Source organism: Phoenix dactylifera, chromosome 3, assembly GCF_009389715.1.
Source record: "Phoenix dactylifera cultivar Barhee BC4 chromosome 3, palm_55x_up_171113_PBpolish2nd_filt_p, whole genome shotgun sequence".
Taxonomy (NCBI): Eukaryota; Viridiplantae; Streptophyta; class Magnoliopsida; order Arecales; family Arecaceae; genus Phoenix; species Phoenix dactylifera.
The window spans coordinates 2,070,663-2,178,413 of NC_052394.1; the positions used below are offsets into that span (position 1 = coordinate 2,070,663).

General features: G+C 38.4%; 7 protein-coding genes, 1 long non-coding RNA gene and 1 other non-coding gene across 14 annotated transcripts; 4 read left to right on the forward strand and 5 right to left on the reverse strand.

Annotated features, from left to right (window-relative positions):
- Window positions 1-2,329: 2,329 nt before the first annotated feature.
- On the forward strand, window positions 2,330-2,403 carry TRNAR-UCG. The gene has a single exon. It is a non-coding gene; the product is annotated as a tRNA-Arg (tRNA).
- Window positions 2,404-3,672: 1,269 nt separating this feature from the next.
- Window positions 3,673-6,370, reverse strand: LOC103710460 (60S ribosomal protein L35). Its single transcript, XM_008796174.4, has 3 exons — window positions 6,213-6,370; window positions 5,832-6,124; window positions 3,673-3,951 (listed from the first exon to the last, which is right to left on the reverse strand). Exons 1-3 carry the CDS (start codon window positions 6,214-6,216, stop codon window positions 3,877-3,879), a joined length of 372 nt encoding a protein of 123 aa, XP_008794396.2. The 5' UTR covers window positions 6,217-6,370; the 3' UTR covers window positions 3,673-3,876.
- Window positions 6,371-8,123: 1,753 nt separating this feature from the next.
- LOC103710452 (probable pectate lyase 4) lies at window positions 8,124-12,774 on the reverse strand. The gene is made up of 5 exons (XM_039124226.1): window positions 12,203-12,774; window positions 10,677-11,028; window positions 9,613-9,823; window positions 9,437-9,505; window positions 8,124-8,587 (listed from the first exon to the last, which is right to left on the reverse strand). Exons 1-5 carry the CDS (start codon window positions 12,735-12,737, stop codon window positions 8,363-8,365), a joined length of 1,392 nt encoding a protein of 463 aa, XP_038980154.1. The 5' UTR covers window positions 12,738-12,774; the 3' UTR covers window positions 8,124-8,362.
- Window positions 12,775-14,758: 1,984 nt separating this feature from the next.
- Window positions 14,759-29,179, forward strand: LOC103710442. The gene is made up of 9 exons (XM_039125143.1): window positions 14,759-15,056; window positions 15,145-15,765; window positions 17,136-17,545; window positions 18,920-19,753; window positions 19,983-20,034; window positions 23,445-23,487; window positions 23,644-24,023; window positions 24,776-25,185; window positions 27,991-29,179. Exons 1-9 carry the CDS (start codon window positions 15,041-15,043, stop codon window positions 28,855-28,857), a joined length of 3,633 nt encoding a protein of 1,210 aa, XP_038981071.1. The 5' UTR covers window positions 14,759-15,040; the 3' UTR covers window positions 28,858-29,179.
- Window positions 29,180-30,734: 1,555 nt separating this feature from the next.
- Window positions 30,735-38,877, forward strand: LOC103710424. Of its 4 annotated transcripts, none has more exons than XR_003386457.2 (6): window positions 30,749-31,058; window positions 31,597-31,906; window positions 33,839-33,926; window positions 34,097-34,164; window positions 38,164-38,244; window positions 38,331-38,877. It is a non-coding gene; the product is annotated as an uncharacterized LOC103710424 (long non-coding RNA). The 4 variants fall into 4 exon arrangements; XR_604626.3 differs by having other exon boundaries at window positions 30,757-31,058; window positions 33,859-33,926; XR_005510908.1 differs by having other exon boundaries at window positions 30,735-31,058; window positions 31,594-33,926.
- A 4,072-nt stretch (window positions 38,878-42,949) lies between these two features.
- Window positions 42,950-45,710, reverse strand: LOC103711225 (probable membrane-associated kinase regulator 4). The gene has a single exon (XM_008797296.4). It carries the CDS (start codon window positions 44,455-44,457, stop codon window positions 43,489-43,491), a length of 969 nt encoding a protein of 322 aa, XP_008795518.2. The 5' UTR covers window positions 44,458-45,710; the 3' UTR covers window positions 42,950-43,488.
- Window positions 45,711-45,961: 251 nt separating this feature from the next.
- Window positions 45,962-70,338, reverse strand: LOC103710411 (myosin-9). Of its 2 annotated transcripts, XM_008796109.4 has the most exons (18): window positions 69,948-70,338; window positions 68,580-68,795; window positions 64,491-64,586; window positions 62,941-62,993; window positions 60,308-60,404; window positions 58,915-58,988; window positions 57,868-57,988; window positions 55,510-55,620; window positions 54,220-54,296; window positions 50,746-50,812; window positions 50,594-50,659; window positions 49,630-49,737; window positions 49,352-49,482; window positions 49,065-49,131; window positions 48,856-48,923; window positions 48,667-48,760; window positions 46,735-46,805; window positions 45,962-46,583 (listed from the first exon to the last, which is right to left on the reverse strand). In XM_008796109.4, the coding sequence occupies exons 1-18, from the start codon at window positions 70,095-70,097 to the stop codon at window positions 46,172-46,174; spliced, it is 2,079 nt and encodes a 692-aa protein (XP_008794331.2). In that variant the 5' UTR covers window positions 70,098-70,338; the 3' UTR covers window positions 45,962-46,171. The 2 variants fall into 2 exon arrangements, with proteins under 2 accessions (XP_008794331.2, XP_026661982.2); XM_026806181.2 differs by lacking the exon at window positions 69,948-70,338 and having other exon boundaries at window positions 62,941-63,018.
- A 7,666-nt stretch (window positions 70,339-78,004) lies between these two features.
- On the forward strand, window positions 78,005-81,613 carry LOC103710403 (probable receptor-like protein kinase At5g59700). Its single transcript, XM_039124229.1, has 2 exons — window positions 78,005-78,339; window positions 78,818-81,613. Exon 2 carries the CDS (start codon window positions 78,860-78,862, stop codon window positions 81,341-81,343), a length of 2,484 nt encoding a protein of 827 aa, XP_038980157.1. The 5' UTR covers window positions 78,005-78,339; window positions 78,818-78,859; the 3' UTR covers window positions 81,344-81,613.
- A 754-nt stretch (window positions 81,614-82,367) lies between these two features.
- On the reverse strand, window positions 82,368-107,442 carry LOC103710395 (calcium-transporting ATPase 4, endoplasmic reticulum-type-like). Of its 2 annotated transcripts, XM_039124227.1 has the most exons (9): window positions 107,207-107,442; window positions 105,433-106,839; window positions 104,879-104,948; window positions 104,654-104,775; window positions 101,528-101,806; window positions 101,030-101,407; window positions 88,083-88,192; window positions 84,337-84,565; window positions 82,678-83,256 (listed from the first exon to the last, which is right to left on the reverse strand). In XM_039124227.1, exons 2-9 carry the CDS (start codon window positions 106,837-106,839, stop codon window positions 82,678-82,680), a joined length of 3,174 nt encoding a protein of 1,057 aa, XP_038980155.1. In that variant the 5' UTR covers window positions 107,207-107,442. The 2 variants fall into 2 exon arrangements, with proteins under 2 accessions (XP_008794312.2, XP_038980155.1); XM_008796090.4 differs by lacking the exon at window positions 107,207-107,442 and having other exon boundaries at window positions 82,368-83,256.
- Window positions 107,443-107,751: the final 309 nt, after the last annotated feature.

A 107,751-nucleotide genomic window follows, 5' to 3' on the forward strand; every position in this document is an offset into this window, starting at 1 on the left:
TCCTATCGATTCTCATTTATCAAACAAAGGTGGCAGTAGTTGTATGATTATTCTTCCACACCACCAGCAACCACTTATTGGATTTGCATAGCTACATGGGCAAATCTGGATGAAAGACATACAAACAGCAGGTACCAAGAGATCCAAGCGTCCCTGGTAGCTGATCCGAGAACATCTCAGAATGCTTTTTGAGGAACCCTCTGCTGTTCGAAAGCAGGCATGCAACCACTGATCGAAACAGGTGTGGACCAGATTTTGGTTGCTTTTTATCAGGCACGAGGTGCCCTCTGCATGCGCTCTGGGCTTGTGCTTCCTCACAACCCAACATCACTTCCCACAGGTGAAGTTTTACCAATGAGTGCTTCATGATGAGAGGGACAAGCTTATATAGGAAGAACTTGGTCAAATGCTCCACTTTCATTAACAAAATGACAGATAAGGATTAGAAAATTATGACATTTGCTCGTGATAATAGCTAGCTGATCAAAGAACAGAATATGATTCATTGGCTTCCTTACAATCCAAAGAAAATTCCCATTTATGCAGCAAATTGATAAGAGCTCAGTTCTCTTTCCCCACTATGTTTGGTGTCGAATGTTTTTATTTTTATTTTTTTTTTTGAGCTATGGTTAACCATGAATCTTTAACATTGGCTCCCTCCCTCTTGGAAAAAGAGAGCGTGGTCCCCCTCGACCACCAGTCTAAGAAGCTGATCACTTGATCAGAGCAACTGTTTGAATGAGTTGAAATAGTTTGAACCCATATCTTTTTCTTTTTTTTTCCTTCGTTTTGTTTGCTGAGTTCTCCAGACAAAAGAACTGCCTCTGTACATCCTTCAAGAGAAGTTGGACCAAAGGTTTTTGTTTTTTCGATAGAAAGTTGGACCAAAGTGACATGCAAATTTATGGAGATTCGAAATGATAGCAAGACCAACAGGGGTCAGAGAAAGGAGAGGTTAGGAAATCTTTTCCTAAGAGACAAAGCAACAAAAAAGACGTACAAGAGACACATCGCACGAGATACAGGGTCCCTACAGGTAAAATTTATCAGCAGAAGGAAACAATATTATTGGAGCAGCCCAAGAAATCTACGAGGAAACAGGTCTTGGCTAAAGAGTGCGAGGCAGAGACAGTGGCCCCTCAAAGTGAACTGCCTCCAAGGGACATGCACCTTCTCCCTTGTGTCCTGTGCTCCCTGGACAGAAATTCTCGGACCTGAACAAAAGTGCCGTTGATCTTCTCAATGGCGTGGGAGGTCGTATCTATTCTATATGTACCGATTTTAAATTCTCTCACCATATTTTGCCCTTCCCCATCAAAGTATCCAACTTTTTCCGAAGAGAAAAAACAGAAAAAGAGAAGAAAGTGACAAATGAACTACCCATTCTTTAAAACTATGAAGAACGACTCAAATTTCTCATGCAAGCTTCACTTAATGCCTTAAAAAAGTACTGATGATCATTTTTTTTTTTTTTTTTTACCAAAGGAACATGAGGACAGGGCCTAGATCATGGGGGGCCGGCTTGGGATTAAACAGAAACTAGGTAAGAACTGGTCTTTATGATTCTGTATGTATGTCAGATCCTCTGGATGCTATCATTGAACTTGCAAACCTGCAGTTCGATCCGAAGGCGACACAATTGGCCTCACCACCTAATGAAGGAACTTTCTCTTAAGAAATGTACGATTTTGAGTAGCTGCATCTACCTACGTCCACCACCAAATTGAAGAGACCCAGGATCAGTAACCCAAGACCCAACTTTTACGTCGAACAGCAGCCAACTTGTTATGGTCATTGTTGCGACCTACGTACTTGTACGGGGTCATATCAGCAGCATATATATGATGTATTTGCATTCAGTGCAAATCCAGATGTAATCTGTATATCTGAAATGCTATGATTTGATCTAGAAGCAGATCATACGATGGTTGAATTGAGGCATTCTACATGATCTACTTTATATGTAATGCGACCACGTTTCATGAGTAATGTAATTCTATATGATCTACTTTACTACTTGCTAGAGTTTGCTAGAATTCTATATGATCTACTTTAGAGATGACATGCATCGATGCATTATAGCTACTTGCTATTGTTGACAGCTATAAGAGTGTTTGTTTTTTGGTGGGAAAAACAGCTTAGAAATATTGGTTGAAAATAGCAACTTGGAAGTATTGGTTGTTCCGCGAGGAGATCATACGACGGATCCATGGATGGGGATCTCTCGGGGATTGCCGTGTTGTTTTGCATCGGTTGTTCACGCTCCGGAACGAGAACAATGTAACAAAAGTATCTCATGTTCCTAAATCTTAGGAAACGTTTCATAATTGACCGCATAGCGCAGTGGATTAGCGCGTCTGACTTCGGATCAGAAGGTCGTGGGTTCGACTCCCACTGTGGTCGAATGTTTTTTGCATATTTTGAATTTTACTTTAATTCCTATTTTTATCTTTATTAGTTTTTCAGGTTTCTGCTTTTCCACTTCCAAAATCGTGGAAGCTTTTACCTTTTTATTTTCTTTTTTTTTGCGTTTTTCTTTAATTTCATTTTTTCGAGTTTTTTAAATATGTATTAATTTTACTTATTTCCCTTTCTTCCGTGGGGTCAACTCCCAATACGTATGCTGAAACAAAATGTATTTTAATCATATTTTTTTCTCTAATTTCAACTTTTCATTCTCGAAAGTTTATATTCTGTTTTAGTTTTTCATTGTCAAAGAATTGCAGTTTTTCTTTTCTTGAGTTTTCTATTTGAACAGAAATCATGAGCTAGAAACTTTATTTTTTTATTCCTGTTTCTTTGAGTTTTCCGTTTCCAAAAAACGTACTTTTTTTTATCTTCCTTTTTTACGTGTTTTTACTTGCTAAAAAATAAAAAAATATTTTTTATTCTGTTTTTGAGTTTTCCATTTTCCACAGAAATTGTATAATAAAGAATAGAAGCATTTATTCCGTCGGTATCTCGCATCCTCACCGGCAAGACAAGAAGGGAGTTGTGTTACTTCTAAAATAGTAAAATCATAGCTCGCCAACGTCATTGGAACAATCACTTCACCCAAAGCTACACTCATCTTGCATCTTGCTGGAATCCGAAACTGACATGACCTTCAACAATCTAAACATCGATGGTTCCATCTGCCCAATTATTTTAAATTCGATCAATCTGCACTAAAAAAATCATTTTGATAGGTTTTTTTGCATCGAATCGACGCTGCAACATTCTAGCAGCCCTTCACCTCTGTTTTTTTTTTCTTTTGATGAAGCAGGCCTTCATTGCTCGATTCTTTAAAGGATAGAAATCAGAGATGCTAGCAGGATCTTACAGTACAAACATAAACATCTAAGACCACCTTAATGGAAGTTCAAAGCCATCAAACCATTATGATACGTCAACAATATGTATCGAACTGGAAGCAATTTGTTGGTGCTTCGTGCTATAGAAATGCAAGACCACCAACGAGGAAACAGATAGGTCAAAAATATGCATCGAACTGGAAGCAATCTGGTCGTTAAGTGCTATAAGAAGTTGAAGGAAGAAAGGAGAGAAAAGTTCGCATCACCAGTTGAGCACTATCTTGAACATCAGGAAGCAAAGCTAATCCAGTCGAATTGGGGTCAGCTATACTGTCCAAGCTGTTTTGCTACTGTAACTGATGAGTAATATATGACCACGTAAATGGTGCAAGAATTAATATGATAATGTCTAAACTGCTAGTGTTGCAGAGCATTTAAGAGTCAAAAAAATAATCCATGTCATTGCATTGGATATTTGGATAAGACATAGACACACCATTCAGCAAGCCGAACATCATCATTAAAAACATAGAAAGAACTCATAAGAACACCAAAAAAAAGCAGTCCTGTCCATATTCCTACTCTAAGCCTTGATTGCATACTTTCTCATTGGAAAATACATCTCCTTCTTCTTTTGTCGTTCCGTCTTCAATGATGCCTGTTCAGTAAAAATGATAATTTACAAACTTCTCAGCTAAAATAAAATTAATGGGTAAGTTTTAAAGATCATCACATGTGAATTACCCACAAAACTAAATTGAAATTATGTTAAAAACATTGCAGTTGATAGCAAATCCTAGAACCGTACCTCCAAAGAGCTTTCACTAGAGAACATCATGGTTCATGGGTTTCCATTCAATTACTAGACTTTGATAATCAGGATATAGGCAAGTTAATTTAGCTTTCAATCCCAGCAAACTAAAAGTCGCTGTATGCATATTTAGTGGAAAGCAGCTTTGCATAAATGCGCGCACACACTGTGAAATTCAGCTCAAAGTTAAAAGCTTTGCCAAAACCTCCCACAGCATTCAATATGAAAAACATGCTTCTGTTTTTCAGCAACATCCATCCATCTATTCACATATTCAAGGGGGGATTATTGGAAATGAAATGGTTATAATTATATATAGTGTGTACATATCATACTATGCATGTGATTACCTTAGTTATAAATATAATACTAGCTGCTAGAGCCAAGACGCATGGAGTAGTTCCTTTCAAAATTTGCAACTTGCTGTCAAATGAGATATACACATCAGAAAATAATTCCAGAAATGTTACTTGTTCCAGTTTAAAGATTTGGAAAGTCTATGATCTTGCAAACTAAGTTAAATAAACTCACCAATATGCTTCTTAATTTTTATGCTCATCCCTGGCCTAATGGTAGGTGATAAAGCTATAGCCTATGTCACATGAGACATTAATTTAAAAAAACCTACTCATGGCACAAGTTTGCTAGGACAGGATTTGAAATTAGCATGATGTTGACAGACCGAAAACATGCTGTCCGTCCATTTCTTCATAGCAAGTCACATAACACTTGTCAAGTACTGCTTACAAGAACAAGTTCCTTACAGCAGTTGTTCGTGATACATTAATAAATCAGACAAGCATAACAAGACATGCTTCAAAGTTCATACTCACACAATACTGTACAGTACTTGAACCTGACATTACCATATGTAAACCTTGGAAAAGTTCAAACCATGAGGAAGATCCCCATGCCCAACATGGTAGAAGGCAGCAATATCCATGGAAAGCAATTATAGAGAAGAATTAATGAACCATTATTCCAGAATTTGCAGCCCAATACATTTCCACAATGTAATATGGCCAAACCCGCCACCTCATTTGCCAAAGCCAGATGGTTGTTCTTCCTTTTCCCCTACTATTGGTGTATGCTACAAATTGTACATGATGGCCCCACACCAAGAGGCCATCCTCCTTTTTCCCTGAGAATTTCCAACACTAAGACGCTACCTTCTTTCTTCTTTGACAGTTGATGCCTTGATGGCTACAATTATCGATTTTAGAGAAGCATTTTTAAGGAGCTTGAAATGGAAAGACTAAAATTAGATAGAAGATAGATGATATCATGCCTCCTTTTCCTTCCAATTCTTCAAGATAAAACTATAACTAAGTCTTGGTGATGTTGCAAACAACTTGTAAATGATTGCTTGTAAGCACCCTCCATAGAGATGAGATAGACAGCCTCACATGAAGAGGCTCAAGATAAGAATTTTGACACGAAGAGACTTGATTATATATAAAGAGCAAATCTTTTGTCTTTCCTAATCTATGAAAGGGACTCGGATCAAGAAAGAGGAAAAGATGCAACATAAGATCATACTGTTATCTCACGTAACTTCTTTCACCTTAAATTATTTTAGGGGTTTCCTAATAGCCCACCCTCGAAAATTAGATGAATTCATCATTGATGGAGCGACGACGTTATTATTATAGCACTATATCGCAAGGAATTTCGGATACAAATATATGCGGATATTGGCCTAAAAGGAGGGGAAAGAAGAGGAGGACCTGGTGCTTGGTGAGGCGGCGGCGGATAGCGCGGGTCTTCTTGGGGCGGAGGTCGAGGGGGATGTACTTCTTGTTCTTGTAGGCCTCCCTGAGCGCGGTCTTCTGCTTCTGCGAGATGACGGTGAGCACCCGAGCGATGGACAGCCGGACCACCTTGATCTTCGACAGCTTGTTGGGGGCGCCGCCGGTGACCTTCGCCACCCGGAGCAGCGACAGCTCCGCCTTCAGATCCTTCAGCTGGCTCAGCAGCTCCGCCTTCGACTTCCCCCGTAACTCGTGCACCTTGATCCGAGCTGCCACCAACAATACGATATAATTAATTAAAAAAGAGAAATGCCCAAAACGAGATCGAGATCGAGATCGACATAGGCGGCTTCTTACCCATTCTCCTCGACCTCGCCCTCGCCCTCGCCCTCGCCGCCTCTGTGACTTCGTCTGAGAGAGAGAAAAAGAGATGACCAACGCACTTCTCTGCTTGTACTAAAAGTCTAAAAACCCTAGCGCCCCTTGGGAACCCTAATTGTTTGTTTTGGTGGGCTTGGGCCCTAGTGGGCTTTTCGACTGGAATTAGTGCGACGCATGCTGGTCCTTTTCGAGATTCGTGCTTCAGGGATGATGTCTTATTACAGGTGTATCGAGAGAGATCGTGCATTCTCGCGAATCTCAATGAATATCGCACGACGAGTTCTCTCGCAAGCAACTCCCCCATTCCGGATCTCCACGGTGGGCCCAAGCCACACCCTCCTAAGATGTAAGCGAGTTCAGCCTACGAGGCGGCTGCAGGATCCAAGACTAGCCGTAACCGCCTCGAGTGGTTGTCGCCGAAGACCCTTGAAACGCTCCGGGCCTGTTTGAAATAACCTACATGCTTGCGCTGAATTTTCTATAAATTAATAAAAACTTCTATTTTTTTTTTAATGCATGCCAAGGTTGGCCGATTTTTATAGAAAATTCGGTCCAATACTACTAAATTTGTCGAACAGACCGAAAAATTGTAAAACTTGGAGGTTTACCGTGACTAACCCCAAAATAAATAAAAACTCAAGAGGCTGCTACAGCTGTTCTTGCACAAGTTTTTTTTTAAAAAAAAGATTGTCTATTTGCATTCTCGCATCAACTTGGTGCCACTCAGGCTTCTTCCTATTGACGCTTAGGCGATGGGCTAGCGCCCCTCAAACTTGACAGGTGGCTGTTGGCGTGATGTATATTGCCCATCAGATCTGGCTGGTCCGAAATATTTAAACTTTTGGTAAGAGCAACCCTTCACCGAGATTTATGGTCGAGCGGACCTGAGTACAGACGGCAAAGATTATCCATGCAACTCTATCGGATGGCTCCTTGATAGCTTAGGGCACCTGAGACTCTACTTTTGCTTATGGAGCGCCTAGGATGGCAATTTTTTACTTAGGAGCCCCTACTCCCGAGCTTCCTCAAGGTCAATTTTGATGGATATGCGTTAGAGGACGGTAGAAGGGGAGGCGCTAGCTTCATCATGAGAGGCCCCGATTCTAGAATGATTGTTGCTGGTGGTAATCAAATCTTTGACATCTCAGTGTCGGAGGCTGAGCTGAGGGCTACATGGGCCATGCTTAATGGGTGCTACAGGGCCAGAGCAGTCATGCTTGAGGATGACTCGGCCATAGTTATTGGCTAGATCTAAGGAGGCACTGGCAGTAAGTGTGGCTGTCACCTCCTGCTTTGAGATATCCGAGCTATGGTTAGCAGTGGCGTGGCGTTCCAAGCCAAGCATGTATACAGAAAAGTCAACGGGACCGCGGACTGAGTGGCCTCATATGTGGCCAATCACTCCGGAAATTCACTGTGGTTTAGAAAAAAAAAAAAGAAGCTGCCTAGAGCACTTAAAGAAAACAAAAGGAAAATAGACAATCTGGGATATCTAGCGTGTCACAGGCTGTCACAGCCGCGTGGTAAAGGGTGAGTCACTGCAGTGCTCAATAAGTAAATCTCTAGAATAGATTAAGATATAATACGGTTTGTTTGGATATTTGTATAAGATTGGACCAAAAATTCTTTAGAAACCAAACCTATTAGCCCATCCGACTTGCATTTTCTAAAAATCTATCCAAATCCACCTTTGAACTGCAGAAAGAAAAAAAAAAAATCCATAAAAACTATGCTTAAATGGACATTTCAAATTTCAATCCACGAATTTTATAAAATTTTCAGCTCAATCCTATAGAAATAGCAAAATAGACCTGGACAAGATGACATAAAAATACAGATGCTACAAGGTGAAATTCAAAAGTAAAAAAAAATTAAAAGGAACGGTAGTTTAAGGAGATGCATGAATTTAAAAGCTAACAGATTCAACAAAGTTAAAAGGATGGCTTACCAAAGATCACATTCGGCCACATAGGCACAATTTAATATTCGACAAACAAACAAATAAACACAAGCTGAACGAATAAATAAACTAAACTAAAGGGCTTCTACTCGTATACATGATAACACATGGAGCCGTATATCTATGATAGCTGTTTTAGACGCAGGTACCTCACACAGACACAGTACTAACACCCTGGTGACCTTGGTATGGCCTGCCATCCTGTACACAACTGGAGAACCTCTTTCAGAGCCGGTGATGCAGGTTCCATTGTCCAAGCTGGGTAATGCTCATGGGCCCTGAAAACACATTCCACACCAGCACCTTGTAATAAACAAGGCTGGGCGCCATTCAGAAATAGGTCACCTTCAGACCTTATCCATCCTGATGATATCTCTTCTCTATCTGCTGCCTGCACCAACAACAACCAGAATCCATATTCGAAAGCCTAATTTCATGATTTTTACTGTACTAGATTTCTTAGGAACTTTTCTTTTCTTGTGATTTATAAGTAGGCAGCTCCCGACCGGTTCATAAGTCTGTCACAGCTTAAAAATATAACTGGGACGATTCATGCATTAGCACAATATGCAAGCATCTCAAATTACGGTGATCCATACATCATGAAACGGTATACTTCTGGTGTTTTTCAAATGAGATGACAGACAAATGAATGCATGCCAAGCTCAATAAATGTCGTTTAAGAGATGCAATCCTGAAAGGTTCCGCCAAACAATTAAGAGAATATGTAGCATCTGTCAGGTAAATTTGAACAATAAATCCCCGAACAATAATCTTTTCCTCTTAACCCAGTCAATATAGGAAAAAGACAAAAGGACTTCCTTTATAAAGATTTATATATAGAATCAGATAAGCAACCCAAGATATCCCACCAACTCATTCCTGCCTGTCTGGACATCAGGAACAGATATTGCATAGCTAGACTAGTCATTGATCTCAACCCTACAAGGTTTTACAGGAGCTCTAACCCAAGGGAGTCCTAAGACTAGACAATGTGAGCATGCGACCTTGGAGCTAAAAGTTAGATCCTTGGCACCAAGGTTTTAATAAAAATAAGCATCCATACTTATTTTAGTGACCCACTTCTGGCTTCAATCTAACATCATCCTTCCTGGTCTCATCTAACTCAAGAAATACGAATTTAAATAAAACATCTTCTGATATTGGTTGGTTTAGACCGTTTCAAATGAAGAAACATTGCAAAAAACATGTTCTAACTCTATTTAAACAGAAAATATACCTTCTCAGGCATGTATTTAAAAACCACCTTCTTCTGTCCTGCTTCATATATATTGCATTGAGAGACAATCTGGAACAGAAACGCAAGCAAAGACAATATATCAGATCTATAAAAGAAAATCAGAATTTCAGAAATTTGTATAAACAAGAAACTTCATATTTTAGACTCAGAAGGACCTGTGCTTCAACACCGGCGCAAACAGCATATATGCCCCAATTTCTTATATAGTTGTTGTAAAGGTGAACTTTGCCAAATCTAACTCGAGGATGCCGCTGTCTTGTCCCATCAAAAAAACAATGATGAATTGTCACCCGTATACATCTATCAGTGATGTGGCTACTATCTGCTCCAATAAGCATCGTCTTATCATGCATCGAGAAGTGGCATCTGTTGAAGAATAATATACAGATCATGAATGCAGGAACCTTGACCCTACATTATGGTAGACTGAAGGAATACCTTATCACAAATACTAACAGTATCCAACATGATCTTTTGAATTCTGCTGCAAATAACATGAAAGAGCAGCTAGAAAAAAAAATAAAAGTAAGGAGCAAAATAAGTTTCATTCAGAGTAGCATATTATGAACAGTAGGTAGCTATTTCTCTCTATGTCCTCTCAAGAGTATTCATGTGGAGTCCCTTTGTCACCAAATCTGCATTATTTTCCCTATAACTAACAAGCACAGTAATTCTTGTTTCTAAGCAGTTTTGTAATGTTATGCTTCCAATTGATGCACCTGTCCTTTTTGTTGCCCCTCCAACCTCATATTCCAAATAATTTAGAAGATCGAGCATGATAACAATCCAAAAATAAAGAATCTTTATCAAGGTAAAGAACAGCTCAGCATGATATTTCTTCTGCATGCCTTGCTTAGGCGAAACATACTTTGAGTAATAAATACAAGCAAGGCAGATGCCTGTCACCCATCTCATCAAGAACCATCATATTTTAAAAAAAGATGGGTACAAAGTGGCATCAAGTTTAGCCTATTCATTAAGTGTGAAGATCACTTTATCCAAGTAATGATAACTAAAGCTGATTTGTGATTCTCACTATACTATGGATACAAAAATGAAAAAAATTATACCAAAAGAATGCAAAGAGATGAGATCAAGGTAAAGTAATCATATAAGTTAATAGTGAACTAATCTATGCAAGTTGAACTACAGAGGTACATAACATAATATAAAGGCTGGTGCAGATTCCTGCAGTAAGATCTGAGTTGCATCTCCTTACCTTGACACTGTAATATCAGTACTTTCACGGGTGATATCAATTAGTCCATCATCATAATCACGCAGACTGCAACGGTCTATCCAGATATGTCTTGATTTGGGCTTTATCTGAATACCATCAACATCATGTCCTCGACCACCTTCAAACTCCAGATTGCATATTATCACATGTTCACACTCTTTCAGTTGTAAGCCTTTGCCTGCTAACTTAACCCTCTGTCCTCGACCATCAATTGTCTTATAGGATGATACCCTCAAGTACGATGAAAGTTGGATGGTTCCTGAAACTTCGAAAACAATCCACAAGGGTTCTTTTCTACGGCATGCATCACGAAGCGAACCATATCCATCATCTATAGAAATAGAAATGGAGGGCATTTAGCATGGGATGATAAACTGAGGACAGCCAAAGCAGAAGAAAACAAATATGTATAAAAGATAAGCCATGGGTGATGTATCTATTCTAGAAAATAATATTATGATATAACTGATTTGTTATAACCGAGACGCATGTCCGCATGCAGTTTAGTGTAACTGAGCAACCCAGAGGTTAGAACAGCTATTATTTTTTAATGCAACGTCTATCTACCATGAGGTTTCTGTACTAAGAAGGTAAACAGATGGGATAAATTCTTAGGCACACAAACATTCCAAGCACAAGATCAAAAGAATTTCAGCATTGGCCTGAGAATCAAAAGCATGAGAAAGGTCATAGACTCAGGAATTTATCAATTAAATGCTACAAGACTGAAAGCAGGATAAGATGGTTCTAGATCTGAGTGATACAGATGACCACATGTCATGATCCGGTAAATACTCGAGTAGATTAAGAGGTCAAGTCCCAGCTATTGATCATTAACAGAATTAAGGCAACTACCAAACTTAACACACCATGTTGTTACAAACAAACTCAAGCCACAAAGTACACTCAGGTAAATTACAAGCTTTAATGAAATTTGTATCTCAGAAGTCCCGAACCATGGGGATTTATAATCTTATTCTGCAAAGGACCCTAAGGTCTGGCCATCTGCCATGATTAGTAACAAAGACCCATACTAAATGAGACTACCTTGCGCCACATTCTGAGAAGGCTTGCAAACAAGAAGCCTCTTCTTGGAATCACACTCTGGAAGCTAATAAATGAAAAGAGCATTTCAAGAAGGTATCTTTGTGCCGAAGAAAAGAATCACGATGAAGTCTCAGGCCTCAAGGCTTCTCCCACCGCTCAAGTTTATGCTCAATTCGATATTTGAAAACGTTGTGATTTCGAATGATGGTGTCTAAATATTGATACAATATTTCGGCTCAATATTTTCTTTATCGCAAATCCACGATTTTCTTTATCGCAAATCCACGATTTTCTTGTTAGAATGTTACCCAGCTAAGTAAACAAATCAAAACACAATAAAAACTTAATCTAGACTCAAATTGAAATCGAGAATAAAAGGAGAGATAGAAAATGCCTCATTGATAGCATTAGAGATCCGAGAGTCCTAACCCTACCCCTAATTATAGAAGAAGCCATACCAGCCAAGGATGTGACGTGAAAGACGGGTCCATTGAGGCCTCCGATGGCGTGGTGGCCGAAGCCCTCGGCCTGCCCGGCGAGCGCTCGCAGGCTCCCGTCGACGTGGGCGTACGGCAGAGCCGCCATCGTCTCCCTTTTCGCCGAGGTCCCGCTGCCGCTGCCGTCGTTGGAGGGGACCGCCGCCAGGTCGGGAGCTGGGGGGAGGGAAGAAGGAGGGGGACGAGGTGGAGGGAAATTTGGCAGCGGGAGATTCGTAACGGGTCCAACTGCCGGGGAAGAAGCGGGAGAGCCGTGACGACGATGTTCGCGACGTCTCAACGAGCACCGGCCTCCCATTCGACGAAAAAACCAAGCGTCGGCCAACTCCGACCCCGAGAGATCCGGCAACGGAAGTAGCGGCGGAAACTTCGATCTTAGCGGGGCTTGGGTAACCCGAAAGTGTGGTCCGACGAGAATTGACCGTGTCTCCAAGACCCAGGATTTTAGTTGGGTCGGCAACAACAAGCCGCAGCTGGGAATGAGAATTGCAGGCATATCAATGGGTTTCTAGGTAGTTGGTAGAGAAAGGAATCAGGTCAGATCATATGGATAAAATATAAGATATATAAAAAAATCTATCAATCAAAATTTTATTTATTTATTAAATAAAATCAAAAATTTAAATTTAATTATTTTATTTATTATTGTTCAAAATTTGACTTGATAGGTGAATGTGTTGATCTGCTCAGTTGCGCCGGAGAAGCATAGTATAGTGTTGGATATGTTCTGCAACCACAGAAGATGATCGGGAGTCGTTAAAACGTGTTCGACTAGAGATGTTCTGATGTTTAAGTCAGACAAATTTTGAAAGAAAACAAAAGAGATAAAAGTATACGAAAATGGTGTTCAAATTTTTTTCCATATCTAGAAATATTATATTTATAGAGAAGAGGATACGAATCTGCACGAATAGAATGGTACGATTTCTTTTTAGGTACGCTGTAATTAAATATTTTTTTTATTTGCTCGTTCGTCACAATATTTCTTTTCGAACGTATAAAAGCCACGCCAAGGCGTAATCGATCACGATAGTTATTTGAAAATTTGATAGGTCGTTGATTTTGTTGGACACATTATTGTTTTGTTGGCGCACTAAGCTACGGGTATCGGAGCCATATTATTATTAAATATGTGGCTTAATATGACTTGAATCAAATTAATAGGCATTGCGGGCCCCACACGTCAGGTGGGTTGGTTTAAATTAAATTAAATTCCTCTCTTGCAACAAAGAGTGTGACTAACATCAAGAAAGCCTCAGGCTTGCTAATATAATGGAACCCATGAACAGCCTTCCCTAAATAGTACATTTATACTATGGCTAAATGGAATTATTCTGCAAGTGACTTTGATACCGTGATGCCAATATGGCATGCTTGAAGCCTTCTGAAAAAGAGAGACACAACACCAGTCCTTTTGTTTCTGGTTGATGTGCTAACCCCTATAAAAGTTTCTTAGAGGCAAAAATCAGGAGTGATTGCCACAATATGTGACATAGTAATGAAAAACTAGGAAGCGATCAGAAGTGATTTTAATCGAAACACACGGCCATCGTTTTTTTATTTAAGGTAGTCCAAGAACAAACAAGTGGGGTACTTCTATAACAATGAAGCATTTTTTAAGCAAAACTTCATTTGCTATTTTTTTTTTAGTACAACAATACCTCATGTCAGCCTGGCATGAGCACTATCTCCAGCAGCAAGAGAAATAAGATGACATAAAGGAAGGAGGCAGAACTAATATAACTAGAAGATTTTAAAGGTATCACAAACTTGATAGAAGAAATTGGGGGTCACTAAAGCCCGAGTGTTATCATGAATCACGAGCATGGCCAAGTTCCATCCATAGATGTATGTCATGTTGCGCAAGTACAAGAAACACAAAGTAATGGTCATTATTTAACATACTCACATTTTACATGACTTAAATCGTGTATTTATATTAACTGAGTTTTTATAAGTAAATAGAATAATAAATTTTTACTCGATAACACTAACTTGGGAAATAATTTCATTACTTATTCATTGCTCCTTGTTATTTATTCTCAAACAATCCACTATAGTTTGAGGTGGGCAATGACGCAGTAATCAAACTTTGTTCCAAAAGAAGAAGAAGAAAAAAGATTATGAATGGTATAACTGATGTGGTATAACTGTAGTTTGAGTCCACTTTGAGGCAGGCTGACATCATAAACACAAAGAAAAGGCAATTTCACCATTGATGGAGAACTAGAAGTGCAAGCATTGCCCCTTAGAATCATAAATTTATCACTTAATCAATTACAAAAAAAATTGAAGGCAGGGTAAAATAGATATGAATGCAAGCAATATAAATGAAAATATGTAACGTTCTTCTCAATACTTAAGGAGCTCGCAGTCCAAAAAAAACGCAGGCTACCACCGTCCCAAAGAAGACGGTCATCGACCCGGTAAAATTGTGTCCAAGAATCCGGAAATATGGACCCAAAACTAAGACCCGACGTATTCGAAACCAATGCCGAGCTAGGTTCCATCCGGGTTGAAAACGAAGTCCAGTGGAGTCGACTCCAAGTCAAACTGGACCCGGACCTGACACGATCCACTTGCAGCCACGCGAAAGCACATTGCAAGTAGTTTGTCGTCTCATGCGAATTTCCCACGGGAGAACCGGAGACGAAAGATTTTTTGTTGGTGTGGGTTTTCCCCTCGCTTCCTTCTCTCTTCTTCTCTTTGGCCATGTCCTACTTGCTCTCGAAGATCCGTGGCTTCGATGCCCTAGCGAGGGAGATTTGCGTCTAGGGTTTCATCCGGTCGGGAAGGAGGATGGCGATGGAGAACGGTAGCCCCTCTCCCCACTATTTATAGGGGTAAATTTCCGAATTTTCGATCCAATTTTGATGGTTTTTTTTGCTTTGATTTCGATGGAGGAGGAGAGAGGGATCCGGAGATCGGACCGGCGAACACCAGCCCTGGCCGGAGCCCCAGCTCGCCGCTCCCGCCGTCGTCGCCGCGGGCGGCGTGCTCCCCGGCTTTGGTCTTCTCCAACTCCGAGAAGGGGATGGACCAGGGGTCGCCGCCGTCGCCCTTGGCGTCGCCCGCTGCCCCGGTTCTCGTGCTTTCCAATTCCGGGAAGCGGATGGAGCCGGCGTCGCCGTCTCTGGTGCTCTCAAACTCGGGGAAAAAGATGGAACAGGCCGGGAAAAAGAAGTATGTGAAGCAGGTGACCGGGCGCCACAACGACACCGAGCTCCACTTGGCAGCACAGCGAGGGGACCTGGCGGCCGTGAGGCAGATCCTCAGCCAGATCGATGAGCTGATGATAGGGACGGCCGTCGGGGCGGAATTCGATGTGGGGGTGGCGGAGATGCGCTCGGCGGTGGTAAATGATATCAACGACGTGGACGAGACGGCTTTGTTTATAGCTGCGGTGAAGGGGTTTCTTGATGTGGTCATCGAGCTGCTTAAGTACACTGATCGGGAGAGTCTTGTGAGGAAGAACAGGTCAGGTTATGATGCTCTTCATATCGCTGTAAGAGAAGGGCACCTAGGTGAGTGGAGCTTAGAGTTTCTTTGATTCCATTTCTTATTTATTATGCTGGTCTGAAGCTATGGCTTATAAGTTTCACAAGTCACAATGAATCACATCTATAAGGAGACACTTGAGAGTTGCGATACCAAGTTGAGATTTTTGCCATACGACCTATGTTTCAACCTGGGTACCCGACCTTAGGAGGAAGAAACTGAAATTAAGTAGGATTTGAGACTGATTAGAAACACTAGAAAGATGTTAATCTATCTCTTAATCAGTATGTTAGAGTTATCTTAAAATTTCGAAATTGAGTGTCTACCTGCATCTCTTTGTACTTATTTATAACATTTTCGGATCTATCCCTCTTTCTCCACTGGATGTGCAGCTTGGACGTACTTGATCTATCATATTAATAAGAAATTTAACTTGCATGCTTTTTTACCTTTCCATCGCAAATGAATTTACTGTCACTTGCTTGGTCTTAAAATCTAAGAATAGGTTCATGTTGAAATTGAATTGTGAATTTTGGTTTAGAAGTTGAAAGATGGGAGGGTTTTGTACTTCTGTTAGTGAAAGCTGCAGGCAACCACTAATTACTTTTATCAATAAGTTTTTGTTAAGAATTTTTATAATCTACTTGATGTATGATTTTGTGACAATTTATACCTTTATGCAGTCATCTCGAGTTATGTGTCTGTTGATGATATTCATGAGAATAAAAGACATCTAGTGGTTTATATGTAAGTGGCAGGCGGTATGTATGATCTTATAAGACATCTAGTGGTTTTATAATCTACAAATTTTTGGTTTTGCCTTTAGCTGATCTTATAAATCAACTTTAAGTTAAACCTGGCTCAGACCAGGTAACCTTCTTCCATTTCTCTCCTCCATGAACGATTTCACTCTATTTATTATTGGTCCCAAGTGGTCTGAAATTCTGAATGGTTGCTGTCAGATTTTTTAAAGGTTAGGAAACTCCGTGTCAAGAACTCTTATGTTTCTCATGTTCTTTTGTTTAATCCTGTGCTTCCAGTACTGTGGACCAAATATTATGCTGAATGTGTTAGCTGACAAGTCTTCAACTCTAAACCTGGATGTTATCCACCTGAAGATTTTATTTATGTGTTAGTTGTTGCCATTGATGGTGTAGGCATAAATGCAGAAATTAAATGCATGTAGGAATTCATGCTTTTGGTGATTGACTAAGTTTAGAAAAAAAATTAAATGCTCTGCTTATTTGTAATTGTTAAATTATTGTTTAAGCAGCCTCCCTTCCCTCTTCTCTCCTCTATTTTTTGTTCTTTTTTAAGGTCCACCCTCCATCCCCATATCTATCCTCTATTTCTTTGTCTTTGCATAGCACATCTATTGCTAACTAGTTATCTGCAGCTATTGTCCAGGTACTTTTGGACCATGACCCAACCCTTTGCAGAACATTTGGCCCTTCAAATGCAACTCCCCTTATATCTGCGGCAACAAGAGGTCATACTGAAATAGTGAATCTGTTGCTAGCACATGATGCTAGCTTAATTGAGCTGTCAAAAACCAATGGGAAAAATGCCCTGCACTTTGCTGCCCGGCAAGGGCATGTTGAAATTGTAAAAGCATTGCTAGAAAAGGATCCACAGCTTGCCAGAAGGACTGATAGGAAGGGGCAAACTGCTTTGCAGATGGCAGTGAAGGGAACAAGTACCGCAGTTGTCCAAGCCCTTGTAGATGCTGATCCAGCTATCGTGATGCTACCAGATAGAGCTGGGAACACAGCATTGCATGTTGCTACAAGAAAGAAGAGGGCAGAGGTGCTGCTTTATGATGCTTTTGTGGTCATGTTGCTCTAACTTTAAATGCATATTCCGAGATTAGCTGCATTCAAGTTTCCTACATGTTGATGCTTAGACATTAACAACGTCTCTATATTTTCTCCGTCTGCATTTTGTTTTAAGTGTTGACATCTTTAAAATAGGCTGAAACTGGAGACTTCGGAGTATGTTTTATACTTTTTGTGAGTTATTTTGCAGACTGGTGAACATTACTTAGTTTGAAACGTAGGATAACGCTCTGTTGTCAAATTAGATGCAATGATTGATTAATTGGATGATGGAGCAGTTTCGTTTTGACAGCATTTCTCCCTTTTCTTTCCCCATTTTTTATAAATAAAGATCTTTTAATCAAATAAGTCCAGAGTTTTTCTGTTTTGATATTCATTAATTTCTATAAAGCATTTCAGTTTCTTCCTATATCTGCTAGTTGTATAACTAAGAATACACCAGACCAAGCAGATGGTAGTGAATTTCTCTTGGCCCACTCATGCCATTTGGTGAGTGTCTATGATCTGTCTTGTATAATCTACTTCCGGGCATCATGATTAGAGCTATCAATTATATCATCTCATTTTGAGGCTTCAGTCCTTTATAGATTAAGTTGTTTTAACATGGTGGAAGTAGATTCAGAATGGATCACCCATCTTATGATAATAATGAAAAAGAAATCAAGGGCCAAGAAATTTATTTATTTATTTATTTTAATCCCTTTCATTATCTTTAGGAAGGGCTGTGAATATGATCATTATGGGCAAGTTACTTTGGTTCTCATCTGCTTTATTCTCATCACTGTTTGCTTATATTTGTTGCTACTTGGAACAAATGCGCATATGTTTTTGCAAATTTACTTGGTCATGGAACGGACAACACTTACAATCTTGAAATTCTGCTATGCTGCTCATATGTTGAATTGGAATTTTGTGGTCGGTTACCTTGAAATTATGTGAAATTTAGCCCGTAATCCTGAATTGTTTCCACCCCTGGCAGCATAAGATTTGCTGGAAAATGCAATTCTTTAAGAAATTTTCTCTAAATATGTTCACTGGTGAAATTGACCCTCTTGGTTATGCAAATTTTTGGTTTATTAACATTTTGTAGTTTAATCTACTGTAAACCAATAACTTTATCATGCTGAAGATTATTATCTATTATGTTAGTGCAATTCCTGAGTCCATATATGTGTGAAACCAAGGGATATTGAATATTATCCGCTTTATATTTTTTCATTTTGCTATAACCTAAGAATATAGGTGCACTACTATCTTGCATGATGAGATCAATAGTATCAAGCAATAAGGAATTTGCGTTTCTTGTTCTGCTCCGAAATTTAGATTCATACGTCTATTCTTGCAGATAGTTGATGTTCTGTTACTTCTCCCTGACACCCATGTAAATGCCCTGACGAGAGACCACAAAACAGCTTTTGACATAGCGGAAGGCCTACCTCTCTCTGAAGAGTCTGCTGAAATCAAGGAGCGCTTATCTCGCTATGGTGCTGTCAGGGCCAACGATTTAAATCAGCCTCGAGATGAGCTGCGGAAGACTGTAACTGAGATCAAGAAAGATGTTCACACACAGCTAGAGCAGACCAGAAAAACCAGCAAGAACGTCCATGGGATTGCCAAGGAGCTCATGAAACTCCATAGGGCAGGCATTAACAATGCGACCAACTCCGTGACGGTGGTCGCCGTGCTCTTTGCCACGGTGGCATTTGCTGCCATCTTCACAGTGCCTGGTGGAACTGGAGACGAAGATGGAGTGGCAATAGTTGTCGACGATCCATCGTTCAAAGTATTTTTCATTTTCAATGCTATTGCCCTTTTCACATCCTTGGCTGTGGTGGTGGTGCAGATAACGCTTGTTAGGGGAGAAACAAAAGCAGAGAGACGGGTCGTGGGGGTGATTAACAAGTTGATGTGGCTGGCCTCTGTGTGCACTACTGTTGCATTCATCGCCTCCTCATACATTGTGCTGGGTCGGCATGTCCGGTGGGCGGCTATCCTGGTTACACTAATTGGTGGGGTGATAATGGCTGGAGTTCTGGGGACCATGACTTACTACGTAGTGAAGTCGAAGCGCACCCGATCTATCAGGAGAAGAGAGAAATCATCAAGGAGGAGTGGCTCAAACTCATGGCATCATAATTCTGATTTTTCTGGATCTGAGGTTGATCGAATTTATGCTATTTGAAGGGAAGGTTTGTGATCCTCATCTGTCCTAGGCCTTGCTATTTGGATGCCATATGTCTCTGCAGCTCCTCCATATGTGTATATTATACAACCAGTGGGTGGCCATCCTTTTATCAGAAAAATCATGATATTTATTGTATCTAATTACATTAAAATGATATCCATCACAATCTATTAAGACAGCTATTGTTATCAGGCTTTAGAATTAAGTTGATGGATGTTTATAGGTTCATCTTACTATGAGATGGGATCTATTGGTGGTTTCAGCTGAGGTTGCAGGTCTGTGCCGGATGGGAAGCAATTGTTTGCCATGCTTGTACTTGACAGGGAGATCCGGTCGACTCTCTTGTTGGGATTAACACCACCTGGGCGATTTACGATCTTGCTTGCCTATCTGTTTACGTTCTTGATGTACCTGACATGATATGATCCGATTCCGACGATTTCTATGCGGAACCAATCATTGTGAGACGTGAAAATCGTTAAGATAGAGCTTGATGGATGGTAGGTTCGGTTGTACAGTGGTTTTCAAAATGAAAGCAGATAGAAATTTCATTCTATTTGTTCCACGCCACATTCCCTTGTCATTTATCAATAGATCATTTCTTTGCAGCTTGCTGCATTCATCAGTAGGGACACAGATGATCTTTTTCTGTTCTTAAATTTGATTTTGCCAAATAATAATTCAATTCTTATTTTTTTAATTTACGTTGCTAGAAACACATCAAGCCCCCAGGGAATTGGGCTATTGTGGAAACATCACAAGAGGATTCTTGTATTACAAAGAAGCTGTAGTATGGGGGCTGTTCCCAGGATGCTTTTGTCTTCCCTGGAGGCCATTCAGAGGTAATGAACTGATGTCCAACCATTCAAGACAATGCCTACATTATACCCTTAAGATTGACTGCCGCAGACTAGGTCTTCATGCAGAGCCTTCTACGTAACTGTATGATCATCTTGGGGTGGATCGGAGTTGTATCTTTCGTGCAAAAAGAAGGATCCATCTTTCTTCATGCGACTCCATTGTTGAATCATTTACTAGTCACTTTGAGATCGGTGCATATGGATGAATGACAAAGTTCAGAGTGTTTTTGAGGATCTGTGAGGTGGGTGGTCCGATGGTGGGTTCACACGAAGGAAAGGAATCCTGTCATTTTCATATCAATACTTTAATCTCTGAACTTTAGGTAGGTTGAGTTGCAAAATCTTGCCCTGTACTTAATCTGGTGGTGCTTCGAATATCATATATTTATGCAAGAGTGTTTTGAAAATGCAACTCAAGCACGAGAAAACTCTGGAGTTAATCTTTGATAATATCATCACAAGTTTTCACCAACTATCACAAATTAATCTTTGGATCCAATGATCTTTCTTCACTCATCTAATTCGCATTTTCTACTTTTTTTTTAATTGCTGTAAAGCCTTTTCCACTATTTTAGACTTCATTAGGTTACGTGCTCGACCATAATATTGTATCAATGGGGACCATTTTCTTGAATTCGAGTTGCACTTAATCTTAAAATGTGTTGTTACAGTTAAATTGAAACTGTAGCTGCATCAAAATCTCACTCCCAAAAGTGAAGATGATCAATCAATATCCCTTCTATATTCTTTACATCCTGATATTTTTGCTTTTAGGTTTCTTCAGTGTAAGCTTAAAGAAAACTTTAACAAGGCATATCTTATATTGCATCTGGCACTGTTTGAGTTTGACCTTCTTTTGGTCCTCTCCGGTAATGAATGGCTGAGTAATTGGATTCCTTTTGCCGTCTATATCTTCCTCTTTCTTTGGCATGATTTTCGTTCGAAGCGTTTGGTTTCTTTTGTCAACAACCCTACCAAAAAAGTCGTAGCCTCGAGCACGCTTCCACTAGCAATTCCGCTGCGTGTGAACGCAGCTGCTTGGGAGTTGGAATTGGCATCAAGAGCGAAAAAATATTCAAGTAAACTTCAAATCCATAGTTTTCTTTCTACATTGATGTGATCTGAGATGAAACGAAACCACTAACATCCAAATGGATAACGGTCAACGCTCCTGCATCTACACGGTTGACAAGTCAACACCATCTCTGGGCTTTCCAGAAGGTTGCAAACTTACAATGTACTCGTCAGCACGACGCACGCAGATTTCTTAATGCATGAAAATATAACGGTAAGACTTTATTTTTGTGCTTCAGTAATCTAACACGGGATTCTGGCGGAAGCGTTTATTGCCGTTAACTCGTTAAGATCTAATCCATTTGAGCGCGTGAGGCGCACTATGTCGATCGTATTGTCGTATTGTTAACCATTGGAGGTTTAATGACAATAATATAATATCCAGTATAATCTCAATATTAAAAACAATTGTGAGATCTTAACATCAAATTAGTTTTTGCCATAAACCCCTTTTTTCTCTTAAGAATATGGCTTGGATAAGTTTTATATATCTATATATATATATATATATGAAATAGATGGTTCATACAATAATACATCTAAAAAAAATTAAAATACAACATATTCTAGCGCGCACAATATATCTCTCTCCAACCCAAAAAATATCTTCGAAGTGGTTGGCTATATACGAGCTTGGAAGATCACCGCGTCAGAAACCATGGCTCAAATGCTATAGATTAGATGATGACTCTCGCCTATACCACCAATAATTTGCTAGATCTAGCTAATAATCATAGCCGAATTTCTCTCAAGCAGTGCTATACTAATCTGCAACATGCGGTCGGAATAACCTAAACAGGCTATGCTGTCCGCATCTCGGCCTCCGGACTGAGGTGTCGAACGGATAAGATATTCACCTTGCTCGATTTGAATGGATAAGCGTGACACCCGAAAAATAGAACTCGGCTCCCTTCAGGCCGTGTTCTCGCGGGGCCCACCGGCCTTCCCTCGTCAACGGTCAATGGCCTTCTCCGATTGGGTCGTTTTCGCTCTCGTCAAATCCGGTAATTCTCATGCAAAAAAAAAAAAAAAAAATCTAACCACTACCTCGCCATTCGATTATCTTAGTCGGTATGTTTATTTAAAAAGACAATGATTTGCTGCTCCTTAATGCTTTTCCTTCTTCTAATCCGACGCCAAAATCACATGCTTTATGGACTTAATCAAAGACGTTTATTATATCTGTTATTTAATTGATAAAATAAGCAGATGTCTGTGTCCCTGTTTTCTAAGGATTTAAATGGTTCCTCTCCTCCTCATTTGATCGAAGGCCCCCCCCCTTGGAGAGGATGGCTGGTTCCCTCGTCTCATGGCTTCCTAAATGAAATGGAGGCAGGGGCTTATTTCCAAACGGCAGGGGAACCAGTGTAGGTATGTGCTTTCTCTTCTTCCCCATGTGAGCCTTAATGATCTTCTCTCTTTCTTCTTCTTTGTTCTCTTATTAATCTTTCCTCCATTTATTATCTTGCTTTAGATTCTCTCCAAAAGTTACGCACCCAAACCCACGTGTTGATCCAATCCAAAAATGTTTTTTTTTTCTCCATGTCGTTTTGTTTGTTTTTTTTTTGTTAAACAACAAAAGATCGGAGCTGGAAGGAGGTGTGGAGTTTGTGGGCAGATTATGGGGAAAGTGTTGAGGCCATGTGGGTGATCATCTTGTTATGTTATCAACTGAAGGCCACAACAGCCAATTGTTAATTCTGCCCAAAATGGGGCTCATTTGTTAATCTTCCTGCTGCTTTTGGATGCAGGGTTGGATGATGTGGAAATCCGATTTCCGGGAGGGATTTTTCGGTAGATTCATATGATTCATCTGGTCATTTTGAGTTTTGAGGTTTCCGATCATGGCGACCCGGATAGTGTCTTCCAGCGATCGTCTCTAGTTTTGGGTTTTTGCTCCAAAAAGGAGATTTTAGCTTAGGAGGTGGTTCCATACATAAAAAGCTGAAGGATGGAATCGCCCGGTAAGGCGGGATTGCCTGGAAAGATGGAAATCATGGAATCGCCGGTCCGGCAGCAGAGCTTCCGCCGGAAGAAGATGACGAAGCAGCTAACCGGGAAACGGGACGACACTCCACTGCATTCAGCTGCAAGGGCAGGGAATTTAGCTGTGGTGAAGGAGATCATTTCAGGAGCCGATGAGCAGGAGTTGGCGGAGTTGCTGACCAAGCAGAATCAGGCAGGGGAAACTGCTCTCTTTGTTGCTGCCGAGTATGGGTTTGTCGATGTGGTGAATGAAATGATCAAGTACCATGATGTTCTCACAGCTGGAATAAAGGCTAAGAATGGTTATGATGCTCTGCATGTAGCCGCCAAGCAAGGGGATGTAGGTATTAGCTCTGTCTCAAAAATGTTTCTTTCGAACTTAAATGCCATTGATCGGTGTGGCAAAGTTCTACATATTCTGTTCAGTTGTTAATTTTTCAGAAATCTAAGTGCAATGCCATTTTCCTAATTTTTCCTAAAAGTTTACTATGCAAAAACATCGATGACCTGGATGCAGGAGATTGCGGTTTATGTCAGATTCTTTCCCCTGATTATCTTGATCTGCATAAAATATTATCTGAATAGTTCATTTCTTTTCTTTTGGGTTTATAGAATGATCATCTCAAATCTGAACATTATTTCTCTGTGGTCTGCTCTTGGTTTACTCATTGGTTTCTGTTTCTAATTCTTTGCCTTCTATTATTGATCATTCATCTGCACTTTACAGTGACCATCTTACCAAAGTTGTGTGTACATGTCCTAGGATTAAACAAATAATGTATTTTTGAGAAAAATAATAAATAATTTTAAGATTAGTAAAGAATGGATGGTCAAAAAAGAGGTTAGCATGAGAAACCGGTTTCACCGGTAGATGTTTAATGTGTTGATATGTTGGTGTCGCTTTCTTAATTTTGAGCTGTTAAATTACATGTTGCAGATGTTATGAATTTACTGCATGGTCACATCCACGGGTACAGCCAGTGAAGTTGGAGAATATGGCATATGTGATATCAATTAAATGTTACCATCTATCTCTTCATTAAATAGAGCTTTTGTTTTATCACCATTCGGCTAACTAAGCAATTACATTGGCTAGATGTCATGAAGGAGCTTTTGATGGCTCTTCCAGAACTCTCCATGACTGTGGACTTATCAAACACCACGGCATTACACACTGCTGCAACACAGGGCCATATCGAGGTGGTGAATCTCCTATTGGAAGCTGATGGGAGTCTGGCACTAATTGCAAGGAGCAATGGTAAAACTGCTCTACATTCTGCTGCAAGGAATGGGCACTTGGAAGTTGTGAAAGCTCTTGTAAACAGAGAGTCCGGAATTGCAACCAGAATTGATAAGAAAGGACAGACTGCACTTCACATGGCAGTCAAGGGAACAAGCTTAGACCTAGTTGAGGAGCTTCTCAAGTGTGAACCCACTCTGGTCAACCTGGTGGACTCAAAGGGCAACACAGCCCTTCATATAGCAGCTAGGAAGGGTCGTATTCAGGTGAATTGCTCTCGACACATTTATCGTTTCTTGTGAAGTCATATTTTCTCTATCTTTTACTTTATTTTGGTGATCTACGGGGTCAATTCTTCATCAATATGCACAATTGTCAATATATTCATCACCTGAATCTTGAAATACTTAAGAATGTTGATGGCTTCCGTATGAGTTTTATGAACACTTGCCAAGTCATCTGTTTCTTAATCCCAATGCCAAGCCATGAGCTGTTATTTCTGGAGCAAACTGCAGATAAATCTAAATCTACTAATTATCAACTTTGCTCCTGTGCCTATATCTATTATGTCCTTTGCCATATTTGCAAGTAATTGGAGATAGCCCATAGTATCCTTCATTTTGTTTTGCTCATCTCTCATATATATTGAAAGGAGATGTTGTCAACTGTGGCTGAGTTACAGTAATATATTCGTTTAAAAGACAAGGCTCACTAGAGCATATCAAAATGCTCATCTCGAATCATGATGTACCAAGAATAGAATTAACACTACCAGAATAAATGGACTAATATTATTGGAGCAGCAGCAAATGTCTAAGGGATACTAAATAGGAACCTTTCCAGGAACATGGCATGATTTTGCAAAATTAAATGATTACAAGAGTTTGTCTCCATTCCAAACAAAAGTTATAATTTGATTTGTAATTGAAAAGGAACAGGTCAAACAGCGTTGAAATCCTTTGAAGAAGAGAGCTCCCTAGGCTGGATGTTTACATTTATTCCTTGATTAGCATTAGTCAGTCTTCTTTAGGATGAGATTTTGGAGGTTATTGTGGGATTCCATACCAGGGTAGAAAGTGCAAACTTGTAAATAACATAAAAACTGCAATCATTGTGAAGTAGGTGAAGTATATTAAACCAGAGACTTGGGATTAGCCTTCCTCTTATATTTGTAGAATTAATTCATGTGTTTGAGATTTTTTTGATCAAGGAAGTGGATAAATTCATCATACGTATGCAGCTCGGCTTGAGAAATATGTATGGTGATTTGTTTTTTGTTTGTGAGTGCATTGAGTAAAAAAAGTACCCAGTGTTGATTTTGAGTATGATTTTTCGGACTTTTGATAAAGGTGGGTGGTATTTCCTGATCAAAACATCCTGACTATCCAACTTTGCCGTTAGTAACCTGACGGATCGAAAGCTTTATTGGGTCAATGTTTTGATTCTTGTGAAGTTTCCTTTGGACTTTTTAGCTCAGAAGGAAGTGTTTCTTAAAGAAGACCATTCTTCATTTCTCTAATCTGGAGTACTGATATTTTGATCGAAATTGTTTATCTAACCTGCAGGATGGCAGTGTGATATGTCCTATAATTGAACTAGTAGAGCAGGCAAATTTGCCACCATTTTGCCAAACAAATAAAAAGAAAAAAGAAGAAAGGGTAGATCGGGAAACTTTAAAGTTGATTTCTAGATGCCAACTCTTGTGTTATGCAACTAAAATGAAAAGCATACTGCTTAAAATGTGGTTTGCTTTGGCATGTTTTGAACTGATGTCTGGTCTAGGAATCATTTTTTTCATGGGAGAAGACAGTGATGAGGCGAGAGAGGTGCTGGACGCAATGGGTTCTTTCAATTCTTTTGGTTAGGAAAATGAAGCTAATTCCTGGCAGACCTCTCTGTGCACATAATTACAGAACTGCAGTCAGCAACCCTACTTTCTAATGTCTTATAAGAGTCAAAGATATTCATGTCATGTTATAATCATATCTGAATGAGAACATAATCTGCCTGTGGGGAATATAAAGGAAGTAGCAGCAGAGCTGATAATTCTAAGTTTCTGCTTAGAGACAACATCCATCTCGGAATCACTCACAATTTTGGTATATTTATGGGGAATGCATTATGGAATTTCCCTTGCAGTCTTTGCATCATCAGTTTGCAGCACATGAAATTGTTAGCATTTTGGTTGCTGACATATAATCAATTACATCAAAGGTGAGGATTGAATCTTGGGCCGAAGGGTGTTCAGAGTATTTTGGGGTTTAAATAGAATTTTCTGATTCTGGGTTGTGATGGGAAATAACTACCACAGTAATGAAGGCCTGATTGGTACTGCAGTGAAAATGTTTTTCCAATACGAAAGTAGAGTTATGGACCTGATCAAAGACCATGTAACCTCTCTCTCTCTCTCTCTCTCAGAGGAAAAAAAGAAATGAGAAAAAAAGAATCATTTGGTCCAGGGTTCCCATGAATAATCATTTTTATAGATTAAACCTTCAATTTTCTCATACAAGCTTCTTGCAGAAGTAAGAACTGAGATTAGGAATGATGGGTAGTGGTTTCCTGTTGCTCATTACTTTCATTATAAAGTTAAGAAACCTACTTCCTAAATACAGCTACGATAGTGAGATAACACATTCGAAAATATTAGAAACAAAATGACAAAGAACATTTATTCAGAATCAGAAGATTTTATACATTCTTGCCTCTACAACTATAGTTTATTAAATAAGTATTAGAGCGTTGAGGCTGATTAGATAAGGCATAATGGCTATCACTACATTACATAGGGCATGAGCATGTTGTTTCTGCTTTTCTGGCATGCTGCATCAGCCTATGATGAAAAAGGTGGTCAGGCTATCGTGTTTGTAAGCCTCCTTAATATCGAACCTGCTACTGTATTTTCTTTTTGATTCTTGTGTTATTTTATGTCCTCCTTGTATTTCATTTTTTATGTTCTGAATTGCCCTGACTTGCATGGTTTTGTTGTAAATATTTTTCATCCAGGAAAGTACTCGATTTCACCCACTTTATAGAATATATACTCACTTATTAGAAAATCTTTTGTGTAGATTGTAAAGAGGCTTCTTGAGCTCAAGGAAATCGATATCAAAGCTATCAATAAATCAGGAGAGTCAGCACTTGACACTGCTGAGAAGATGGGAAATTCAGATGTTGCCTGCATATTAGTCGCACATGGTGTCCAAAGTGCGAGGACCATCGGACCCCCAAATCCTGCCCGTGAACTAAAGCAACAAGTAAGTGACATAAAACATGAGGTCCACTCGCAGCTTGAACACACCCGCCAGACCAGGAGACGTGTGCAGGGGATTGCGAAGAGGCTGAACAAGCTACATGCAGAGGGCCTAAACAATGCAATCAATTCCAACACTATTGTCGCTGTCCTCATTGCCACTGTAGCATTTGCAGCCATCTTCACGGTTCCCGGCCAGTCTGTAGATCCTGAAAACCTTGCCCCTGGGCTCACTTTAGGGGAAGCCAACATCTCACACCAAACACCTTTCATAATCTTTTTCGTCTTCGACTCCGTGGCCCTCTTCATATCTTTAGCTGTCGTGGTGGTACAAACTTCTATAGTGGTTATAGAGAGCAAAGCAAAGAAACAAATGATGGCAATCATCAACAAGCTAATGTGGCTCGCCTGTGTGCTTATTAGTGCTGCATTCCTTGCACTTTCTTTCATTGTAGTGGGAAACCATGAGAAGTGGTTGGCTATTGGAGTGACAATTATAGGCTCTACCATATTAGCCACAACATTGGGCACCATGCTCTATTGGGTGATTGCCCATCGCATCGAATCTAAGAAGCTGAGAAACATCAGACGGTCATCACTTAGTAGGTCGCGGTCATTTTCTGTCTCCGGCATGTCAGATGGGGAATTGCTCAACAATGAGTACAAGAAAATGTATGCAATTTGAGAGCGAGAAGATCAGGGTTTTTTTTCAACCCTGCAATGGCTGTCTGGTGGATCTCTTATACCACAATGTATATCAACCATGTAATTGTTTTAAGTTCCTCCCCTGGCAGCAGTGCTTGCTTGGTCTGGAAGTACAAGTCTGGGAAAGAATGTTAAACGAGTTGACATGTTGTTGGGAGTGCACAGGTGAGGAAGTAACCTATATATGCGGGGCTGAGTTGGTGGACATGATGAGAATTGAAAAGTCCTTTGTATACCTACATAATATTACAACTACTTAGCTCTCTCTTTTGATGCTTGGATAAGGCCAAAATTTTCTGACATTGATTGCATGCCACTATACTGATTTTGTCTAACCATAAGTTGGTGGATTCTGTTTCAAATACTTGTCGAAGTATATCCTCTGGAAGAAGCGGAAATCATGATAAACCATGTAGATCATCAAATGGAGTTGCTTATAGAAGGGGGTGGGGCAACTTTTTCTTCTTTCTTTTTTGTGTATCTGCAGGAAGATGTTAATAAAAAGTAAGTATAACTTTGCAAACTTAATCTTTTATTGCTATCTCCTAGTGTTACATAATTTCCTCACAACCAGTATGTGGTCTACTGAAGTAGTCTCTCTTAGATGATGCTTTTTTATATAAAATTGTACCAATAAGGTGCGATGCATGCAGAGAGCATATTGGATGGCTTGGACATCAAAATAACCATTTTCTGTAGAACTTATGTTAGATATAAATGCATTTTTCAGTGGCTCTCTCTCTCTCTCTCTCTCTCTCTCTCTCTGTGAGGGAAGTAAAAGGGCCAGGCCAAAATAGGTACCTTCATTAAAGATACCTATTTACATTGATACCATGGTGAAGGAAGGGAAGATTGAATATTTAATAGGAGTTTATTTTATAAAATGGTAAAGATACAAGTATAGATGAAAGTCTCTTTACACATTGCATAGGTTACTGTGGGATTTTATAGCCATTTGCCAAACAGGCCCTTATAACATACAACGAACCTACCATACCTAGGAATATCTTGTGATTCACATCACTTGGCTCCTCCTCCGATACCTCCCTTGCAAGAGCATGCATGCCCTTAACAGTGTGAAACAAGCCTCTCACATGGCTCCTTGTGTAATGTTACCCTTATATGGGCAAGTATCTAAGGCAAGCATTGCTACGATGATTCTATTGCTACCATGATGCATTGTCCCTCTGTAGCTTTGTTTCAAGATAATATTTGGCATAATCCCGCGAAAGCAAAAAATCAAATCTATGAAATTTGCACCTGACCTTTTGCAACCCAACCTCATAGTTATACTTCTATGGATCACATGGCAGATATGCAACAATATAAAAAAAGAAAAAAGGTTGGGTTTCATAGAAGAAAACTCTTTTTATGTTGGCTAGACTTGGCATGTGCAACATATATACCTAGAATTAAAGATAGGAGTTCTTATTCTTTCCATTTCAGGTTGAATTGAAAATAGATCGATTTGATTCTACAACATATATAGATGGCGCATTCGATGATATAAAGGACTAGAGGTTATGGATCTATCAATAGTCACATTCTACCTAGCAACATTTTTTTGCTTAATAATTAGAGATTTTATCTTTGAGTTTTGGATGGTACGTGTCCAAATATTATGGCTTGGATAATTATAGTGTGGGTAGATATCTCCCTCCACGAAAAAATACAACAAAGGTAGATGGCCAAGATATTTATTGATGTCGGCACCTTATATGCCGACTCTTCTTAAAAGCCTACGTGACTGTATGAGGATTAACTCTTCTAAGAGCGGTAGGTGTAAAGTAGCATACGTTAAATTTAAACTAACATCAGCAACGCAATCACCGACATTAGTTCAAACTTTCGGGCAAGGTTTTCCGTAATGATGGCAGAGGTCCCTCCACACGGCCCCCGGGTTGCCGTCTTCGTATCCAGAAGAACGTAAACCCTCGTGTTTTCCATCCTCTCTCTTTCTTCTCTCTCTTGCTGGCCTTTTTGTGGGATCCGGTCGACCCAGGATGGACACGGAGCTGCTGGAACTCGCAGCGGCAGTTCGAGTTCCGGCAGCAGGCCAAGTCCAGCGTCCGCCTCTCCAACCGGAATGTCGTTCGAACTGGTCCGCAAGTTCCAGGGGCTCCAGAGAATCGATTTCGACCTCCTCCACCCTATCTCTCCGGGAAGGAGCATATCATCCCTGTAAACCCTTCTCTTTCGCTGGAGTTTCCTTTTCTCAATTCCAAATCTCAGATTTTAAGGGTTTCTACGCCAACATTTTTGCCGGACAACTCGATTTCGATATATCACGCGAAAGAATTCTTGTTTTCTGAGAACCTTGTCCTATTTTTGGGTCCAATTAGGAAAAAAACGAATCTTGACAGTTTTGAAAGCGTAAACCCTCGTTCTGTTGTGCTGTCATATATCTCAACTTGAAGTCGTTATGCGAATGATTTCTTTCTTTCTTTCTCTTTTTTTTTTTTTTTTTTTGCTTAATCTTGTTTACTTTTGGGAACGATTAGGAAAAGGAGCAAATCTTGATAGGTTTCAACTTTTATGGCTTCCCTCCCACTGTGATATTACCAGATATCCCATTCGATTCAAATCACGCGGAAGATATCTTTTTCCCGATAATGTTTTTCCCCCTTTTGGGGCCGATTAGAACAAAAAAAACGATTTCTTGATAGCTTTCAGGGCTTGATCCTGCCACTATGATTGATAAGTTGGCGTTTTGTAGCAGGATCAGTTGAGGCTGGAGATGGAGACGGAGATCAAGAAGTCTCGTCGTCTGTCTCTAATTGATCTCTCTGACATTATTGGAGTTGATATGTACCATGTGGAGGGGTAGGCCCCAGAGATAGTCTCAGATGATTTGGGGCTAATGTTGATTAATGAGGAGATAATTTCATAGTGTTATTGGGATTCTGTGGTGGAAAATAAATGAGAAGTTGCAGGAGTGTAGTCAGATCCCCTTGGTTGAGTTTGCAGCCCAGTTGCATATTGGCTCGGAGTTGGTGGTGTCTGTTCTGGAGTCCCATCTCGGAACACTTGTAAGTAAACTTTATAATTTTGCCTAATATTATTTTTCTCATTTTTTGCTCGATAGTATTTTATTATGCTAATGTTTTTTCTATGCACGATCATATTTAAGCATGAAAAACAATACTATGTTCCACCAGCAATCTCATATTAAATAGGAGAAGGTTTCATCAATCGCATGGTTTGAGTTAACAGATATATACCTTCTGTAGACATTGTCTGTTGTACCGCCCCATACCATTTGGTACGGGGCATACCGTACCATACCGAAAGAAAACTGGTACGAAACATATCTTCAAGTTGATACAAGCCTCCTATACCGAGGTGCGTACTAGTCCGTACCGAGGTATATCAAGATAAAAATTGAGAAAAATAGTTATAGAGCTATTTTGGTATAGGAGTGTACTGTACTGTACCATACCGAACCGATAAGGTACCGATACGGTATCCGATACTGATATTGCGGATCTTATTTCTGCACTTTTTTAAAAAAATAAAGATGAGAAAACCCCAAAAAAATGTTACAGTAAAGTTTGTTGGAGCTGCAATACAATTTTATTTATTGTTTGTTAGATGTTATGATAATATTAATGTATATATTTTGTAAGTGTAATACAAATTGAAATTGATTTATTGACAAGACAATTTTGAAAAATGTGATGATCTGGGACAAAATAGCGGAAGTTCGAAACTGAAATTTAGGCAAGAAGAGGGGTTGGGCGCCTTTTGCTAGTAATTCTGTAAGATGCTTATAAATATGATAAGTTGTCCTTTCTGGACTATTATTTTTTTGATAAAAGATTGAATTAAGATTGCAAAAGAAGAGAAAAAAGGGACATGAAAGCTAATCTGTTTATTGTTTAAAACTTACAAAAGAACAATTGGTTGGACACCGTGTTGCTATCAAGATTAACATGAGCAAGCCATCAGCTCCGGCTTGGACAATGAGATTGGATTGTCCAATATGATACTCCATGAAATGAAGGAAAGAGGCCATGCACATTTGACCATTGCATAAATATCTATCTTCAAGATACCTTCAACTTTCTTCAGCTATGTAAAAAACTTGATCTGATTTTCATTTTTTCTGGTCAAATGATTTAAGCACAAAAAATTCATTTACATGATGATCTCAAGCTTATGCATAAGGAAAGAAACAAATGAACCAAAATGATGGAGTTCCTTGTAATGCTCTTTGTTCTCGAGCACACTAACTACCTTTGGATTCTCGAAATCACTCGTTCAATTGAATCATTAGAGGAATTCCCGGATGTTTAGAGAGATATACATTGAGAGAAGAGAAATTTCAGATAAAATGTGCAATGAAACATAATGTACACCACGGCGACAACCCAGGGGCTGAGTTTTATATAAGCTTTCTTGACAGGGGCTTGGGCCATTGGCCTGGCCCAGCTCCAATTCTTTGGAGCCTTGTGGTTTTGAAGTGGAGAGGAAGAGAGAAGAAGGAGAAGAAATGGTGGTGGTTTATGTGAAAGGCAGAGGAGCAGCAGCATGAGTGCCTTTATGTGCCTGTGCCAGTCGATCATTGATAGGATTGCTGAATCCATCTTCAACATCGCCGCTCTCCTCCTGCCTAGCGAGACACTGCGCCCTCATGGGGATGATACTTTCAGAGATGTACATCCTCCTCTTCCTTTTCTCTTCATTTCTTCTCCTTTCTTCAAATTACAGCTGAAGAAGAATTTTCAAGGCTGTGATATAGGTTCTTCCCCTCTCATCCAATCTAGAATTGGTGGTAACTACCTTAAATTTTGAAACTATTATCTCCCAATGTTTTGTTGGCCTAGACTGAATTAAGGTTCCTCACACCTCAATTGCCTCAACCAGTGTGGTAGTGTCTATGAGCAACTGGAAAAGAACGCTTGTATATGTTTTCTGGAGTAAAATTGCTCTAAAGTTTCATGCTTTTTGACATTCAGCAGATGACTTTTTTCTGTTTCAGAAAGTTATATAGAGATCGTGCTTGCTCTACAGAGATCCTTATCAAAAGTTGAGGCTTATGCTTCTAAGGTTAGATATTGTTCCACTTTAAAACAACTTTTTCTTTTTCTTCTTTCAAGCTTCAGTGAATATTTATTGTTTACGGTAAACCAGTTTTTATGCAAGTGAAAAAAAATGGAAGGTTTGGGATAAACAAAATTTGCAAAGTACTCATTGAAAGCATTTGTAATTTGTTCCAGGACCAGGTTCAGTACAAACATTCTTGTCAACTCATGCCCTCAGAGTGCATATTACAAGCATCGAAAAGGTAGTGAAGTGTTCTCAATTGATAAGTTTGCCTGATTTAAATCTGACACAAATCTTTTCTGGCACTTCTTCTGTATATACTACTTACAATGCTGACCAAGTGCTGTGCATTATTTTGAGCTATTCATGGGGCATCTATAATAAAAGCATTATCCATTTTCTTATTTTTTGTGTTGGTTAAAATGAAATTTCATCAAGGGATTCTTGATTAAGTTCAATGGCGGTAACACCTAATTATAAATGGTCAGGTTTTACCAATTAGAAACTTTGTACTCCTTACTTTGATAGTACTCAGGCTGTACCTTCCAAGTTTTACTAATTTTGGTCATTAAAGTTATGATAATTTTTCAAATTTGTAAAAATTTGCACTAGATGGTAGCAAAAAGATCAAGGAAGACACCAAAGAGGAAAAGAAACACACCTTTTATCAGGTAGTTTTAGCATGAAAGGAATTGTATAAGGTCCTAGAGCATTTGTTACTGGTATAAAATACCACTCGTTATAGACTAGTCTGCAAAACACGAATATTTATTATTGAAAGATGGCAACTTGTCCTGCTGCTTGAGATCTCGTAAACCTGTTTCACTGTAAGCCTTCACTGTTATTCCTGTTTTCACCTTAGCCTTTGAAAGTTTTAACATAAATCACTTTCGGTAGTTAAACTTCCACTAATGCATATGTTGGCAAGCTCCCAGCCTACAGTAAGCTATCGGATACCTTGTACTTTGCAAATCCCAAAGGGCCATGAAGAAATTCAATCGTTTTGAAGTCACCTTCAGTAATAATTTCCAATTACTCATATCTTGGCAAGCTCTCAGCCTATGGTAAGCTGTCCAAATACCTCAAACATTTCATACCCCAATAATTCCTATAGAAGTCGGTCACTTTGGAAGTAACACAAGGGAATTGACTGCAGATCTTTGCCAGCCCTCAGTTACTGATGGAAGAATCAGTAAGATTTTTTAAAAAATAGATATTTTTGGAGAGTTGGAAAGTGAAGGGTGTATTTTAATGATGGTAGGTGCTTTCTTTTCTAGGCCTCAAATAAGGATAAAATAAGCTACTTGAGGGATGTTATAATTCATAGTTTAGTAAGATAATTTTCTTCCTTTTACACTATTTTTAATATTTTAAACTAGTAAATGCATAACTTCTACGATTGATAACATTATGAGAAGAGATCCTCTTAAATCCTGTGTCTGTGCGAGAACTGTGACCGGACGAACAAACTCTAGCACTCATGATGCATGTTTGCTGAACTTAATGGTCTCTAGAGGAGGGAAAGAGGGGTAGCATGACATCACAATGATTACTAAAAAAGGGAATATTGATTTTTTATGAAGTATTTTAGAAATTATTTTCTATATAACAATAAGAAGTTTGGCGAGCTCAGCACGTTTGATTTTATAACATGGTATTTATACAACCTACTAAACGACTCATTCATAGGGTTCAAAGCAGGAGCAGTTACGAGAACTTGGAGACCAAGAAATAATCTAGATATTGTGATGCTATAACCTATCCACCCTTTACCTAATCCATTCGCCGTGCTCCCCATTATTGTATTCTTTGTGAAGGATTGGTCCATAGTCTAACAAATTTTTATTTGAAAGAGCCTCATCTCACAGTTTAAAAGATGTCATGCCAACATTGCTACCAAAAAAACCTTCAACTTCACCACTATTCTTGCATTTATGCATTAAATAGTTTCAGATGCTATTCCTATGTAGTCACTTCAACTGGGCTAACTAAACCTAAGCATGCAGTAAGGATAGGCAATGAAGATATAAGCTAGCTAGATGTCTCAGATCAAAAGTGAATTATCCTTCTCAAGAAACATAATACAGATCTGCTTCTCAGGGGTCAATTTCTACTTAGGGCTTTTTATGAGTATATGTCACATTCCCATGTTTACCTTCCTTAATAAGGCCACTAGTCATGAGGTAGAACCATCAAAACCTCTAACAGGTAATTTTTACATATATGCACTACTAGTGCTACCACCGCCTTCTACCACACTTTTACAATTTTATCAAAGTTTACTTATTATTAAACACAAACTTCAAACCACCATAAGATGATTTACACTCTTTTGAGAAGCATCGCTAAAGACAAAGGTATCATATAAAAGTTAAAATTGGCATTCAACTATCACAAAATCTTAACATTAGAACCCATGAATTAATCCATGGCACTTTATATTTTAGATCATACATTCCACAGGATTCCCTAGGTGGAGCATAAGAAAGCTCAGAGATGAAGCAAATGGGACACATTCCTTACTTTACACACCCACTTGTTGGGATTAGTGGGGTTTACAACTGATTCATGATTGCTTAAGCAAATGGTGAATTTTAGGACTTCGCATTTTTCATTTTCAAACGACCAGAGCATCTGCCTAGATTGAGGAGAAAGACTTGGAGACAGCCCAAAATGAAGCTTTGACTGCGAGTTTGTCGTGACTTTATCCTTAAAAACAGTCTTGCTATTAGAAGGCTGGGCCCTTTGCCCTCAAATATCTTTGTTCTAATGAGCTTGCTAGCCCTGGCCACAATGGTGGACCTCAAGTTTTTTGGAGATTCAATGCCAGAGCAATTATTACAACCATCAATTTCAACATTGCTGGTTAATTAAATGTTTCCTTGCTTCACTGAGATCATATACCCTAGAAATCATCTAGGACTTCCTGCAAACATTTTGCTAGAAGTGACTTGGATCAGCTAAAATCTTCTATCATCTTAGTCTGGCTATAGGTGGTTTCTGCTGAGATACTGATCGCGGATTTAAGTAGAAGTCCTCATCACATTTTCCTATATTTCTGCCCTTGAGTAGAGGACCTAGAGGTTTTACATCTTATTCAATAAATCTGCACCGATTTCACATTCTTTTGGAGGTTACACACCTTAAATAACACCTAACTTATATGATAAACTTCCTTGATCATGCCATATTTCTCATTTTCTTATGCCATGAAAGAGACTTGTTAGCCAAGGACACTTTTGGTAATGTGATCATGGAGAAGAAAACGAGGTGTAAGTGGATTGGGAACAATTCTCAGCTTATCATTCATAGAGGACAGTTGCCCTGTATGATGAGGTACAAGTGGATTAAGCTATGCCTCATGGATAGAGACCCCAGTAGCTGAACCATAAATTTGACTTTTATTTTGACCAACTCTGGAACTTTGAGAATTTACTGGTAATCTCCCAATTTTTTTGAAAGATTTTGTACCTTAGTAGCAGGAATCTTCTATGTAAGGTGGTGCAACCATTTCTAAATCTTCTCGGAAACTCATCCTTGCACCCACTTTTTTTTTTTTTTTTTGCATTTTTTGTGGGACCTACTTCCACATACTTGCACCCAACAGGCTTCCAATTACTATGTTTTGAACATTAATAACTATTATCAGAGTCGATAAGATAGAATTGTATGAAATTTTAGTTGTAACTAAACAATGAATGGGCCAATTCAAAGGTCAGTAGAGTATGGGCCAGTTCAAAACCAAGTGTTCCAGACCTCAGCCAATTGTAACTGTAACCAAATTTAAATCCTCCTCCTCCTCCTCCTCTCTCTCTCTCTCTCTCTCTCTCTTCTCTCTCTCTCGCTCTCTTTGGGTGTGCATGCATATGGAGTGCGCGTGCACATGCATGTGTAGAGGACTTAAAGCATTTCAAAGTTTCTAGTTTCTTTGCCATCGCTTTGCCTTAGAATTTATAAGAAATTAAAAACTGACTTCTCGTTTGGACTAAGATTTCCTTTTCTGTGCATTGCTTCATAATTTTAAGGATGCATCTGTTTTCACAAATTTTATCTCCTTTACCTGTACTCATTTATCATTCTATATAACCTTAAGTTTCCTGTCTTATAGACTAACTACTAATTGTTTCTGTGATGTGCTTTTAATGTTATATTTTTGTTTGCACTACTGATGTATTGCCTGGTAATATTATACAGATATCCATTATTTTTTCTAATTCTCAGGCTATCGTCTATTTTCTAGATAGCAAGCTTCGTGATGGTATGCAACTGTGATGGGCTGGAAAAGAACTTGTTAGGGGAAAAAGGTTATCTGATTGCACAGGTGAAGACAACGATAGATGTACTTTGTAAAATCAAAATCATATATTGCCAGGAAATTCATTGCATGAGTCGGTCTTTTGATGGCAGATTATCATCAAATTGAAGTCAGCTTCCTCGGGGCTGTAAGCTCTCTCTCACATTACTGAAAGATATACAACTGGTGTTTCATCAGTTTTGTACATTTTTTGTTGCTTGTGGCTGTTCCTGTAAGGTTTTGGGTTCTTCAAGTGTTTTTGGTACATCTCCATTATGCTGTCACAAGGCCTGCAGTCCCACACTTTCTGAATTATTCTTCTTTCAGAATTGCTGTTCACCTGACAGGTAAAAAGTTCAGAGGAATTTAGAAACCGGAACAGTAGCATTATTAGTGAACAAGGAAAAGGTATCCTATGAACAGTTATCTCAAAGAATCTTTGGCACGTGACTTTTCAGTTCAAGCACATGCATTGTAACCCTGATCTTATAATATTCTTTTTCTGATGTATTATGAGCTTTATGATTTAGCAAAGATATACTGGCAGATTCTAAAGCAAGTGAATTCTAGTTAGAGGATATTTTAGCCCCCACAAGTGCCTTCCAAGACATCATCTGTAATGATTATTGTTTAGATCAATGATATTTTTGTCTTATACTATTTCTTGCACAATTATCAATCTTCTAAAATTATTAGAAAATATATCAAACATCAGATTTCACATTGCCATCTTGATGTAGGTCATCACCATGTTCCTTGCAGCTTATAAAGAAATTTTCTTTTTTAAAACAAGTCGATGAATGGTCCAATTTTTGCTGAAGCCACTTCAATAGCTATAAAGACGAAGGCAAAGACATTAACTTCTGCTTCTCTGCACACACCTTAACAGAGAAGCTCGCGACAAGATGGTCCATTTGATCTCTTGTTATACTCATCAAAGTGATAGGTTATAGGCAACAGCTTTATGTACAGTTGCTGGCGCTGATAAATATAGTGCAGTTTAAATGCATGGAGCATATTGAAATTTCTTTCACATGTTGCTGAGTATGACCCCATCTTGGTTGCAGCTTTTATCTGCAAACTAATCGAGTAATACTTGAAAAGATTAGATTAGTGGTATACAGGAAAGGTTTCAAGGCTACGTGCTTTTCTTGTGTTCTTTTCCTGCCATGTGAATGCCACTTGTTCTAAGGAGCATAAATTGCAAAAAAGTTAAGACAAGTTGCTTAATTGAGAATATTTCCAACTGAAAAGTATCTGCAAGGAAAAAAGAAAAAGCCACCATGTATTTCTTGGTGTCATCTATGTGCTCTGTTTGCTGCTAACTCCAGCCATCATTATGAAAGAGGTCTTCAACACAGCTTTTTTTTTCCTTTACTGAAACAGGCATATCATACAACGCGGTCTTCAACATAGCTTCGTGAACTTATAATTATAACGGAAGCAGCAAAAAAACTGTTTAGGAGTAATTTGTTATTAGCTCTTGAGACAAGAAAATCTAATATGAATTTATTGCAGATAATCTTTAGAAATATATTACGTTCCCAACAATTTCACTATTCAGATGCATTTTAGAGTGAAGGATTAAAATATTGAAAAAAAATCATGTACTTGTGCTCTTGGTGATATAAACTATTCAATTTAGTATTTGTGGACAAGTTCGATGACAGAGAACTTATTATTTTATTTTTCCAGAACAGGTTTCGAGATATGTGTGTATCTAAGTGATTAAGCTTGTGAATTTATCATCCATGACTTAATGTCATTCAGGTCAAGAGTGAAGAATATGAGTGCATCTATAATCAAGCATCCTGTAGAACTTGAGATGTTAAGAAGCACCACTTATGATTACCTTAAGTAAAAAGGTATTATTTTAAGTACATTACAGCAGAATGATTTTTGTTATGTCAAATTTAATTTCCTACTTGCAAAATAAAACTAAACCATTTTATTCAAATAGCAGTTGATAAAAGGTTTTTAGATACTTAAAGATCATGAAATGCCTTTAAATATAGAGTTTATGTATTCTAATAGCATAGGTGCAGAGCTCTTAATCACTTAATCATGGAGCAGTGTGTCATGTCAAGCATGGAATCTGGTATATAAAGAACTATCGTATGAAGATTTTCTTATGAAGGTTCTGCCGTTCAACATCAATAACATAATGACTTGATGCGTCAAATATCTTGGTGAAGAAATAAGATATTAAATCATAGCAAATTGTAATCATGTGTCCAAAGTTAGATGTACTTACAGAAGTCCATGCATCTTCTTATTTTCTTTGAGAACTTAAACAATGCATGACAAATGACATCATGCAGCCAAGTGCACCAAATATATGACTGAAGAATCTCATCTCCTTGCCCTATAGAGCCCAGAGAAAGTTAGGTGGAGAAAGGTGTCCCTGTTTCATGCTTATCAGCGCTTAAAGCGCCGAACATAATTAGTGGGGTTAGTTATGCTGCTTCCTTTAGCTTGAATCTTGCTAGACCTTTTGCTGACATGCCTACTCAGTTCAAGATTTATTTATCTGCAGCTGAAGACTTCCAGTCCTTTGTTTTATAATCACGGAAACATTTTGTCATGGAATTGGTATATGCAGTTATGCTTATTTAATGCAGAGTGTCGAGCAGCTCAAAGTTTGTTTCTCTGATGAGATCATCATTAAGGTGCCCACTGTGAAAATTTACAGATAGCTTCAGACTATGGTGTTTGTGAGTTATCTTGTTACAGATAGCTTCAGACTATGGTGGTAATGAGTTATAATATTTAGAGATCTCCCCCAGCCCTCTTTTTTTAACCCTCTTTCTCTTGTTGATTACTGGTTTCCTTTTTCCTTCCATTTTCCCGTGAAAATTTACCAGTTTATGCAAACCGAAATTCCAGGCATCACAAAGAGGATTCTTCATAGCAGGGATGCAGTCCAAAGTTTTTTAGTTAAATCCGACAGCTGATAAGCATGACTAATATGTCGTGACAGACTCATCCTATAGCAGATTTAGCTGCAGTGTCTCTTTGTTTGACGACTCGACAAAATCTTCCTTCAGGACACGTTTGTTGGTGGAACAAGGGGGTGGTCTGTCGCATTCATTCGAATGTTGTCTAAGTTCATTGTTTAATGGTCTTTTTGGATGTAGCCAGACAATTGAAAAGATGCATCCGTGTAGGGTGGTTGTCCCAAGAAACTAATCCCATACTGAAGCTTGTAATCAGCTGATTTGATATTCTTGCCAGTACCACTTTCCAAAAATTTTGTTCTTAAGCATCCAAAGAATCTCTTGATTAAGGAAACCAAACCTGTGAAGGAAGCAAGTCAAAAAAAATTCGTCGGAGTACATGTAGCATGATTCACAGATTTGTAAGTTGGATATATCTTTAGGAAAAATTTAGTTTTTTTCACTCAAATGTACTCACTATTAACGAAGTGTACAAACTCTGCCATGTTTTAATAAATTATCGCAATGCACAACAAAAGCATCTGGCACTGGGAAGTACATGCGATGCTTTGATTTAATGTGCAAACAACTGACACTAGAAGACATGCAAGATTGCATGATTCTTGTTGGTGATAATTTACCTAAAGAGAGTTTTGAGCATAATCGATTTTTATCATTTAAGCACCCAATATCACCCCATCTTTATGCAAGTAGGGAACTGAGAACTATCACTGCCGTTGTGAAGAGCAATGCTGCTGCCTTTTCACTATAAAGCAATGTTATGTGGAAAGGTAGCACTTCATCTAGGGTCACATCTGATTTGGGAGGCCATAATCTGGTGTCTATAAACTGTTCTCAGTAGCTACGCCTGAATGCTTTTCGCCATAAGCCCTTGTATTTTTAACTGTGATCACCAGGACCCCCAAGTGTTATTTTATTGTGCACTTGCGGCATTTGATCTAGGCGATTAGAAGACACACTGAATCTCCTCGACAGGGCTGAGGCTTCGGAACTTGAACCTGGGGAAGTAGCATCTGTCCTTAAGCGTACAAACCGAAGGATTAATAAAAAACTATGGCTCCTGCTTGTGCTCAGACCTGGACCAGTTGACGAGCAAATTTGTTTAAATTGCTTCGACTGCCGCTATTCTAGTCTAGAATGCTATTGCACCGGCTAACTTTGGAAATGAAAATAATGCATATCATGGGTGGTTGTGTGAGAACTGTACATGCATGTATTTAGTCTCATATTGATTATTCGCTGGATAGATCTTGTATACTTGTACAGAATCAAGGAGCCCATATAATACCTTTCGATGAGCTATTTTGGATGAGGTTGAGTTGTGACAAATAGTATTAGAACGGATCCAGCCTATAACCTATGTGGACTAGGAGACACTGCAGTACAGGTTTATTGGGGCTGGGTACGGATTGATCGTAGTGTTTGTGATTAGATTTGAATGAATTTGAATCCTTAGTCTGACAAGGACGTCAGGACTTCAACGAAAAGAGTATGTGAGGACAGTATGTGCATGTATTTAGTTCCATATTGGTTATTTGTTGGGTAGATATTGGGTACTTATACAGAATTAAGAAGTTCAAATAATACCTTCCGGCTAGCCATTTTGGATGAGGTCCTGAGTTGTGATAAGCTGGAAGTTAGAATATTATCAAGTTTGCTTCGGCAATTTTGAGTTGTTACATATATAATTCTTTTGCAGCTGGTTCCAGTGGAACGCTCTCTACATTGAGGCTCACAAAGCTATTTGAGTTGGTGGAAGCGCCATGGAAATTGTTGTCCGGTCCCAAGGGCAGGACATGGTCACTTTGTATAAAATCTATGAACGTTCGACAAAGTTACATTGAAAGTGCAAATATGATTCCAAGTACTGAACAGAAGTATTTCCTACCATAGCCAATGAGCGTCGGACAAATGAAAGAGAGAAAGATGTAGCATGATCTGAGAAACAGTTTGTTGTTTGTGCTGCTTATGATGGACTAGATTTCAGGTTAGAAACAAACGTAGTCGAAGGTACAACCTTAGAACAAACATGGAACCTTTGATTGCTAAACAAACGAGGCCGAGCCTCAATTCCGCGAGTGAAGTTTGGATTTGAATGAAGCTTTTCATCTTGACATGCACGATTAAGCCTAGAATCCATGGCCATTTCCAGCGGAAGTGAAGCACAACCAAATCCTCAAAAGCTAGCAAAATCAGATTCTCAGAAAGTAGGAAAAGAAGAACTCCCAAAAATCACATACATTAAGTACTGATCTTATCCTCATCATCCCCGGAAAGGCCAAGTCTCTCTCGAGTCTCACAAGCTGCAGCAATCCTAGGAGCAGACATCACTTGCACTCTTTCTCGCGCATGCTAGCTGCTGGGACTTCCTGCAGTAGGCTATTGCTCCTTGGATCGAGCTCTCCACCTCCGAATTAACGCTGCTGCTCCTCTTCAGAATCTGTGGCTGCAGGTGGTATCCATTTGAACTTGCATTCGAAAAGGAGGAAGAGCATGATGAAGATGCAGATGAAGATTTGGCTGTCGAATTCCATTTAATGATACCAGAAAAAGACTTCCTATGACTCCACTCTTCTTCATTTTGCTTCCCGCCATCAATGCTCCTCATGAGAGTAGCAGCACCCTTGTCTCCCACTAGGTAGCATCTCTCCCTCTGAATTTGGCCGAATGGTTTCTTTTTCCCTGCCTTCGCGTAGCCATTTGAGCACTCCTTGGACTCATCCGAGCAGTCTGATTTGGCGAAGAAAGACTTGAGGTAAGCTCGCGATGCCTTCAGCTTGAGACCCAGAGATGACTGCCCGATCAACTTGAGCCTCTTGGACCAAGACTTCTTTGGATTCGATTGAACGAGCCCGATAGAGCATTCGGACAAGCTGCCCTCTGAATTGAGCTCTCCGCTAACATGGCAAGAAGTGGCAGGAGAGATGCTGCAGCATTTCTCAGACGGAGTGCTTGCGGCAGTGCATGGAGTTGTGGCCATCTTCTCTTCAAAGGCATCTGGAGGCTTTCCATGGGGTGGGGAGGTGGAGCTCTGGAGGAGCTTCCGAACCATTTGGAGGCGAGGCGGGAGATGTAGAGGGAGGAGCTTTCCTTTGTAGAAGAGCTCATCGGCAGGGAAGGTGGTGCTCTCTCTATCTCTTGGGTTGGCAGACATTTGGAATTCAAATTCTTTAGAATGTGGAGGAGAGGAAATGGTGTAGCACAAGAAGGTGGCGGAGCCGATATCCATGTCTATGTAGTCTTCTTCTACTAAGTGGTCGCAGGGGGGAAGGCTCTTTGCCATTCCAGTGTTGCGATGGCCGAACTAACAATTGCAGCGTCTCTGTTCGGTGCTATCTCCTCCCTCTTCTCTCATCAATGTTATCGGCGCTTGCTTGATGGTGGGAAAGAAGTGGGAGGAGGAGGGCATCCTTTAGTAGGAATAGAGCCAAATAAGAAAGAATTATGGAAGAAGGGCTGTCATCCAAGATAACAAATGCAGGGAATTTTAAAGGGGAGCCATCCATCTTATCGGTCCCCCCACCCTTTTTCATATGACCCATATTTCGTCCTCTTTTAAACTTGTGTCCCTTAACCTTCCACTAAATGTTGTGTTCCGAGTTAAACATGTTCATTTAGTAATGGTACTTCAATTGGCATCGTTTTCTGATTGTTCCGTAGTTTGAGCCTCAGATTTTGAACTAGGGAACAACGAGAGTCAAGCACGTACTGTGAGCATGTCAAGTATGAGGAATTGAAAGAGTTTTATGCGATACAATTTAAGTAAAGAAAAACTGATTGAGATGGTAATATTACCACGGCTAAGTAAAAAAAAAAGGCTAACTCGATGGTTGAAGACAAAATGGGAACGGAACTTGAAAAAGATCGCAGTAACATACCTCGTGTGGCCCCTGATAGAATGAATGGACCAGCAAAGCAAATGGTAAATAATTGGCAACAGGTTACTCAGGTTACTTTGGCTAGAGCTAATTTTTTTACCCCATTTTTTTTATTAAAAAAATTCTCCACCCTCCAGGTTTCTGAGGACATGTTTGGCAAAATCTTGTCGGATTCCAAGTGATACGGAGAACATGGTGCAAGAGGGTCGCGGCTTGATCCAGGTGAGATTAATAAAAAAAAAAAAAAGAAGAAGAAAACGACCTTGGGGACTCAAAAAAACTTCTCGAGATATTTCTTTACATATGCACCCCCCCTCTTCCACTCTCTCCCCTCCTTCGCATCCCTGTCTCCAAGCCATCCTGCTGGATCCGACAAGATCTATAAGAATTCTCCTAAGAAGGCATTTAAATTTGAAGAACAGAAACCCCTATACAGCCTAAGTCCATCATATTCACGACATCTTATCTTCAATGAACCTCATAGTTCCTGAAGAAAGTCTATATCCATACACTGGGCCCTGCTGCTATTATCTTTGAATCCTTTTCCACTTGGAAAAATTTCTGCTAAAGTAAATTTTCTATTTAAAAACTCCTTCAAGGTCTACCAACAAAACATCCAAAGCCCTCCGCAAAGACTACCCACCCAACCCCTCCTCCTCAATGGCTCATACACTGGGTTCCCCTCTCTCAACACGTTCCTAAATCTGGTGGACTATGATTGTATTCCACACGAGATACATTTTGGATCAGTATTCCACACAACTAGAGACAACTGGATTTTGGCATCACCACCTGGGATCATCGCCTCTAGGCCAGAAATCCTTCAATGAAACTCAACAGTAATTTGACACCCATTATTTACATACGCACCTACTAAAGGTATGGTCAGCAGAATGCTTACAAAAAAAATGCGAGTATAGAGTGCAACTGCGAATGGTGAAAAAACACAGTTGCAGTATCTAGATTATCCAGATAGATACAGATTGTGTTGAAAAAAGAATATATACCCAAAAGGTAAATTTACAATTCATGTTTCACAGAGCATACTACATAACAATTCACTGTCGTATATAGAGTGGCTCCTCCATGGCTGTTATTTCAGAGAATACAAATTCAAGTCTATTTTTTGGATTCTGAAATACCTGACCTGAGTTCCTGTTCAAGCTCATCAAACTCCCAGCCACCAATCTCATCAGTTGAATAGTCTTTGCTGACTTTTCCAAATTCTAGCTCCAGTTTTGCCAGTTCTGATTCTGGATCCATGCGTTCAGCTGCCGCTTGCGGTGACTTGGGAGATTCAACCCCTTTGGATTTAGAATTAGAGGTTGATTTGGGAGACTCAACCCCTTTGGATTTAGATGAATTAGATTGTGTAGTATCATCAGATGGACCTTTTTGTGATCTCTCTTCAGATGGTGTCAACGTTTCTTTAGGAGTCTCAATCTCTAGTATTGGCCTCTCAATGGATTCAAATTCTGCTCTCATTTTCTCAACAAAATCAAATAATTCTTTGGCCTCAGGATCATCTTTCCTGCATACACAATGACCATGATTTCCACAATGTTCAGGAAAAAGAATGAACTTATGACAACAGGTATGAGCCACATGTAATGCTAAGATTCCTAAGAATAATGCCATGGTCGTAACAAAGGAGGGAAAGCTTAGATGTTGGAAAGCAATACCTCGATGTGTTCCCTTGTTCAGCATAAAGCAGCTCCTTCATGTGATCAACCACACTGAAGGCCGCTATAATCTGAGAAAATAAGCCATGAGAATGGCAATATTCAACATCAACAAAAACAAACTAGTTGTCAGCAACTTCATCAAGATCCTTAAAATAGCCAAAGAAATGGTACAAACACATCCATTTCTAAGTTTCTATACTTAAGATACACTTTGATCAAAATTTTACATGGCAGACAATCTACATGTAAAGTCTAAATCTTGAAAACTTATCAAAATCTTTGGGTACTGCACCTGCTTCCAAAATCTAGCCCTCGCAACTGCCTCCATGCTTAAAAACCAGTGTTATGAGAATAAAACCAGTCCAGCCAATTAGATTGGAAAACCCCTGAACTGGACTTCTGGTGGGTCTGATTCCCCTAGAAGAACCAATATGTAATTGGAGCGACTAAACCCAAGTGACTCAGCAGGTTTTTATCTAGTTCTTCAACTGCACAAGAAAGACATTTCTGCCCTTGATTGCAGACCTTGTTAAGCTCAAAACTTTTGGACAATTTAGTAAATTGATGGAATAATATTTAAAAAAAAAAAAAAACTAGAAGTTAATCCTATTACCTTGACCCCTCATCCTTCTCTCTAGCATTCTATAGTTCCATTCATCTCCTCTCAGGCTCTGACAACGACGACTACCAGTTCTGATGGCCACAAGATAGGGGCTCCAAGCACCCTCCGTCTTCACCAGCCAAATTTCTGCTCCCCACGCTCCAATAGTATCCCCATCCTCTCTCTCCCCTTCCCTCCCCTTTGTGGCCTTACAGTCATAGCACGATTCCCGCATAAGCACCCTTTCACCCTCTCCCATGCCTAGCCATAGCAAACCCCCCAACCACCCCCCCCCCCCCCCCCAAAAAAAAAAAAAACACACAAACAGACGGAGAGAGAGAGAAGCATCCCTTCGCATCCTTTCACCCTCCCTACATCTATTATCTATATGGTCTTTGATGATTTTCTTTTATTTAATATGAATATTTTTTCCCATTATTTCGTAAGATTGATGGATGACCAGTTACACAAATGACTACTCATTGTTTTGTAACTATTTCTGTCTTGTGTGTTGTGCTATGCATATATCAATCTCTTTCAGACACAATTTGTGTGACACCAATCATCCTTATTTACTAGTTTTCGTAATTTGCGATATTTAAAGATATGAATGGCAAATGTGTTATGCACAACTTGGAACAATTTATGAATAATCGTGAGAGAAATTCATTCAAACTTTTAATATTTCAAATTTTAAAATGTTACCAACTAGTATTTTTTTCATACAATATCAACTCTGTCTGCAATCATTTTGGTAATACACACATAAACACACTCCAACTGGTTGTTGACTAGGTGATCAGACCAGCGACCCAGTCCCTTGGCCAGGTGGATGTCCGGTTCTATTAACTGTGAGTAAAACTGCCATCCTATTCCACACACGTCTTCAATCAAGCATCTCTAAACCATTCCATATTCCATTGAGAGAAACCATAGTTTGCAGCTATAACATTTTTTTCTGTCAATCTCTCTCTCATGATCATTTGGCTGGTAATTAATTTATTTTCAAAAGATAGAAGAGATGGACAGAAAGGAAGAAATGCTGATGGACATCTCACACCCATATCCAATTGACACAATTAACCAAGTTTGACTCAATAATCAGGTCTAGAAAACTGCAGAAGGCCTAATGTGAAGCTACACAGCCTGCTACATAATATTATATTAGTATGACTACATTTTGACAACAAAAATAAAGCTTTGGCACTACAATTGCCTGTAATCAAGCACAAATTTCAGCATGAAATGTTTTAGGTACAAATTTCATACGCATTCAACAACCATTGTTTTATATTTTCTAACATATGAAAGCAGATATAGATGCATACCTTTGTCTCAACTTCCAAATATTCCTCTTCCAGAAATTTCCGTGGGTTAGATTCTTTAGATATGTCGCTATCTATGCTCTCAGTCATCTCCGGACTTGCAAAAATATATGAAAGAAGCACTTAAGCAATGGAGAAGTTAAAAAATTTACTTCAAAAAAATCCTAAATGACAAATAGATAATCGTACTACCTTTCGTTGAATCTTTTCAGGTTATCCACAAATGTCCTAATACGATTTATAGAAGGCCTCAGTTCTTCCTATGTCAGAAAAAAGAGTACAGCCAACAAAAATAATAATGACAAAAAGAGAATTAGATCAGCAGTGGCGTGAAGGGATGACCTTCCATGCATATATGTATATTTGAAAAATTCAAGGTAAACAAGTGGCAAGAGAAATACCTTGCATGCAGAAAGGTGATACTTGATCAACTTCAAAAAACAGTTTCCATATTTCTCCAACTCATCACTTTAGGAAAGATTCATGAAAAGATATATCAATTTTTGAAGATTCACCAGCAATCAAGCATGAAACTAAATAAAAAATCTGGATCATGATAATCCTCTCTCTTTCCATGGTACAAAGCACTTTAATGAGTTTTGCCCAGAAAGAAAGAAAAAAAAAACAGAAAGCACTCAAAATGGTTGAACAGGTAAATAGTTATGGGCCTATAAACAGAACTACATACTTGGTCTGCTTCTCCTTCAGTTCAGCATAAAAGGACTGGAGCCGCCAGGTATCCTCCAAGAAATTGATCCATGTATGGACAATATCAGATTCCACTTTGCACGAAGCAACAGATCTTGAAAGCTCATCCTCCTGTAATTTATAGAACTATTAAGGGACCGGCAAATCTCAGAGCTATTTGAAGATTCCTCAGATCTTTAAAATGATATGATTCAACATTATTCTTCCCAGATATTTCTATGCTGAGAAAAGAACTGAGATCAGAGAGGGGTCTGAAACCTTGGCTTTCAAATGTACAACAATCTGATTGCTTGCTTCATCAAACTGGTCTCTCTCCTCCCTGGTCTTGTTAAGGCGTGCAACAGCAGCCGACAAAGAAATATTAACCTGCATTGCATAATTCAGTTTAAACCACAAAACAATAGATGAAATTTCTGATATACATCAGTAGAATTATAAACTGCATTCAGATCTAGCTCCATAAAAATTAATTTGAGTAATTAGACTTCACTATTAAAGTTGCAAGACCATAAGTATATAAATATCAAAGTTGCTCCTCGTGTTCTTACTATACACATTCATAATTGCACACAGCTCCCTCAAGATAAGAATGTTGGTGTTACATGTTGCTTTTCTGATCCTTCTTAAAAAATAAACGAGACCCACATGAGAATATTGAAGAACTAGAAGGTGATCATACACTAGGGAAAAAAATGATCCAATTTTTGACCCATATTAACCAATAACAAGCCACATATATAATTAAAATATAACCTGAAATTGTAGGAGAGATGATTCCATAATATACATCAAAGAATAAGAGGAAGCGTTGCATATTATCAGACAATAAGCAAATCTAAAATTGCAAAGGAGAAGGAAGTTTGTAGTGCTGTCACTTTGAATGCCTCATATTTAATCTCCTACTTGGTATAACTTGTATTAGTAAGATCAAAGCATGAACACTGCCCAGGATTCTCACCTTTAACAATTTATGGCGCAAAACAATTATGATTGATCTAGTAACCTACATATGCAGTATTGCGTCGGTTGCAAGCTTGCAACTAAAGCACATCCAAAAGGTAAAATAAAAATCTAAGAAGAACCTCAGGAGCATAGAAAATTAAAATCTTTCAAAAAGTGAGAACATGATCTTTTTCCATCAGTTTTTTCTTTTTTTATTTTTTTTTTGTGTGTGTTTGGGTTGGGGGGGGGGGGGGGGGGAGGTGTTGTTGGGGTTCAATACTTTCTTCAATGCAGCCTCTAGCTCATCTCTTTGCTTCTCCAGACCAGCAATCTCAGTGACCAATTCCTGATTTCAATGACAAAAGTTATTAATGATACTAGCAGATTCACATGTAACAAAGTCTTGACTTGACTATCCTGCCAGCGATTTACCTTCTCCATCTCACTAACTTCATTGGCTTTGGCCACACGAAAGTTGAGAGCCTCCTCTTTCTGATGCCTGCTTTAAATATAGATGAAAGCATTAGTGAATTCGTAATTTGTTTACATAGGAAGGTATGGCAATTACAGAATTTTCAAAGAGCAACAATGATTGGTAAAATTCAAGAGTTTTTGGAAACAAATAGGTCAGAGAAGGTGAGCATAACATATTTGAAATGCCTATGATACACAAAGCACCTCCTTGATGAACAATTAGAAATTTTTACTGAAACAGCCATACAAATGCTAGATCATTGACATCTGTTTATCTCCCATGTCAATTACCCCTGCCCCCATATACATGGTGGTGACTGACATGGTGAAGTACAGGTAGAATATCATACAATGTCTGCATGTGACCATTTCAGGTATAATAAGAATAAGAAGGATGCTATGCTGACCAGAATGGATTGATAGCCTGTGATATGTAAGGTATCGTGGCATATATGCATGCTTAGTGTCAGCGCTGCCTCACATGGCAAGACAGAGTCAGCACAGACCAGCAGTCCCATCCTTGATAATCATCTTGATTTCTCAGCCCATACATTTTTCATAGATATTTCTTTTAAGTACTTGGGCATTTGGTTACAATAAGTTATGGGGTAGCTTACCACCTAGAAGGGGGAAAAATTATTTCATTTGAAATATGCAACAGGAGGAAATAACAAACAAGCATTTTAATCTTATGGCTGGGTGCTAAGATTAATAACTAATTTAATTTTGCACCTGTTCTCCAGTATGCAATATACAATGCAATACATGGTAGTTTGATAAAGAATCATTCTGATCACGTGTGCATAGTATGGTGAATGAAAGATAAAATGCTCCCATCAATTTGCTTGGTCTAGCTGCAAGAAGTTCACCACAAGAGAGAAGAAAATAACTTCAACATTGTTAAATATTTAGGCCACTCCATATCTGCTTTGTTTGTCATTATCTCTGGAAAGTTGTGACTTTGGAATGCACTCAGCATGTCTCATTTATGACAGATAGGTTATAGGTGTCTTAGAGTGAAGATGACTGCCGGAGAACAGATGATACTTCACTGCCTAGAGTTCAAGCAGTCACTAGGTTCGCCTCTCAACCAAGAATGTAATTTTGGCTCGAGTGCAAGAAGGAGCTCTCTCTCACTGACAATGTGCTTGGTTTGCATGAATTAAGAATAGCAGATTACTTTCCCCTTCACTGGGATATGACATAGGATTTCAAGAGAGTCAGTTTTCAGCATTTGTTGGTTATCAGTCCCTTCCGACACATAATGAGCGACAAAAAAAAAAGATTGAATACCTACAAATTATGAGAAGAAAGAAACAGACTATCGTTTAGGAGGAAATGTACCTTTTTAAATTTTCGGAAAAAAAGTTGCAAAATAATGGTGATAAGGCATAAAAACTTCAAGGTATATACACTTCGGAGAAAAAAAAAGGCGAAGGGTGAATTAGCACCCAATAACTTGGTGCTGTTGCTAGTAACTACATATCTTTGTTGGATATGGATCCAATTTTGGATTTAAACTTCGATGACAAAATCATATTGGGTCATACGCGAATCCTATTAGATATTAATACCTCGTAATCATTTAGTGTAATTCGTGTTGTATAACTTAATAACAGAAAACTTCTAGTTAGAGTGCTGAACCCACTTCAGAATCTTTATGAAAACTCGGTCCCTGCACCCACTTCCTAAGCATTTACTTACACCTTTTTTTGAGAGAGAGATCTGCTTCCACTTCAGGTAACTAAGATCTATACACATGGTTTCGTTAATATTTCCTTTTGGGGGTTCCTTATTTCAAGTAAAATTCTAAAGAAAACATATTCTGAAAAATACATGATCAAAGGATAAAAATCATACAGATATGAAAGGACATGCAAGAGGTACAAGAAATGCATACAACAAAAAAAAAACAATAAAAACAAAGCGAACAGGAAAACAAAGTCTGCTAGGCTATTCCAACAAAAACATAACTGAGGAATAACATGAGTCATCCATGACAATATGATTCTTCTCATCAATTTAGCAATCCCGTTCTGTAAACCATCCATATGAAAAGTTTTTTTATAACTTCTTTGTTTCTCACCACAACTTCCAGCAGGCTGCAGCTAACAATAACCATCAATATTATCTATATCATCTTGGTCTAGTTTACAGATCTCCCGAGAACAGCCCTTTAGTGGGAACTGCTGCCTTCTCTCTCATACACCAATTTCTCTTTTGTTGTTACTACTTCCTGATGAAACTGTCAATTATAGGTGGGTTTTATCAACATACAGCTTTCACTTGAGAACTAGCTTGCATCAAGATCGGTGGAACCCGTATCAGTTGCTAGTACCGTGTCGTACCGATTTGTGGCCTACCAACAAAGGGGAGCCACAGAGGGAAGGGGAGAGAGAAGGAAAGATAGGAAGAGAGAGAGAGAGAGAGAGGAAGGAAGGAAGGGAGAGGGAGAAGGGGTGAGGGGGAGGGAGAGGGAGAGAGATAGGAGGGCTTTCGAACATCCTCTCCCTTCTTTTTTCCAGAACGAAACAGGGGCAGAGCCCCTGTTATGCAGTGGCCAGAGGTGAGGGGACTCGAAAGCCCTCTCTCCCTCGCTCGGCCTCTCTCTCTTCCTCTCCCCCTCTCGCTGATTTCTTGAACTGAGGGGTGGACTAAGTCCGCCTCCTGTATAGCTCTGTATACTACGAACCGAGAGGTTCGGGTCGGTACTGCCTTCCTTAGCTTGCATCAATGACAAATACTACCAAAGATGAGTCTCGCTGCTTATTTGTTTATCACCACACAATGGAGACCAAAATCATAGGTTCCTGAACACAAATTTCCATCTTGCAGAGCAGCAGACCATTTCCTCTTCTGGATAGATTCCTGTGACAGAACTTACTGGATTTGGCATGTTAATAGCCTTAGAAATGCAGGATAAATCTCGCGTATCCGATCTCATGCTACTCAGCAAAGCAATGTTATTTGATGATTGCCCACACAACCCCCCATCATTCACCATATGTAGTTGCTGATTGGAACATCTCGGTACATCCTTCAGATAATGAAACCATGATACTTAAGAAAATCCATTTAGCAAGGCTTTTGTTCCCCAATTATAGTTGCATCCTTGACTACACAGAAATGTCATATGAAGTTCCAAGCCATGTACTTTCTCTCGGTACAACTATTTCTGAAATATTATCTGAGATTCATTAGTTAAGACTACATCATATGTGTAATATCAAAGTTCAAAATGGAATTTTGACCTTGACTGAATCCTCAACATACTCTCCCATGCATGAGAAAGTAAATTTATCATATTAATGTTATCCATGAAGTATCCATCAAGAAATAATGGTACAGATAACATCCAAGAGAATGCAAGCTTATAATTCAATTAATAGATCACAAAAGGATAATGAAAAGAATAAAAGAACTACTTACGACCTTTGATCTAGTATTCGTTTTTCTGCCTTGGAGCAAGAGTTGGCAAGTGATTCTTCTAGAACCTTCAACTTATCAACCTGTCATTTGTTTACACAGATAATATTGGAAAAGGAAATTAGAAAGTGTATCTCGCTAATTGGAATATGCAATTAAAGAATACAGATCTAATCTTTGCGATGATAATACGATCTAGTCTTTGTGATGATAGATTCAAGAACAAAATATTATGACTAATTCGCATGAAATAAACAAAAGAAGATTCATAAAATCAAAAAAAAATGTAGGAAGAGTTTTCAAGAAGAAAGTTTTTACATGTGAAAGTCAAAGATAAATTGCACCCAAAAAAAAAGATAAATTGCAAGAGAAAGGAGAATGTGCATCCTCAAACATAAAGAAAGTTTCCAACACTTATCGTGCAGCTGAATATGTTACGCATCTATCACAAGAACAGTTACTACAAAATAAATGATCATTTATTATGATATGACAGTCATCTTCAGCATCAATGTACCTAATGACAGTTAAAGCATTTTATAGCAACTGCCACTTGAACATTTAATATTTTAAATTTCAAAGTACCAGGGCTTTTAGGCTCCCGGACATGGTAGGGCACACATAAATGAATATCTTGCTTACGTCATGGCAAACTCATAAAAGTATATATTTGTTCATTTTATTGCAAGAAAATGTCCCTTTGTCATGTTTTTTTGGAGGTTGATGCTCTGAACACATGCACTCATTCCAAGTACCCCTGTAATGCCGCTTTCAGTACAAGGCACAAATATGAAATATCTAGATGATCAAAGGTTAAATAAAGCCCAAACAGCATTGTAAGAATCGTTTGCATGGAACTAAAAGAGGCAGAATACAAAGGTGCCAAAATTTTAACTAAAATCCTAGTTTCCGAAGAAACCTATGTTGCCAATTTTTATTTTAAAAGGTGGTGAAAGAAATGGAGAATTAGCCTTCCCACCCTTAAAATATACAGGTGGAAGGACCCTGTAGAAAGGATCACAATACATAACTATGCAAGGTAAAGCTAGTGAAATCAGGAGAATTTTGGGACATAACTATCACTGTGATATAAGGTTCTTGAAAAGTGTTTTTTTCCCCTGTTTAACAGATTCCATACACCATTATTGCATACATCTAGGTTGCCAAACTGAAAGACAAAAGCACATTATACTACATGGCCTAAATATTGGAAAATAGCATCAACACAAAAAGTACATAGTTTTCCATAATTCAATTTTCAATGATCAAACATGAAAACAGAAACCATGAGCATGCCTTTTGAGAATGAATTTCTAGTGAGTCCCCATTGTTTATGGATTTCTTCTTTAGTAAGAGCGCTTCCAGTCTAAAGCATAGGCGAACTTCTGCCAGTGCTGCTTTTAGAGCCTACAAAATCAAATCAGAAACTTGAACATGAATGGTTCATAAAAAATCCAAGCAATTTATTGGCAACAGTCAAGATAAAGTAAGAAGGTAATGGATTAACACAGCAATAAATATAGGACACAAAAAGGCATGGTTAATTTGAATTAATTTGATGTTTTAAACAATCAAGAGTGGAATCACACCTCTAGTAGAAACATTATTTACAACTTAAACTCTCAATAGAATTAAGCAAATGTTTGCCACTGACTAAGCCCCAAGTCCAGCAAAGCTTGCTTCAAATATCTGAGACCAGCTTTGCTAATCCTAGTAAGTCATTTGTCCCAATAAAAGTAATATCCTGATCCTGATAATTTTCCTAAACTAAATGACTGAATCAAGTTAAAAGGCAGCTATTATGCTCTTTCAAGCCCATTTCACCGATGTTTGGCCATGTCCTTGCGAACTTGCTATACAGGCGCCTCAACATCATCAACTAAGAATACTAATCTTATTGGCATCCACTTCCTTTGCAAGTTGAGTAACCCATACCATAAAACATTCTTATCACTTGGGTTGATTATTATTATCAAAGTGAATATTCCTTATTGTTGCAATAGCCCGCATTACAACTTACATAATTTCATCAACAGCAAAACTTAACAGTGTTAATTTGTGCTTCATTGATAAACAATTTAATTTAGCAACTAATCCATAAAAGTATCGGGCAAAAAGAACCTGTAAACATCATGACAAAATATATATCTAGAAAAAGAAATTGATACTGCAGAATCAGTCATCAAATAAGCGAACAAATATTTTATTGGCAGACAATACCACAGTGGGTATCATGAAAACATGGCATACGATTATTCATTTGCCACTATGAGAAACTTGAAACTTCCGTGGAAGCTTCTCATGGAAGTATAAACTGCACATAATTACTATACTCTGGAACATTATGGCAGAGTCGCATAAGCAAACTCATTAAGACTGATAACAAAAGTAGTGATCAGAAGTTTGCAAATCGTGCATGATTGGAAAGGCCGATGGGTGTGACCAAACAGAAGTGGCAGGGTGTTAAGAAAAATGAAATTTGGACTCAAGGGTGCTCATAAAGTGCAGAGGGAATGATGTAAGCATGTCACATGATTTTTCATCATGTACTAGTCCCTCAAGAAATGTACTATGTGGGATCATCTTAATATTTTATATTTAAAACCGATCCATATAGCATGACTTGAGAACTTTTAATAAAATTAAAAAATGAAAGCATGGTGGATGCAAAAGGGAGGTGTGGACATCTATCTAAATAAATCTGAGTTATTATACAATTGTATTTCAAATAAATTTATATAAATTCATGCATGAATAAAACATAGTAATGATGCTTTTAATTCTCCCATCCATTTCATAAATAGGAGGTAGACTAGATATCAGGAAAAAAAAACATGCAAAAATATATGATGTTTAATTATGTTATAAGCATTATAACTGAAAAGCAAATAACCTACATCCTAAAAGGACATGACCATTACAAAAATGGTAGTTCAAGAAAAAATAAATTCATTTCCTGTTCCATAATTTTTCATGCTGATTTGCAAGCATTCCATCAACGTTCCAAACCACTAAAAAGAAAGTTGGCGGAACTGGTACCAGGACCTATATCGGTTGCCTGGCGGTATGTGTGGTGCAATATTATGCCATGCCGACTCGCGGCGTGCCGACAAAAGGGAGCCAGAGAGGGAAGGTGACAAAAGGGAGTTGAAGAGGGAAGGAGAGAGACAGAAGGAAAGAGAGGGGGCGAGAGAGAGAGAGAGGATAGAGGGAGGGAGAGGGGGAGGGAGGAAGGGAGAGGGCTTTCGAACCCCCTCTCCTCTAGCCGCTGCATAACAGAGGCAGAGCCCTTGTTTTGTCTCCTTCAGCCACTGTGTAACAGGAGCAAAGGCCCTGTTTCGAAACGAAATAGGAGCTTTGGCCCCCCTTTTTTTGAAATTTTTTTAAGTGAAGTCAGCAATGATTGAAGGGATCCGCCCCTGTTATGCAGCAGCCAGAGGAGAGGGGGTCGAAAGCCTTCTCTCCCTCTCTCGGCCTCTCTCCCCCTCCTCACTGTTTTCTCGAACTAAGAGGCGAAACTATGTCGGTCCACCCCGGTAGGCTCGATACAACCCAAACCAAGTGATCCAGGACGATACCGCCTTCCTTGAGTAGAAATTCCTCTTCAGCCAAAAAAATAAAATAGAAAGAGAGAACTTTTTACATTAGGCATACCTCCACAGTAGGAAGAGGAGTCTTTTCAGATGATGCGCTATCATGATCCTCAACTGACAGGGCTTGCAATGCTTCCGCTTTGTCTATCCTTTTCCGTAGAATTGAGACTTCAGCATCTAGTCTGCAATCAAAAATATGTGGCTCAGTCAATCTATCCTATCAAGACAACAAAGTTTCCAGACTTTCTAATCTAGAAAAAAATGATTAAAAGGAATGCACATAATATAGTGATAACAGCTAGAATCATGTAATTTGTGCAATGGATCATATATACTCCTACAATCATTTCTTTTCCCCGCCCCTAGTTCTTGATATATTCCCATATTATGAAAAGCAACTATTTTGCATCTAGTTTGATATACTGGCGAGGAAATTTGAAGAAAATATAACAGACAAAAACTAGTGAGAAAAATCATATAATCAATACAAAATCTTCAAAATAGTATGGATTATCAATACCTTTCCAGCTATACATTATCCATGATTAAATCATACTTTGCTTATGTCACAAGATCACCTCAAAAGGTATAACTATATCAAAATCTAAAAGATCAACACATTCTCCAATAATTTTCACTACTGAGTAGTCATGCTTAACAATGAACAATATCCAAATGTATAATAATGCGACATCACAAACTCAAAGAATAGCATGTAAATAACAACATATATATATATATATATATATATATATATATATATATATATATATATATATATATATATCAACTCTGTTAGTCGGATTTCCGAACATCAACCTCATAGTGATTTTCTTCAGCAAATGTACAGAAAACTGGAAAGAAAGATAAAAAGATGAAATACAGCCTCTACAAGTTAAGGTAACAACCAATGACTGCAATTCTGGACAAAAGTACAAACTAGGGCATTATCAGACTAAAGCACCAGGCGTCTAACCATAGATCCTGTTCTTACGGATCTTGGATTTTTGCTTCCTTCACACCACAGAAATGAAACAAGTGGATGGCCACCTGCTTTTGCTCAGAGAAAAAACATAAAGGAACCATAAAACAAAGTTTATTTGAGGACCTTGATTGCTCAGCATTTACTTTAAGTCCTGAAATAGCACCTTGAGCAAACTGAAGCAACTCTTCTCGTTTTACCTGAAACAATAATCACATCACAAGAAACATACATTTATACCACTATGGAGATGCTTACAAAATTGTCCACTTTAAAGCAATGTATCATCTTGTACAATATCTCTAGAAGCAAACACAAAAGAAAATCAATATTTGTCAAATCATCCCTGTGAAGATGAAGACATCATAACTAAAGGTCACTAAAACCAATAGCATTAAATGAAGGACTAAACGTAAAACCATCACTGCAAAACAAGTCAAGTTCTCACGTGAGACTAGGCAGCTATTTGACAATCATACTTGCTTGTACAGACACTAAAAGACAAAGGATCATGGTTTAGCTGTAACTCATAATGGTACAGACACTAAAAGACAAAGTAAGAGGATTTGGAATGATGCAAAACCTCTCGAACAAATATTAACTATATTTATTTCAAGATGTCAGCAGAAGGTACTTTTGTATTAGTACCACAAACTAGCAACTATGGTTTCATATGATAATTGATGCATGAAGAGGATTTTAAATGACGCAAAATCTATACATACATACATGCATGCATACATATGTACGTACCTAGGAATGTACATAAATGTACCTAGGTACCAAGTGTGTACGTACATATGTACTACCTACATAGTTGCATACAAGGTACATACATACATAGGTATTAGGGATATAGTACCTACGTACATAGGTATTAGGTCTGTAGTATACACGTGTATAGGTGTGTGTGTGTGTGTGTGTGTATATATATATGCCTACATACATATGTACATAGGTACATACATACACAAATACATACACAAGTACATCCATACATATATACCTACACATGTACGTACATACATGGTACCTATATACGTACGTAAAAAATACCCATATACGTACATAACTACATACATACATTCGTACATACATACACGCATATATACATACATGAAAGATAAAAAGGAAATAATTGGGTAAGAGATAAACCAATACTTCATCTTGGTAACTTGAGAATGCTTTTATTAGGTATGTAGTATACACATACATAGGTATGTAGGTATTAGGTACGCAAGATGCATGTACATAGGTATATAGGTAAATATATATATACATATATATACACACACACACACACCTACATACATATGTACGTAGGCACATATGTATACACATACATACACAGGTACATACATACATATGTACCTACATGTGTACGCAAGGTACCTACATATGTACGAAAATACATACCCACATACGTACATAACTACATGTATACATACATTTGTACATACATAAACACATATATACATACATGAAAGATAAAAAGGAAATAATTGGGTAAGAGATATACCAATACTTCATCTTGGTAACTTGAGAATGCTTTTGCTAGATCCTGTATACTACTCATAATTGCATTATGGACTTCCTTCCCTCCTGTAAAACAGAGTCTGCAAGTAATCAACCGAAAAAACTTAGATACAAAATCATCAAACCAACATAACAGACATAAAAGAAAATGCAGTGTCTGCAGTTTTGGACAACTTTTGGCTAACAGTTGGAATATTTAGGGATCCTCCAAACCACAGAATGGTTAAGTCACCCGCCAAACCTCAGTGAAGTAATAAACTTCAGAAGGTAGCCTCTAAGTTTCACTTAACTTCTGTAATAAAATGATTAAAAAATGACTATGCTGGTACAACTACATTATTTTCAGAAATAGCAGAGGCTACATATTAGCATCAATCTTCATCTGAAGATGTGAGGAAAATTCGAAAATAAGATACAAACATTATGGAATAAACTAATTAAAACAACGTAGATAGAGCACATATCATAAAGAAAATTTTAGTCCTGTCATTTTCACATTCAGAAAATGAGAAAAGGATACAACACCGAATGGCAAAGACAAAAAATAAAACTAACAAATAGACACTACCTCCCAAGATCCATACATAATTAGGATTGGAAATGACTCGGCCTGACTCAATGTCTATCAAGCCTAGCAGGCTTCGGGTCCAGTTCTGGACCTGAGCCTAAGAGGTTCAGGTCGAGTTTGGGCTTGGGTACAAAGCCCAAATAAAAAATAGACCTGGTTCAAGCTAGGCCCGAAGTCCAACTATAGGGCCCAACCTGACCTAGCCCATCTCCTAACCCCTATCAATCTCCCCATCTCTCTCTTCCCTTGGCCTCTCTCTCGATCTCTCTCCCCTCTTCCTTGTGCTCTCTCTCTCTCTCTCTCTCAACCTCTCGCCTCCCTCCTCCCCGCTCTCTCATTTGCACGAACCTAGTGGGAAAGAGGCTAGAGGACAGAAGACGCAGGAGTAGGCAATGGAGGCCACTTCATTTTTCTTTGATAAAGGGCGTTAGTGCTTGGGATTTGGGCTGGGCCAAGCCTTTCAACCGATAGATCTCAACCAGGTCGATCTCACCGGGTTGGGCTCATGTGCTTCAGGCGAGGTCAGCTTAAGGCTAGAGCCTAGAAAACTTTTTCGATCCCTGACATGGCCCAAAGCTCAATTTTTTTTCTGTGCAGGCCTAGGCAGCATGAGAACTAGACCTAGCTTGACCCAGTTCTAACCTATACATAATGCACAATAGAGTAATCTGAACCATAGGAGACAACAAATATTATGAATTGTCATTTTGTTCATTACCAAAGGAAATAATGCATAGAAGGACAAGTGATAAAGTTCCTACTACATACATCATAAATCGGTAAAAATAATTATTATACTGTAAAACAGCCTCGTGAATGGATTCATAGGTTCAAAACATGGAAACGGTCTCTCTACATATAGCAGTAAGGCTGCGTACATCTAACACTCCCTAGACCCTGTATAAAACAGCTTGTTTTTCTTCTTTCCATATTTTCAAGGGAAGGGGGAAGGGATAGATAACTTATACATATATTAGAAAGAAATAAGTTACCATAGTTTAAGAGAGGAGAAAGAAAACCTTATTTATGGCCACTGGTCTCAAACAAAACTAACAGGGATGCGAAATATTTTAGTAGATGTGAATATAAAATGCTTCTAAAGTTTTAAGAGTAGTAGAAAACAACTAAAACAAGGTCATTCAAACAAAGAAGACAGGAAAAGAAAGGGTCAAGTTCCATGAATACTTTATATTACGAATCCAGATCTCAAGAGTGTTTGTGGTGCAGCCAAAGTGACATCAATTGTAAGCATGACTCCACCTAATTCTTGCTATTCAAAGTCATAAATTTAGCTTTGCACATTGGAGCTTCAGAGATAGGCTTCTCGAATTACATTATAAGTGATGGCTATAGTGCATGATAGCTTGAAGAGGACCAGAGGTTATTTAAATTCACAATTCCAAGTGTTCACTTCTCAGTATGCAATCAAAACCCTGAACACCAAGTGCCACATATATATTATATATAGGAATCAATTGTTATATTAAGTTCTTTTTATCTGCATTTTCTATATCATGTTCAAAATATAAATAATAAACAGATTTCTCATTCTAACAGCATAATTTTAACAATGTGTAGTCAGCGAATCTACTTGTGCATAAATCGACACACCATTATCATGACATTGTTAACCAACACAACATTCGGACCATATCGGTTGCCAAAAAATATTAATCTAACTTATATAGAATAGAAATAATAAGTAAGGTCTGCAATCTCAATACCAGGTATGGTACCGGCACATTACTGATTCGGTATAGTATGTATCAGTACAATATGGAATGCCCTCCAACCAAGATAGCTCTCGAGCCATTTTTCTCACTTTTTACAACAGTTGGGCGGTACAGATTGGTGCGCACCTCAATTCGCCTCGGTATAGGCCAGCATGAGGCTTGTACCAACCCGAATAGTGTTTTAGTACTTATTCTAATCTGGTACGGTATGGTATACCTCAAATCAGGCAATTTAAGGCGGTACGACAAACACTGAGTATAAGCATAATGTTAATCATAGCATATTAAGAAAACTAATACAGTAGGTAGACTCACCCAAAAATTTCCAAGAGCAAAGAAACTTCTTCCTCATTCGGAGCTTCCAGAATCTGAGTCATAGAAAAGAGAGTTAACCTGCGGTTAACTTCCATGATCAGAAAGAACAATCCCCAACATAAAATGCAATCAGAAAAAATGTGAAACTTAGATCAGAGCAACTAAAGGTCGTCGCTTCAGAATATACTGAAAAACATTATTTCCACTAAGCAGACAATTGATTATGATAAGCCACTAGCATGACTTAGTCCATATGATCAAGGTAAACGGAGCATTTGAAGTTTGAAAATGCCATGGCCAACAAGACAGCTTTAGGTTATAAAGTAAATGATGCAAGTAGCTCAATTATGTGATAAATAGATGATTGAAGAAAAAATGAGTGCAAGAAATGGATCTGACAAAGATAAAGCAAGACTTATCAGGACTTGTCCATTTTACCATGCTCAACTCGAAAAACCATCTACTATTTTAATTACTGAATCTCCAAATAACCCTAAACCTCCAGGTGCAATTGCTACTGCAGGTGTCCTGTCCGCATTGACCAGACTAGAATTTAATAAGGAGAATTCCCAAATTATCATCTTAAAGTTTCCTAGTGTTTTTTTTTAAAAAAAAAAATCTTAATACTCGGTCTCAGGCTACTTCATCAGAGACAGAAGAATTATAAGTCCAAATTTAATCAGTTTAGAAGATTAAATTGGATCGATTCTGTTTTTTTAGTTGGGGACTATGAAAATCTAGAAAATCCTACACTCACAACAAATGTACCCAATCTTGCCACTTGTGCCCAACTGCCTTTCCTCCTCTCATCTTTAATCCTGATCTCTAGAGAACCCTTTCTTTTATGTAGGATTACAACATTGAAATAGTTGATGGGAACTAAAGCATGCACCCGACCATCCTGAGCACAGCAGAACACCTTAAGCTATGGCAATACCTCTCTCATCACACACAAAAATGATAAGGACTTTACGGTAGATTTCAACTCTCTTGACGGAGAAAAATCCAGCTATGACAGATTGGTTGACAGGAACCACTTTCTTCTAGCCAACCGACTTGGTGATGTTCTGCCACTCATTTTAACAGAAGGTCCGCAAGTAATTTTGAATGCCCATGCGTTGCCCAGATTGAGCTCCAGTTTTCATGCATCCATTTGTCAGCTAGATTGATAGGAAAGAACAACTACAAAAAAAATGTCAAGTAAACTCCAATTCCACCATATCAATACAAATGTTGAATTCTAAAGATCATATCTTTTGTCCCACTCATGAAGAAAGTAATTTAAAAGATCGCATATGTTGTCTAACTTGAAAGATAACGTACAGTGGTCATAAGATAAGAAGTAAAATGATGCACCCAAAAGTCCATACTACAAACAACTAACAGATATACAGCCAATCTATGAGTTTTCTCATAAGCGTACATAGCTATCTGAAACATCCCTTTTAATTGATTTTGGAGACAGAAAAAATATGCATCCCATAAACCTATTTTTTACATTCGACTAAGAATTAAACTCAACATAAAAAAGAAAATGTGGAAAAACTCACCATGGACAATGTGATGCCTTCAAGAGCTTGACTATGAAGAAACACGTCACGGAAATTCATGGGCTCGCCCCACATATCAGAATCAAAAAACAAAATCTGTTCATAACAAAACAAAGCAACAAGCAAGCAACTTTGAAACATCAAAATAGTTATCCTAAACCAACAAATGCTAAGAGCAACAACTTTCATTCAACATTCAGTAAACTTTTCATATTAGATCAAATCTAATAAAAAATGTTAATTTAATCTATCAATATTAGGAGAGGAGACAGAAAAGAAGACACATAGTTTATGAAGGTTGTATTCATGCTTCACTATATTATTTCTACATATAAACTTACAGTACGTTATTGATATAATGCATAACTCTAGACATTTTTTTCAACAGATATAAATTATCCACATTAAGAAACAAGAGAATTAGGGAAGTGAATGCATCATTGACAAAAGGATCTTACAGATCACATCAAGTTTGTGTGTCAAGCTGGACAATAACACATTACATGCACAAGGCACGAATTGCAAAATACATGAAGAAAGGGAACAGGAGGATATTGTAAACTCCAAAAAAAATAAGGGAGGAGGAAAATGAAAATAACAAATTATATACATTAATAATGAAAAGATGAAAATTGCATTCCAGATAAATATGTTCCAATTAGTGTCTAAATATTGAAATAGCCAAGGTCAAATCAATGTCGAAAACTTCTGGTGAAAGTATTGAAACTTAAGAGAAGAAAATGAGCTTTGCTGAATTCACAGCTCCAACCAGCAAAGTGTCAAATACCACTGTTTTCTTCAGATCCAAGATGAAACACCAGAAATGTATGCACATGTAGGAAACAATTTTTTAGAAAGTTTAACAAAAAATAAAAATGATGCAGTTTGAAATAAAGCTCAAAGGAGAGTTTTCTAGTTATTCACTTATGCATTGTGTAATTGTTGAACAAGAATAAGATGCAGTACATAATAATTATTGCTACTAATTTTATCCAATATCAACTGTGCATGCATAGTTACCAGTTAAGGACGCAGGCACAGAAGTTAACCTTTCTGCATGAGGTCAAACACATACCATGATGCAGAAGGAAAAAAGATGTTCTTGCATACAAATAATCCAACTTCATTACATTTTTCAGCCAAGTATTTGTCATATGTTAGCATCATGTCAGTTAAATCATCCAGCCTAAATGCAATATCTAAATATAATTACAAGGGGCCCATATGGTATTGCTCTTGTTTTATCTTTTTGTTCTTAAAAACCAAGAAGAAAAGTGAATTAGACTAAGCAACATGTATGATGAAGCCTTTTTTGTTTGTTCAAATTGTTTGTAAAATCTCGAGTGCTTTTGGAGGAAAAGGCTAATGGCTCCCCCTCCCACCCACCCACCCCCCCAAAAAAAAGTGAAAACAAAAAAGAGGGAAGTTTTGCCAAATGCTGCCTTCAAAATCAATCTCCATGTGATATTTCAGTAATTTCCAAAGAAACAAAAATGAAAAAAACAAAATGATATGCCAAACAAGCCCTAAGGTGGCGTTTGGTGACCCAAATGAGATCTCCAAGGTGATTTTAGATCACTGGTGATCTTTGTCCTAGGGCAATCTCATCCCAATAATCTAAGATCACCACGTTTGGTATGCTATGTTCCAGTAAATAAAAATTTTAAGTAACATATTTGGCATTCCATGGGAATATAAGATTACTAACCATATAATACCAATACTATCCCTGATATATTCCACAAAAATATATTTATTAATCATATCAAATATATTATAATAAAATATTAATATATTCCATAAAATATATTTATTACTCCTATAAATTATTAATCCTATAAAGATATATTAATAATTATTATAGAATTAATATTTTTATTTGTACTTATAATATATTATTTTTTAATATTAATATTTATTGTGGTTAGAAAAGAAGGCAAATAGAAGTAATATATTAAATAATTTTATTATATAAATGTAAATTACAATAATATATTTATACTATAATTTAAAATTAACATTGAATAATAATATGACAATAATAAATATATATATCATGAATATAATATATAATATTAATATCATATCATATGATATATAATATTGATATAATATATTAATAGTATATTTATATACCAATTTTTTTATTAGATCAAGGAGTATTTTTGTCCTCAAATTTCAGCCCAAAATCACTGCTCTGGGGTGATCTTGGATTTCCGACCTCAAGGATGGGTATCCCATCACTAGTTGAGCGGTGATTTTAAAAGTGGGGGTGATTTGAGATCACTGCTATGTAGGATCTTTGTGGTGCAATGAAACATGGTGATCTCATCACCTTCACCCACATCATCCTTAATCTTGGGATGATCACCCCATACCAAATGCCCCTAAGAGTAGGAACCTCCAATATGCATTACTTCCCAACACCCAAATGGATGATGTTCTTGAAATAACCCTCAGCAATGAGGTTAAGATGCAGTATTGAATCATGACTAAAAAGCAATGCCCCTCATTTGAGACACGGGCCTTTGTTTCATATAGCTTTCCTCCTAACAGCTAGAAAATACTAGCCAAACATCCTAACTGGCATTTGCAAGCACCATTCCATGATTGCAAGGGCCCCACAAAGTCAACATCAAAATTAAGATTTGCCCCATCATTTAAGATTGAATCCAACTGCACCAAAAGATATTCTTCCATCAAAATTTTCAAAAAATGGTGATTTCAACTATCCACAGCATGCAAAGAAAATTTACCATATTAGTCAGCAATCACATTCTTCACCAAGCACGTTAAGAGAGTGAATCCAACTACATCATCTCACCTCATCTTATCACATTGAATACATGTTCAAACTTGCCCATCCTACACCTAGCATTCTAATGGCCAAGCTAACAACAATTATAAATAACGATATGCTAGTTGAATCTAACCTAAATCCTGCTCCCATATTGATAACATTGGCTTATGGATCAACCTATGGCCAATCAAAACTTGAAACTTTTTATATCTCTCACACCTTCACATTGTCATGATATGGGATAGTTTTGATTTCCCACCAAGACAACTTCTGGAAAGAGAGGGTTGTGCCCTTGTTATTAGAAGGCTAAAAAAAGGTAGAGAAATATTAAATTGAATTCAACTACTTCCCTTATTTTCTTTTAATTTTCTCATTAATTAATTCTTCAGTCTTTCAACAAATTATAACTTACCACTATTTATCAGCTAAATTGCATGGCATGACATTGCTGTGCATCACAAACAAGATACATTGAATGTCAGGCTCTGTAGATTCACTTGCCACTACCAAGATTTAGGCAGTCATGTTTTCCCTTCAAGAAAGGTCAGTTTGTCTTGAATTCTAGATTGTCAATAGCATCATTGCAATTTGAAGAAATATGAATACAATATCGTGGAAAATGATCACATCAAAACTGAAAATAACAAATGAAAAATATGAGTGATACATATGAAAACACAAAGGAAATCCTTTTTAGTTTGCCTTTTTCCTTTTTTTCCAATATATTTACCATATTTCATTGGTTTTATTTTTGTGGGTGATCCACACAAGTTACCTGGTCTAAGGAAATTTAGACCAATGTTTTCATGAATACATCCTAGGGAAATCATATGGTGAGCATGTTTGGATATGTTCTTTGAACTTTCTTTAACATTATAAGCACTCTCAACATATTGCATCTATTACACCATATAGTGACATTTTACAGATATATAAAAGACTACTTGTTTTACCACAAACATTATTAGTCATTCTAACAACTGAGACAAACGGAATATCTAGTTTGACATTCATCTAGTGCAAATTAGAAAATTTAACTATACAGCTAACTACAGTCATAAATTTTCATCATCAGGTTCGGTCTTACCAGAAATAGTGATGCATTCACAGAAAATTTCTTGCTTTTTTGACAGCGAGCAAGTAAGTTAAAAATCAACAGATATAAAGTCTAGCAAGCAAACCTTCTTTAAGAACAGTCAAACCAATAAAACAAGAGGTTACCTTATTTATTTGACATGATAGAAAATCAGAACATGAAATGCCAACCAAAAAGCAATTGATATACTCACCGAAGAAGCATTTCTAGGAGACAAATTGGGCTCGTCGGATGATGTAGGCTGCTCAGGAGTCTTATCATCCACTGAACCTCCAGATAATCTCTCAATTTCTTTGAGTGCGACCAACCATCTCCTTAATAGCTGGACTCTCTCTTCTCCTCTGCAAGTTACCGCAACTTCTTCCAATCTTTTCACAGTATGCTTGAAGCTTTTGTAATTCCGCATTCCCTTAAAAAAATATGAAAGTTACATGAGCCAATACACATGGGTTCTGAAAATCTAAAACATAATAAGAGTGTAATATGAAATTGACATTTTGATATCTTCCCTATATTTGCCTATTCTTGTGAATGGCTTGGGAGAAATGATTGTCTTTCATATAATTCCAGTACAGAACTCTGGTACAGAAGACACGGCACTGAACACTTTATTAACACTTTTTAAGGCAAATGGACATGAAACTTAGGATGTCAAAGCAGCATGCTTGCCATTGCATACGTGCCTTTTTTATATGTTTGTTTAAAGATGGAGTTAAGTGACAGATTCTGGCATTTGAAAGCTTGACATAGACTTCTGCTAATAAAGCATAAACAATACACTTGGAGCCTAGCTTAAACTAATGAAAAGGCTGACCGATTTTCACAGGTTATTTGGTATGTTTACATAGATTCTGAAATCTAAAACTCCTGCCAAGTGAGGGGGAAAAAACTTACAAGAAGTGGAAGAAAACTATGGCTCTAAGCAGCAACAAGAAAGTGCATCCAAGAACTCTCTAGTAGGACCAAACTTCCAAAGATTATTGGTATATTTCCAAAGCTTATTTTCTGGTAAAGCATGTGATCTAATCTATGCATGCAGGCTACCCGTCAAAGCCCACTCAGCAATCATAAAACAAGGTTTTTTGAAGCAAAACTTAAGCCTTAAAGAACAGAATAATTCATCTAGGCCCCACAACTGCTCTGAAGTCTCGAATCTAACTCCGGCTCCTGGCACCATCTTCTTGTCACTCTTAGCCTCTTAAGTCCTAACATTCCTTTATATCAAGAATATTCCTTCTATCTTGATTACTTACAAGACCCAAATTTTCTAAACCAAAGTGGAGATTTGTTGCAAAAGGACAGGAAAAGTCCATCCAAGAACAAAGATTAAACCACAAGCCAGAACCGTGGCTAAGACAGAAAGAATAAAGAAGATTTAACAGGATCGTTTGTTTTTTCCCCTTTGTGCACCCTGATTGCCAGTTCTTCGGCGCTCACGCAATTCATCGTTTCAAGAACCATCAAATTCCCCTTTTTTTTCCATCGTCAGAATCAAGAATCATTGAATTCTTGGTCCACTCGGGAATAAAATAGGAGAAGAAGGAGTTGGAAAGGAGATTACCATGCGGTCTTGGATAATCTTGGCGCCGCCGACGACAGCCTGGCCGGCGTGGTGGACGACGGTGTCGGCATAGTTCTTGACGGTGCGGGTGAGGTTGTTCTTTCCGCCGACCTCGACGGCTTTGTTGACAGCCGATCTCAGCCACGACATTGACGAGCAGAATCCGTAACCTAGGGTTCAGATAAAGACGAAGAAGAGGAGGAGAGCAGGGAAAGGTGAGGAAAAGAGACCGAGAGAGGGGAATAGAAGAGAAGGGATTGCGTGGGGGTGGGGGGATTGGGGGAGACGAGGGAGAAGGAGTCAGCGGGCCCGCATGGCGGTGAGGGAGGGAGACCCGCCGTGGAATCCGGGAGTCTAGATATAACCAGTGGGTGCCGCTGGAGAGAAGGACATTGCACCGGCAGTCCAGGCCAGGCTCTTGCGGCCCGCTTACGCTGCTCCGCGGGTTAACATAATCGCCTATTCAATCCTGGATCGATTATCATGTGATGATGATGCTCCCCTCCCGCGCACCGGCCCACCACCCTGATAGGAAGCCACAATGGATAATGGGCCTTGTGGGCCCAGGCCTAAGCTCTTTCTTATCTGACAAATTAGAAGGTCCAAAAAATTTTATACATGAGCCCGATCCAAATGAAATGACCCGTTGGATCAAAAATTATAGCGGTATACCTGATCCGACCCGATCCGATCTTCTATTAGGTTGTGTCTAGGTTTAAAATTAGAATCTGAACAAGACGGAATCACTCATGACTCAATCCGACCCATTTGCGCTTCTAAATAAAAGCATTGATGTCATATCCTGCATCCTCCTACTTGCTCAGATGTAACAACATGTCAATATGTACCCCAGGTTCCTAGATAGGTTGAGGGACACAATGCCACCAAATTTTTCCTTTCTAAATAATCTATTTTTAGTTGCATCTCATAACTGCGTAGCTCTATGTATCAACACTTCATTCACCTGAGGGATCCGCTAGAAAACTAATGAGCACCAAATTTGCAATTATCAGCTAGTCATGAGGCCGTCATAGACAAAGGCCAAAAGTCCTTATTATGTCATTATAAAAAGAATAACCATGGGAAAAAGTAATACTATCTAAAACTATATTATATATACGACAGAGAAGTTTGTTGCTAATTTATACACATCAATGCAATGCCGAGGCATATGAATGCAGTGTTGCTTCCTAGTAGCATCGTCACCACATTTCTAGCACTTTTATGCTTGCAAAAGTGTAGTATAATAATCTTTTCAGACTTCCAAGCTTGCAGCACCACATCGATCTCTTTTTTAGTGTAATCATGGGGCTTAAAAATCAAACACCAGCAACTGCTAACCCTGATAAATGAATCACTCTATGGACGCTGACCAAAACCCTGCCAAAGAATCAACTTGCCTCCTACATTAATGGCAGTTTTAGATTGCAATCTTCTAAGCACTTGCATAGAGTTGATCTGCCGGATTACAGAGCAAACCAGTGCACCGAATGCTGGCTTGCGTTCGCCCAAGAGCAGGATCCATGGCACGCGGGAGAAACTTATATTCCACTATCCGGGGCTGCAATCCAGCATGCACCATGCCTCCATTCCTCTACCAATCCTCGTTGTTTCTGCAGCCAAAGCTTCTTGTAGTTTAAAATGCAAGCAGTTTTTATATAATTTTCAGGACATTGAGATGTCCACCAACCTTCTTCCGCTGCTGCTACAGCCGCAATACAACTAATACCAAGCATCAATAGTCTTTCTTAAAAGCAAAAACCCTAATATTCTGCAAGCATCAGGTAGGGTCGGTGATCATCACCCACTGTTGAGAGACATCCGGCCATGTTGTGTGATGGGATGGTTATCCAGGCGAAACATATGTTCAAGGAGGCGAATGGGGCTGCGGACTGGGTGGCTTCCTTTGTCGCCAACCAAGAGATCACCTATGGGTGGGAGAGGCGGAGGTGCTCAGTGCTCTCCGTGATATACTACTTTTTGACTTTCTTGGCTGTATCCGTACACGTTGTGTATGATACTTTCATTTCAGCATAAAAAAAAAAAAGCTAATACAGAATATTTGAGTTGGCACATGATCCTTGTCCACCATGTTGTTTTTAGTTTGCTGCGCAACTTTTGTCGAAACCTTCTAATAGCCATTCGAGTGATTGAAATTCTGAAGATGGTAACCCCACTCCATCTCAAACTGAAGCTAGAAGATTACATCATATCAGAACTAATATAAATGCCATACTAGTGAAAGACTAAACTCAAAGAAAATATACGTAGCCCAGCCTTACTGGGCCGGCCTGTTGGCGCGGCCCTGTGCAACCCAAAGGCTTATTTTAAATCAAAAATAGAACAGAGCTCTGGTAGAACTCGGTGAAGGAAGAAGAGTCCTCCTCCACCACGAATTCCATTGAAGGCTAGGATAAGCCTAGCCTCCACTTCTATATAAGCCCCTCCTCACATTAATTATATAATGCTTTTAGCCACAGATGGCTGGGTGAACATTGGGTGTGGAGCAGAGAACAGCTACAAAGATAGCAAGGGGATAGATTGGAAAACTGATGAAGCTTACATCAAATCAGGCCAAAACAAACCAGTCACCCATAATGGGCTTGCAGTATCTGAGCAGAGATGGGCACTCTTCGTTCTTTCAGAAACCAGAACAAGAATTGGTACTTGCTTTCGTCACCTAGACAGGTGAAGTATTTCATCATGGCTGGGATTTATTATGGCAACTAGGGTGGTGCAGGCAAGCCCATGGGCTTAACTCGAGTGATGCCTCTTGAAGCTCTATAATAGAATGACCCAGGCGGCGAGGCCCATGCTCAGGCCCAGTATCGAACTCATGGAATCGGAGGTTAACTTCCTTCCCACAAAGTTCCCCATGCAGTAATATTACGTTGTAACTCACAATCTCACGACTATTAAAGCACATGCATGCACACAGCAATTATTATCATGTTCTCGAGCTGAGCTTCCGATATTCTACTTGCATAAACAAAGGGTTGTGATCAAGATTAAAGCTATTGGATTTCAAAAACATAACAAGGTTCTCAGATGAATACAGGAAAGCAAGCAGGCAGGTGACTCACATAGTTACAGGCCTCTCATTTTAATTTTTTTTCCCGTAAACCACCCTAATTGTCTAATAATCCAAGATATAATTTAAATTTTCTCATTTTTAATTTTCTCGAGTTGCTAATGTTCCTAACTTTTTTAAATCCAATTAACAAAGTTCCTAAGATAGGTACAACATTTATTGTATTATTTGATCCACCATGCTTCCACCTCAGGATGTGCAGGCTGTGCAATAGAACCAAATGTGAGATTTGTTATAGAGGGCTCACACTCTTTTTGATGACCAATAAATCCAATTCCAATGATGGTCTAACTAACCTGAGCTCAAGTGGATATAATCTACTCATCACCATTTCAACATAAAATCAAGGGAAGATAGATGTAGCCGAAACTGATTAACAATAGGTCAGTGGTCACCATGTGCTCTTAAGATACTTCGCATTTAAAACTTGAGAGGTGTATCCTAATGTTTGCTATGAAGATCTTTTTCATCGTTTACATAAATTAATTAGTCGAGCACCGACTATGATGATCGAAGAAAACAAAAAAATTATAAATCACTATCGACACGTAGAAAAGTATGGAAATGAGAAAAGGTCAATATAACGTGCCTATGTAGCCGGCTTGAAACAGCTCGTCGCTGCTATGGATAAAATCAAATTAATTTTGTGGGAAGGTGATGACCCACAAATGGCCATGGAGTAGGCTACAAGAGTGCGAACTTGTCGTCTCATTCTAGAACAACTTGAAAGTGGAGGACGTTGAGCCTCCTTTTATCCCTAGTGTTTGCTATGAAGATCATTTTCATCATTTACATGAATTAATTAGTCAAGCACCGACTATGATAATTGAAGAAAACAAAAAATTATAAGTCAATATCGACGCGTATAAACGCATGGAAATGAGAAAAGGTCAATGCAACACACCCATATAGCCGGCTTGAAGCAGCTCGTCGCTACCATTAATAAAATCAAATTAATTTTGTGGGAAGACGATGACCCACAAATGGCCATGGAGTAGGTTACAAGAGTGCAAACCTGTTGTCTTGCTCTAGAACAACTTGAGGACATTGAGCCCCCTTTTATCCTTAGTATTTGCTATGAAGATCATTTTCATCATTTACATGAATTAATTAGTCAAGCACCGACTATGATGATCGAAGAAAACAAAAAAATTATAAATAACTATCGGCGCGTAGAAGAGAATGGAAATGAGAAAAGGTCAATGTAATATGCCTATGTAGCGAGCTTGAAGCAGCTTGTTGCTACCATGAATAAAATCAAATCAATTTTGTGGGAAGACGATGACCCACAAATGGCTATGGAGGTAAGGAATGGGTCAAGACGCTGGCCAAACTAACTGGAGAAAAGATAGTGGGTAGCAAAAATCCATCAACTCAAGTTTAATCTATTTATTAAATAGGTCAAAAATTCAGACCTAAACCCGTCCATTTTATTAAATATATAACCTAATCCAATTTATAATGAGTTAAATCAAATTAAATAAGCTAAACAGTTAAGCATCGCCATCAGGTACATGGTTGGAACTGAAAACGCATGTAGGTTCGCGGTTCACGTTTTAGTTTTTCATGTATTATTGTTGACAACCATTATTAATACGAAAAGAAAGGCGCATGACAATTAATTTGCAGGTGAAGTAGTAGCAAGGATCTGGATCAATGCTGGGCTGCAAGAAATAGGGGTCTTCTAACCCAAAAGTTTTTGCTATATATCAACGCAGTTCGGTTTCACCCTTTGAACTTTAGAATCAGTCCCAGCCAGGCCTGAGCTGCTTACCTATTGAGTGGGACCAAGCAAAATAACAACCCAAGCCCAAGACCTGATGCAATCCCATTTATTGAACCCTTAGCTGTGACAAAACATCTTTATTGGAATCGAGCAAGAAGTTCATCCATATCACAACCCATGGGACAACTAACTTCTTATGCTGGTTAAAGAATGCGAAGGTAGGATTCGAACTCAGTATCTCTGCTCTAATACTAAGTTAAAATCATCACTTATTCTAAAAATTTAATTTGATAGAATGAAATAAATTTATTTATATATATATATAAATTTTTTTAGCCAAACCGGTCATGTTCTTCTGGGATTCCCCACCCTCTGATCCTTGACTTTCTAGAGCAGCAGTCACATTGGTGCCCTGCCCACCACCACCCCATGCAGCGCTTCTTTGATTCTTTTCTCTATACGCCGAGAGCCACCAGCAATTTCCCCACCATTTAAGCCGGCTACTGTGTAGTCTTATACGAGTCTCTCTCTCTCTCTCTCTCTTGGCTCTTATAGATAAGTTTTCTTTTCTTTTCTTTTCTTTTTTTTGGCTTTTTTCCTCTATATCTTCAAAGAATCTCTGGTCAAGTTTCATTTAAGCAAGAGTTGGGTGAGAAGTAGACATCAAGGATACGCAACCGCGTTAGGTTCGGTGTTGCTTTCTTCCATGCCATTATCATGTTTAGCCAACTGTAGAACACAACACAACTGTTAGGTCTAGCTGGCCTTTGTCTCATGCCATACTTCATAACCAAACCTTTCACATTCTCTTCTCTATGTTGCAGGCAACCTAGTGCCAGTTTATGCTACTTGCATGATATTATGCTAAAATATATGGGATACAGGAATAGAAGGAGAGAGTGTGGTCAAAGAGAAAATAAAGAAAGCGCTTTTGTTTAGTTGGAGTTTTTAACGGAAGAAGACAAGAAAGTGGTATTTTCGTAGGTATAAGATTTTCATATATTATGAAAAAAGCTATAAGAAACATAGAAAAGCTGTTTTTCACCGATGGAAAATTGATTTTTTTTTCGAAAACTACTCTTTATTAAGAATATAATAGATATTATATATATATATATTAAAAAAATAAATGTTCAACCAAATATAAGCTGTTTTAAAATATACCACCTTTTCATAGTCAACTAAAATATTAAAACTATTTTTTTTGATATCATATTTATATTTTCAGAAATCAGATTTTTAAAAAAAATATTTTGTTGAGATTTTTTTTTTCCAACATACCTAACAAGTCCACTGGGTTTGGGGTTCAGTGCACATATGAGGTAATCATGTTTTAAACAATAGGCACTTGGTGTAAGTAATCAGGTTTATAGGTACTGTCATAATCCAATCATGCATGATCTTAAGTTAAAATATATGGTGTTGGTGTCCGGTTCACACCTTTTTATGGTTATAGGACTGAAGTAATTACGTTTCAAACAATGGGCACTTGCTACCAATTATTTATTTGCAGGGGGAAGAGGGTCGTGTTCCACGTTCCTTCACTTTTTCTCGGGTTATTGATTTGTTTTTTCCTTGAAATAGGTAGCTCCTTTCAACCTTTTCCACATAATTTACTCTTCTAATGATGTGAGAGCGGTGATTCGCATTACGGCTAAATTTATATCCCAAAACTTGATTGAAAAATCAAAAATATATCCATGGTTTTTTTTTTAGGTACAACAGCGACTTACATCTGATGGATGTGAATGCAGCCAACAGAATCAAAAAAAGAAGATCATATGGTAGAATAGGAACCGACACGTGATCCACCCAAATGAAGCCCCTAGAGTGATAGGCCGCGTAGGAGGCTACCTAATTAGCAGCATTGTTCGCTTCTTTGTAGATATGTGATGTCCTCAAGAGAGCATCCTCGTCTAAAAGCATGAGAATATTGTAAAGAAGCGGATTAGAGCTAGCTCCCCGTTTCTGACTTCGGATCCAATCGATGACTGTAACCAAGTCTCCCTCAAGAAAAACGCGATTCGCCCCCACCATATGTCTCACACAGGTAATTCCTTCCCAAGCAGCTCAAAGCTCAGCACATACTACGGATATATCAAAGATTTGCCGACCCCCAATCGTTACTAGTGTGGCAGTATGGTCTCGGATGACAAATTCGGCACCTCTAGTGCTTCCTTCTTCGCCAATATTCTCAAGGGACGATAACGTGATAGAGCAGAGGACTTCTACCGTATGAAAAAAATATATCCATGGAAGGTAGATCGCAAAATTGTGCGTTTAATATTAGAATATTCTTTCTTAACACAAGTTTTGCAAACCCTTCCTAAAACAAAGTCTAATGTAAGACACACTAATTGCAAAAAAAAAAACCTTTTTTGATGATTTTTTTTTTTGAAGAAAAAGGAGGAGGAGGAGGAGGAAAAGAAAAAATCATACCTTCCGTAGCTGCACGTATATCGTGGGAGGTTACAGAACCTCTACGCTACGGAGTTCATGCATCTACTTATATAATTAATAAAAGGCTAAGCACCACCTGGATCCACAAGAAAATAGTTGATTTTTAATATATTGATCAACCTACTATCAATGAGTCTGGGTCCTCTTCAGTTTTCTTTTTTTTTTTTTATTTGTAGACACTTCATTTAATGATTAAAGTGAAGAGATCTAATCTCAAATCTTCAATCAAAGTATTGTGGAGTGATTGGTAATTGGACAAGTTAAGATAAATATTATTTACAATCCTACTAGATCATCAACCAATCAACAAAACTTGAATAATATGGGATGCAAATCCGACTTCTTCGGTTCGGAGCACAAATTAAGATGATCCAAACTTAATATTAATAGTATATCAATGTTAAATTTTATTCATTGTTAATATCCATGAAATGTTTTAACTATTAAAAATAAAAAAATATATATTATTTTATCTAATAATTCGACTAATGTTCTGCTAAATTATCAGCTAAAATATTAGATAAAAATAAATTTAAAAAAATAATATATATTTTTCAGACTATTATGTACGAGTATAAATTATCTATTTTTTTATAAAAAATTATAATTTACTCAAAGGTACATGTATCTGACGGACGGCCAAGATGAAGCGATGGAAAGCCACAGACTGATGTGATGTCTCTCCTGAATGCCAAACCACCTACGATATTTAGCCCAAGAGACGAATCTTAGTTAATATTTTCGTTCTTATATTCTATTCCTAAATCTTGGCGCCGGTGGTGTTCTTTTTAAGACATGGGCTGGCGCTGCCCATCCTTAATTTAGCTGTCCTTTTCCCCAGTTTCTTCTTTATTTTTTTTCCTTTAACTTCACCATTTGTAGCGGTTGCAGTTCATTGACTCTGCTCTCTCTCTCTCTTCTCCATTATTTTGCTCTTTCGCCCTCCTAATCTCTGGAAGCCATAGTTGAGGACCCGTCGAGTCGATCAAAGCGCGCTGGCTTCTGTCGGAGCTTGGGGAGGACTGGATTGGATGTGGAGGAGGGGAATCGATCCTTCGCTGGCCTTTGATCCCTTGCTGCCTCCGTGGTAAAACGCTTGGGACGGAGGCGCAAAGGTGCCATCTTCTCCCCTCTTTCTCTCCGTTTGAATCCTTCCCGTGATGCTGCTGGGTTTCAATAGTTGCAGTTGATTGTCTGTTTTGAGTTGGTAAAGGAAAGTTGGTTGCTTGGTATATCCACTTGCTTTTTTGGCTGCGAAAGCTAGAAATTTCCTGTTTAGGTTCTTGACTGGTTGGTCTTTTTCTTTTCTTATTCTCGTAGAGAGCATTCCAAGATCGGATTTTTTTTTCCAGAGCAGGGTTCATCTCATGGTGATTTTGGTCTTTTTTGGGGTGTGGGGGAGATGTGTGGGGGGGCTTTTTCTGACTCGGAATTTATGAGGGAGAATTAGGGTTTCCTGGTTCCAAGTTCGGAAATCGCACTCTATTTATCTTGTTTTGGGTTATCACGATTTTGTTATCAGAGGGCTTTCCGTGCTCTCGATCCTTCAAAATCGTAGCTTGATTCCTCTTGCATCTTTGTCTCTTGGTTTAGCGTAGTGCTTCAAAAATTCTTCGAGAATCTGTGGCTCGTGACATGATGGGCATTGGGAAACTTGGATTGGGCTTCTGTATCCTTGCGACCATAACTCTTCAGTGTGTCTGTGGTTCGTTCACCCCTGCAGACAACTACCTGATTGACTGTGGGTCTTCAAATAGCACGACCATCGACAACAGAACTTTTGTCGCCGATGCGTCCGCTTCTTCTACCCTCACAGCCCCAAATAGCATCTTAGCCAGCACCTCATCGAGCTCGGTATCGGCTCTCTACCGAACTGCACGGATCTTTACCCAGCCCTCCTCATACTCATTCTCGATCCAGAAGCATGGCTGGCACTTCATCCGCCTCCATTTCTTCCCATTTGTGTACAAAAGCTACAACCTTGTGACTTCAAAGTTCACAGTCTCAACCCAGGATGTTGTTCTCCTCCAGAATTTCCAGCCACAGGGGAATTCTTCTCCTGAGTTGAAGGAATATTTGGTCAACATGAATGAGGACACCCTCTACCTGTCCTTCATACCAGTGGGAAACTTATCCTTTGCCTTCATAAATGCTATAGAAGTTGTTTCGGCTCCTGCTGACCTACTTAATGGTTCAGCCAGCACCATTAATCCTTCCGGGGAATACCAAGGTTTGCTAGGGCAGGCATTGGAGACAGTTTACAGGATCAACATGGGTGGCCCAAGGGTTACTCCGGATGGCGATACTCTGTGGAGAACCTGGGTTAACGATAGCAGCTTTATAGTTAACAAGAGTGTTGCTGAATCTGTTTCCTTCTCTGGATCACTTAATTATCAGCCAGGACTAGCCACTCAAGAGACTGCCCCCAATATCGTCTATAGCACAGCGACCAGGTTGGTGGCATCAAATACTTCTACTGCACTTGTTAACGTAACTTGGCAGTTCAACGTAGACGCAGATTCTAGCTACTTTATCCGGCTTCATTTCTGCGATATAGTTAGCAAGGCACTTGTAGATCTCTACTTTAATGTTTATATCGGTAACTGGCTTGTGCTTGGTAATTTTGATCTCACTAGTAAGACAACAAGTCTGGCTGCACCTTATTATGTCGATTTCGTATTGGCGGCTAGTGATGCATCCAGTAAGCTGCATGTTAGTATTGGCCCTTCAACACTATCCGATGCTGTGGCTGATGGCATTCTAAATGGGCTTGAGATTATGAAGATGAGGAACTCCAATGGTTCTGCCATTGTTGTTGCACCACCTGGCTCGAAGAAAAACTTTGGTGTAATATTGGGTTCGGTCGTTGGAGCAATTGCTGTGGTGATTGTTGCTTGTGTATTTTTTATGGTGTGTCGGAGAAGGAAAATCGCAAGGAAGCACCACTCAAAGACTTGGATGCCTTTCTCAGTCAACGGACTGACTTCACAGAGTACAGGGAGTAGAACTTCCAATGGCACTGCTGCTACATCTGGGCAAAATGTGAGCCTTGGTTACCGGTTTTCCTTTATTGTTCTGCAAGAGGCAACAAACAACTTTGATGAGAATTGGGTAATTGGAGTAGGAGGTTTCGGGAAGGTCTACAAGGGAGTGCTAAAAGATGAGACCAAGGTCGCCGTCAAGAGGGGCAATCCGAAATCCCAACAAGGCCTCAATGAGTTCCGCACTGAAATTGAGTTGCTATCACGGCTGCGCCACCGTCATCTGGTTTCTCTTATTGGGTACTGTGATGAGCGGAATGAGATGATTCTTGTTTATGAGTACATGGAGAAAGGGACTCTTAAGAGCCATCTCTATGGTTCCGACCTTCCTAGTCTTAGTTGGAAACAGAGGCTGGAAATATGTATCGGATCAGCCAGAGGGCTTCACTACCTTCACACTGCTTTTGCCAAGGCTATCATCCACCGTGATGTTAAATCTGCAAATATTCTACTTGACGAGAATCTCATGGCTAAGGTTGCAGATTTTGGGCTCTCAAAGACTGGACCAGACCTGGACCAGACCCATGTTAGTACTGCAGTGAAAGGGAGTTTTGGTTATCTTGATCCGGAGTATTTCCGAAGGCAACAGCTGACAGAGAAATCAGATGTGTATTCATTTGGAGTGGTTCTGCTTGAAGTGCTTTGTGCAAGACCAGTCATTGATCCCACCCTTCCAAGGGAGATGGTGAACTTAGCAGAATGGGCAATGAAGTGGCAGATGGGAGGAGAGTTGGAGCAGATTGTTGATCCTCGGATTGCAGCAACAATTAGGCCTGATTCTCTGAGGAAGTTCGGCGAGACAGTCGAGAAATGCCTGGCAGATTATGGCGTGGAGAGGCCCACAATGGGAGATGTGCTGTGGAATTTGGAGTATGTGCTGCAACTCCAAGAGGCAGAGTCAGGGACCTCTGAGGTTAATAGCATCAACCGGATTGCTGGACTTTCTTCACAGGTTCAAAACATCAGGAACCTCGAGAGTGCAACTGTTGGGGGAGTTGGTACCTCAAGTTCCAATGATCTTTCTGAAGTCTCTGGGAGTAAAGTTTTCTCTCAGTTGATCCATGCTGAAGGGAGGTAAGTTGGTTATTATTTTCTGAAATACAGCTTGCAGTGGAGACTTCTAAAAAGTTATTAGTCTGTTTCAAATGTGACCACTTAGTCCTTTATACAGAGTTTTATGTTGGACGCTTGAGTTTTTTTAGGGGATTTCCAGTTCATTCTTTTTATGTGTGTTTGCTCGCATACTCGCGTACAAACAGTCTGACCATGTAATTACAGTGTAGGTTTGTAATAATACCTTCCATTTGATTGTTCATCATCATCATCATCAGTGGAAATCCTGTTTATATGTGTGCGCCTGCCTGCCTGCCTGCGCGTGCGCGCGTGTGCTTGTTTATTTTGGAGGACCAATACAGAGTCTGAACATGAATCTCTTAGCATAGCCATCCATTAGAGGACCTACAATGGTTGTTTGCTTACAATTTGTGTATGTGGTGGTGCTTTCGTGAACATGATGTTGATAGAAATGAACCCTGAAACTTCTTATAGACCTGCAAGCTGAAGCCTGACAGCATGCTGCATAAACTCCAAGTTCAAATGTCTAAGATAAGGTAAGAGTGCTCTGCCAACCACATGATTCTGACTTCCCACTACGTTGATTGTGTGGAAGCCACAACAGACCTGATTTGTTTGTATCGGCACTGCATCAATCCGAACTTTTCGTTGCATTTGCCAACCGTGTTTCCTTTGCATGGTTCAACTTGTTCAGCGAAGTAGGGGGTAGAAGTAGAACAGATACAAATCATGGCAAAAGATGATAGGCTGATGGTGGATTTGTCGTGACCAACCTATGTAGATAAGCAAAAAAGAAAGTGCATCATATATTTTGCATATGACTTGTGGGAACTCGGCAGTAATAGGGTCGAGAAATAATGCATAACTTGTGGGAACTTGGCAGTAATAGGGTAGAGATAAACAGCACGAAATACACACAGAGTCAAACGAAGCACCGCAAATTGGCCTTACTTGTGTAGCCATGCTGCAGAGTCAATAAGGTCTGCAGTACATTTGGCTGCAGATAGCATCATTGACTATTCAACCTATAACTTGAAGTAGAATGTACATTCCATTGCAGCTAATGTGATCTACAAAATAAGCTGCTGATAAAATTCAGCATCCTTTTAAAAATATGAAAGGTGTTCAAAAATTAAGCTAGTCTCTCCAGATTCCATGCTTATCCAATACCCTCTTGATTTTCCAGTATTCTCCTAGTCAACCCTTCTCAAACAATCCCCCTCAAGGAAGAAAAGAATTGAGCGTTCAGAACTTTAGCGTTGCCATGCTAATAATAATGCACCATTGCGGAACAGTATCTCCCATGGGAAACTTCAGTTCCCAACTCTGCTTTAGCAACTACTCATCTTTGTGCTTCTTGGATCGTCTTTTGGCACCAGAAGAGCTTGTGCACCGGCCAACAAACTTGAGAACCTCATCAATAAGGATTACCGGGAAAGCAACCGCTAGCACCAAAAGCCATTCATTAAAACTGAGAGGCACAATTCCAAACACTTGAGCAAGGAAGGGTACATATAGAATCAAGAAGTGCAGCCCGAACGAGACGGACATGGCCAAAAGGAGCCACGGATTGACCCAAGGAGGCATGCTCAGAAGGCTCCCATCTTCAGAGAGAGCATTCAGTGAATTGAACATCTCGATAGCCACCAGGACAGAAAGAGAGAGGGTCATTGCCTTCACTTTACCAGACCCGAAATAGTCACAGGGGTCAGTGTCAAAGGTAAAACGCTGTGCTCCGGCAGTAAATGGGGCGACCTTGAAACCCACCCACGAGGAGCACTGGCCCCAGTTGGAGAGCTGAGAATACGTGACAAGAGTATGCCCATCACCACTCAAGTCAATTCCCATGAATGAACCATGTGTATACCATATGATAAAAATGCCAACAGTTGCAATCCCCACATAAAGCCCAATGACCTGCAATGTGGAGTGAAAAAGAGTCATTTCACAAGTTCATAAATATTTCTCTCAAGGCAAAAGAATTTCCAGTGAAAGGTCCACTAGCAAAAAATGCATGAAATATTGTCCCTTCAGAAGACCTAAAGCATTCAGATGATCATTTATGGGTGGGAGAGGCGGAGTTGTCTAATGCTCTCCGTAATGTACTGTTTTTTGACTTTTTTTAGCTGTATCCATACACGCTATGTATGATACTTCCGTTTTAGCAGCAGCAACAAAAAAAAAAAGAAAAAAAGAAGAGACCTAAAGCTCGGTAATTAATTGGTAAATTAGCATGCATATTAGAAAAGACAAAATAAAACTGTATAGCTATACAGAATACTCTATCGACACGTGCATGGAGGTGGCACATACACATGCCATGCACCCAACTTGTCACTGAATTGTATGTATCCCGCCAAAGGATTGATCTGGAACCCACACAGTTAGCACAGGATATAATGTGCATGGCACATGTAGGTGCTCTTCATCCACAAACACATGTATATCCAGCATGCCCCTGGATATATTTTTGCACCAACTATGATAATGACTAGTTCTGATGGCTGGGTTTTCTTATGAGTTTGCAAAACAAGCATCATACGTATCGTTTCCATGGAGTATATACATGTCTTGAACCACACACACACACAAAAACATCAATCAAGATAGTGTAGGCCATCATAAATCTACCAAAGTCAGTTACCTAAATATTTAACCCTGCACTTACGAGAAAGCTAATTCGCTTACTAGAATAAGATAAAAACTACAGAAAGTTTCAGAGATGGATGTACGCATATACAAGGCAAATATGACAGCTAGTATGCACATTGCTCAAGATGAATATATAATTGTCAGTTAAATGCATGAGTCTGTAGAGCAGACAGATTAATCAGCTTGTGCAGAGAAGCAGAAAGAGAATAATTTTACTTTTCAATATTTTAATTATAAGTATTACATGGAGTGCATCAAACGCCATATGAGATAGGTGCATGTAAATTTGGAGGAACGTACAGAACAGTCACTGGTCCCAAAGGAAACAGAGGGAAGATGGTTTACCATATATCGGAATAGAATCCATGCAGTGATCAATGAGTCATCACTCCTTCGAGGGGGTTTCTTCATAATATCTTTATCTGGTGGATTAAATCCCAAAGCTGTTGCAGGCGGGCCATCTGTGACAAGATTGACCCATAAAAGCTGAACTGGAATAAGCCCTTCAGGAATACCTAAAGCTGCTGTTAGAAAAATAGAAGCAACTTCACCGATGTTTGAGGAGATCATGTATCTGCACAAGAGGCAAAAAAAGAAAATGAGGCACTAAAACCATCAAAAAAATCTCCAATTCATAGATTAACTGAAAAAAAAAGCATATCTTTCAAAAACTATGCATAAAATCAGATACTGTGGGAAGTCCAATAACAGAAACAAAATGGTAACTAGATAGGCAATGCTGTAAACTGGACTACAGCCTGATGGTTGCAAAATCCATTTCTGACCCACCAGTGGCCCTGCCAAGGCTGACCAAAATCCCCAGATACTCGAGCCACATTCTCTAAACCAGCTTGCAAATGGAAGGAAAAGGAGAATGGTGAAACAAGAGAAGGGATAGGTGGCAAGATGGCAGTAGTAGACCTCGAGCAGTGAAATGATGGTTCCAGCAGTTGCCGGGCCATTAAAGATGAGAGAGGAAAGGGAAAGGAGGTTTTTAGATTGTAACAGCGATCGATCAACTCAATGGCAACAGTATGGCACTGGTGGGCCTGAACTCAAAGAATGTGTTCCAATGGTGGCCGAGACAGTGGAGATAAGGAGAGGAGAAGAAGATGGGTAGGGTTCGTGAAAAGGCTGAAAAGAGGAGATGGGAGGGAAGGGAAAGAGGAGATGCAGGAGGGAGAGAGAGGGAGGGAGGGAAAAATGGCAGACACACAAAAGAGAGGGGAGAAAACATTCAAGGGGGGGAAGATGGGGGAGGAGGTGAGGCAGGTCATGATGGATTGGAGGATTAGGGTAAGGTCTAGGTTCTTTCTTTCTTTCCTTATTTTCATGATGGAATGTTGTCATTTCAATTAATTACTCTAAAAAAATGTAACTGATAACAATAGTTTTTTCCCTTATTTTCATGATGGAATGTTGACATTTCAAGTAACTGCACTAAAAAATTGTGACTGATAGCAGCACTTTCTTTCCTTATTTTCATGATGGAATGTTGTCATTTCAAGTAATTGCTCTTAAAAAAATGAAACTGATAATAACACATTTTAGTAAAACCAAACTTAAAAAAGGGTATTTGTGATGAAGAGTGCCAATATCATGACCCAATGGTCAGATAATGTCAATATGAACCTGACACGACCTGCTAGTGGTCAAGCCTGACCGTTTTGTACCCGAATGGTGGACCCAATGAGTCAAGTTAGATGAGGCAAGTCCTGTCAAGTCAGGTCAAGTAGATAGCTTTGGGTTAGAGGGAAAAAACATACTAGCAGAAGGGCCTAACATAAAATCTAGGAGGCCTATAGTCAAGTAGAGCAACTTGCCTTGGTCATACAGTTTAAGTTTATGCAACTAGACAGCAAGCATCCAAGGCACCCCTCAACATGCAAAGAGTTTATACAATGATCCAATTGTAGAAGACAGAATACCAGTGATGATACATAGAACAATGATTATTAAAATCCAATCAATCTATTAAAAAAAAGATGAAGAAAAATACAATCAACAATATAAGCAACTTGTAATAGATCATTTCAATATTTCCTAGACATTCTAAACTGCGTTTTGCCCACATGTAACCTCTCTCCACATGATCATGAATCAACTTAATATTCATTTACTAGAACATAAAAAATTGAAAATCCCATTTTGTTTCAAATAATACACTTTTTCCTATAATGACTGCCTGTCATATAGATCTCAATCAGTACTCTTAAAGAATAAGGGAAATAGCAAATCCAATAACCTCATAAAAAAAATTCTGTGTAAAAAATAAAGAATTTATATCCTCCAAATTATATCTTAAAAAACATAATGAGTTCTTAAGATTTTTATCAAATTATGCTATAATGGATTTACTGCTGGTAACCGAAAAATCATTCCTTAATAGTTTTATTGTCTGTTTTCTAGATATAGCTCATAAAGTAAGGCACATATTACAAACTGCTAAGCTTCTCATGTTTTCAAAATTTGAACGTCCTGGTAGCTTTTATTATTCAAATCAAGATATTTTCTTGATTTTCTCACTTCCAACTGCTTCTGTTGGAGTCTACTAGTTTCCAGAAAGTGCTAACTAGAATTGTGCCAATTATGTCTATCACTCAGACCCCTAGATCCTGATTCCACCCGGACATGACCCCAATCTAGGGCAGTAGATCTTGAGTTGGACATGGGTCCAAAGTTAGACCCATAGAAAGTTTGAGGTCTGGGCCTGTGTCTGGTAAAAACATAATCAATCCAACCCAAGCCTAAAGATTTACTTAGATATTGATTCTTAAACCTTTAGGCTTTTCATAAAATGTATTAGTAAAATTAGTTTTTCCTTCCAGGCTTCCATCACCATCCCTTGGCCTCTCGTGTTGCCTTCCACCAAAGGTTTCATTATCATCTCTTCTTTTTTGATCATTGTCTCTAGCTTCTAACATATGGATCCATTGGGTACCTGCCCGCAGACAAGACAAGTCTTATAGTTCCATAACACACCCGAGCCCAAACCAGACTTTATTGAGTAATGGATGGAGTACGAATGAAAATTTAGACCTGATCCCTCTAAGGCCCAGGTCCAGGTTGGATGGTTCCTGGACCTAATCCTTAAGTCCATGCCACTAGTAAAAAGAACTATAGTACAATACCTTCACTAAAATTGAAACTTGGGGCATAGTTTCTAATTTCAATGATGTGTATCAGCTAACTTTGCTGATTCATGATTATCAGAAATTTGGGAGAAATAAAGTTCAGTAAGCTATTGAATGACTCTGTTTATTCAATAATATTTCTACCCAAAAGTCATGAGAATCAAAATATATCCAATAACAAATAAGGTACCAACCTCACATATAAGCCATGTGACAGTAACTGCAAAGGTCATCATTGGATCAATATTGAACACAAAATTTGAGAAGGCTCCACAAAAGAATTGAGCAATTCGAAACCAGCTGATATCAACCCTCATGCATATGGTGACATTATGGCCAAGAAAAGTTTGGGCAAGACAAGAGGCCTACTGTACAACTCAGAAGGACAAGTCATTGGTAGGAAAGCCAACCTTGCAGGTGATACACAGTTTAAGCTCACAGTAAGGAGCCCACCCAAATTGACCTAGCCTTGAAAGGGGCTACAGTTAAAGCAACCTCCTTTGCTAATGGCAACATGAGACATTTTTATGGGTATCTATGTGTTCAACCAAATAAGGATCTCCAACCTACAATAAAACTACACCGAGGTACATGTCTTCTTCTTATTATTACATGCGTTTGTTTACATCAAATCTACATATTCCTCACTATTGATTGTGTAATTTATTAATATAGAAACATTTAATATGGCGTACAGTTGACTCTCACTGTTTGCACTCCCAAGATCCATATTAAGATACCAATTTATGGCCATATATCCGTTGGAAGATATGCCAACATCTGATTTATTTACATCATTAGCATTATATAGTCCACACATAAAATGGCATCATTGAATTTCTGTCCAAAGCCATTTGAGACATTTTGGTTAAGAATGATCTTTCTAAAGATCAGATTGATAATTAATAAAATTTGGGACTAGCCTAGGTATAACAAAATTGATGAGAACAAGAAAACCTTATAAAAGCCTTCATGTTGTTGTAAATCGATCTTCCTTCACCAACTGCAGCAACTATTGTATTGAAATTATCATCTGCTAACACCATGTCTGAAGCTTCCTTAGCAACCTGGAATAAATAGATGACCATTAAAGGATAATTAAAAAAAAACTGAAGCAGAAAGTGAATAAGACAACTGGAAGAAAAATAGATGACCATTAACGGATACTAAAAATAACTGTAGCAAAGAAACAATAAGGCAGCTGGAAGAAAACCTTTTTCTTGATTGAGAAAAGGCTTCTTTTATTATTATCAGTAGAAACATGGACCTGGAAAAGGTCTCCAAATGGCACGCACAAAGAAGAAATGTAAACCAAAACTATCGTCCAACAAGCAATCCAACTGTCATGTCAAGCTTATATTCCAACAAAAGCAGTATATCTGATAGCGCAGCAGACTTCAAAAATGAGTCATTGTGCTACTTTCCAGCCAGTTATCTGCCATCTTATGGTCACAGGCACAGAGCAAACATTGCTGTCATAAGCACATCCCTAATCTCATAAAGACAGGCAGTCCCTGGCAACCGTGCCCTGCCCTCCCCCCCCCCCCCCAAAGAGAAAAAGAAAAAAAAAACAAACTTCTACACAACAATCTACTAGTGCCAACTTCCATGATGATCTATTTAATATCATAAAAAAAAACAGTTTCAGAGTACTGGAAGTTTCCTTCTTGACTTTGTCCATCAACTTTTATACCGAAATACGCTACTTCAATATTAAGATGCATTTCATATGTAAAATCGAAGGAAAGAAAGAAAAAACTTTAAAAAAAATCACTTATCCTCTATCTCTACTCTTATATTTTGGGGAAAAAATAGACTGGATTCTCTGACTGTAATTAGGTGGTCTACTCTTGTTCCTTTTTATTAATAGAAACCAGATATTTATCATTGCATTTCATTTTTCAATTTACTTTTCTTTTTATATTAATTTTATGTATTCAATTTGTGCATTCATTTTTTTAATTTTCAGAAATATAACATATTGATCTTTATTTTTTTTTATTGCTTTCCTTAAGCATGCATTGCACATTTCTGGTTGCTAGTCTCGTATAAAAGATCTGGATTCTTGAGAGTCTAATGCACAACTTCAAAAGAATCTAAACAAAGTAACCGCACAACCTGACCTCTATCAGTGACAACGGGTTCCCTATCAAGCTGATATGAGAATTAGCAAAATAGTTAAGATGCCCCACAATAGGTGACTAGAGTCTAAAATTTTAGGAGTAAAAACTTTAATTATGGTGCTACAGATGACCCTCTCACAAATAACAAGCAGAATCTTTGGAGAAAATTGTCTCCATCAAGAACTAAACCACAATTTCTTTCCTTTATGTTCTTCATTTTCTACTTTCACATGACAATGTTCCAAAATAAACTCATGTACCTTTCCTCCCAAATGGCCAGCACCAATGCAAGGGATAACTGAAGCAGTTTCCCATGATGTCATCTGGACCCTATGCCAGCTCCAACAATTTTACACAATTGCAAACCCAGAAACCGAGAGACAAGAAGGTGTTTACATGAAAAAAAAATACTTTAAAAAACTCAAAAATAATAGCATTCTCACTCAAGAAAATGCTTAAAGAATTGAAAATTTATTGCACCAAAAATATGATAGTGTATGATAAGAGTTATGGGATGTAGTTCTTGCATTAAAGTATCCTTTAAGTCTAGACATCAGTTTTTAAGAAATTTCCTTTTCTAGAATCTCATGGAAATTATATTTAACATTCTGCTGCAGATAGCCAAGAGGACTATAAGGTGTTCCACGAAAAAAGAAAGGATGGTTAAAGAGAAAAAGAAAAAGAAGATAGCAAATGCTATGTACCTCAGTTCCAGCCTGAAGATCACAAAACCCTGAAGTATAGATACTAATGTTTATGTTGTAAGGAGAAAGATATTTATTTTGCAAGGAACATAGCAAGTTGGAAGAACACAAGAAGGCCTCCAAAGCTCTCAAGTTGGAAGAAAGCTACAATTTATTGGCCCAAGTTTAAAGTTCAAAGGATTCAAATTGGAGGAGTAAAATCAAAAGAAAAATTCAAAAGAACAGTCTTCGAGTCGACTCCAGTGGAATTCGAGTCGACTCCGGAGAAGTATGAGTCGACTCCGGAGAAGTATGAGTCGACTCCTAGGAGTCACAGGCAGAAAAGTCAGAGCAGTTTTCGGGTCTGAGATTCGAGTCGACTCCAGTGGAACGCGAGTCGACTCCGATGGTTGGTAGGTCGACTCCAAAGAAAGCAAGAGTCGACTCTCAGCGGAACACAAGAAAAAAGTCAGAGAGCATTTTTGGGACTCTGAGATTCGAGTCGACTCCCGCATTGCACGAGTCGACTCCGAGACTCCGCGACCATCAACAGACAGAAAACCAAGTTACTGCCTCTGAGATTCGAGTCGACTCCCAGACAGCTCGAGTCGACTCCAAGGCAGCGCTACACCAAGATGGCAGAAGGCTGTGTTTCGCAAACTGAGAGCCGAGTCGACTCCAAGGAAGTTCGAGTCGACTCCAAGACTGGACGAGCCAAAAGACAGAGGATCGGGAGTTCGGGCTCTGAGATTCGAGTCGACTCCCAGGACAGTCGAGTCGACTCGAGAGGACAAAATTCAAAATTAGATCCACGGACTTCAGTGGATGAGCCGACTCCGAAATTGCCAAGTCAGCTCCAGAAGTTGGCGAGTCGACTCCAGGTTAAGACGAGTCGACTCCCAGTCGAGGCAAGCACATTAATTCAAATTTGGAACAGTGGCCGAGTCGTCTCCGGTAAAACACGAGCCGACTCCTGCAACAGGCGAGCCGACTCCTGATCGCGCGAGTCGACTCCGATCCCAACGGTAACATTGTCAGGAAATGCAGACTGTGTCCAACGGCTCTTTTTCTTGTCTCTAACGGCTATATTCTTGTTTCCACGCCATCTAAAGCTATAAAAACAAGAAGAGAGCTAGGGGAGAAATTATGGAAGTGGGAGAGATCATCTAGGAAAGAGATCTCAAAGAGATTACAAAGGAAATCTCCCATAAGCACAAAAGGGCCATCCAAAACGAAATAGAGAGAAGAAGAGCATCCAAGTGAATCCGAAAGCTTCCTCTCCATCCGTGTGCTGCCTCAGGGATCCTCTACTTCATGCCAAATCAGAGGAGGATCAAGTAAAGAAGAAGCCGAGCTCCTCCATCTTCAAAACTCGTTTGAGGGCTTCTCTTTACTCTATTTGTTTATATTATCATATTTGCTTGTTTAAGAAGCTTTGTTTTGTTTTATACTTTGTTTTAATATCTTGTAACTTGATTCAATCAAGGGATTGAATCAAGGGGTTAAGGTTTGTTGGTGAGCCAAAGGGAAAACCAACGGTGATAGGTTTGTTGGTGAGCCGAGGGTAAAACCAACGTGTAAGGGTTTGATTGTGATCCCGGGAAAACAATCGGGGAGGTTCTAGTCGGTGAGCCTGGGAAAACCGACCGAGTTCGTTGTGCGCTCGTAAAACAACAAGTTGGGTTGTGAGCTTGTAAAACAACCGGCTGTAATCGGTAGGATTATAGTGAAATTCCCAAGAGGTCTTGGGGAGTGGATGTAGGTGCTGGGGTGCACCGAACCACTATATGTCCTTTGTGTTTGTAATGCCTCTAGTTATTGTCTAACTAACACACTTACTTACTTAGATAAATTGCTTGCTTAATTCTTATCCGTACATCCTTTAGTTGCAAGCATATTTAATCAAGTCGAAGTCTATACATCAAACCCTTGCTAAGTTTAACTTTCACTGTGCATCTATACAACTTAGCATAGTTAATCAAAAAGTTTTAGAAGTAGCATAAAAGTTTTAAAAGACCCAATTCACCCCCTCCTCTTGGGTTGTATCTACTGGGCAACAAGTGGTATCAGAGCAGGTGCTCTATAGTTTCTTGCCTTGTGTTTGACCTAACCGTCAAAGAGCCAAAGATCATGACAACTCAAATAGATAGTTTTCTAGGAGATGGACAATTAATTGATAGACCTCCACTATTTAATGGCATAAACTATACACATTGGAAAGCACGCATGCGCATTTTTATACAATCACTTGATTATAATTTATGGAGCATTATAGTCAATGGAACACACACAAACACTAGTCATAATGAGAAAATGGTTCAACAAAATTCAAAAGCCATGAACCTATTATATTGTGCATTAGATAGGAATAAGTTTAATTGCATATCTTCTTGCATGACTGCTAAAGAAATATGGAATATGCTTGAAGACAAATATGAATGCACTAACAAATCTAAAACATCATGTGTAGAAGAAGAGCAGTATCATATTGCAAATTCATGTTTCATGGCACATGAGGTACATGCTGAAACTGAAAGCAATTTTACATTTGATGAACTTCACGATGCCTTTTCTGATTTGTATTTAGAATATAAGAAACTTGTTTGTAAGAACAAGAACTTGAAGAATGAAAATCAAATTCTAATAGATGAAAAACTGAAACTAACTGGTAAAACTGAAATCTTAATTAAAGAAAATCAAGAACTAAATCAGAAAAACCAACTTCTCACTGAAAGCCATGATAAACTTAAGAAAAATAATGAATTGCTTTCAGAAGATAACAAAAGATTAACTAAAGAAGTTGACAAATTAAAACCTGTTGTTGAAAGATTTACTTTGAGCTCTGAAAAGTTGAATCTAATGATAAATAATCAAAGAGCTGAATTTGATAATATTGGATTAGGATGTCAACCTTGGTACACCCAAAAATCTTTCAAGAATATGTTTGTTAAAACAGTTTCTAATCATTTTAAAATAGATTCTTATAATGCTGATAAACAGGAACAAAGGTTATGCAAAATCTCTTTTGTTCCTAAATCTGTACATTACAAATTTGATAAACCTAAAAGGCGAAAACAGAAAACTGAAGGATTATCTACCACTCATGTTAAATCCATGTTTGTTAAATTTAATAAGAAGATGCAGAAATACACTTCTTGTAGTCCTAAAATCTGCAAGCCTATGGACAAAATAGCTATTAAGAAAATATGGGTTCCAAAAGGAACAATAATAGCTAACCTGCAAGGACCCAAAAGAGCTTGGGTTCCTAAGTTGAAAATCTAAATATTTTCTGCAGGTGTGTCTAGCACTCAAGGCTCCAACAAAAGATGTTAAATTGGACATTGGGTGCTCTAGACATATATTAAAGAATGAAACTTAAATGTAATCAAGAAAAATAATTAAAATAGAAGAAATAACTTCAAATTTCTCCATCTTTCTATATTATACTTTACTTATTGTTGGATAAGTTGCTAGATGATTAATCAATTTATTAAGAATAACTCTATGAATTCTCTATATGCTTGATTGAGAGCTTTTATCCATGGCATTATTGTTTATTGATCATAGATATGAAAATGTGTACTTGGTATGCCTTTGAATATTGCACTATAAATACCAAGATTAAAGAAACCATCTTTGGCATATAATATCAACTCATGCGAGTATGGATTTAATTTCAAAAGACTTTGGCATTGGCTTACTTAGAGTATCTTCTGAAAGGTCAAAGTTTGCTATGCATGTTAACTAAGAAAACAAACAAGAATCAATTTCTAAATCTAAAGATGTTTCCATCTCTAAGTTTTCAAAAGCTTACATTGGATTTATTCTTGGAAAATAAAACTGAAGTATTTTTCTGTATTTACTAAATCTTGTAAAAGCGTTTCAAATGAAAAAGGTTTCCAAACTGTGAAGATCATGGCACAGTGTTGAAAACCAAAATCCTGATTAAGGTTATACAGAAAATAATATTAAATTCAATGATTTCAGCACCAAGGACACCATAAGCAAAATAGGATTAATAGAATTCTTGAAGAAATGAAAAAGACAATTATGTATGATAGTCATCTACTTAAATAATTTTTAAAAGACTATCATCACTGCTTGTCATACATATGATTTCTATTTTTGATGAAAATTTTGATCTTCTGAAAAATGGAAAATGAATCATTGCATATCTTTCATATTTTTCAGTCGTACATGTTATTATGAAAATAATGCCAAATCTGATAAAGATACTTCTATCCTTGGATATCATTCATCAAGCAATGCATATAGAACATTCATGAAAAATTCTAGTTGTAGAAGTATCAATTCATTTTATTCTTTATGAGACTAATGATTTATTATCAAAATACTAAAATCAAATTATATGGTTAAACTTTTACATATGCACTTAATGAAGAAAAATTGATGACTACTAAAAGACTAAATCAAGAAAAGAGGAAATAGATCTTGATAAAGATTCTTGCATGATTAGAAGTAAAGATCATCATTATCATGTGCTTGCTTCATGAGCTTTATATTCTGTCAAATGAATGTGTAGAATTCACTCCTATGTGGTTACTTCATTAAAAAGAAGATCTATGAAAAATAACCACCATATTTAAAAATACACATTACATATATGATAAAGCAATATGTGATTTAGAACAAGCATCAAAAGCATGATATATAAAAGCTTAAGCAACCTTTTTGATAGAAAGTAATAGTGATAAATCTATGCATCAAAAAGATGAATTTGTGATATCTTATTTGCTCAAAGTATGCATTGATGACATCATTTTTGGTTCTACTAATGAAGAGTTATATTGCAAAGTGAGTTTGAAATATGATGAATGAATTAACATCTTCTCTCAAACTCCAAATTAAGACAAACAGGAAAGGGGATCTTCATTGACCAACGTTAGTCCACAAGAAAACTCTTATAGAAGATTGGCATGAAGAAGGTATATCTATGACCCCATCTTGTAGAATTTGAAAAGGATGAGCAAAGTAGATCTATTGTGTTAAAGCTGTATTGAAGCATGATAGAATAATTATTTTATCATACAGCTAGTAGACCAGATTGTATGCTCATTATGTGACCTTGTGCAAGACTCTAACTTTAATTAATCATATTTTATTGATAACAAATAAATCATAATCTGAATTTTGATAGAAACAAATGTTTAAGATAAATTGATTAAAACATAGTTAACATATCTTATTGATAATTATCTTAAGCAAATAGAATCTAAACTAAATTGACTTAAACTATCTTGGTTAATGAATCTATCTCTTTAGTTCAAATGATATGTGCTTGCTTATATTTAGGCAATCTCTTGAGTAAAGTGACTCAACATGCAACTATTGTCATATCTTATATTGAGTCATCTAGTTAAAAAAAATATATATATGTTGGATGAATGCTTTGTATCTTAAAGAAACTAATGACCTTCCTTCAAGAAAGAAAAATGAAAAATTTCAACTTGAAGGATATCTTCATGTAAGATACACTAAACATTCACATGCAAACAAGAGAGAGGATCTTCTTCAGCCAAAAGTTCACACATAAGAAATCTAGTTTGGCTTGAAGAACATATAATGAATAGGTAATTTAGATACCTTTCTCACAAATTAGTTGAGTAAAGTCAGTAACTTAAATCTTATTATGGCATGATTAAATTCTTTAATTATTAATTTTTGATATCATGTCTATATGTGTATTGACTGACTTATACTTTTAGAAATTATTTCATGGTTTGCCCAAACTAAAATATATCTTTGCCTATGTCATAACCATGAAATACACAAGTATATGCTTAAAATGTTGATGTAAAATAACTTGTGAGAAGTTATGAATCCTTGAGCATAATGAAAATGTTGTTTGCATGATATACATATATATGATACGTAAGATTAATTCTCTATTCTGCTCTCTCATGAAAATTACTTGAGAATAACAAAAAGAGAGAGAGATAAAGAAAAGAAAATGGATATTATTCAAGAGAAGTAAAATCCAAGTAGAGGCAAACACTTCAACCTTAAGGAAAAGCAAAACAAACTTAATATATTCGACACATTTGTGAGACTTGTGTGAGCATTCTTTTGGAAGGGATAAAATCCATAATTAATTACACTTAAACAGAGAGGTTTTGAAGTAAACATTTTAACCTTTCTATATTGCTCATCATAGGGATGGTGCCAATGGGGAGGCTAGTGGTAGTACCCGGCACTATTTGACCCAACTATTCGGTGTAGGGCATATTAGGGACGGCACAAGAGGGAGGCTAGTGGTAGTACCTCGTGCCCCTTCCCAACTCCACCGGATAGGGAGCAAATAGAGTATAGAGCATAAGAAAGTTATAAATGAAAAACAAAGTAAATGAAAGTAGAATTAAGTCAAATTTTTAGTCACATGGAAACACACTTTAAGGATGAAATCAGTGCAAAATTATATTTAAATAGGGGGAGTTTATTTGAAAAGAATTGATTTTGATACTTGACATGCTTGTTCTTAATATTTTAATGTATGACTTAACACACACTATATTTTGCATGTGGCATGATATTTTAAATTATGGGTTCTCAATATCTTTTGTAGTACCCCATACTTGGACAACTTGATTGAATGTTTGAAATACTACATAACATCTTTTGCTTAGTTTTATTGAAAAGAAATTTCAGATTTGTTGTTAGCAATCATCTCTAAAATCTGAAAGTTGAATAAAGAAGAAGAGAAGGATATCTCTATTTAGGGAAAATAAATTTTATTCTATCCTTCAACTTGCCTAAATTTGGTATATAATGTTCAAATTCGTACCAAAACTCAACATTTAATACAAAGATTCTGAATATGCTCTTATATGTTTGAAATATGTATTTTCAATCGTAATCATTTAAGATGAGCTATAATGTGGAAGATACATATCTCAAAGTATGAGTTTGAGAGCCTCTATTGAAAATCCTATGTAATTCAGAATCTGATTTTGTATAAAAGCTTAAACTAAATGTGATTTTTAAATAAAGTCTTACTTTAAGAAAAACAGAATTAATTTTGATGCCTTTGGTGATTGCTCCGATACGCATCCGAAACATATCATTTCTTATCTTCAAAGTATACTAATATTGGTTCAAATGATGTGTCTTTCGATGATCTTGATTGCAAACAAAAATTTCTAAATATATGATTTTATTTTGATATTAAAAAGATTTATTGTGCTTCATGTATACATTGCTGAAAAACTATGATTAAGAAATTGAGTTCTAAAAACATATATATATTTCAATAATCATCTATATGTTTTTCTCTCCTACATTATTAAACACTTCTATCAATAGAGTGAATTATCTTAAAGCTAGAAATATTTCAGCTCACTCAAATGATTCTAAAAGAAAGAAAATGTAAATGCGGTTGAAAGAAACTAAGCTTCAAATGAATCATTTTCTGATTAATATTTCTATACATTTTCTCTAAGATTATGAGAAAGCATAACTTGTTCGTAAAGGATTAGAAAGAGTAATTACTACAAATTTTGGAATAATACTAGATTACTCTACATTCTTGATATTACAGAATTTCAGTGTTATTCACGTTTGTCACTAAAATCTGAAATTCAACAATTAAAATGATTAAAGAAGAATGCATCTTTTGAGGGAGAGCTTTAGATATTCAGTATCCTATCCCAAAGACACTTTATTTTGATGCATACTTTGAATTTTATGGATTGATTTTGATGAACCTCCTTATATTGCAAGACATGCTTTAATTACCTTGAGATGAGTTCTATAAAGGTTGTCTTATCTCAAACCTTGAGTCTTATGAAAATAAGCTGAAACTTATAGAAAATACATTTTTGAGATTGACAATTTTGTTGAACATTATCTTAGGATTCTAAACTCTTAAATGGAATGATCAATTGAGGGGAAGAAAGAAAATTTCAGAAGGAGAGGTCTTATTGGACTTAATTGCATAAATCTATAGCTAAAGGAGAGAGAAAGAATACTAAATGAAAAGTAATCCTAATACTCTCCAATATGTATCATCTGAAACTTAAATCTGAAAATCTTTATGATACACCTTGAGGCATGTTATTTGGTTAGTATATCTTATGCATCACTCATGAACCAAATTACAAATCTTGAGAGCCTCTAATTTAATGAAACAGGGGGAAAACAATGTATTAAATTTTCTTGAGTATCTCTTAGAAAATCTATTTTGAACTTCACTAATGAGTCATAATTGGCTTGCTCTTTAGAACTTCAATTTTGTGCCAATTCATTATTTTATGTATCAAATTGTGCTTATTCTCTAAAGAAATAAAAGAAAGTCTTTAAAAGAGTTTTAAGATGTATCAAAAATTGCATGAATTCATATTTTGGTATTTGTGCCCCAATGCTCTTATTATCATAAAGAACCTTGAAGTCATTAAGAATTAATGATCCAACAGGATGATATGTCTTTCAAATATATAAGTTTTGATCTTTTACTCTGAAAATCAATTGAATTGCTCTCCTATTGATAAAATACTTAATAGATTAGGCAAAAGGTCTTAAATGAACAAGCTTTCATACTTAGTGAAGAGAGGTTAGATTTCCACTCATATTTTTCCTTGAATATCATTTGTGGTACTTCTTGAATTAACCTAAACAAGATTCCACCTACACTTGATTAGAAAACTATCTGTGGTATCAAATTAAAAAACCTCTTGAATTCACACTCGATGTGTTCTGCTCTGATCTTTGTACTTAATGTTTCACTATCTTTTTGATGTTGTCAAAAAGGGGGAGAAATATCTAAGTATATGCTATATACTCAGAATGCTTTATTACTTTGAATTAAATACAAATCAGCTTAAAATTTAAATATGTTGATTGTGTTAAGCTGATTAAATCTAAAGCATTATCATGAAGTATGTTTTTAAATATATATGTTTTCCACTTCATGCAACTTAGCTATGTATTACTTCTAGAAATCAATATCTTTTATATTGCATATACTCCAAGTTTTGTCATCATCAAAAAGGGGGAGATTGATGACCCAAAGATTGATTCATAGATTGATTTTGATGATCACAAAACCCTGAAGTATAGATACTAATGTTTATGTTGCAAGGAGAAAGATATTTATTTTGCAAGGAACATAGCAAGTTGGAAGAACACAAGAAGGCCTCCAAAGCTCTCAAGTTGGAAGAAAGCTACAATTTATTGGCCCAAGTTTAAAGTTCAAAGGATTCAAATTGGAGGAGTAAAATCAAAAGAAAAATTCAAAAGAACAGTCTTCGAGTCGACTCCAGTGGAATTCGAGTCGACTCCGGAGAAGTATGAGTCGACTCCTAGGAGTCACAGGCAGAAAAGTCAGAGAGCAGTTTTCGGGTCTGAGATTCGAGTCGACTCCAGTGGAACGCGAGTCGACTCCGATGGTTGGTAGGTCGACTCCAAAGAAAGCAAGAGTCGACTCTCAGCGGAACACAAGGAAAAAGTCAGATAGCATTTTTGGGACTCTGAGATTCGAGTCGACTCCCGCATTGCACGAGACGACTCCGAGACTCCGCGACCATCAACAGACAGAAAACCAAGTTACTGCCTCTGAGATTCGAGTCGACTCCCAGACAGCTCGAGTCGACTCCAAGGCAGCGCTACACCAAGATGGCAGAAGGCTGTGTTTCGCAAACTGAGAGCCGAGTCGACTCCAAGGAAGTTCGAGTCGACTCCAAGACTGGACGAGCCAAAAGACAGAGGATCGGGAGTTCGGGCTCTGAGATTCGAGTCGACTCCCAGGACAGTCGAGTCGACTCGAGAGGACAAAATTCAAAATTAGATCCACGGACTTCAGTGGATGAGCCGACTCCGAAATTGCCAAGTCAGCTCCAGAAGTTGGCGAGTCGACTCCAGGTTAAGACGAGTCGACTCCCAGTCGAGGCAAGCACATTAATTCAAATTTGGAACAGTGGCCGAGTCATCTCCGGTAAAACACGAGCCGACTCCTGCAACAGGCGAGCCGACTCCTGATCGCGCGAGTCGACTCCGATCCCAACGGTAACATTGTCAGGAAATGCAGACTGTGTCCAACGGCTCTTTTTCTTGTCTCTAACGGCTATATTCTTGTTTCCACGCCATCTAAAGCTATAAAAACAAGAAGAGAGCTAGGGGAGAAATTATGGAAGTGGGAGAGATCATCTAGGAAAGAGATCTCAAAGAGATTACAAAGGAAATCTCCCATAAGCACAAAAGGGCCATCCAAAACGAAATAGAGAGAAGAAGAGCATCCAAGTGAATCCGAAAGCTTCCTCTCCATCCGTGTGCTGCCTCAGGGATCCTCTACTTCATGCCAAATCAGAGGAGGATCAAGTAAAGAAGAAGCCGAGCTCCTCCATCTTCAAAACTCGTTTGAGGGCTTCTCTTTACTCTATTTGTTTATATTATCATATTTGCTTGTTTAAGAAGCTTTGTTTTGTTTTATACTTTGTTTTAATATCTTGTAACTTGATTCAATCAAGGGATTGAATCAAGGGGTTAAGGTTTGTTGGTGAGCCAAAGGGAAAACCAACGGTGATAGGTTTGTTGGTGAGCCGAGGGTAAAACCAACGTGTAAGGGTTTGATTGTGATCCCGGGAAAACAATCGGGGAGGTTCTAGTCGGTGAGCCTGGGAAAACCGACCGAGTTCGTTGTGCGCTCGTAAAACAACAAGTTGGGTTGTGAGCTTGTAAAACAACCGGCTGTAATCGGTAGGATTATAGTGAAATTCCCAAGAGGTCTTGGGGAGTGGATGTAGGTGCTGGGGTGCACCGAACCACTATATGTCCTTTGTGTATGTAATGCCTCTAGTTATTGTCTAACTAACACACTTACTTACTTAGATAAATTGCTTGCTTAATTCTTATCCGTACATCCTTTAGTTGCAAGCATATTTAATCAAGTCGAAGTCTATACATCAAACCCTTGCTAAGTTTAACTTTCACTGTGCATCTATACAACTTAGCATAGTTAATCAAAAAGTTTTAGAAGTAGCATAAAAGTTTTAAAAGACCCAATTCACCCCCCCCTCTTGGGTTGTATCTACTGGGCAACAGGATGGTTAAAGAGAAAAAGAAAAAGAAGATAGCAAATGCTATGTACCTCAGTTCCAGCAATGCCCATTGCAATACCAATGTCAGCCAATTTCAATGCAGGGGCATCATTCACCCCATCACCCGTCATCGCGACCACCTCACCGTCTTCTTTCAGCAATCTGACAATCTCTTGTTTATGCTTTGGTTCAGCCCTAGAGAAAAGAAGACTACAACTTTGCCTTAGAAGAACTTTTTTATCAGCAAGGGACATAAATTCTTTCCCTGTGAGACTTTTCAAACTTATGTCTTCGGCAGGTCCAAAGACGCCTATTTCACGGCAAATTGTTTCTGCTGTTTCTTTGTTATCTCCTGTTATCACCATGACTCGAATGCCAGCTTCTCTACAGTCCTCAATTGCTTTGTGAACCTCTTGTCGTGGAGGATCCTACAATAATGCAAATAAGACAGGAGACATGTCCGTCAATGACAAACAGATTTCAGAAGAAGATATAAGCAAAAAAGGTGCAGTGTTATCAAGTTATAAAATGAGCATGGATTGCCCTACCCTCAGCCCAACCAGGCCAACAAAAATGAGATCACTTTCAATTGAAGAGTAGTTAGATGGATCAAGTAGAAGCTTGTGAGCTGGATGGTCTTCACCATCGTAGCTTGAGAATTCTGATAGATCATCCTTGTATGCAAAACCCAAACAGCGCAAAGCATCGGTTGACATTTCATGAAGGGCTTTCAAAATGAGACCTTTTGAACTTTCATCCAACAGCACAACTGAACCATCAAGCAACTGAATGTAAGAGCTCCTCTCCAGCAGATTTTCCACAGCTCCCTGCAAAATGCAGCTTTAATTCCAGAAGCTCGTTTTCTAGTTACAACAAAATGACTTCAGAAAACTTTGAAAACATGACAAAACATAATGAAGATGTCAAAACATTTAATAGTTGTGAAATGCAAAGGTAAACAAGCACAAAAATGAATAAAACTGATTAGTTAAACCCACCATAGTTGATAAAAACTACTGCTGAGGAGACTAAAGGAACTAGCAAAAAGGCCCCACTAAGGATGCTAGATCACTTTGTCTTAAAAGGAGGGGGGGGGATCATTAACACATTACATTGTCAGCAAAGGGCACTTTAAGATAAACATTATCGAATCATTCGTTAGAGAAACATGTTTCTCAAATTGCATCTGCATCTAAATTCTACAAGCTGATGCAAAATATCCAAAGTAATAACCTATTCATCATTTACACATTATAAGATTGTCAGTTCTACATAGACAAGTGTGTATAGTACTTAAAATACTTGATAAATTTTCAAACCATGCAGCCACGGTCTACGGTGCCGGTACCGGCACCATACCGGTTGCCCAACAACACGAGTCGGTACAGGCTCGCGTCGTGCCATGCCGGGCCTGTACTAACACAGCAGAGAAGGCAAGGGAGAGCAAATGGGAGAGAGCGAACGGGAGAGAGGAAAAGAGAGAGAGAAGGGTGAGAGAGAAAGGGAAAGAGAAGGAGGCCGTGGAGGGTGGCGGAGGTCGGCGCCCAGAGGCCGACGCCCGGGCAGGAGGCGGAGGCCACGGTCGGGTCTCTGTTTCGAACAAGTCAGCAAATCGTTTGCGAACTTCACTTAAATATCGCAAAATTTATATATATATATATATATATATATATATATATAAATTAAGTGAAGTCGGCAATGGGTTTGCCGACTTCAACTTAAAACCTGCAAAAATAAAGGGGCCCCCTCCGGGCCTCTGTTTCGAACGAAACAAGAGACCAAAGGTGGAGCCCCGCCTCTGCTCTTCCCAGCTTTCACCTCTTCCGCGCGGAGGCTCCCCGGCCTCTGCCGGCCTGCCCCAGATCGGCCTCTCTTCCTTCCTCTCCATCTCCCTCCCTCCTGCTCTCTCTCTCTCTCTTCCTCTTTTTTCCTCTCCTTCTCCCCCTCCGGCAACGGCGTCTCGGTTTGGTTGCCGGAACCGTCCCGGTGAGCCGCCAGTATAGCTCGGGATGCCCCGAACCAGGCGATTCAGGACGGTTCCACCGACCATGCATACACCCCAAGGTATACTTGACACAACCATAGAATTTAAAAGGCCCTCACTCTCTCTCACACACACACACATGACGAGGGTGTCTTTGATGATTATCCAGGTTCTTAACTTAGGCAAGCACCGCTCAAATTGAAAAGATAATCACATCTTTCTCTACCAAGGCAATAGGAGAGAGACAAATTAATCCTAAATTTTAAAAATAAAAATTCAAAGTTAGGATTTAAGTATTTTCAGACAACAATCCTTCCCTACTTCAATGTCCACATCTTTCTATCATGTCTCAACCCACATCTGAAAACCACCTCCCTCCCTCCCTCCCTCCTTTTCCCTCCCTTCCTCCCTGTCCCCTTAGACTATTTTTTTGCTCCCCTCATGTGCATTGCACATGCCTTTTCCTTGTCCACTAACAAGTAATTTGTAGCCATTAGATACCTCATAGCTCACTTAGTTACTTAGGCAAGGTGAGAAAACACCTGAATGCCTCAAACTAGTCTCCATATGAGGAGGATTTGCTAAGGCAATGCCTAAGCAAGCGCCTGGGACAAAGCAAGAGTCATTCAAGTGAGCGCCTCTCGAATGTTCAGCACTATTTTTCCTATCCCTTTTCTGGTTGGTTTTTTTAGAGGTTTGCAAGCTCTATTTTGAGGGTTATTTGGTCCATGAAGCCCTCATAGACAAAGGGCTACTCTAGGACGTTGAAAGATCTACTTTCTGTGTTGTATTTTTCAGAAACATCAAATATGTTTTGCTTAGCATTATTTTGCTCTCATGTTGGATCTTTGAAGCTAATTCAAATTGTCCGATGCTTTTTTCTTGACTTTTGTCTGAAACATGACACGGAATGTTGTCTTCATTTGATGTTTTGGAAGATGCAGAATATTATACCTAATGTTAAAGATAATTATGATTGAGGAATTTGAAACTTGAAATTAATCATAAGATGTTTGAATTATTTTGGATACACATAGTATTTACTTCTAACACATCTGTTGAACTTTTCATAAATTAGTGCCTTGATTTTCTTTAGGCAATAACCCTTTTGGTGTCTACCACCTCTGCGATATAGGGAGGGATCTTGTCACCTTAAGGGCACCCTTTTCTTTTGATAACCTTACAAAAGGATGATGATTTTATAATATATTAGGCATCGCATTTCAGCTGTTATTTGAGAATCAATTTCTCTGTTTATGCAGTAATGAATTTGATCAAAAATTCAGGTCCTGTATTGAACTGATATCAGATTTGACTTAAACGCTCCTTTAAGTATAAATTCTGAACTCTGTTTCAACTAACCTTAAATTAAGCAAATCTTGTCATCTAAAACCCGAACCTTGGACCGCTTATATCGCTATAAAATCCATTCTTTTCCCTTTTCTAGTTATACGAGCAAACCAGAAAATCTAGTCTTCCAACCCCTTCCCCGCAATAAGAAAAAGGTGAAAAAGTAAAGCCCCTCTCTCAAGATCATTATATGAGAACTCCATATGGCCATTTTACACAACCTAACTAGAAATAACAAGAATCCATAGTAATAAAAGCTTTAAAAGATTTTCTCCATGCAAAGAAAGAGAATTTATTATGAAACCATTTTGATAAGTAAATGAAGGAGAAGATAGTGTACCTTAACGAGTAAGGAATTGCTTCCTGATTTAGATTTCACAATGACACTCATTGATTTTCGACTGCGATCAAACTCGAGAGTTGCAATCCTTTGTGCAACTCCATTCCACCATCGACAGCATCCTAAAATTTTAAGCAATAAGCAAAGCATTTCATATAATTTTTCATGCAACTGTACAATACTTGACGAAAAATATCAGGTATGACTATGAGGAATTTAACGTACTTAATATCTCAGTGGACTCTAGAGATGAAGAGTCACACCCTCCAGGAAGTCCCATTTTCTCAACCAGAACCTGATGGGATATGTAGATGAAGAACACTTATTAGTCTACAAGATCAACTGCATTTTGTAATGTCAAATCTGCATAGAAACTGTGAAATTATAGTTCCAACAGACAGTTTAGAATATACGAATGTCAACCATTGGAATTCAGAGAATGAAAATGGGGCACAATTTTTTTGAAAAAAAAAAATCATAAAGCATGCTATGTCACATGAGTTCATTTACAGAAGCATGGAACATCTTATAAGATTGTTTAGTATCCATTCCACAACCGTTCTCAGATCTAATTTTCTTTTATGATGAACTCACAAAAGAAGCATCAGCCATATTTATATCTAATTAAGAGTCAACCAACATAATCTCATGCTACAGGATCATTCTGCTATAGAGTGTAGAGAATGAACTGTCTTAAAAGAATCTCTTTGAATGCTCTTAAAAGGAAATTAATAAGGAAAAAAATATACAGTGAAGAAAATAATTTTGTGGACTCTTACCTTCAAAGCTGCCTCCGTTGGCATTCCACTGGCAACAAACTGATGCCCCAAGTGTGCAATACTCGCATCATTGCAAACAGCAGCAGCTTTTGCAATCATTTGAAGATTTGCATCCATTTTACCTATTGGCCAGTCATGGATCTTCCCATCATGAGGATCATATGTAGTACCATCCACTTTAAAGCTCCGAATAGTATCTGTCAACCGCCCCATGGCCACAAGCCTTACCGCTGACATCTGATTGGTCGTCAGTGTACCAGTCTTATCAGAACAGATGACAGTGGTGCATCCTAAAGTCTCGACACTCGGCAGCTTCCGGACCAGTGCATTCTTCTGCGCCATCTTCCGAGTGCCTAGTGCCAGGCATGTAGTAATCACTGCTGGCAAGCCCTCAGGAATTGCAGCAACAGCCAAAGCCACAGCAATCTCAAAGTAATATGTGCACTTCTCAAACGAGAACTTGAAATTCCTTGGCCAGCCATCAACATACTCCCAAGTAAAGAAGTACTTGACATTGATGAGCCAAACTAAAACACAAATTACACCAATTATAGCTGTGAGGACCTCACCGAATTCATTCAATTTCTTCTTCAATGGTGTATCATCATCACTCTGGGAAGCTTCATGGATCTGTGAATGTATCTTACCTATTTCTGTGTTCATGCCAGTCTGGGTTACCAAGCACACACAGCTCCCATTCACAACAGTGGTGCCTGCAAAGACCATGCACTCTTTCCCTTGGATATCTGTGTCCTCAGAATCAACACAGTGATTGGTTTTATTCACGGCAGCACTCTCTCCTGTCAGAGATCCTTGCTCTACCCTAAGAGTGGAGCTTATAAGATACAGAATCCTCATATCGGCCGGGACCTTATCCCCGACCCTGAGCTCCACGATATCTCCCGGAACAAGCTCTTTCGCAGGCAAATTGGTGTTCAACTCCCCGTTCCTCCAAACCATAGCATGTTCTGACTGGATTTCTTTCAGTGCCTCGAGGGCCTTCTCGGCATTATTCTCTTGCCAAACCCCAACGATGGCATTCACAATAAGTATAAGAAAGATGACCAGCGGTTCCACGAAGGCAGTGATTTCCAACTCACCCCCCTCCTCCCCATCATACCAAGCGAGGACGAACGAGACCACGGCGGCCACGAGGAGGATCCGGACAAGGGTGTCATTGAATTGTTCAAGAACCAGCTGCCAGATCGAGGGCCCGGAGTGCTTCTCGAGTTCGTTCCAGCCATGGATCTCGCGGCGCTTCAAGACCTCATCGGATCGGAGGCCCTCGCCGGCCGAGACCCCGAATTCGGCCTCGCACTCCTCAATGCTTCTGGCCCAGGCCGGGAAGGCCGAGGTCGGGCGCTCCATTCCGCCCTTCCACCCAATATCCTGCCCTCCTTTTCCCATCTAGACGGCAACCGACCAGACACCGACAAAAACTAGACGCTTAAAAAACAAAAAAATAAAAACAATCTTTCCTACAAAAACTCGAATCTACAAACTTCAGCATCAAGATCTCATGCCCGATTGTTATAAAACAAGCCCTAGCAATGTAAGAAAATTTAAAATATATAAATAAATCTATCTCATCCTATTTGCTTAAGCTTTTAGGACAAGTGGTGATTTCACCAAGCAACCGCTTCGCCCACCATAAAAGATCGAAACTCCCATCGATCCGACCCCAATAACGAAGCAAATATTCAAAAAAAAAAAAAAAAAAACCCGAAAGATCTACGAAGAAGGAAAGAGAAAGAACGTGTTAGGGTTTGGTTACCCGACTGGATTGGAAGATGAATTCTTTTCTTCGTTGTTCTTCTCCTCCTTGTCGTCTGATCGCCACTTCCTGGGAAAAAACGAAAACAAAGAAAGAAACGAAGAGGCCAAACGCGCTCGGTTTTATTGGGCGGTGCGCGTGTTTGCGAGTGTCCCTCGAAACCACGTTTCCCGTATATCCGTTTCCACGCAAATAATATAATCCCCAAGCTTGGATGCGCCGCCCCGGCCAGATTCCATGGAGTCAACGACCAGAACCATAAGCATTTATGGCGGCGCCTCCTGTCTCCTTTACAATAATACCTATTTTAACTCTTCTAAATTAATCATATTATAAGCTAAATAAAATCTAAAATTAATTTGTAATACAAATAAATATAAATAAATAATTTTATATTCCATATAAGTATAGAACTTACCTCCATGGAACATATTTATTACTTATTCTTTAATATATTTTAGTTGATGCTTTAAACATCTATTAAAATGAAATATGTGAAATAAAAATAGATAAAAACGTATAAGATTCATCTTTATGTATACGAT

What these genes read in the sequence shown, in the direction of transcription:
- LOC103710460 (XM_008796174.4), bottom strand. An exon ending in GCCGCCTCACCAAGCACCAG is followed by an intron (nt 3,952 to 5,831) that starts GTCCTCCTCTTC and finishes TTTACTGAACAG; the next exon opens with GCATCATTGAAGACGGAACG.
- LOC103710452 (XM_039124226.1), bottom strand. Translation starts at nt 12,737, where the DNA reads ATGCCTGCAATTCTCATTCCCAGCTGCGGCTTGTTGTTGCCGACCCAA. An exon ending in TCACGTCACATCCTTGGCTG is followed by an intron (nt 11,029 to 12,202) that starts GTATGGCTTCTT and finishes CTATTTCTATAG; the next exon opens with ATGATGGATATGGTTCGCTT. An exon ending in ACTGATATTACAGTGTCAAG is followed by an intron (nt 9,824 to 10,676) that starts GTAAGGAGATGC and finishes ATTCTTCAACAG; the next exon opens with ATGCCACTTCTCGATGCATG.
- LOC103710442 (XM_039125143.1), top strand. An exon ending in TGTAAGAGAAGGGCACCTAG is followed by an intron (nt 15,766 to 17,135) that starts GTGAGTGGAGCT and finishes AGTTATCTGCAG; the next exon opens with CTATTGTCCAGGTACTTTTG. An exon ending in CTAGGAAGGGTCGTATTCAG is followed by an intron (nt 25,186 to 27,990) that starts GTGAATTGCTCT and finishes TCTTTTGTGTAG; the next exon opens with ATTGTAAAGAGGCTTCTTGA.
- LOC103711225 (XM_008797296.4), bottom strand. Translation starts at nt 44,457, where the DNA reads ATGGCAAAGAGCCTTCCCCCCTGCGACCACTTAGTAGAAGAAGACTAC.
- LOC103710411 (XM_008796109.4), bottom strand. Translation starts at nt 70,097, where the DNA reads ATGTCGTGGCTGAGATCGGCTGTCAACAAAGCCGTCGAGGTCGGCGGA. An exon ending in AGATTATCCAAGACCGCATG is followed by an intron (nt 68,796 to 69,947) that starts GTAATCTCCTTT and finishes TATTTTTTTAAG; the next exon opens with GGAATGCGGAATTACAAAAG. An exon ending in CTGAAGGAGAAGCAGACCAA is followed by an intron (nt 49,132 to 49,351) that starts GTATGTAGTTCT and finishes TCTTTCCTAAAG; the next exon opens with TGATGAGTTGGAGAAATATG.
- LOC103710403 (XM_039124229.1), top strand. Translation starts at nt 78,860, where the DNA reads ATGATGGGCATTGGGAAACTTGGATTGGGCTTCTGTATCCTTGCGACC.
- LOC103710395 (XM_008796090.4), bottom strand. Translation starts at nt 106,839, where the DNA reads ATGGGAAAAGGAGGGCAGGATATTGGGTGGAAGGGCGGAATGGAGCGC. An exon ending in TTGGCCTGGTTGGGCTGAGG is followed by an intron (nt 101,408 to 101,527) that starts GTAGGGCAATCC and finishes GCATTATTGTAG; the next exon opens with GATCCTCCACGACAAGAGGT. An exon ending in AACATGAAGGCTTTTATAAG is followed by an intron (nt 84,566 to 88,082) that starts GTTTTCTTGTTC and finishes CCTCTTGTGCAG; the next exon opens with ATACATGATCTCCTCAAACA.